The 144,179-nt window shown below is 40.0% G+C and overlaps 1 protein-coding gene across 2 annotated transcripts; it reads right to left on the bottom strand.

The window, feature by feature from the left end:
* Nucleotides 1-42,015: 42,015 nt before the first annotated feature.
* On the bottom strand, nucleotides 42,016-143,590 carry RERG (RAS like estrogen regulated growth inhibitor; the record flags this gene model as incomplete). Of its 2 annotated transcripts, XM_079541231.1 has the most annotated exons (4): nucleotides 42,016-42,423; nucleotides 43,988-44,061; nucleotides 60,459-60,515; nucleotides 143,530-143,590. In XM_079541231.1, the coding sequence occupies 4 exons, from the start codon at nucleotides 143,588-143,590 to the stop codon at nucleotides 42,016-42,018; spliced, it is 600 nt and encodes a 199-aa protein (XP_079397357.1). The 2 variants fall into 2 exon arrangements, with proteins under 2 accessions (XP_079397357.1, XP_079397358.1); XM_079541232.1 differs by lacking the exon at nucleotides 60,459-60,515.
* Between the last annotated feature and the right edge of the window lie 589 nt (nucleotides 143,591-144,179).

The following is a 144,179-nucleotide window of genomic DNA, read 5'->3' as shown; positions in this document are numbered from 1 at the left end:
TAGAGTTGGATATAGTAACCACGATTTGAGATATTTTACTATGCGTACCCTTCCCTTTCCTGGAAGGGAAATTCTACAGAGCTGAGAAGTAAGGTGAAGCTGTGGTGGAGGGCTGCAGGAATCCCTAATTGGCTCTTTTGCATGTACCATGTTGCTGCTGGGTTCTTTGAATCAAATCTAAGGTAATTTATGGATCTGTTTGCATATATACATGGATTTTAGATTGTCCATGCAGCCTAAAATGTGAACTAAGTGTTCTTTTCTTGTAAAACAGTAAGAATTCAAATAAATTTTGCATAGCTTCATCTTTGCCCTTTTTTTTACAAGCAACAAGAAGTTGGAAGTTATATTTTATATTTGGCAAACTGTTTTTGGCCACCCTCAATAGTTCTGATGTACGCATAGTAAAATATCTCAAATCGTGGTTACTATATCCAACTCTACTGTTATGTGATGTTTTGCTTGCTTATGACTATCAAACTTAGGAGTTGAACTTAAGATTCCAAAAATGCCTGGGCCTTCATAGAAGAATATAAATTTACGGACTGAATAATGTTTTAAGCTCAAGGTAACTAAATATAAAACTGCCAGAGAAGGCCATGCAGATTTTACATATTCACCTGTTTGAAAAGAAATGTTTCTGCTTAGAGAAACACTTCTCCTTAGATGAATTGAGTGCTGTTCTTTCTTACATACAAAGATAAATAAATCACAAGCTGAACAGTTTCTTTCTCCTCTTAAGATTTTGTAGGAATTAAGGAAATTAAGAAAGAAGGTCTGCATTTATTCTGGCAATGGTAACCAAAGCAGTTGGCATTTAGTTCTGTGGGAAGCTGGTGCATACACCAAAGGACAGCTTGTGCATAAGGAACTATGTAACCCCCAATGCACTGTGAGTAATACATCTGAATTGTGAACTCTGTTATGCATATTTGTAGAGCTGAGTAATAAGGCAATACTAAGCAGTCCCTTGAAAACTATGTGCACTCAATCTAAAGGGTTTTGTCTGGAAGGAATTATACTTCAAGCTCTCCATGAGACAGAACAGGTAGCTGGCTACTTGTTTGTCAGACTGGTCCAGAAGTAATATGCACTGTTGATTTGCAGCAGAGTTCCTTGATGTGGACTCAGGTTTCTAGTAGAAGTGTTCTTCCACCAACTGTAGTGTCAGGCCTGTAGCTCCTATTCTATTTCATTTTAAGGATGTTGGCATCACCATCATAAATCTTTCTCTCTCCAGAGCACAGATGGCTAGTTATATTTGTTCAGATACTTATGACAAAGAAGGAGCTTGATAATTTTTGCTCTTGAAAAGAAAAGATATTAAACCACTTTGGTCTGCTTAATTACTAGTGGTTTTATTTTCTGTAACTATAATAACATGGAAATTAGTGTTAATATTTATCCTAAAATGGATTTAATGTTAATAATAGGCCTCACTGTTGTAGATTGATTCCACCGAAGAAGGCATTCCAAAGGCCAAACCTTAAATGTTTCCTTGTCATTTTGTTTGAGACAATCAAGAAAGTGTTTCTCTCAAATATTCCCCCTCAACATAATTCCTAATAAAATCTAATTTTGATTTCAGATACCACAGAGTGACTTGCATTTAAACAGTGCTTTTCACTGAAGTCTTAAAAGCCTGTTTATAGATAGAGTGAGGTCATGACTTTCATTATACTCCTATGTGGTTAGAAAATATTACTTGTTCTTTTCTATAGATGGGGAAAGTTGGCAAAGGTCAGAAAAATGGTAAAGAGCTGAGATGGTCCCTGCTTAGTCATCTGGCTGTCCAACAGAATGTGTAGTCCAGAATTAAGTATGAAGAATTCCCACAAATCAGAATTAGATGTTTTAGATTCTTTAAAACACTAGAACAGTGGTTATTTATTAAAAGAAACTATGTAGGGTTGGTTTTAGTATGTGTGTGTGTGTGTTATGTGTTTTCTTACTAGATTTTTGGGAAGGTTAGAGTTGTTTTTTTTCTCATTCCTTTTCTTTTCCCTTCCCTTTCCTGTGATCTCTTGGATTTGGATAGCTTTCCTTGAAAAAAATGAAGAAAAATTAGTTCTACAGGAGGGCTAGAGAAATGATTTCTCTTTTGTGTGCTTGGTAGTAAACACGAGAAAAATAATTGAATTTCTGTTTTGCTTGAGTGATTCTCTCAGAGTTCTGGTGCTGCTATTTTGTATCAATTATTCAGGGAAACAAGAAACTACAACACAGCCCTCCTATGTACCAAGCAAGCACAGGATAAAGGTCATGTTTGTTCTCTCCTTTAGGTCAACATACACTGACAAAAAACAAATGCTGAGGTGAAAAGCCTTAACGGAAGGTAGTGAATTTTCCTTCTCTTTTTGGGGTGAGAGGAAGAATATTAACTTTTCACTGGTCCCAAATCTAGTTGGAGCACAGCTCACTCTTTCTGTGTGCTCTGCAAAGACCAGGGGGTACCAGGCATATGGGTAGAAGAAAACCTGTTCTACAGATGCCAATGTGGCTTTGACATGTGTGGATACAAACTAAGCAGCCAAAACCTTTTTGGGCGGGCACAGAGGTCTCAGATTAGAGAACTGAATTTCCACAGCATTAGGCAACAGTTGAGGAAATGGTCTGTGTAAAATAATAGTAATTAATGGCAACATCAGAAAGAGGAGCCAAGAGAACAGTAGCGCCTTTTAAAGACTGTACTACACTGAAAAATGAAGTCTTTCTTTGGAGTACTTAAATATATTTATAGTCAAAACACACAAATAAGTGTTTGGTTTGAGGTTTTCACAGTGGCTATCCATCTTTCCCTCTTCTCTCTGCTGCTGTGATGGATTTGCTCACAACGCTGTGTCACAAGGTGGCAGTGCACAGCAGCTTTGCGTGGGGCGATTGCAAATCCAACCCCCAGTCACCCCGTAGTGTGTGACTTCGGAGTGCCCTTTCAGGTGTTAGGTTTCCTTCAGAATTAGTCTGAATTGAAGGGCTTTAGAAATTGTTGCAGTTGCAGCCTGAAGTTGTGTTTTCTTGAAAGGATTTTTATGCAAGACTAATTAAAAAAAAAAAAAAAAGTGCAATAGGCAATATTTTACAGATATATTGAAGGTTGAAAAACAAACCCCAAAATTCAGCAGTAATGGTAGCAGAAAATGGGGTCAGTAACACTCCAGAATATGCAAATAAGTCCCTGGATCAATTTACTCCATCAGATTTAGCAACTGAACTTCATTTCTCTGGAGCTGCATCGTGGACTGGCATTAAAATGAGGAGATTTAATGTCAGTGGATTCAGGCAGCTGAAGACTAAGAGGTACAAGTTTAAGGAAGAGTTAAGTTTAAGGAAGTCTTCTATCTGAAATGCCCCAAAGGGATGGAGATCTCTAGATGATGAAGCAGAATAATTTCTGGAGCGAAGAATGAAACAGAAATAGCAGTTGTTACTTGGATTTCTGCGTGGAAGGTAACAGAATTCTGGTTGGAAAATCCCTGCCCTTGCTGAGAGGCAGGAGTTACAGGAGGAGCTTTGCTCTTTGCTGCAGACCTTGCTCTATCATAAGCATTCAGAACAGCAAAATGAAAAAAATAATTCAATCTCACTAAAATTAAGATTGATGGATTTGGTTAGGGTCTATTATGTGAACCCCTTATTGATAGGCAATCTCACCAACTGATTTCCCTGAGCTCAAAGGTGACATTCTCTACCAGCATGTTTGCATTCAAACTTCTGGCTCCTTTCTCTGCTTGCCACAGCCAGCAACACAAACAACAGGGAATAGCAGAGGAGGAAAGAGCATATGCAGCATACTGCAGGAGCAGGCTCCCCAAAGTGCTTCCTCTGCATTGAAACCAATGCCAACAGATTCCACCAGTTACCCAAGCTTCCTGCTCTGTTTCCGCTCTGCCTTAGCTGTGTCACAGGAGATGCATGGCAGAGTTTGACTGTAGCCTGGGCCAGTATTGTTGTAAATGGTACTGTCAATTTGCTAATTTGTGACATTTATGATGCTGAAGAGCTACACTCTTGGGCACATACTGACATTTAATTAGCAAAAATAATGTGTTGGCAAGATCTAAATGTATCAATTTATTAGGGTAGTATATGGATAATTTGTCACATAATGTATGTTCCACATTAGATTAAATATGCTCCAAAAATGGGGGAGCTGCCATATGGCCAGCAACTGTAGCATAACCGAATAACAACATAGTTAATGTTTTCAGGCAAGAATGTGTTAGAGTGCCCTTAAATGGATAACACTCAGATCACTGCTATCTTTGTATGGATTTCCCTTCACACATTCTTCTACTTAATGTTATTTTGGACATTAGATCCAAAGTCCAAAGGCTTTAGAATGGCTCAGCTCTGCTAAAATAAACCTATTTAGGAGTGTTACATAAAGCTTGGCAAATCACTGTATCTATTTGCTATACACCCAGTTGAGCTCATCAGTTCAACATGTGTCCAAGCTCTTTTCACTAAATAAGGGCAAAATTCTCCACTCTGTTCAGCACTGTGTTTAGTGCATATCCTGACATCAGTGGAAGCCCTCTGTATGTTGCAGCCATAGACTGTGCAACTGATATTTCTCTGACTGAACTAGAGACTTTTTCAGTGGGAAAGATGTGTCATCTATTAGAAACAGCACAGATGTTGGATTGTGTTGCACAATGTAGCCAGGCAATAAGGTACTTAAGCTGGCATTAGTAGAAGGGACGGGAAAGCAGAAAGCTGTAGCAAAGCAAAAGCAGGATGGTTTAGGCTAAATGCCTGCTGAATAGCCTTCTTGTGGTTCTGGTGGTCTATGTAAGCAAAGAAAACTGGCTTGAGTGCTACTCTCTAGGGGTCAGATCATTTAGAAAATGTGATGTTGGTGAGAGGTGAGGGCTTCAGTGTGTTGAGCTCTAGTACCACATAAAATTGAGCTGACAATAACAGATTTTAAGTAGCTACAGAATCTACTAATCTCTACCAAAAACCCTATCCCGTGGATGCTTAAACTAGTGTTGTAGAGCAAAAAAAATATTTTCTTTCATGTAAGCACCCAGGGGTCTTCTTGCTTGTCTAAACCATAGCTGAATATGCAGAACTGGTTTGGAAATCTCCAGAGGACATACTTTTCAGTATATTTTAGATATTTCCGTTTTCTAGCCAGGTTGGAAAGGCAAGAACATCCTACCCTTATTCCTGGTCCACAGCCAAGAAATAAAAGATGCATGTGAAAATGGCAGGTATTCATGGAGTTAATGAAAGGGATGAGAAAAACAACTGATCAATTGTGAATTTATCTTCTTAGGTTCACCCATTCCTAAGGCCTTGCTTAAATCTTAAAGTTTATAATCTTTTTGGTAGCAGATGGCTTGTTCTTCTAGTTGCAATGTCAGCTGCACCAGTAAACATAACACAATACAAATAGACACTAGGGCTTAGGACAGTCTGTGGATATTATTACTAACTGGAAGGAATCTTGCCAAGATAAAATTATTGACATATTTCATAGAGGCCATCCAGTCTACAAAGAGATCTGTAACCAACAAGATGATATATATGCAGAGAGTTAATCTTTTGTCTATATGTTATCTAAAGCTACCTGGGGAGCTTCTGGTGAAAGAGGGTTTAGAGATTTTCTGTTTGGGCACACAACTAATCCTATGTGTGAGAACTGAGCAAATGAGCTCAACTTAATTTAAGTTGGCAGCCTGAATTGCTAAAATATGCATAGCCATTGAAGGACATTGTATCTAATTGCATCTGAGCAACTAATGCCAAGAATGGTAATAACATTTCCCTTTTTTGATTCCAGTTTCCAAAGCTTAGCTGCTGTCCACTTAATTTCCCTATCTGTCTGGTTATTCTATTTGGGAAAGGCTTTCCCCAAAAGAAAGGGAAGATCTCTTGACTTTCTCAAAGCTACTGAATGAACGATATCTTCATTCTCCTCCTTTAGATTGCAGTGTGATCGTCTGTGGTTTCATCAGGCACAACATGCACCATCAACTTTGCACATAAAAGGCATTCTTCTATTCCTTCAATCTTTAGAATATTTTGTTTGATTTGAGAAATCTGTTTAACAGGCAATAGCTGGCATAGAAAATAGGGAAGAAGAGCAAGAAGAGTATTTCCTTTATAAATGTTTGTAAAGTAAATCCATTCTCCTGACAGCATACAAAGCTTATTTTTTCCCCAGAATCAGAAATCCAACTGAAAAAAGAGTTGTTTGCGTTTGTCAGCCAAATGATTCTGTTGGATCCAAAGGTGTTAAAAAGAGTAACATTTCCACTCCTAACCTTCCCCCATGTCTCATTTAATCAGCAACTCTGTTTGAAGAAGGAAATATACCCAGTGGTTCAAATTTTAGTAATAAATTTTCTCTTGCAGGTTGTCATCGTAAGATTTAGCAAAACCAAAATCAGATGCAAGATACTGAAAGCATACTGCTATATGCTTTTGCTTTGGGCAAGAAATGTTTTATAATACACTTAGCAAAACAAAATAAATGGCTGGCTATGTCTTTATGCTGTTATAAATTTCATAATCTGAAGCCACTATAGGCATGCAAAGGATTTGTAAGGAGAGTCTTTTGCAACTGAAATCACAGAGTTTATCTGGGATATTAGTTTAAAGTCAAGTGACATTGATAAGTAACTGCAGCATCTGGATTAAATTGGAATGGGAGCAAGAAAGTTTGCTTGCTATTCTCTCAGCATTGCAGGTGCAGGGATGCATTTTGCAGTCCTGTCAAGAAACAAGTTCCTTAATAAAGTCAGGGAGCTGGTTGTCAAGATTCGTTGGGCCAGAAAGCTGAATTTAATTGATTTCTACCCAAACAGACTCTGGTTATTTAAATAAAAAAATCAACTGAACTACACCAAATTTTCCTTTGCTATGTAAAGTTTGGCTTGCTGCTTTTAGCAGCACATTACAATGTGTGGTTCTTCCTCCAAACTTTCTTATCTCTCTTCTGGATGGAAAAGAATGTTTGTTTTGCATGCATTAAGGCTCCAAATTCTATTTTTAATCCCTCAGTAGCACAGCTGTCATACAAACAATGCTGTATATTCTACGTAATGGTAGTCAGAGTGACTCCCAGGTGCCCCTTTCGAAAGTTTTTCACACTATATTTGCACCTACTCCCAAAATTCCTTGCTATGTCACGCTTGTCAGAAAACATAAGGAGTGCAGTTACTAACAGTAAAAGTTAATATTAATTATTGTACATTAGAGTTGAATCTGGAATGTGCCTGGTTTCTGTCAGTTTTCCTGAGCTACAGAGCATCCTGCAAAAGCTCCCCCTGTCTTCCAAAATCTGATTATTCACGAAGAACCAAATATCAAGAGCCATCTCCAGTGTTGGAGTTAAACCTGAGAGCAGTCCTGGACTGCCTCAGATCCTCTCAAAGAAGGGAAGGTGCAGGTACAACTTGCAAACCAATCTGCAGGCTCTATGTAGCATACAAGGCTGTTAGTGTCGCATACTACATCGAGCTTAATGCAATAGTAAGAATAACATTTGTGGGTCTTGAGTTGTGCGCCAAGAGCTCTGCTTCCCAGAAATGCTATGCAATCTCTGCAGGGACGATACAAATCAGATTACTTCACTGGCATGGATTGGCATACCCACAGCATATACTGTTGCTGGATTTCTTACTGTAGAAGAAAGTTACTCCCGGATATTTGTGGTCTTTGAAAGGGGAAAAGGGGAATTAGATATTACATGTTGTTTTGTATTGTTTTTCTTTTAAGGCCAAAATTGGCCATTATAATAATTAAATCAGATCTTCTGCATAGCTCAAGCCAAAGAATCCAGCCACTAATCACGGCATCAAACTCAGCTTCTGGTTGAGTTATGTTATAGAAAGGCATCCAGAAAGAATGATATGTTTTTTGGGAACAGCATATTGGAATCTTTTTTGGAATCTGGAGTTGGGAGGACAGCATTTATTACGGAGGAATAGATTAAAGGAGTAGTTTAAACTACTTCAAAAAAATAAATAAACAATCCAAACTTTGAAATATAATTAGATGTTTATAGTCAAGTGACTGTTTTAGAGATGAGCTGAGTGCTGGATTTATAAATTGAACAAGATTTATGAGAGATGTGGATCTAGGAAGACTTGTGTTAAAGAAGTGGAGGGGATGTGTGCTTAAGTGATTCTCTGAAGGAGCACGTGCTACTTGCCATGGCAGGAACAGCAATAGTGCTGCTATTCTACCTAGTTTTTTATCTATCCATCTAATTCTATTTATACATAAAAATTTCTATTAATACATTTACTTTTACAGCTAGGTAACTCCTATCTGCTCTGCTCTCTCCCAGAAATGACTAAATACCAAAACATTTTGGAGGCAAGAAGAAATGAAGGCATATGTATTTGCATGCAAGTGCTCTTGCACTCTCTCTCTCACACACAGTAATAAACAGTGGCTACTGAAGTAACAAATGCTAAAGACTTGGTAGGATGAGCTCCACCTATGCAGTGATTGGTGAAGTATGTGACCACCAGAAACTAGGGTAAAACTCAGGATATTGTATTCATTTCAATTTAGAAAAGGAGTACAATTTTCTAGCTAGACTTTGAACTCCAGTAAGTGATGTATTCCCACCTCTCATTCAAGAACCCAAAATATTAAATTATTCTAGGATAAAAATGAGTAAAAATTAAATTCTGATGTATTGACTCGTACTGCTGTAGCTTTAAGAAAAAACACTATAATAATTCAAGAGGACAAAATGTGAGAAAGCACTTAGTGTTCAGTATGTTACAGATAGCAGTCTCAGAAGCATCTATTTTCACCTTTGGAAAAAGACCAGGGCCTTCATGTCTCCTCAAATATTGAAAAAAATCAGATGAGAGAGACAACAGAGAGTATTACTGCCATATTTTGGGCAAATAAGTGTATTTGTTGATCTCCTGTGTAGAAATTCTTCAAGGAAAAAGCTAACAGGAGCTGTTTTCTGTATGTTTATAGGAAGTACATCCCTTTCTTGTTTAATGGACTTAGGGCTGATTGTAGTTAAGCATCCTTGCATTTCTAAGAGTGTTTTAATTTGTGATGACCTCCAGGGAGCTTCACCTAGCGGGAACACAGTATTTATGTCACAGCATTTATGTCAGCTGTAACATGCATTTTTATAGGGGTTCCTTTCTCTGCAAAGTTGGTGACATTTCTTCCCTGGTCTGTGTATGAAGAACGAGTGAACACTAATGTTGGTAGCTGCTTAGTTAAAGAAATCACTGCTGATCACAGTGGTAAAGATCTGCAGCTGGTAAGAATACCATTCTCACCCTAGCTGTGCAAATCTAACAGCTCTGAAGTGACTGCTTTGCAGAAGTCCATACTTCCTTCCTTCCTTGTGCTCTCTGAAAAAGAATATGAGTGAGTGCATGAACCATAAAATGAAATTATTCACAGAGTTACTACTATGTCATGCTTAGGTTTTTGGAAAGGAAAAAAATAGGAAGAACTTTACTTTTTTTATTGTTGTTTGTTTTATTACATTGCTTTGGTTTTAACTCTCCAACTAGACGTTTTAAGATATTTTTAAAAAATGATTTACATATGATTTCATAACTTTTAACTCCTAGTGTGAGAGATTCCTATTTCATTGGAATGACTGCACAGCTGCACTCACCTTCCCTGCTATGGCATAGCGATTAATTTTTTAGTGGCAATTCAGCTTGCCACTTGAAGGCATTCTACAAAATTGGTTATTCTGCTAATACGCTCAGCACGCATGATGTAAATACTCTGGACAGTTGAATATATTGATTCATCATTCCACTCTGCAGCACTTATTGTCTCCTGGAAATTGTCGGTAGTATAACTTGGTCTGTATTGAAAGAAAATCAAACTGAACTTATTTATATGATTTCTGGTACAAGAATAGGCAGTGAAATATGGGCAAGCAACCTATTTGAAATTCAACAAAGCAGCTGTGGACAAGATAACCATGAGTCAGCTCTTACGGCCAAGAAGGCCAATGATATCCTAAGGTGCATTAAAAAGAGCGTGGCAAGCAGGCTGAAGGAGGTGATCTTCTTCACAAAATAGTGGAGTTTGCTATTCTTGGTGAAATCAGGAGGTGGATCAGCAAAGCTGCTACCAGAGGGCTACTTCCAGAGAGTGGACTTTGAACTGTTCAGACATTGGTAAGGAGGATCTCTTGAAAGTCAGTCCTGAAAGGTAAAGGGATCCAGAAAGGCTAAACACTTGTCAAGAAGGAAGTCTTATATCTTGGCCCAGAAAGTGGTAATGAATGGAGTTAAATCCACCAGGTGACCGAATGGTGTTCCCCAAGAGTCAGTATTGGTGGTTGATCCTGTTTAATATCATTATTGATGATGTGGACAAAGGGATTGAGTATACCCTCTGTAAGTTTGCAGATAACTCCTAGCTGGAGTGAAGTGTTGATCTGCATGAGGTTAGGAAGGACCTTCAGGGGGATCTGGACAGATTGGATTGCTGGGCTGAGGCCAATGGGATGAAGTTCAACAAGACCAAGTGCCAAGTCCTATACTTTGGCCACAACAACCCCGGGCAACCCTACAGGCTTGGGACAGATTGGCTGAAAGACTATGGAGGAAAAGGACCGGGGCTGTTGGTCCACACTTGGCTCAACATGAGCCAGCAGTGTGCCCAAGTAGCCAAAAAAGAACACTGACATCCTGGCTTGTTTAAGAAATAATGCAGCCAGTAGGAATCTAGCAGGGAAGTGAATATACTCTGAACCAGTGAGGCTTCACCTCAAGTACTGTGTTTGGTTTTAGGTGTCTCACTACAGGAAAGATATTGAGGCCCTGGAGCATGTCCAGAGAGGGGCAATGAAACTGGTGAGGGATCTGGAGCACAAGTCTTATGGAGAGTGGCTGAAGGAACTGATATTGTTCAGTTTGGAGAAGAGGAGCTCAGAGAAGATCTTATTGCCCTCTAAAACTGCCTGAAAGGTTGTGGTGGGGGTCAGCCTATTCTCCCACGTAACTGGCGCTAGGATGAGAGGGAATGGCCTCAAACTGCACCAGGGGAGATTCAGTTTGGTAAAATTTATTCTCTGAAAGAGTGTTCAGGTGTTAGAACGGGCTGCCCAGGTAGGTGGTTGAGTCTCCATCCCTGAAGGTGTTCAAGAAACGTTTTGATGTGGTACTGAGAGATGTGGTTTGGTGGGGGAGTATTGGTGGTAGGTGAACAATTGAACTAGATGGTCTTGGGGGTCTTTTCCAACCTTGATAATTCTGTGATTCTTTTCAGCACTGATGAATTTTCACCTGAACTGCTGGGTCCAGTGAAGGGTTATCCAGAACAATAGAAACATGGAGCTCCTGAAATGAGTCCAAGTGAAGGACTGCAAAAATGATTAAGCAATTGGAGCATCTTTTATATGAGGAGAGGAAGAAGGGAGCTGGGCATGTTCATATTGGAAAAGACTCAAGGGGGATCTGGGATCTAATCAATGTGTTCAAGTATCTGAAGTAAGAGGGTTAAAAAGATAGGGTCAGACTCTTCTCAGCGGTGTCCAGCAATAGGACAAGAGGCAGCAGTCACAAACTGCAACACAGAAAGTTCATTCTGAATGTGAAGAGTTTTTTTTTTTTTTTTTTTTTTTAAACTTCGGGAGTGACTGAGCACTGGGGCATGTTCCCTAAGATGTGGAGTCTCCATCCCTGGAGGTATTCAAAAGCAATCTAGACGCAATCCTGGATAACGTGTTCTACGGGACCTGCTTGAGCAGGGAGGTAGGACTAGGTCTTCAGAGGTCCCTTCCAACCTCAATGATTGTATGATATGATTATGTACGCACTGTAAAACAATGGGTGTATACAGGATTATTGTCCTGGCCCTGCCAGTACTCCTTGGTTACTCACTCTCTTTATGGCCCTGTTTTGGACTGTCCCACTTAGCTCTGTTGCAAATAACTATGGTATAGTGGATTCACCCTACTCAGAGTGAGTGAAAGTAAGAAAGTGTTTATTTGTCTTCCCTCAGTCCATGGCCAAGTATCAAGTTGGAGGTAAATTCCCTGCTGATTGCTGCAGCTTCTCTAAGGAAACTAGCACGCAAAGCAACAGTGATACAATAGCTTTAAAAAAAAAAACAAAAATAGTAGCTCTCTCTCCATAAGAAGAAAAAAATAAAAATATGTATAAAAATGCTGGCGTATGGCATCTCCTATAAAAGTAAGAATTATTTGGTCTTGTGGCATATATATAAAAAATGTGTATTGGACTATTAAGAAATTCAACTGACCCAACTACTTTTTCCCTTTTTTGATTGAGGGTTTAAGTAACAGGTTTTGACAACAAAATTCGGTTTATAAGTCAATGGTTCTGTATAATAGTATTAAATTTAAAATCTAATCCTACATTTCAGTTTATTTCCTTGTTCTAAAATAGCTTTTCAGTGAAGGAAACTATAGTTAATCTGTAAAACTTTATGAGGTTAGTATACTGCTCGTAATCCTAAAGTCATGTTAATTTATACTTTTTCTATATTCAAGTGCTGTTTTCTTTAAAAGGACCTATATACAAGTAAGTACCTGGCAGTCACAAAGAACTTAGAAATGGGTTTCTTACTGATTTGATCCTCAGCAAGAAGAACCCTTTCTTATCTCTCAACTTCATTGCTGTCACCATGTGAACAACTTATGAAAAATGTGTACTTAACTTCTAAGCTTCATTAGAAGTGCAAGCAATGGGATATGCTTATACTTTTTGGCATAAGTATTTTTGTCAAGTTGAAAAGCAAGCTTAGGTAGGAATAGCTGCTAGCTAAATTGTGGCTGATTGGCCTCAGGTGCTAGCAAAAATGTGGGTTGTGAGTTATGTCTGGGGCCAGTATAGAGTACATGAACATTGTGCTTGAAGACTGAGGCACTGAGATTGGGATAGTAATCAGGATCCAGCAAACAAGATCTCACTGACTAATGCAATCTCTCATGGAGTGATGAATTTTGGAATCTCAGTCTGTGGGCTATGGGGTTTTCCATGAGTTCTTTCTATTTGTGGACTGGATTTGGGTATGCCCTGCTTTAGTAATCTCTATGTGTACATACAGGCAGCCTGGCTTGCTTGTTCATTCAAATCAGTAAACTGAGGCAAAAGCTCTACAATCTTTCTCCCTGAAGGGTTTATATGGAAGGTTTGCTTGTTGTAAGTGTGCTGGTTTGGAACATTGGAGAGCAAAAAGCAGTTTATGTATACCATGCAAATGATGTCATGCAATAGTGACTAGTTACCTGATGATTCACTGCAAATGGGTTGGTGGTTCTAGAGTTTGTCTATTTTCTCTTCCAGCTGAGCCGAGAAAAGGTTTATTGTAGGAGTCTGAGAATTGCTCACAGCTAAGTAGTTTTTGGATCATGTCTGCTTTTCCAAGAATGTGGTATAGTGCTGGAGGAGGAAACCAGGCATTTCACCTCCCAAGAGCTGTTCAGATTTCTGTTACTGCCTCCTTGTATTTATGGCCCATTCATTCAACATGTCATTTTCCCACATGATAACAGACAAATTGATCATTACTGGCTACAGATTCGTTGGGAAAAGTGAGGGAAAGGAAAGGTGGGTAATTTTCCTGTTTACTCTTCCTTTGCCATATTGATAACAAAGTATACAGGTGGAACTAAAGATCTCCTTTTTCCTGCTTCTCACATCAGAGAAGATGGGGTTATGCATAGGCTTTTGCAGTATCTCTGCAGTGGTTAAGTCCCCATGTACTTACACCTCTCTAGTCCTACGCTTTCCTGGTTACCTTCAGTACCGGGGATGGAGCAGTGATCCCATCACAGTGTTAGTTTCCTGCCCTCCCTTTTCTCCCTGTTCACATTCATTACTTTGGATGGTGGCATGTGTCTTGATTGGCTGACATTGGGGAAAAAACTCTGGGCAGCTTTTCCAAACCATTAGACCAAACCACTGGTCTAGTGGTTGGTTATCCTACACATAACAGAGGAGTTGAAACTAAATGATCATTTTCAACCCAGGCTATTCTATGGTTCTATGATTCTATGATTCCTCGTGGATGGCAGAGGAGGATGAGGGGAGAAAAATGTCATTAAGCTCTTTCTAGCACTACTGATGACATTACACACTACTGATGACTTCACACTACTGATGACATTACCTCTGGCAGCTGTGTGGTACAGCCTGTGTATTCAGTATGAGCTGTTGTGATGGATGATTCCCTTCACTATTCCCGTGAGCACTTAACGTTAGTGACACAAATGAGACCATGTTAGCAACATCCTTAGTGGAGCGGGATACAAGGGCTTTAAGAAAAACTGTGATCCATTCTTTTACTCTTCTTGCTTTTCCCTCTCATGCTACTCTTCAGTGTTGTGTTCACAAGGCCGTAAGTTTCCCTCCCTGCAGGGAGATCTGGGAAGGTTGGGCAGAAAGTCATATTGCTTCATGTGTTGCTGTTGCTTGCAGGTACCAGTCTTTGCTGCAACTTGTTAGCACCAAGGCCTTCACGTTCTTCTTTCCAGGGCCTTTTCTTCTTTCCGACACCACTGTTCTTTGTGGGAATTCTTGTCAGACTTCTTTCTGAAACCATAAATCCCTGATTTTGCCAATCTAAAAAATGTGTGTGGAGAATCATAACCTCTGATCAATCTTCCAATTGGTGGTTCTGTCTTATGTCTCTTCCTTAATTGATGGATTTGGGACATGCCACTTTTGTTTAGTACAGGTGTTTTCAAAATGTACAACCAGTCTGCATCCTTAGCAAGTAGCAGGCTTCTGCTGGAGAATTCAAAAGTTCACTCTTGGATGTTCACCCATCTACCCATCCATCTACCCATCCACACAAATCCAACTATCTACTGCCTCTTAGCATTCACAATTTAAGCTTTTTTTAATATATAGATACTATTCATTTAGTCTTGTATCCAATGTTATCTCCTCATAAATGCATTAAGAGTGTGTGAAAAGTTAGTGAAGATGGGCAGGGAGAAGGATGGAGAGATTCTTCATTAATGTTACCTGATTTGGCGTATGAGTACTGTGTTAAGTTGTGCAAGAACCACAGAGAGATATCTTTGCTCCATATCATGGCTGTTAAGTCCTACCTAACGCCAGCATATTTTAGAGGGATGCTAGTACATGTAAAGAATTCAAACAGTCAACAATTTTCATTTAGAATCTGCTCTCTGGAGTTGGTTTTCTCCTGTCAGCTTTCTGCCCTTTGGATTTCTTCCACTGCCTCTGTGCTGATTGAATATACTAATATTAAAACCAATTTCCTCTGTCAGTTGGATTTGTTGACTGCAACCTGTTACAGTAACATGTATGGCCAGACTGCTTAGGTGTTTTATTTCTGCCATGGTGGCATGAGTGAAAGTTTGAATCAAAAAATTAATTTAGTTTTTCTTTACTCTTAGTGGGTTGGTGGTTGGTTGTACTGTTTGCAGGAAAAGAACATGTTCCTGAAGTGATATTTATGTTTGCATGGTTTAAGTTGGGTTCTGGCAGCAACTGCTGTTGAAGTAGTAATGCTTCTGAAGGAAGAGGAGAAACCCACAGATTGAACCATATATAGAACCTTAGCAATTGCTGTTGCAAGTCACTGACGTATTTAGTCCCTGAATCTGAAATTATGTAAGTGGCATATTACACGAAGAACAAAGTACACTACAATCTGTCAACCATGATAGTAATTTACAGACAAACTATAGACTTTCACATGGCAATGTGGTGAAACACAACTTCATTTTTGGCTTTGCCCGGGGACTTAAAAGACTGACTTAAGAGACTTAAGAGTCACCAAGGTGGCTCAGCAATGCTCTCTCTATCTTAATACCAATTAAATTCTTTACACCAGAATTTGTTTGCACAGAGCGGTATTTTATAATTTTTCCATCTCTGATTGTTTAAGTTGTTAGTCTTTGTAAGACTGGCAGTAATCTTTCCATCTCATTTCAAAGTTTTTTTTTTTCCCTCAGCAAGGGCTTCATCCAAATTGTTGCTTTCGATGCTCATTCTGGCCTTTGTATTACTGCAGTTAGGCAAGTGATGAAAATGTATGCCTTATTTCTAGCAATTCTGTATGAAATGCATTAAAATTCCTTTTTGTGACTTTGGTATCAATGCAGTAGTGGAGATTCCATGGGGAAATTTATGGAAATGTTCCACTGCGCTCTGTGCAGATGGGATGGATGTAAGTATGAGAAAAAATTCCTGTCTCTGTTCAGCACCTGCTGTACCCAGAGGATAAAGGTTTCTCTGCTAGTAATTGGAAGGAATGACTTTATCAGCTTTTTAAATTGCATTTTTCTCTTCATAAACTCCCTTTAGAGAGCATGCAGAGTAAATAATTAGAACTGCTTCTTCATAGCAGGTTCCTTGGAGACCCTCTTGTAATTAAGATGACACATGGTGAGTTGTGGCATTTAGTGTATAAAGGAGGCCACTGAACTGATCCAAACGCAGTTCTGGCATGAGCAGAAAACGAAGTTTGAAATTATCTCAGATCAGGTAGAGTTGGGACCAACCATGAGAACTGCAGGAAGCACTATCTTTACCGCCGAGTGGCAGCAGTGGTCTGGTCTTTAATGACAATGAGTGCCCTTGAGATTTTGTGTTTCTAACCCATGATAAATATCAGGAATTCAGAACATAAGGTCCCTCAGCCTTGAGGAGCAGACTGTGATTCCCACGTTTCTTAAACCGTCTGCATCAATTTCAGTGAACTTTGGATCAATCTTTTCAAGGCCATTTTGACTCCACTGTTATTCAGTCAGGTAGCATTACACAGCCTGGTCTACCTAGATGTGGCTCCTCCTGTGACAAACAGTGTGTATATGTGACTTAGAAAATAATCAGATTTCCCTGATGCTAGCTCACTATCTGATGCTCCAGAGATGGTCAAACTGCAAAATTATTGAACAATTTTGGACTGGAAGCTTTATTCCAGAAGTGCAATTATTTCCAGATATTTTAATCCTTATTCCTTTCCTACCTGGAGGAGCTGAGGAAAAGGAGGTGCACCAAAAGATGTTGTGACAATACAGTGGATGCGATCCCGAATTTCTAACTGTGCAACATGCTTGGGATAGACTGAAACAATAGTCTTACCTATACTATACATTTAATTAGAGAACATACACCAAACATTTGGTTTGAAATTCCAAGGAAGAATGGTAGATCTTAGCCTTGTTTTAAACAAAGTAGAAATATTTTCTATCCAAAGAAGAATTTGGCAATTTTTCTGGTAGTTATGCTGATAGTGTTGGAAACTGTGACAAGTCTCAGAATAAAATCAGGAAGCCCCTAGCCACCAGCAGATCTGTTATTCTGCACAAAGCAAGATCCAGTGTTTTAGCCCTTTCAGCCTGATGTCACTATTAGCAATCATTGAGTGTGAGAAGGCTTGCATTATATATTATGCAGAAAATGCTGCTGAAAGTAAAATGGTGTGGCAGGTTTGACTGTGGTGGGAATCCGAATTAAATGCTAATAAATAGTATAGCACAAGATTTTCATTTTAGTATGTTCTTCATTTATTGCATAGTTTGGGTAAGTGATCTGTCTAAACCCCTCAGTGAAGTCCGAAGATTTCATCACAACAGCAGCTGTTACATTTGAACACATTCCCAGGATACAGCAGGCAGCTTATTTCTGTCCAGGTTATAGGGGATATCTCCTGGTAGCAGCAATTTTTATGGGGTTCACACTGCACTTCCAAGCCCATTTTAGGCTAGATCGCTGCTTATGTGGAGCAATTAGTGCTTCATCAAGGACTCTGTAAAGCTGTTCTGGACATTTTTTTACTGTCAGTTCAGTATTCTTGCTGCTGACTGCCAACAGGCAGTGTTTTAATTTCTTAAGAACTTTATTTATTCTTCAGGGACAGAAGTCTCCAACCACCAAGCTCTATTGTGTCTCCTTATGATTCATCCTTGGTTCTAGCATAGGTGTTCAGATTAGAGAAGACGTTCCTTTATCTCCATTCTTCACACCAACAAGAAGCTGTTAATATAGCAGTTTCGGATACGTGGGCCTAGAGCTGTAGTTTGGACTTGGTGTGAAGCAAATTCTAAACTACTCACACAGTCCCTTTTTAATTTTTTTTTCTGAAAGTGGTGTTGCTCTGAGCCAGAATTAGAGGCAGGATGTTACTTAGGATGCCTTCAGGACTGTCAGTTTATAGGCTTAGCAGCTACTTTGCTCTAATATTTACTTCTGTTGAATATATGTCTAAATGCTACTGTAGATATATATATGTATACTAAGTATTCTCAAATGGCTCCTGTTTAATTTTGCTTGGGTTGTTTCCACTTGGCTGTATCACAGAGCTGCTTCAGTCAAGGAGAGTTATCAAGGATTCGCTTCAAATGCTTCAAAGAAATTACTCTTAGGAAGCGTTTCCCCTGGTGAGATAAACATACCAGCTACACTGCTTTTTCAAGAACAACCCCTGGTCTAACAGACCTCTTTCTGTCTGATGGATGAGAACAGTCTTGGAGCTGCAGGTCAAGAGGAAGTGATAAACCGAGGTGGTCAGAAAAAATGGAGGTAGTCTTGAATGGTGCTTTGATACATGGGAGGGATGACAGGGTGTGGGAAGACAGGAGGCGGGGAGAAGGTAGGATGGAAAAGAGATGCAGGGGAAGAAGGTTGTAAAGGGGAAGATAATAGCTTATGGAAGTATAGACTGAGGCATGATCTTGCTGAAACTGGTAGTTCTGTGTGCAGGAAGCCTGTATACAAGTGGATTCCCTTCTGAGTGAAGAAGCCAATCTTCACCTCAGCAGTTTCAGGGCAGTGAAAGCCTGGTATCTGCAGTCAGCTATGAAGCACTGGTTTCACTTTCTTACATCCAGGTTAGCATATGTTCATGTCATTGTGAAACTGCTGCTTGGTCAGACAGCAATGGATTATGACCAATAATATATATTTATTTATCTTATCCTCTTTGCCAGGATTATTTGTCCCTGCTGCCAGTTCTACAGACATCTTCCCAAAAGCTGAGCCCACTTTGTTCAGATTCCCAGCCATTTGGTAGAAGAAATATGGTTTTACTTCAACTTCACAGTTCTTTCATTTCAAATGAGAATGTAAAAACACAACCACTGGTTTTCCAGTCATGACATCAGTGAACACCAGAGTGGTAATGTGTTGATTTAATGTTCCTGGTACCAGTGCCCAACTCAAGTTCTTAAAATCAAGGGTTATATTAAGAAATAAAAAGTTATTTTAGAATATCTGTGAAGATGTAACATTTTGGGACTGATTAAATGGAAAATACATGGCAAAAGCAGAAAGGGTTGGAGATGGGAAAGCTTCTGAACAGCTGAGAATACAGGAAACACAGAGGTTCTCATACTTTGGGCAATCCATGTGTGCCTACTTAACAATTTGCTTTTAACAGTTGCTTGACACAGGCTTAGCCTTTATATTAAAATTTCATTTTGAGACCCTGTTCACAGACTGAACTGTTTCAAATCTCTGCTCAGAGAACAATACAATATACACTCTTCCTTGTACACGTGCGTTCTTCTGTTTCATTAATCATTTCATGGTGAGGGGAGAGGGAAGTAGTTAGTTTGTTTTGTGCTTTCATAGGCACTGCATTTAGATTTTAGCTATGCTTGCTTCATTAAGGGTAAAGTAACATTTGCTTTCATTGAGAGATCTCATTCTGTCTGTGTCATGGCTGCTCATTTTTAAATAGTTCCAATCTCACTGGGAAGCACCAAGTAGTGTACAATTGTTTAGGGCACTCAGATGGCTCAAGCCAAAAGTACAACAAAAGTGTCATTAAACACCTTGAGAGCAGGCCTGTGGAGAAGGACTTGGTGATCCTGGTAGACAAGAAGCTGAACATGAGTCAGAGTGTGCGCTTGCAGCTCAGAAGGCCGTGTTCTGGGCTGCATTAAAAGAGGGGTGGCCAGCAGGGAGAGGGGAGTGATCATCCCCCTCTACTTGGCTCTTGTGAGGCCCCATCTGGAGTACTGCATCCAGTCCTGGGGCCCCCAGCACAAGAAAGACTCAGAGCTCTTGGAATGGGTGCAGAGAAGGACAGCCCCGATCCAAGGGAACTCCTTCTGTTTCCCAGACAAAATGTGTGAAGTACTGGAACAGGTTGCCCAAGAAGGTTGTGAATGCCCCATCCCTGGAGGCATTCAAGGCCAGGAAGGATGTGGCTCTGGGCAGCCTGGTCTGGTGGTTGGCGACCCTGCACATTGCAGGGGGGTTGAAGCTCGGTGATCTTTGTGGTCCTTTTCAACACAGGCCATTCTATGATTCTATGACCCTAGGCAAGGGTTAATGCTGAGAGCAGTCATTGTTTTCTTTTTCTTTTGGCTCTGACCCCATTCATATTTGTTGGAGTGTGTTGTACGATGCTGCATCCAACCTAACCCTTTTCTGGGACAAAAATAACTTTGAAGATGCTGCAGAACATGTCTGGACTGTATGTAATTACAGGCTGTCTTGGACAGAAAATGTTGGATTACACCTTAAAGGGAGTTCTCAGTTGTAGTAGCAAAGAAATAAATCTGCTCATGTTCAGGCTGAAATTATAGATGATGTGTGTTAGAAAGGAAATCTAACTTTTCCATTTTGTCTGGGAAACAGAAGGAGTTCCCTTGGATCGGGGCTGTTCTTCTCAAATACATGGCAGAGGTGGTGATAAAGACAAAATCTGAGAGCAACTGAAGAGAGGACTGAGGTGATCTTAAAAGGTGGGCCTTCACATAGTGGTGTGAAGCATAGGAAAAGGAGACTGGAGAATGATGTCAAGAAAGAGATTCCAAACAGAAATGGTGGAACTGCTTCTTGCTTGAGTGATTTAATGACAGAGCTTGCTGCTGCCTGCTTTGTGGAGGCAGAAATTTGGTGTCTGTCTATGGAGGTGAGTCAGGCAGGCATGGTTGATTTGCTCAGTATTTCATTAGAATTTGTCCAAAACAAAATAGTTGTAGGTATTATATAGCTTCTACCTCTTCTTATTAAAGATGTTATTTCAGAAATGCACGATGCTTGTGGAATAAAGATGACTGTCTATTTTATACTAATATTTGCAAGAGATGTTATGAAGGTCATGGAAACTATATGTTGTGTGAGGCAGGAGTGTAACTGGACGCTTGCCCAATCCTCCACCCCCATATCCCTTAAATTGTTTTACATGCAAAATGCAGCGGACAAGAGGGGAGGAGTGGAGGATGCTGCTGCTTTTTCTGGCCTGAAGTAACTTCTTCCTCTGTAGTGAGTTGTTCTCCTTCTGCACAGATGGCTCCTGGTTCTCTCATCCCTCTTTAGCTTGACTTGAGCTCTTGATGCATGAGAAAACTGCTGGAGAACATTTGGCTCTGTGTTTCCCTCATAGTATTTCTTTAACAGCTTGAGAATGACCCAGTGTCAAGACACACAGGGGCAGAAATTATTCTATATCCTTTGTACTGCACAGTTAGGGTTGAACTAACAAAGTTTGGCTTTGTGCGTAACTACATGCAGCAATCAGGTGCTTCTAGCTCTGTGTGATTCCTCCATCTGTTCTAACATCCACAGGTTACAAACAAACAAACAAACAAATAAATAAATAAATAAATGGCTTTTGTTGCTTTGCAACTTTTCTTTAATACAGTTGGAGACACAGAGCAGGAAATCTTGTGTAAAAAGCTACTGATTTCAGCCATAGTTAAGATGACTCCCAAGTGATTCCTTTTCTCAAAATGAATGAAGCATATTGCTGTTATAATGGCACTTTAAACTTCATGAATGTTATACATATGAAAATTTTTCCGTAATTGGACTTGCCTGTCTTTTGTTTAGAAGGAGCAGATTTTTTTCCTGATATTCCCTGTGTGTGTGTTTTTGTGTATAAACTCATATTTGTATGCATGTATGTGTCTGTAAATAGAAATGCAAAAAATTACATGCATATTAAAGCACTACGTAAAGTGGTTGCATGTCAGACTTACTTAGCAATGTTCCCTTATTCTTCTATCTTTCAGTAGTTTAGTTCTAAAACATTTTCTCCCTGCAGTCTGCCTTCTGAGTTCATTGAGATCTACTTTGCTGACTTTTCCATAATCCCCATACATTGAAGAGCACTGTTAAATTGCAGAACTGCTGAGCATTACTGGCCAGAGGTCAGACTGTACTTCAGGAGAATTCATCATGCCTTATAAGGTAGCAGAGGGCTGGTTCAATGCAGAGCTGGATGGTAAAACCCCCGATGTGCTGGAGAAAGTGGATTTGATCATTTAACATGTCTTTCTAAGGTCAGAGCTGAGTCTGCTCGCTGTGCTGGAGATGCTGTTTCTTAGTAAAAACTACACTGAGTTTCTTCTAACATCAGTATCTGACTATGTGCTCCCAGCTGAAACAGATTCAGTTCACTGAAGTCAGTCCACAGCCAAAGCCTCAGAAGCAAAACAAGCAGATCATGCTTTTTGTAAGAGGCTGTGCTACACAGCCTCTTAAGTGGTAAGGCATTCAGTTTCTTCCTTAGTATTAAGGGCACAGAATGAGGATGAGCTGCATCCACAATATCAGTCTCTCAGGGTATTTATCTGCAGACTGTATTGCAGCCAGATTCTGTTCAGATAGTTCCACTGGATCACTCTGCTTTATATATGTGCTTTGCACCATCTGAATTCACTGATTCTCTTCTGCTATCCTCATTTACTTTCTAGCATTTATTGTGCTTCACTGAAACAGCTTCACAAAAGCAAGCAGAGATTTGTATGTCTGAGAGTGTTTTGATAGCAAAAGATTGATGAGCCTGACTTCTTATTTTGTAGATGTGTGGCAACCTTTCATTTAGCCAGTTTTGTCACTGTTCCTCATCTCTCCAGAGAACTCTGTTTCATTAGACTGTCTTCTCAGCAGAACTACTTTCTGAGCCCTTCATACAGGAGGAACTGTGGAGTAAAATGTGTCTGTTGAGACACAGACTGCAGATGTGCAGTATAAACTGTGGATGTGAAAGGGAAAGGCCTGGCAAAGCAACTGCCCTTCTTGAGGCTGCCAGGAGAAAAAGGCAGACTGCTGTTTGACCCCTCATCTCAGTCAGTAGCTCTCTTGAGATCTGCTAGAAAACAGCCTCTTCTGTAATTTCCCATCATAAGGTAAGTTACAGAAGCTTCATCCCTTTTCTTCACTAGCTTATTTTATTCACATAGTAACTAGACATGACCTCAATTACCATTCGGAAACTGGTGAGATCATAGAATCACCAAGGCTGGAAAAGTCCTCCAAGGTCCTCTAGTCCAAATATCCACCTATCACCAATATTTCCCCACTAAACCATGTCTCTCAGTACCATATCTAAAGATTTATTGAACACCTCTGGGGATGGTGACTACCTGGGCAGCCCATTCCAGCACCCAACCACTCTTCTGGAGAAGAAATTTTTCCTGATACCCAACTTGAACCTCCCCTGGTATAACTTGCAATCATTCCCTTTTGTCTTATCATGGGAGAAGATGCTGATCTCCACTTCGCCACAACCTCATTTCAGGGAGCTGTAGAGAGCAGTGACGTCTCACCTGAGTTCCTCTTCTCCAGACTAAACAAATCTCAGTTACCTCAGCCTTCATAAGTCTTGTGTCCCACGCCCTTCACAGCTTTGTTGTCCTTCTCTGGACTCATTCCAGGGCCTCAATATCTTTCTTCTAGTGAAGGTCCCAAAACTGATCTCAGTACTCAAGGTGTGGCCTCACCAGAGCCAGGTATAGAGGCAGGTATCACTTCCCTGCTCCTGCTGACTGCACTGTTTCAAGCCAGGATGCCATTGGCCTTCTTGGCCACCTGGGCACTCTGTTGGCTCATGTTCAGCTGAGCTTCAACTAACAGCCCCAGGCCCATTTCTTCTTCATAGTCTTCCAGCCACTCTGCCCCAAGCCCGTAGCATTGAGTGGTTTTCTTGTGACCAAAATGCAGGATGCAGCATTTGATCTTGTTGAACTTCATCCCACTGGCCTCAGCCCAGTGATCCAGTCTGTCCAGATCCTTCTGAAAGTTCTTCCTAACCCAGGGCAAATTGACATTTCATCCCAGCTTGGTATCATCTGCAAACTTACTGAGGGTACTCTCAGTGCCCTCATTCACATCATCAATAAAGATATTGAAGAGGACAGGCCCCAATACCAACTGCTGGGGAACAGCAGTTGCGACTAGTTGCCAGCTGGATTTAACTCCATTCATCACCACTTTCTGTGCAAGGCTATCCAACCAGTTCTTTACCCAGTAAAGAGTGTACCTTTCCAAGCCATGGGCTGGCAGCTTCTCCAGGAGAATACTGTGGGAGCCAGTATTGAAGGCTTTGCTGAAATCTAGATAGACTGTGTCAAAAGCCTTTCTGTCATCCATCAGGTAAATCACTTGATCATAGAAAAAGTAGGACCAGCCTTTTGTGAACCCATACTGGCTGAGCCTGATATCCCAGTTGTCCCACACATACTGTGTGGTCTCCTCAAGATATTCAGCTCCATGACCTTTCCTGGCACTGAGGTAAGCTGACAGGCTGGTAGTTCCCCAGATCCTCATGATCTTTGTTGTAAATAGTTGTCACACAAGCAAACTTTCAGTCCTCTGGGACCTCTTCTTACTTTGTGAAGAGGTCATGGATCTCAGATATGTACCTGTGTTCAGCATTTCTTCTAGACTGCTACATGTGTACGTCCTCACTAGGCTAACAGTATTTTTGGATTGCAAAATAAGCCTTCATTTTGGCTTGGATTTTGTGCAAGTCCTCAGCTTCCATCCTCCACTTTTAACATAGTAATGTTTCAGTGCTTGAGACACCCTTGCAGGAACTTATCTGGGGCTCCATCTATGGTTTATTTGAAATAAATCATTTCATTCACACCACATCAATGTGTTTTTTTTTTCTTTTCTTTCTTTCTTTTTTTTTTTTTTTTTTTTAGTGTGTAATTCCCTAATCCCATTTTTTTACTTGTTTAACTTTCACATATTCTATGCTCTTTGGACGCCTTCCTATATAAGATGCTGGAAAGTTTTCTAGCCTGTTACAGGACCTGCTGTATAGATGCTTGTATGATGGTGACATGGTTAGTGGGCATGGTGAGAGTGGATTGGGGTTGGACTTGGGGATCTTGGAGGTCTTCTCAAACCTTAATAACTGAGTGGGCATGGTGTGATGGTTTGATGGTTAGACTAATTGATCTTAGAGATCTTTTCTAACCTTAATGATTCTATGACTATGAATCTGTAGCCACCTTATTCCTATCAAGACGTGTGGAACTGCTGTAATGTTCCACCCTTTGGGTTTTGTGTCAGACTGGCAAATTAATGCCACTGGGTTTTGTACCAGTTTGTAAGAGATCAGTGTCTTCTGGGTACCATCAGCAAGAGGAGCATTTGGTCTGTAAGATTTTCGTGGCTGGTCACCTCTTGGGAAGGCTGTACCACTAGGTGGTAGTGCTGCTCAGCCCTGCTGGCCGGTGCTGACAGCCATTGGCAAGGGGTTGGCAAAGAGGCAATTTGACATTCATAAGCATTTTGCAGCCAGAAACTGATCTGAAAAAGTCAAGTAATGTAATCCTGTCTTCTTGTTCCATCAACTGTAGAAATGAGTCTATGGAAAACCCACTCAAATGTATGCTTGGTGAACTTTATGTCACATTTCTACATTTGTATTTTACCCCTTTTTTGAACAAAATATACTCTCTTTAATACAGCACAAATGTGCTTTGCCTCAGAAGATGTGGATATATTTTATGGTTTTACATTCTGGAAACCCAATGAAATTTTGCAGTGATATTTTGAACCTTCAAAATGTCTATCTAGTGAAATGTAAGTGAATATATATGCTTTCTCAGATACCATAACATTAGAAACCAATGATACAAAACATTATTGTGTCCCCCAATTTTATTTTATGGCTTATACTAAGTTATTTATATGTTCAGGAGCTACACTGGCAAGAATTCAAATATTTGTTGAGGGAATCTACATCTATGCTGAAGGGTGATCTTTCCTCTCTTTCCATTTTCTCTAATAAAAACTGTTTCACATATTTCAGATTACATAGAATGGAAAATTTTTCTTCTTTTGGGTTGTTTTATTGACTTCTTTGGGTGCATACCAGAGAAAGATAGTTCCAATCGATTCTTTGCTGAGAACCAGCTCTAAAGGGAGTCAGCTACAGGATATGTGCACAGGTTTTCTACATATTTTCTAAAATTAATCTTGCAAAATAGAAAAGAAAAGAAAAGAAAAAGAAAAGAAAAGAAAAGAAAAGAAAAGAAAAGAAAAGAAAAGAAAAGAAAAGAAAAGAAAAGAAAAGAAAAGAAAAGAAAAGAAAAGAAAAGAAAAGAAAAGAAAAGAAAAGAAAAGAAAAGAAAAGAAAAGAAAAGAAAAGAAAAGAAAAGAAAAGAAAAGGAAAGGAAAGGAAAGGAAAGAAAAGAAAAAGAAGAAGAAAAAGAAAAAGAAGAAAAAAATCTTAAGGCTTGTGTTCATATTCAAACATCACTTTTCCATTTCATTTCTAGATACTGTCAAGAAGGCCTGACTGTTTCCTTCTCCATTCTCTCTGCATTCAGCGCAGACGTTCATTATCTCTTATTGCTAATCTTCATCTACTGTGCTATCTTATTTCCAGAAAGTAGCAGAATTTAATTAATATGGTTTGCTGACCTCTATGGTGATTTCCTACATAAGATGACCTCTTCCACTGCAAGCAGGCTGTTAAGGCATCTTCCTCCTCCCTGTAGTTCATTTTCCCCTAGTTCTGGTAGTTTTCTCCCCAGAAAGCAGCTGTGGAGCTTCATGATCCAAAGACAGTAAGAGTCTCTGGGACAGCCTGCAAAGCCTCTGCAACTGAGGTCCCAAAGGGAAAATCATTTCAGGTTGTTCCCACAATCCAGTATAAATGTTTTTGCTTGACTAATTATTTTCTTTAGGACTTGCCTTCTCTGCACTCCTTTTAAAGCCTTTCTCTTAAAATCAGAAATAGGCCTGTTGACCCTAACCATGGTTCTTTTATCTCTCTGTACTTCAGCAGTATGTAATACCCTTCAGAGTTTCTCAAAGTGAAGGGAGTTGCTTATGTTGGGACTGTGGAAATTTTCTGACCTGGACTTCAAACTCAGCTTAGTTTACATGTTTACTGTCACATGAATCTAGACATTGGTATACCTCAATCTGGGTCTTGCTACAGAATTTAAGTCTGAATAACATCCAAATTAGAGGGATATTCAGACCTAATGTTTCAGATCAGCTCATAGGAGATATATGTTCCAGCTGTGAAGTTTGGAACTTGTATTCCATCTTCTTTCCACAGTTTGGAACCCTTTTCTAAAAGTAATAAAAGCAAAGGGGTTTTGGAACAGAAACATCATCATCTCTAGATTCCTTTATTTCTTTCGGCACCTTGCTACCTGATAGACACTGGTACTCTGAACTCTGTAGATAATCCTTGCACTGATAGAAAACTGAAACTTTCACTAAGTCACTAACCCATGCATTGTTCAATATCATGTTACTGGCCAAATTTTCAATTTGCAGCACACTGGACCTCAGTGCATTTACAACACAGAAAATGCTGCCCCCAAAGATTCTGTTCATTGTTATTTTGAGATTGAAGGTCTACAGCTCATTATGTCAGCGTCTTCTTCAAGCCATAGTTCTTTCTATTGCTTTCTTTAGAAAATATTCAACATAGAAATTCTTGTAAATTCTGTTTCATCATACATCAAAGTATTCGCCATGTTACTCTGTTATCTTAAAAATGCAGTAATAGTAAAACTAGCTATGAGAAATGTTCTGCACCAAGAAGTGCCAAAGTCATAGGGATTCTTTTGGGTGAGTATCTTAAATTCAGATTATTCAATTTATAATGACGTCATAAAATGAAAATTTTCTGGAAAAATATCTGGTAAACAAGATCTTGTGTGGTTAAGCACATTTTTGAAGTTATCACTCTTCTAGTTATAATCTGCCATTTCTGTTTGGCCTAGTTCTTGTCTGTCTTTGCTGAGTTGCTCTGATCAGTGCTTCTAAACTGTCATTAAATGCATTTCACATTTGAATCTCAAAAAAGTAAATATTTCATTTCTCCCATTTACGAAGAAGAAGCAGGCTCAGGGAAAACCGAAGTGACTTTACTGAAGTCAAATAGTAGGAAAAATACTCCAGAACCAGTAGAGTATTTATACACAGAATTTATACACAGCAATGTATTGGGTTTCATCTTTTCTTTCCCTCTTATTAGCTAGTTATCGCCTATTAATGATACAAAAAATGTCACTGTATTTTCACACTTGTAATAGAAGGGCTACACAGGGAGGAAAAGTGAGAGTGGAGGCAAGTTTATTGTAAAGTTTTCTGTGGGATTTAATGAGTTAAGAAAGCCCAACTTTGAAGAGTAAGAGGAAGGAACTATGTTTATCTTTCTTTCCTTGTCTAGTAAAATTTTCAAGGCCTTGTGTACTGCAAAGAGCTGCCAGAGTAACTACAACACAGACACATTTACCTTCACCTCTGGTGACCTAGCTCTGTGGTTGAGAAGCACAGCAGCAAACCATACCGTCTCCAATTATGGTTTCTTCATCCTAACAGTCTGGATCTGCTTGAGTAGTCTCTTTTCAATGTGTAATAAATATGTAGTCTCAGCCGTCTAGGGTAAAATTCCCTGGATGGAAAGAGTTCATTCCCAATGAATAGCAGAAGATGTCAGAGGATGTGATTGAGGTGTACATGAAACAAGCAAGTCAGCTCCATTAATAAATTAACGCTCAGGAATCCTGATGGGTCAATAAGTGTTGCAGTCTTTTCTCTTCAAATGAGCAATCAGAGCCTGATGCCAGGAGTTTTCTAGTAGAGCCCAAAGCAGACTTTAAATTCTTAGATTCAGCTCTTAACGTTTCTGTGTGTGTTCAGATGAACTTGAATAGAGGTCCATTCCCTTCTGCTGAGATATTGTCCCTGTAAACCGTCACTGGAGTAGTTCCTGTACTAGATCATACTATATCTGTAAATTAAAAAAAGAAATATCAGTCATTGTGTAGGGAAAAAAAAGCCACCACTGTACTCACTCTTATGATTTCATAAACTGATGAATTTGTGGACCCAATTCAAGATGGCTTTCAGCAATGCCAACTAGTACAAAGAAATGACAGCAGCTCTTGGGTGTATTTTCTTTTCTTTATGTGCAGCATCATGTCTGGGAGAAGATTTCTAGGGTAAACATCCAGGGCAGGAAAAAAAAACACAACATTGGAACAACTGTGAACTGAGTGAGAAAGCTACAAAGCTTACATTCAGTATACTATATTTTAAAATGGAATCGTCATACCCTCGTCCCATCACCAGTTAATTAGTTTTTTTCCCCAAAAGTTTGAAATAAGTTTGTATGAGTATGAAATCATATTAAGCATAAAAGAAAGTGATCCATTAAGGATGGGTAACTGACTTCCTATTGACAAGAAACAATTGCAGGAGAAGAAGAAGCAAAGTTAATGACTGCATACAGTAAGGTTTGCATGCTTTTACCTTTCCCATTTACCAGAAACAGCTGACATTATAAGTGAAAATATAATTTTTTTTTCCTATCTACTCAAATCTTTTCCTTTCAACTTACATTTCTAATAAGATGCTCATTATTGCACTATCCTTTTCTGCAGTCCTTTCTATGACAAAATCTCCTTGTTGTGAGTGAGAATAAGGAAAGTCCTAATGTAGTAATGCAAATTCATGCATGCTATCATCATAGGAAAATTTTCTAGATGAAAAGCAAAGTAACGAGTAACGGAGATTTTATTTTAGAATTTTCTCTGCATAAAAGCCAAAATAAGAAGTGTGCCAAGTATCACTACTCTAATCCTATATGGTGTTAACAAATTGCTTGGCACTGGGCAGAATTTATGGAAGAGAAAGTAAATCTCTCATCTCCAAAGATTAAGTAACACACTTTGAACTCTTCTGGTAAGTATCTTGGAAATAAATGTTCTTGACTTGACAATGAAGGTGTTTTTTTACTGAATTGGAAAGGAGAAGTTACCTAAAGAGATGGGTAGAGGAAGAAAGTAAACAGGCCTTAAATGGTGTCATTAGTTGAGTTACAAGACTGCAAGATGGGTTGATGGACCCAAGATGGAGGCAGACTTTGTGGAAAAGTAGCTCCACATGAGCTATCAAAGCCTTTGAAATCAGTGCTGGTAACTGGATGGTTATAGAGGTCTTTTCCAACCTTGGTGATTGTATGAATCACCTTGACAGTTTTATTGTGTGCTTTCATGCATATGTATATTATCTTTTTCTCCCTCTCTCTGTTAAATCCTGTGACAATGAAAGATTTATCTTTAAGTATTTCTTTTTTTTTTTTTTTCTCATTCAAGAAATGAGTGGTGTCAGAAAGATACCACTGTCATGGGAATGATAGGAAGCTGTTCTTGTATGGACTTAGTGACAGCTTTGGCAATTGGCTGCCCATCTACTAATCATATGAAGAAAGCAATTCTTTTAAGACAGTTGAACAATTAGATAGCCTATCACGGCTAGTCTGGAATGGATTGACAATGACTTTTTGATGTGATGATCAGTATTCACTTTTAATCTACTGTATCCCAAATGTGGAGTTCATGTTCTCACTGTGCCAGGAGCTCAGAGCGTGTTCCCCATGGCATGCCATAGAAATATAGAAAGGGCTGTTAGGAATCAGTTTATTTATCCCTTGTACCTAGTTAAGAGAACAGAATTGTGAGGATAAAGATTTAGATCCCAAAGCTCCTGAAAACATACAGAGAATGCTTTTTGTTGACTTCAGTGAAATCTGAAATAGTTCTTACCTAGTTTGCTCAGCATCAAAAAAGGGCAGTTGAAAGCCATACTTTGTCTTGGTACTGGTCCTTATGAGCTGTTGTGTGTTCTAGTCCTGCCCAGCTGTATATCTTTGACAGAAAAAAAAAAGAAATCAGAAAAAGAGCTTCTCAACAGTCTTAATGATACATTTACTGTTCTCTGGGAGTTTCTGAAAACTCCATGAGTACTACTGAAGTTTGCCATCAACGCACATTCAGTTCACATAATTAGAAGCAGCTTATTTCATTCTTGGAGCTCCACAGACACAATAATAGCATGTTGAAAACACCACACTTTGGGCTTTTTGTGTTCAAAGTTCGGATTGGGTCACAGAAGCAACTGGATCAATTCCACGAAGAGCCATGTGTGAAAAGTGCAGAGCCCTTTTGCTTCTAACATGAAACACATGCTGTGGCTGTAAATCAAGTACAGATGATAGATGAAGAGTCATCATCTGCAGCTGGAGTTGTTGGTCAGCTGAATGGTGTGGCTAAGTACACATCAAGCCACATGAAAGTCCTGCGATGCTGTGATTCTGAGGCTTGCAGATCCCTCCTAGGTGGTGTGCTGGTTCTCAGAAAGTGTTTGCATCAGGGATTTTTCCTTGAGGCAGAACTAGTGACTGGTTCTGTGAAATGTCTTTCAGGAGGCTCAAGGTACTGTTCCACTTCTCATTTGGTGACAAGTGACATGGGGAGCCCAGCCTTAGAACAAGAAAGCATTGGGTATGCTGAGAAGGGTGATGGGGAGGTCAGCAGTGATCTTTCCCTGCTGGATCCCCAAGTAAGCAGAGAATGAGAGAGAGCCCTAAGGATCTCTGTGCCACCTAAATGGGAAACAGGCTTTCAAATGTGTGAATGGATGTAAATGAGCTTTGGACAATATAGACATTATTTTCTGACTTAAGACCTGGGCTAGACAGGCAGAAGGAACAACCCAGGGAACCTAAAACATGTTACACTTTTCCATCTGAAATATACTGGCTGTTTTGGAAATGTGTGTACTGAACTATGCATTCTCTTTAATTCTCAGTCACTGTGAGAATGGTAGAAGCTGTCAGAGCGTTATGTTGGACTGACTTCTGCATTTCACTTAGTTTTCCTGCAAGTTAAGTTCAATTACATACATTCTACAAGTCTTCATAGCCTCCTTTATCTTAAAGGAGTTGTTTCAGAATAATAAGGGAAAAAAAATTAATCCTCAGACTCTTAAACAAAAAATAATATTAAAAATATTTGGAATTGTTTTTTCCTTGATTTGAGAACTGCTGTTCCCTTTACTCATCCTCAAATCTAGAAAATTGAGAAAACCAGCAGTTATTAACCTCAGCCTACTCACACAATCTATGAGGTTATGACGTGTTCCTTGTAGCTATTTTAATAAAGCAACTTACCTTAATAAAAATTTATTGGAGATCATGAGAATTTCTGAAAAAAAGAACTCTACTGAACAAAAGGTTGGGAGAAGCTGGATTATATCCCGCCATTGTCCCTCTATTGCTTATTGTTACTGGCAGTAATCTAGCACTACAGCATTAAAACCTAGACTGACACAATTGTACAAGAAACACATATTAAGTTTTGCAGAGGATTTGGGACAGAGTAGCAAGTAATCTTAATCAGCATAGCTTGATTGATCTATGCTTGCTTACAGTGCTAAAGTTTGCTCTGTTTTCATGGCATGTGTATTTCCAAGCCATCTGGCAGCATCCGAGTTTCTGTAGCTTTGGAGGCAAGAGAGGCAGAAGCGCTTGGGAAAGGCTTTGTTTGCAGGAAGCAAATGTGGAGCATACAGCAAGGGTATGAGGACATGCCTAAGCCTAGTCATGGAGTTGAGCAGGGCCTCACTGACCTTTCTGAATAATAGATTGGGATAATGGGATAATAATTTAGTCATTGAAGGAAGGCACAGACCAAGCCAGACATTGACAGAAGGGAGTGCTGTGGAAGAGTTTTACATAGACATGAGGCGGAGTGTTGGAAGCAAGAACAGAGGCCTGGCAAGAGAATAGGAGGTCTAGTAATGAGACTAAAAGGAGATTTCAGGAGGGAGGAGTTGTGCATACCGATGCAAAGCAAGGGGAAGCTCCTGAAAGGAGCTAGACACTGCAGTATTAATGCTTCTCAGCAAAGTATAGCAAAGTACCTCCCACAGACCCTGTGGTTTGTGGCTGCTGAGCGAGAACACAGGGCATACTGAATGAGCTCACAGGAAGGGTCAGAATGGCTATCCTGTACATATTTTCTTTTTAACAAGTTTGTGAGAAATAGCTGTCTTAAACAGTTAGTTAGGTATTTTCACTGAGGTTATGACAGTAATGCCTAAAGTAAAATGCTTTGGGATTGCTCTTTCTAAATGTTTTCTAAATGTTTCAGTTAAAAAATGGAAAACACTCAACAGTTGTTAACTTTTTGCATCAGATATTTGTAGGAAGATTTTTGCTAAAGAGGACGAAGACCTGGAGTTTGGTGAAAATTTGGGCCAATATGTGGGCAAAGTGTAGCAGAACATCCTGACTGTCATGTTACTGATGTGTCTGGTAAATTTTGGTTTTCTGTCCTGGGCCATCCCTAAAAGCTCCCAAAATGCTGAAGAGCTATGAAGGTAAATTTGGAATCATGGAGTCATAGAATAACCTGGGTTGGAAAGGACCCATAAAGATCATTGCATCTCACTGCAATCTTTCAGTTGCAAGCTCTGTTTTCTACTGACAGTTTGAAAAATGTGGAGTGGCACTAGTTTTCAGTGGGGAAATTCTGATGGCAGACTGATAACTAACCTTTTGCTCCAGAACAATAACATAGTCAGCTTGGAAGTGAACACCTGATGGATTGCTACTCAAAACATCCTATCTCATACATCTCTTTTCCCTGCAGTAATAATTATTTCAAAAGAATCTGAGATTAAATAGCATCTCGTCACTATGAATAAATGTCAGAGTCCTTCAGGGAGCTTTAATTAGTTTCTTTTCTAGGAAGTCTGAAGAGCTCACCCTTACCTTCGTCATTCTCTAAAATTACTTTTTGTATTTCTGATACCATTCCCAAAATTCTTCTCATTGTGTTTGTTAGCAATATTTTAGCTGCACACCAAAGCAGTGATGTCCTCCAGAGAAAGTCCCAAAGGAAGTTACAGGCTTTTCACATTTATTATGGTTGTTTCAAGTAATGAAAAACAGAGAAAAGAAGAAAAGGCAACTCGTGTGGCTACAAAAAGATATGGTATTTGTAGAACTTTGCCAACATTTGTTTGTTTTTAACAGATCACATAGGCTTACCATTCTTTTGTTTACGGATTTGTGTTAAATATATTTTGGCACAACAAAACGAGGTGTGTTTAATTTTGTTAATAGCACTCACTGCTTTGGTTTGAATAGTACTCCAATGAGGAGAAATATACCCCAATTTTGGACTGTGGAAAGGAAATAATTTGGAGTAGATATAAACTTCTGTCCTAGATTTGCACTAAATTGAGTGGAATACTTATATAAATCTGGTTGATATTATGTATATTCTTATGAGATACAAGATTTTTGGATACCACGTGTATATCCTCAGTGTTCTATCAAGGGCTTTTTTGTGGAACTGCGGATCTCTGTCTGCCTTTCCCTGACAGGCAAAGAGATCTTTATAGCTTCAAGTCAGAAGGATAGATTTAGAGTTATCTATGGGACGATAGAAAATAGATAAAGTTCAGCACAGAGAAATCTTAAGAAAAGAAAGAAACATGTCGGTTTTATTTTTAAAGCTGCTTTTTGCTTGTTTCTCTCTAAGCAGAAACTGAATGGAAATTAAAGCTCCAAATGAGTTTTCTGGGTTTTTGAAAGCAGAAATGGAAGACTGAGCTGCTGTGTTCCATTGCTGGCATTTTACAAGCCATCATGATGGCTTCAGACAATTGATTCACTTTTTCTATGGCCAAATTTCCTCTTTTATTAAAAAGAAAAAGGAGGTTAGAGGATATAATTTTGATGTTTTCTCTATTTGTTACAAAACCTTGCACTCAGCTCTACTGCTGCTCTTGGCAGTTGAGGAATGGGTACTGTGAGAGATTTTTGGGTTAACAACTGATCTTGGACTTCAGATTCAGCTCATAATTATGCAGTTCTCACCTGTAAAAGTGATGAGCAGCACAAAACCAAGTGAATAAAATGAAATGTTGATATAACATACCAGACCTGTGCATAGGAGACATCACGTCTCCCTGCAGCAGTGAACCCTCTCAGTGACTGAACTTACTGACATCAGAAAACATTACTTGTTTAATTATTGCTTCGAAGGTACGTGCTCTTCACTCTGATAATTCTGAGATCTTAAACGTAATTTTGGGGGAAATACTGTAGTGGCAGTATAGATGTTCTTTGGTGGCTTACCCAGAGTTTCAGAGCTTCTTGGTCCAATATTTATCTTGCACAACTCAATATATTCTCTTATCATGCTTCAGTTGTTAAAATTTCAGGAAAGAATGAGCTTCCAAATTTCTCAAAAAAAATTGTAGATTTATGTTTGCAGCTGATTTTGTTGAAAGTGAATCATGAATAAGACAGCTATAGTAATACTGAGTAAAGTTATTTAGATATGTTATATTTCCCATAGCTTAAAAACTAGCTGAAATACTGAATAATCCTGAAACTTTATTAAAATATAGCAGGATATCGGAAACCTGGCATTAATTGCAAATTCCGCACTTAATAATATCTGTTACATCATAATAATAGTTTCACTTCTTTCCAGTTGTACTTGCAAAAATTTAAAAAAAAAATCTAAACCTCAAAATCACCTGTTTCATTACAGTGTTAGTGTACTAAATCTATATATATAAGTATCTAATCTATATATAATTATTTGTATATATATATATGATTGAAAAAAAAAAAAAAAAAAAAAGTATAGATTGGATCATAGAATCATCATAGAATCATAGAATGGCCTGGGTTGGAAGGGACTTCAAAGATTATGAAGCCTTAACCTCCCTGCTGTAAGCAGGGCTGTCAGCCTCCACATTTCATACTAGACCAGGCTGCCCAGGGCCCCATCCAACCTGGCCTTGAACACCTCCAGGGATGGGGCATCCACAACCTCTCTGAGCAGCCTGCTCCAGCACCTTACCTTCTCTGTGCCACCTACATGGGAAACAGATCTGAGATCTGATTTGAGATCTGCTATTACTATGCAGCTTAATATTTCATGGTGGACCCTCATGATGCAGAATGTTTTTATCAGGATTAGGACCATGGCAGCTGCCAAACAGGTCTATGCTTTATCTATGAGACAATCCCTTATCAGCAAAAACAGCTTTCCAACTCTTCAGAACAGCTGTGTTCAGCTTTAAGAATTCACATCCAGAGGTGTAAGTAAATATTGCATTCCTGCAAGAGAAACCTCTGAGCTGTTACACAGCCTCTTTGTCCACACATCTCCAAATACCAGAGTAAATGAACACCTACCATATAAAAAATCTGACATTAGGACGATGACATTGGAAAAACAAAACAAAACTACTTCTGCTTTGGAAAATTTAGCAGAGGTGAAAGTGATCAGTCCAAAACAGTCAGAAGATAACTTCCATCCTATTCTCTGATTTATTAAATGTCTGTCAGCAGTGTGAACTTACCTCTGAATTTCCTACCTTTGTACAGTGGGCTAGAAACGGAGGATGAATTTTTCAAGTTTAGGAGCCAGGCTGGCTGTGCTTTCTCTTTTGTGTTGGCCATCAAAGCTGTGAACTGGAGTCCTGACCTATCCGTGGTTTAAGTCCCTAGCGTCACTGAAGTCCTGCCCCAGGAACTTGGACTGTCTCTGGTGTGAGCTGTGCTAATAGCTTTTCTCCTGTGCAAATGTGTTTACAGAAAGCAGGCTGAACAAGCCTCGCACAGACCATCATTATCGCCTCCTGGTAACCTCACAAAGGTGACAAGCTGCTGCTCTGTATTGTCATAACCCTGCAGTAATTAATGCCTTGCGCCTGTAATGGAACCAAAGAGAGTAACATCAGGGTTTCTAAAATGACACTGTTTTCATCATATATTTCGTTTTTCAAAGAACATAAAGGCAGATACATCAATCTGCCAAGGAACTCTTTTTAATTAAAGCCTCCATTTTTCTTTTCTTGTCAAGATATGCAAATAGTTTGAGTCACTAAAACAAAGATAAAAGAAATCCGAAGCACTGTTTATATATAGCCATTGTGACTGCATTTACTTTGCATTACTTTAACTGAAGCAAGTTACAGTGCAGCTTGACATAACTCAGAGCTGCTTTGCAGTGCTGTTGAGGCTAAGAGTGGAAAAACGCTTTACCTAGCTTGGGGAGTCCACCTCAATGCATAGATCCTGCATCTGGATATCACATACTGCTCTGTCAGTGGTGGCATGCTTACACCCTTGCTGCTATTCACCTATTCAATATTTAGCTTTGGATTACTTCATTGGCCCAGGTTTGGAGGAAAACAAGGAAGTGATTGCTGCTAGTTCTCCATAGCTGTGATGAGGCTTTCTCCACTATAGCTTAGTACCCAAACTATGTGATTGGTTACTGTACCTTATGCAAGGTACTTACAACGTACCTTCTCTTCAGAATCAGGAGAGACTGTGTTTGTCCTTGGAAAATGAGCATAGCTGTTGGCAGGTGTTTGGCTGCAACCAAATCTGTGGCAATTATCTCCTAGACCTCTCATTCTGGGATTTTACCTGAGAAGCTTGGGATAAAGACCCATCTTATTTTAGTAAGCATGAGAGTGAAAAAGGGTTTCCAGTATGCTTCAATGAGGTAATTTAATAACTGTGGCATTGTACCACTTTTGATCAGCTTTGAATTGGTAACCATAAAATGGCTTGGGTTAGAAGGGACCTTAAATATCATTCATTTCCGAGCCCCTGCCATGGGCAGGGCTGCCACCAACGAGCTCAGACTGCCCTGGACCCCATCCAACCTGGCCTTGAATGCCTCCAGTGATAGAGCATCCACTGCTTCTCTGGGCTGTGTTTCACTGTAGATTCTGTTTGACCTCTTGATTCTAGGCTTAGCAGCCAAATAAGATCAAATAAACTGATCCAAATGCTGAGGTGCTTGTTCAGACAAAATTCATTGTTTGTTTTCTAAGATAAAGCGTAAAAACCCTGACTCAGGAATTCTGGAACTGATCATTTAAAAGCTACACGACAGCGTTTTGGAGATAACTAACAGAAAACGAATGCAAAAGAGTTCAGTACGGACAGCACATTTTTTTTTATTTTTTTCTTATATATTATCTACAAGCACAAGCTTTCATATTTTTAATGTAAAAATGCATACAGATCATTATATATATAAAAATCAACTAGCCTTGTAGCAAACTGCCAGATGCAACCATCCCCAGGTTTGGGGACAACGTGTCTGGATCCAGGTGCAAATTCAATGGCTGACCCTCACTTCCATCCTTGGTTGCACCGAACCCCCAGATATGAAGATTCTCAAAGTTCTAGGGAAGTCTTGGTTCCTGATCCAGGTCTCACAGCATGGGCATGACTAACTCTTCATCAATTGAAGATAAATATTTAAAAACTTCATAAATGACAATCAACTTGTTGCAGGTAACAAGTGTCCATTTCACCTTTCCTCCCCCTTTTAGTTTTTCTTCCTTCCTGTCCTCCCTCTGCTGAAATGGAAAGAGCAGAGGAGAGGAACCGATTGTTAGCATTGTATATGTAAATAGCAGCATTAGAAACAGAATTTAAGCTGTTGATATCTGCTGCAAAATGGCTACTGAATGCAAATTCATGTTGCATTTGGTCTTTCCAGTGCTTGCGCACGCTGGGGCTTAATTTGCACACTGTAGAAATACGACACATTTATAGCATAGCCAATATTATATTGCTACATTGTGAGGAACAGTAGATCAAATTGCATTTAATACTATGTAGTATGTATCAATAGATTATAATAGACTCTACTATAATTGGCTTGTCAAGCAGCCTATTACACCGAGGGGGGAAAAAAAAAAAAAGAGCAATTAAGTAAAGAAATTCGTATTTGTGTGGGAGGAAAGGTCATAAAATAGCAGCCTCCTTTCTGACTGAATGTTTATCATGTTCGGCAGTTTCCAAATTCAGTCTTTGCAAAGAAATGTTACTATTTTTATTAGAGGTTCTTTATGTAACAAATAATGTTTGCACAGTGGAATATTTTCTTTCATGGAGATTTTATAACTTCCCCATAACACTACATATATATAATTCACTGGGATTCTTTTGGAAAGTATTATGGCCATACCTTAGGCTTTCAACTCTCTTAATACAAATATGATTTCTTTATTTTTTCTTGTAATTCATGTATTAATGTTTTTATATTTTAAATGCTGCTCTACTCTGAAATCTAAGACAGGATTTCAGAGAAAAGAGCTGTTGATGTTGTCTTAGAGAGGGATAAATCATTGCTTACAATATTAACATGATGACCTTCCTCATCAGCTGCATTCCTATAGGATTGCAGGTAAGGATTTTGTTTGCTGCAGATTCATACAACAGCACTGATGTGAAAGATAACAGACTGATTTAGTGCCTGAACTTGCAAATGCTTACTCTTTCTCATAAAGTTGTAACGTACATGTATGCAAGTTCAGACCTTCAGCTAATGACTGTCAGTGCATTAATTTAACTCTCACATTCGTGTTGATTCTATATTACTAACAGAATTAAAAATTGGCTAAACCTCTCTTCCTCTTTATTTCATTTATTTATTTATTTTACAACAGTTAGAGGCATGACCAATAGTTTGGGAACAAATGTGTCAACAGTGATGTGATCTGTTGCCAAAACCACCTGTCCAGAAGCACACAGTCATTTCGATTGCAGAGTGTGTAGCTGATGTATGGCAACGTGCCTGAATATGAGGACCAAAACAGAAATATTGATTCTGAAAGACTGGAATGAATTTTCACTATCTACAATGGGAAACAGAGGAAATAAACAACAGCAAAAATACATTTGAATGTGATTTTCATTTATGCAAACTTTTTTTTTTTTTTTTTAAGTTACTTTGGTAAGTATCTTTAAGCCAGTGCTTTGAGCATTCCGTACTTGGGACATTTCTCTGTCCATGGGAATATAGACTTGGTTCTCCAGCCAATGTTCCAACAGATGTTCCATCATTTATATGGCTACCTACAACTGTATGAAGTGCTGTCCTACCAGATATCCTCACTCTTGAACATCTACAGCAAATTGGATTTGATAGCCTTTTGGTGTTATTTCCTCACAAAGGTGAATAACCATATGAAGTGCAAAGCAGTGGAGAATAAAGTTGTAAGCAGTTGCTATAAGAGGGCTATTCTTCAGAATAAAGTACTGCTAATAATCTCATTTGTCAACCTACCCTTTGGCTGTGGTTCTGCATGATGTCAGTTTGAGCAGCACACAAAGATGTCTAAAGGGATGCAACATCGTTGGTGAGGCAAGCACTGTCTGAAAGTCTTCCAGTGCTAGTTCCTGTATCTCTTCTTCTAGAAGTCTTCACTACTACAGTTAAGACAAGTAGACAGGGGAAAACTTGATAGCTCACTTCAATGTGAGACATGAGGGAAGAACAGGAGAAAAAAAACTGAATGCCTTTTATCCCAAGAAACAAAAATATGATAAAATGCACTTTCTCTTGAAAATGCAAGATAGAACCACAAAAAACCTGCTGGTTTAAACCACAGATGCTTCAAGCAACATCTGGAAGTTAAACAACTGGAAATTATGGCCTTTTGATATGGTGAAGGCCGTTCACAACTGATTCACGAGGGCTGCTCTAATAGTAATACCACTTGTTCTATTATGTTGGCCACAATGTCAGAGGTGGTATGGCAGTAGTGGCTGAACCTTCCCACCAATATTCTGTTACATTTTGTTGCCGTGTGACAGATGGGAGCAGAGGGGCAGTCTTAAAGAATGGCATCTGACATGCAAGTGTGTATGAGGCAACGGTGTGTCACTGAATTCCTTCACGTGGAAAAAATGGCACCAACTGACATTCATGGACACTTGCTGAATGTTTCTGGAGACGAAACAGTGTATGTCAGCACAATGACGCAGTGGGTGGTGCATTTCTGCAGTGGTGACAGTGACATGAAAGACAAGCCATGTTCCAGATGGCTATGCACAGCTGTCACACCATGAAATGAAGTGTCCCTATCAACTCATCTGCATAAATCAGCTGACGGTGGTAACTGTGTTGAAAAGTAGTGTTATGTAGCTGAGAATTTTCTCTATGAAATAGTGCTATTGTGCTCTTTGTAGTTTTTGTCACTTTACATGGAAAAAAAATAGGAGGCGATACTTTCAGAGCAGCCTACATACATTCGGGCTCAGAATTTAAACATTTGACTTCCTATGGTTTGAATTTTTTTTCAGTGGAAGATAGAGCAAGGGAAACTACTTGAATTGAAATAAATCCAAAACAGAATTGTAAACAAAAGCTAAAAACTACCCATAATGAAATCAACAGAAATGTGGTTATCCTTAAAGTTTAATCTCCTGATGCATACACTCCCATTTCCCCAAGTACAGAACTGTACTTCAAGGAGGAAACGCTGAAATGCCACTGGACTAGCTGATTATTTCTTGATGAATTCTGTAGTTTTAGAGGATCTCAAAAAGCAGCTGAACTTTAGCTCCATTGAAATGTTTGTCTTGCTAGCTAAACATTCCATGAAAAAGACCTTTACTGTACTTTTTGCATAACTCGCTAAGAACATCAGCACGCATAGATCTGACAAAATGACAACAAGGAAGGACTGTTTGGAGTAAAAGCACACAATGCGCCAATTTAGAGCTGGTGAAAGGTGTCAGATGAACCTTCTGGTGCAACACAGCAGCCTCAGTCCTTGAGATTACCAGTTGTGATGGTTGTGGCTGGACTGAAGACTGAGTTACTCTCCAAGTAAGTGGCTACTGAGCAGTTGGCTGGCTGGGAATGATGTTTAGGCACTACTGACTTGCAGGGGATTGGAGCCAGCCTTGTAGAAGCAGAAAATACTCTGTGAGTGCCAACCCCCACAATCATTTAGTCCTTTGGAGTTTGTTTGTTTGTTTGTTTTTTCCACGTTAGCCCAAAGCAGTGTGGCTATAATACATTTTGAAACAGGAAGAAGTCTGATTCCATGCTACTCAAAAAGTGGTGTGGTTTCAGTTTTCTATTTTTTTAATAGCAAAGCTTTGACCATTTTTTATTAAATGTGCTCTGCCTGCCTTGTCCCTACCACAAGCTAATATGCTCTATAATGCTTTTCTGGCTTAGTACAGATCTTTTTAGCTGCTGATTTTGGTAAGCATCTTATTAATAGCCTGCTTGACGTGCGTGGTGGAGCTTCGTCTCCGAGTCTTGCCCTGGACCATCTTTCGACGCCGTACCTCACGACAGAGCTCATAGAAGGCCTCCATAATGTTTCCCTCTCCTGTGCAAGCAGAGCACTCGTAAAAAGCACATGCTAGTTCTGTGGCCAGCTTTTCACCTTCCTCTGTGCTGACCTGCCTGGAGTGATCCAAGTCTGCTTTGTTCCCCACCAGGATCAGAGTGACATTTTTGGGTTTTTTAACTTCATCCAACAAGTTCTTGAGTGGTAGAACTTCCTCAAAGCTGCCTCTGTCCGTGATGTCATAGACCAGGACGAAGCCTTCACCCCATCGCACGTGTCCTTCTTTCTGAATAGCATCCTCCTGTTTCAAAAAGACAGATATCAGCTTTAGGAACATGATTTTTGAAAAAGACACAAGGCCTTCATTCAGACAGAGACTGCTTCCCCAGTGCCTGGAAAGTCACATACATCTGCCTGATTCTGTACTCCACACACATTGTTCTCTTTATTGTGTGGCATAGGACAATGTGGTGGTTAAACTGCACCACAACTGCTCTTCTCCAGTCCTCAATGGGATATGTGGAGAAAATGTGATGAAAAGGGCTTAAGGACTGAGATAAGGACAAGGAGATTGCTCACTTATTTCTATCATGGACAGAAAAGATTCAGTATAGGGAGATTAATATAACTTACTGCCTATTACTAACAGACTAAAGCAATGAGAATTCACAGCAAATTAAAACCACCATCCCCCTATCCACCCTCTTCTACCTCCTCCCCATGTGCAACAGCAGGGAATGGGGGCTGTAGTGAGTCCATCTCTGCCTTTCCTTCACAGTTGCTCTCTGCCCATGCTCCATGTGGGGTCCCTTCCATGGGATGCTATCCTTCCTGAACAGATCCTGCCTGGATTTCCCATAGACTGCAACTCACTAAGCTCTGCTCCAACACAGCTCTGTAACCATGGGGCCCATTCTTTAGCAGCACACTGCTCAATCACAGGGCCCCACAGGTAGCGTCTCCACAGACCTCCTGCTCCACCATGCTCTCCATGCACTGCAGTGAACTTCTGCTACATGCTTGGAGCACCTCCTGCCCTCCTTCTGCACTTGTGGCTGCAGGGCTGCTTCTCTCTCATTTCTCACTCTCTTTCCCAGTTGCTGTATTTTAGTGTTTTAACCCTTAAATCTCTTCCAGAGCACACCCAGTGTTGCTTATAGCTTAGCTCTGGCAACAGAGGATCCCTCTTGGAACAGCTGGGGCTGGCTCTGACATGATCAGGGGGCCCTGCTCACAGAGGCTATTCCTGCAGCCCCCCTTCTAACAAAACCTTGTCAAGTAAGCCCAACATAGAGACCTACTCTGACAAGCCATCACGGGCTGCCTATCATGGGCAGACTGGTAGCAGGCAACCAGAACAGGGTCTCTGCTGAACGATACCCAGCACACAAAATGCATAGGAATGTGCAGCTTGAATGCCTGTCATGTTTTGAAAAAAAGGGGTTCCTTGCTATGACAAAACTGTTCTACAGTTTGTTGAGAATCATTGGTAGAAGCTATTGAGCTTCATCACTTGACTGAAGAAACAGACTATGGCTTTCTGAATAGTAATAACACATTATATGGTTGGCCCTGAGTCAAGGAATGAAGCAGAAATAATTTTAATCCCAGTGTAAACCCTGACTTTGTTCTTCTAGCGTTTGAAAACTGTAAGCAGGGTCCCTTGCAGAACAGTCTGGAATATAGAACACTTGGTCTGGCGGCAGGCTTGTGATGGGGGGAGGAGGGAGAGCTGTGTTCAGAAGCAAATCTCAGTCCCTGGGAGTGGAGCACATTTGCCACCCACCACACTGCCATCACTGCAGTCCCTTCCCTACTGCCTGTCTGAGCCAAGGCACTGGATGTTGGTACACGCACTCACGCACCTGACCAGCTGTATCTAGTATCTCCATGGAAACCACTTCATCATCAATGGTAGCTTGGTGACGATACGTAGACTCTAAAATAAGAACACATTTTGTGAAATGTATTAAAAAAGAGTAATTTTTTTTTCTATCTTCCTTACGGTTACCCCAGACATACGTGACACATGACTTTGCTAGATTTTATTTGTTGGAGGTGTTCCAGCTAGTCTGGAGCACATTCAAATCTTCCTTTCTACATCTGTGACTCCATTCTCTCCCTCCATATCTTTCTTTCCAATGTCTTATACTTATGGAAGGCTATACCTATGAACACTACCCCCAAGAAAAGGACTGAGTCTCCTGCAGCAAAGAGCTCTGCAAGACTGCAGGCAGTTTTTCTTGTTTGCTCAAATGAAGGCTGCCACTTCTAAAACACAAATTCTGCTACTCTGGATGTATCTGGCTCAAAAGCCTGTCACTGTGGAGCCTGAAGTCTGACAAGACCAAAACCAGCATGCTTGTAGATTAGGGATAAAACTGCTATACTCAGGCCTTACACAATGATAAAATGACAGAAGAGTTAGGTATTTTAGGAATGTCTCCTTGAAACATACTGAAATCATCACGTTCCCTGCTTATAGCAAGGGCTCAAGCAGTAATTTCCCCTTATGTGATTTATAAGAATAGCCAGTGGCATTAAGCATTCACACTATCTAAAGGAAAAAAGGAACCTATTTACTGTGTCCCAGGTTCTGGAACAGCATAACAAATCAGAAACCTCATGACAAAAGAGCTTGTTTTATCTTAATGAGCTGATAAGTTAAATTTGATAGTGTCTGACTCAAAATCTGGAAACTCATCTATGCTAACATTGAGATTTATTACTGTTGCTGGCTCACAGATGTCCTGTATCAAAAGGCAAACATGTATGTTGTGAAACTGTGGCCCATTACTATGAATGCTTTGTGTTGTCAGAGACACCGTGCTTTTATTTGGTGTAAATCTCCCCAGAAGGAATGCAGGATATGTTAAAGGAAGGACATTTCTTGAGTTAGAGCTTCTGAAAGGGCTCATGTTTGGTGCATGTCTTTTTTTTTGTTATATACTTGAATGTATCACCTCTTCATTGTCGAGAATGTTTCAGTGATGTCAGCACTTCAAACACTCTATTCCCACACCAAAAACTGTCACTTCCCCACCCATACCCCCTGCCCTGTGCCACCTTAATTGCTTTACATAGCACAGCTGCCTCTATTAGGGACAAACGGTCAATTTAATTAGGCAGATGGCAAGCAATCTTGCATAGGGCTTCAGGCAATGAAGGCTCTTGTGGGTTTTTTTTGTGTTTTGGTTTTTTTTCTCTTTCTTTTCAAAGCAGAAGCCCCCCACTGCTCTTCATTATTGTAAGGCTGCTAAAGGTGTTGATGTTCCACCTTTGTGATCTTGACATTATTCCTACAGAATAGAGTAAGATATATCTAAGAATCTCAGTATGACTTACCTAAGCACTTCCTGCAAGAGAATGCAGCCAAGCAAAAGCTTTGCTTTGATGCAGAAGACAGAGTGATGCTGCTTTAGAAAACTAGTTAAGTGGAGAAAATGCCCAGTGCTAATTTGGGACTCTGTGTGCAGTACTCCCTACTCATGGCCATGGGTCCAGTTCTGGGCTCCCTAGTTCAACAGTGACAGGGAAAGAAGGAGTCCAGTGGAGAGTCAGCAAGATGAGAAAAGGCCTGGAGCATCTCCCGTATGAGGAAAGACTGAGTAACCTGGATCTGTTCAGCCTGGGCAAAAGAAGACTGAGGGGAGATCTGATTAATGTTTGTAAATATCTAAAGAGAGGTGGGACATGAATGGATGGGACCAGGCTCTTCTCAGTGGTGTGTACCAATAGGACAAGGAGCAACGACATAAAACTTGAACACAGGAAATTCCAGATAAACATGTGAAAGAATTTTCTTATGGTAAGGTTGATACAGCACTGGAAGAGGCTGCCCAGAGAGGTTGTGGAGTCTCCTTTGATGGAGATATTCAAGACCTGTCAGAACACCTACCTGTGCAACCTATTGTAAAGGGACCTGCTTTGGCAGGGGGGTTGGACTCAGTGATCTCTTGAGGTCCCTTCCAACCTCTGCAATTCTGTAATTCTGCAATTTAGCATCTTAGATTTCATTTCCTGGGTAGAGAGTGGTATGAAAAGATTTTTCAAGGGAGTAATGCGATATTAGCTGTTCACTCATTTAGGTCTTGCAGCCTAAATGCCTTCAATCAGCTGGCCCTGCTTGACCAATTGCTGTTAAGAATTGGTCCACACAAGTCCCAAAAAAATATATCTACCCATGTTTCCAGCAAATCTGTGAAATGATCTTCTTAGGAAGCAGAATGTGGTAGCTCATACGGATCTTCTGCACGAAACTGCAGAATGAATCTCAAGGAGCAGACTTCTGCCTGCTTCAGAAAAGAAGTGTGATTCTTAAGAGAGATTTGAATTCTTGAAACAGTACTTTGCCAGTGTTTCATGTTGCACATTTAACTCCCTTTATCTGTCTTCTTTAGGGTGGAATTTAATTCTGGCTCAGTAGCATTGATTGGGGTCAGATTAGTGTAAATACAACTTAGTAGAAGTGAGTCTGTTCCCCTGCTTTGGAATGTGCGGTAGCTGGGTGATTTTTAGTGAGGAGTGTAAAACAGCTGGATCTTTAAAGCATTTTTGGTGTAATAGCAGACATGGCTTTTCCTTCAAGGGAACAGAAACATCCGAAGAATCTGGTCAGATGTTATGAGCCCTGAAGTTGTGATTTCCAATCTGTTCACACTGAGCACCCTAAAGCCTTAAGATCCCATGATGCTTTACAAATAAGTGGCCTTGCTTTGGGTTTTATTGATGTTATTTTCGCTGTGCTACCCTTTATTTTGAGAGACACAGCTCGAGAGAAAGATGACTTGAGATTCTCTAACTGAAATCATCTGCAATACAAGCATCTGTGTTTCACCTAAGTACTGTGACCCCTGTTGGAGTGGATGAAGTAAAATACATGCTGGATGTAGGTTGTCTGATCTCTTTCCTGGGATGAATCATACCTCAGAAGCACTTACAAGTCTAAAATTGGTCAGACGAATCCAGGCTGTAAATATCTTATCCTTGCATTATCGTGTTCAAGTAGGAAGAGTAAAGCGTATAGCATTGTGCCAGCAGTCTTTGTGATAAAGGCTCCCAAGACGATACCAGGCAATTTTCTGAGCTCCAAAATATCATTTACACCAGGTGATGCCTATATTTTATATTTATAGTTATATGGCTGATATCCCACTGATAGAGAATAAACCTCAGAGCCAATTTCATTCTGTGTTTAGAGCATGATATGTGTGTAGACTCTGTGTCAGAACTGCTAATCTCAAAGCAGAAGCAGACAGCTGATGCTGATGGAGTAATGGAATACTAGACGACAGCACTATGGAAATGACAGTAGTCATATTCAGTTCCGCTTTGTTATAAGCAAGCCTGACCTGTTCTTGTTAGTTTGGGGGTGTCCTATGTTTCTGTTCATATTCCCAATAACTAAAGAGCTTGCTATTGTGTGGCTCTGGAAGCTGATGTCAACTTACAATGTCCTCTTTTGCTTACAAAACTGCAATCTCCCAGTGCTTTTGCTGTACAAAGAACTGGTTCTCATAGTTACTTTGTTTAAAAATTAAAGCTCATTCCAGGAATACGTAGGTCTGTTGAAAGGCTTGAGAAACATGACTGTTGCAACTGGCTTGTTTTTCAATACGTAATATATTGCCTCATTAATTCATTAATAGGGATCATTTTTTAAAAATTCCGCAGCTGTGGAAATAGCTTTGGAAACCTGATCTAGCTGCAGGTGTCCCTGTTGGTGTGTCACAAATCTTACTCTTCTCAGCAACCTTATTGTGCAAATGCAGAAAATACTAAAATTGCATAGACAGGCTCTAAGCCTATACTATGCAGACTGTCTGAGGATTCAGTCACAGCTTGATCACAACCTTGTATGATGCTTATTGTGACATTCAATTGCATTTAGGCCTTTAAGTACTAAGTAGTCATTTATCAAACATGCTTGTCCAGTGCAACCTAGATCTATAGAATACATTTGTTCCAAAAGATTATGTTTTCTACAGGAAAAAATCTAAGAAATAATTGCTAGGTCTTAGTCTGTAAGTCTAAGTCTAAGGTATGCATCCCAGAGCTCTGAGAGAACTAGCTGATGTAGCTGCCAAGCCACCCTCAGTGATATTTGGAAAGCCATGGTGGTCAAGTGAAGTCCCTGGCAATTGGAGAAAAGGCAACATCATACCCATTTTTAAGAAGGGTAAGAAGGACAGTCCAGGAAACTGCTGACCTGTCAGCCTCACCTCTGTGCTGGGTCAGATGCTCCTGGAAGCTATGCTAAGGCATACAGAAGAGGTGATATAGGATAACTAGCACAGCTTCACTAAGTGCAGCTCCTGCCTGACAAACCTTGTGGCCTCCTATGATGATGTAACTGTGTCAATGGACAAGGGAAGAGCTATTGATGTCATCTGTCTGGACTTCAGTAAGGCCTTTGACATGGCCTCCATAATGCTCTTGTCTCCAAATTGGAATAATATGGATTTGATAAGTGGCATGTTCAAAGGATGAGGAACTGTTTGCATGATTGTATCCAGAGAATGGTGGTCAATGGCTCAGTGTCCAGATGGAGATCAGTGATGGGTGGTGTCCCTCAGATTTCAATACTGGGACAAATGCTTTCATCAGTGACACTAACAGTGGGATTGAGTGCAACCTCTGCAAGTTTGCAAATGATATCAAGCTGTGTGGTGAGGCCATTACACCCGAAGGATGGGATGACATTCAGAGAAACCTGGATAGGCTTGAGTAGTGTGGGCCCAGGTGAGTGTTGTGAGAATCAACAAATCCAACCGCAAGATTTGGCATCAAAAGAAGTTAGGTGACTAAAGGATAGAGCACAGCTCTTCTGTAAAGGACTAAGAGGTACTGGCAGACAGCAAGCTGTACATGAGCAAGCAATGTTCCCTCGTGGCCCAGAAAGCCAACAGTATCCTGGGTTGTAACAAAAGCAGCACATCCAGCAGGATGAGGGAGGCCCCTTTACTCTGCTCTGGTGAGAGACTTCATCTGGGGTGGCATGTCCAGAGGTGGAATCCTTCAGTACAGGGGAGATGTGGACCTGTTTGAGTATGTCCAGAGGTGAGCCACAGAAATGATGCAAGGAATGGAACAACTCTCCTATGTGGACAGGCTGAGAGAGCTGGAGCTGTTTAACCTGGAGGGAAGGCAGTGGGGAGACCGGAAAGTGGCCTTTCAATATCTAAAGGAGGGCTGTGAGAAAGAAGAGGACAGACTCTTCAGCAGGGTCTATTGTGACAGGACAAATTTCAAACTAAAAAAGGAGAGATTTAGATTGCATAAAAAAAGAAGTTTTTAGCAGTAAGGGTAATGGCTTTATTGTAAAACTAAGGAGCAGGCTGCACAGAGAGGTGATGGATGCCCCATTCCTACAGACACTCAAGGTCAGGCTGGACAGGGCTCTGAGAAGTCTGTTCTAGCTGTGGGTGTCCCTGTTCATTGCAGGGGAGTTAGATTAGATGACCTCTAAAGGTCCCATCCAACTCAAACAATTCTGTATTTGCAGGAATTTAAAGATTTCTTTTCAATACTTGCTTGCTTTGAACAGGCAATGCATAACATGAGCATGCTATCAGCTCTGGAAGCAAATATTTGCATTGCAAGGTTTTACTGCTTTTAGGAAAAAAAAAACTTGCAGTAGGAGTAGGTTCAGTTAAGATGAAACAGTGACATATGCTATTTTACATGCAAATTTAAAGAACAGCTTGTTGGTTTTGTTTTGTTTGCTTGCTTCTAAGTACAGAGAGACACAGGCTTTGTTTCCATTCAGAATTCTAGTTCACTTTTGTCAAGAAAGGTTAATAAAACAAGTACATAGAAAAAATACTGTAAAAAAAATTTTGGTCTCCATCCTGGTGGCTTTCAGCCAGTTGGATCTGAGAACTGCAAGAGACCTAGAAAAATCTTTTTTGTTAAAGTAATTATAGCTGAGTTTCCAGACCAAAAAGCTGTAGCTAATAGGTATGATCTTCTAAGTTATGTTAAAAATGTTGATTTATGGTGATGCAGAAGTATGTTCAAAAGACTAAAATTTCCCATAATTATTTCTGATTACATGATACAAGTTCCTGTTTGTTGTTTTTTAAAAAAATAAACTCCCTGATCATTTAGACATCTGTGATCCTTGGCATCCATCAGTAAGGCATCTGTCTCTATCATATTTAAAAAAAATATATGATTTGATAGCCATTGGAAAAACAGTTTACTTCCATTACTAATTGTGGTGCTGTTTGAGGATGCTCTCCAGAGCCTTGCCTCAGTCTGCCTTTGAGAAACTCTTCTGCCTTTCCTTGTTGCTTTAGGAGCTTCGTGCCTTTTATAATGCCCTTGTAACTTGAATGTGTCCTCTCTCTGGTCAAGTCTCTTTGTCTCTCCTGCCTTCTTCTCCACCCTAGCTCTCCCTGAAACTCAGTTGAACGTATTTTTCTTGCTTGCATTTTGTTACTTTCTCCATTTGTTATTTACCTTGTAGGAGGGCTTTTATTCTGCAGCCATCAGTGATTTTACAGTAACCAGAACTCTGACCTTGTGTACTTAGAACATATCCACTGCTGTGTACCTCCACATGTCTCATTATTAATAGATACTACAAAACTCTTAATAAGCATAGCTGGGGCATTTACTATTTACCAAAAAATTATCAAATTATATGCAATCTGTTTTTTTACTATCTTTATCACGTGTAAAAGCAATAGAAAATTACAGAAAGAAAGCCATTCACATGGCTCTGACAGCACTGATAGCTGGGCTTGCACTTGTCAATGTTTTATGTGTTTTGGCACACGTAGCCCCAAGACTTGACACATACAGAAGCAGAAGTTGCAGAAGCATATACCGTTCCTGTAATGTGCTTTATATGTATGATTATCATACAACATTAATACACTCATGTCAAAGCACAATTTTAAACCAGAACGTGTATATGAAAGAAGGCTTTTTTTGCAGTGATGTTTAATTTGATTCTAGGGCCTCTACCCTGTGTCACATGCATTCTATCACTGTCAATGCTGCTTTTGGAATTGATGTGTTGACACACAAAGGAGTTTCTTTTTGAATTCCACTTTGGCTTTTTTGGCTCCTTTCTATGAAGCTACAATTGCTGTTATCAGAGATGTGACTGCAGTACAGCAAGCTTTCCCAAACTAGCCAGATTAGAGCTAAGCACGGAGCTAAGCACATACGGCAGTCACTGCAGCCACTAGGAGTCCCTGCTTGTCAAGCTGCTTTTACTTGCTGCTTTCAGTCCAAGACAAAGCTCTCCATCTTGTAGATTTTGCTAAAATAAGAATTGGGCTGAGGGTAAAACCCCTATCAAACCCCCTGCAGACACACAGGAAGATCCGGCATCTTCTCTGGTGCTCAGCAGGCACACGTGTCTGTACGAGCCAGAATGTGGCTACCCATACTCCACGCAGATGTTTGAAGACATCAGGGTACACTGGATGAATAAAGAGGACACAAGATGACACTCTGTGAAACAAGAGAGCATGTGCTAAGACAGAAGCTACTGCAGAATGAAATAGGGAGAACAAATTCAAAACAAATGAGCCTCCAGTAGGTTTGCTGCTCAGTAAACACTTTGGATTTATCATGTTTACTTTTTTGGGAAGCAAAATAAATTGGTAATGTACACACAGCCACATTAAACTATGAAGTTCTCATTGTGAAAGGATCTATATTGATTATCAAAATTTGGTATCCAGGTAGAGCAGGGGGGATATATAAAACTAGCCTACAAAGAACTCTTATTTATTGATTTAATAGTATTTTCAGTAAATAACATTTTGCCTCAAAACAGAAAGCCTAGAATAGTTTTCTTGAACACAAATATGTGTCTGTCGTATTGTGCTACATTTAACTTTCTCCTTGGTGCTAAGACTGGGCTTCTTTTGAAGAGAATAGTGTTACTGTTCCTTTCCTATAGGTCCCATCCTTGCTCACTTTTTGCTGAGACAGGCAGAGAAAATGTGCACAAGTACTTGGGAACTGGATTCATTAAGGCAAGTTAGAGCAAAACCAACAAAACTGAGGCAGCACGAACTAGTAGGGAGCAAACTTCAAGACCTCAACTGTTTTTCTAATTGTCTGATTCAACTTTCCCACCAACACCAAGCAGAGAGTTCCTGGTGGGAATTATGCCTGTCTAAGTCTAAATAAACCATTTCTGGATGGATTCTTTTGACCGTGGCAAAAAGTCTTTCAGCAAAGCTCTGTGCATTTCACCTTATTTCTGCCAATATAAATGAAAACTAACCGGTGAGCCTCTTCTCACACCTAAAACAAGCAAAATAAATCCTTTGCTCCTGAAGGTCCAGAAGCGAGCACTGGAAACTTCTTCTCATCTGGAGAACATTTTGGAATACGATGAACAAGAAAATTGGGGGCAAAATATCTTGCAGCTGTAGCTGCAACAAGAAGTGCCATTTCCATTCCTGATTTTACTGCGTGCGCAGCAACAGTGAAAATACAGTATATATATATATATATATATATATATTTTACTGGCATCAGGAATATTTTCATCTTGAGACCCATATGAAAGAAAACAAACCACATTTTTGGGTAACTGCTTCCCATGTTACTTTAAACATCTTCCTCTGCTGCTCTCAATTACACTTTCATCATTTCAAGTCTTTGAGCATTTTAGAAGCCAATGTCAGGGGTTTAAGGTGCTGTAGGCCATACCAATCCATTTTCTACAGACACCTTAGAGAAATTGGAAGTATTTTCATGTTTTATTTCCATGATACACTCAGTATAAATTCCTACCAGAAAGAAGCATAGTAAAAATGATATAATGTGCATTGTATTTATATCAAGCTAAGTAACATTTCTAATGTACTGAACTGGGGATAAAAACAAAACTCAGGGAAGATAGGTAGGAAGGCATAATCTGGATTATTATTGGACTGAACTTGTTAAGTACTGAAGCATAAGGAACATGTAATTTTTTAAGAGAAGTTGAAGATGTTATTGGCTTGAGTCTTGCTCGAAAATAAGGCTGTTTTCCAGCAAAGTATTAAACACATACACATTATTTCCTGAAACACAGGCTGGCAGCCATTCCTCCCAGCCTCCAATGGTTGGTTACCATTATGTTTCATTTTGGCTGGAAGCCAGTAATGAACAGCATACATTATTTCTGTCTAAGCACTTGGATAAGGTGTAGTTGTCAACATGGGTGTTCAGATGAAATATGCAGAAGGCAAGGTTTTGCAAGATGATGTCCTCCTTCTCTCCCCTCTCTTTATCTTGCTGTGGAACATGGGTATTTTCATTAGCATACCGGTGATCTTGTCTATGGCACTCTGTAGACTGCTGGATAGCAGAAAGAGGAAGAGGCTGAGAGAGAGGTGACTTCCCCAGGCTGCTTCCTCTAGGGCTGCTGTTCTGTCAGCCTCTATACCCCATAGCTGAAGGGACCATCAGTTAATGATTTATCAACACTGATGTTAGCATGGGCCTGTTCATTAAAAGTTTAGTTTGCTGTCTAGGCAGCTTCTTTCTCTGCTGTGCTGCTGGGAATTACTGATTTTATGGTAGAGGCAGGCAGTAAGCCTTCAGGAGTGATAAGACAAACTTGCTAAGTGAGCCAAAAGTCAAGAAAGCTAGAAATCTGCAGTATACTAAGACATGCATTTCTTCAACTTGCAATCTGCAGCAGTGAAAGCAATCCTGGGGACAAAGACTCTGTATTCACTGTATTCCAGCTGCCCAGAGAATGTGTTAGCTGAATAAGCCAGAGAGCAAAGGCACTCCTCGAGAAGTGTCTATGGATCTGAGGATCTGTTTTGAGGACCTCAGCTCTTTTTCATGGCTGGATTGGTACGAAGTCCAGAAATACAGTTTTTGCGTCTTTATCTCGATAAACTATTTTTACTGAGGTCTTGGCTGCCACAGCTAAGCTCCTTTCTGGTTCTCAACAATTTTGATGGAAGCTAGTTGGGATATATTCTCTGTTATAGCTCTGTTTATGTGATTTGTATGAATCTATCCTTCTTAGGGTACAGAAAAGAAATTCAGATGCCTGGTCCAGTCTAGAAATACTTGCTGGGGTTATAATGCTAATTACTTTATCGTATCTGCAGACTGCCCCTGTGATCTCTGAACATTCCGTTTTGTCACCAGAACCCTCCAGCTACAGATGTTACATAGACAAAACTGCCCTTTTAAGGTGTTTGTTTGATTTGATTTTTCTTTTTCCTAAACAAAAAAATCTTTCTTACAACAAGTTTTCCATTGGGAAAAGCCTTCTTGCCAAGGTAAACAATATCTGCACAAAGTGATTTCTGCTGTTACAGCCATGGTTTTAAAAGTTTTAAGTAGCAGCTGGTCAAAGTTCTCTGGTCTGGGATAACTCAGGGCACTAGCAGAAGTATCTCTGTCCCTCTATCTAGAACTTGCAATTTTGTGCAATCCTTTGGCCATCTCATGTTTAGTTGAAGAACAACAGTGTTACCATGGGCCTTTCATAATCAACCTAATAGGAGATAAATGGATACAAATTGCTGTCCCATCTTCTCTGCTTTACTGATTCCTATATATTTCATGTATACTTAATGTTGTCTTCTAGGTTGAACACCAACCCAGTGTCTTTTTTTTTTTTTCTCTCCCCCAGTTTAAAGAGTGAACAAAAACCTGAGCAACTTAAAGAAATCCTGAAATAGTTAAAAGGGAGCACATGCTCTTAACAATGTCACCATTAACCTAGTTACCCTAGCAAAATTATTTTTCTTCAGACATGTGTTTCTATACAGTTACCTTCGCTCCTTCAAAGTAATGAATAGTCTTTGCTCTATCACATTCAAATTAAAGAAACCCTTATATTTTCTGCCTCTTTAGCTTCATAGATGGGCCAGTCTGTCATGCTGTGTGCGGCTGGTTGTCTGCTCAGAGACAGTTTTCCTTTCAGAGGATTAGCAAAGTTGTATGAAATATGTGAACAGTTAGAGAAAGACATCTAGGAATAGTGTGAGAAAGCCAACTGAGTTTTAAAAAGGTCAACAAGAATGTTAACTCTTTATTTGCTGTTTTTTCAGCTTAAAATTCAGTCTTTGCAGAAATACTTGGTATTTTTGTGCACCTTTAACATGAGAGTCTTTAAGGAACCAGTACTTGAAGAGTTAAAAAATTTACAATCCTTCTATGAGATGAAGGATTTTACAGGTGAGAAGTAGAAGCAGAGAGACTACAGGAAACGAATTAGTGACAGAACCAAGGAAAGAACTGAGGAATATGTCTCCTGCACTTCCTTGGGGTTTTATTTGTGTGGTTTTCCCCCTTATATGGCAAAAATGGATGCTGCATGTCTTTGCTCCTCGTAACACCTCATTCTCTTATCTGTACATATGTTCTATTGTAGAATAAATGACACAGCTGAGTTCATAATATCCTCTTCCTCTTTCTTTTTCTAATAATTTCTTCTTAGACTTGATTATCCCAAGTTCTGCTTCTAGCTGAGTGAATTGTCCCAATATGTTAGAGAAGCACATGGGTTTTCAGTGACATACTGCAAAACTGGATTTTAAAAGCACTCATTTAGGCGTAACTGATGAATTTTCTTTTTTCATCATTTGAACAAGCAGATTTTCCCTGCCTGTCATGGCTGATACAGGCAGGTCATTTGCTGCTGCTCATTAAGTACTTTTCAAGCATCAGTGTTGTCCGTGATAACTCTGATTCTTCCTCCTTTTCTGGCCTCCAGGAAAAAATGAATTGGTTTGTTTCCCTTCTGATTTTAAAACTGAGGATGCTGAACCAATTAAATATCACAAACTACAGTACCTCTCCCATCTTTGAGGGCAGGTGAATCACAGAACCATAGAATGGTTTGGGTTAGAAGGGACTGTTAAGATCATCCAGTTCCAACCCCCTTGCTATAAGCAGGGACACCTCCCACCACAACAGCTTGTTCAAAGCCCCATCCAGCCTGGCCTTGAATGTTTCTAGGGAGGGGGCATCCACAATATCTCTGGGTGACCGCTCTTATCACCCTCACAGTAAAGAACTTCTTCTTAATGTCTAGTCTAACTCTACCCTCTTCCAATTTAAAACCATTTCCCCTTGTCCTGTTGCTACATTCCTGTAGGCCCCCTTCAGGTATTGGAATGCCAATATAAGGTCCTCTTGAGCCTACTCTTCTCCAGGTTGCAGAGCCTCCGCTCTCTCAGTCTATCCCCGTAGAGGAGATGCTCCAGCTCTCTGATAATCATCATGGCCCTTCTCTGGACCCACTCCAACAGCTTGATGTCCTTGTGTTGGAGGTCCCAGAACTGGACACAGGCGGAGTCTCACAAGAGCAGAGGGGCACAATCACCTCCCTTGACCTGCTGGTCACATTTCTCTTGATTCAACCCAGGATACAGTTCGCCTTTTGGGCTGCAAGAGCACACTGTCGGCTCATGTTGAATCTCTCATCAACCAACACTCTCAAATCTTTCTCCTCAGGGCTGCTCTCAAACTATTGAGAGCATATCACAAATCCAGACTGTATTTGTGCTTGGGATTGCCCCTAGGAGGCACACTAATTCTGGGCAATGCCAATAGTTCATGGAGGAAACTGTTGAGATATGTACTGTTACTCCTAATTACTGGTGCTGAGAAGAACAGCTATTCACAGCATGCTTTACAACGGACATGAAGTGCAGGATGACTGAGATCCATAGGAGTCCTGAATTCAGCCCAATATATTACCCACAGAAGGTAGCAAGCAATATGAAGGCCTTCATACCTCCACCTTGATACACTTCCCCATAGAATATGTCTATCCATGAGAAGAGGCCATCTGGCACATGCTATGCATTTATGCACATCTGTTTTTGTGGCAACTGGCAGCAATGGTTGAACCCTAGGAGAACTGTGAGGGTGGCAGCTTGCTGCATGTGGGTTGCTTCTAGCAGCCGAGACGCCATGTTGGCAAGCCAACTGTCAGTCTGCTGCCACCCGCTGCCTGGCAAGCCCTGCTGAAATGGCACATAGCAATGCTTGTTTTCATATTTCCTTTTTATGAATCTGTCAATAGAGCCAAACTGAAATATAGCGCAGATTTCCAGTCCTGTACTCAATCCATCGCAGAGATGTTGCTTATGTTTGTGAAGTGCTCTTAGGCTGTAGGCTAAATGGTGCTCTAATAAGGCCAAGGTGGTTTTCAGGCTTTTGAACACCACAGTGAATCTGCTTGTTAGCTGGTGAGTTGCACTCTAATTAAAGACACTCAGTGAGTTTTTGATGAAATTCATGTGGTGGCCCAATCCCCTTTCTCAGCACATATTTAACTAACTAAAAATGACAAAGTTTAATGCTGAGTTCATATACTAAATATTTTAGAAAACAACTGCACGTGTGTTTTTAAAAATGTGCAGTTCCAGCCTATTTCTTCACAGGGCTCTTTCTTGGGACCTTCATATTCTGTTGCATGCAAGGGATACTAGCATAATTTATGACAAACAAATATTGAAGGAGGAAACTCATTCACCTCGATAATGCCAAGTAACCACCAACAGTTTGAGTGACTAGGCACCTTTTGAAAAAACAATCAAATACATTTTAAAAAAAAGCAAACAAAAAAACATTCCGTGATGGTGACAGTGACTTTCAAGTTAAGCAGCAATGACAGAGAAGTCAAGGCTGACAGTTAATGCTCCCCACAAAATGACCTTCGCTGCAATTCTTACCCCTTGGCTGGGAAGGATAAAATAAAAAGCACAGCGGTATGTACTTTTGGTGAAGATGCAGCTGTCATATCAGTGCCTCCACAGATCCAGTACCATGAACAGAAGGGGCAGAACTGCAAAGTCCTGACTTCCTTGACAGCTCCATGTGCCAAGACTTGCAAGATTCAGTGGTGTTGCTCTTGCCAGAAAATGTTATTTTGTGGTTTTTAATTTGGCTCCTGGAGATACAGCAGCATGTCCAGACAGTGCTAAAAATACTGTCCTTCATTTTCTTCTGGCAGGTTAGAGTAGTAAAAAAATATCTATGATGTATGTTTTTTTTTTCTTTCTGGTTAAAACGTGCCACCCTTGAATTAAGAGCACAAGACATTATTTATTTAACCTTGACACTTAGCTTAGGACACTGCTGAATTTCCATCAGGCCTAGTACATCTTGGTGAAAGCTTTCCTAAAAATAGGAATTATCTGTTCTAATGGGGGATTGAGAATTTGACATAAGAAATAAACCATAAAAAATGACACTTTTGTCACAGACCCAGTGATTTTTTTGGCAAAACCTTCTGCTGCTTAGTAGCTGGATGGTTTGCATCTGTTTAAATTGACTATATAGATGTCATTCTTTCCACCCAATTGCCAGTCTATTATTACTAAGAAGAAACAAATCTGATAAAACTTCTCAGTAAGTTCAGTTCAGCAGTATTTACAGGTAACTGGACACTAAGTCACCCCACGATGACCATGATAAAGCCAGGAATGCATTCTTCAAAGCACTGTTTCTCACAGCTTTTGAAAGTACAATCCTTTTGATTGATCTCTGAAGGCCTGAGTAATGATTAGAATTTCCTGAGATGTGTTTTCTAACGCTTCAGAACCTGCTTGGAATCCTACTGTAATACATGGTTTGAAAAACAGTACTTCAAAAAAGTTTCTAGTGCACATCTTCTGTCGGAGATTTCTATGATTAAGAAACAGCTCCCTGACAATAGTTTATTGGTTTATGTATTTCTGAAGCCTTTTGCTTTGAGCAGGCTAAAGCACTTAGCTTCACAATAGCTGTAATATATAGTCTAAGCTGTCAACCTCTAAACTGGATGAGAATGCAGAATTCAGTCAGTCAAAAGAGATTTAATTTTTATTTTATTGAGACAGGAGTACTGTCTGCATTAGAGCTTTGATGTTCCTAGTGGAAGACAATCCTGAGGGGCATGGCTGGATTGCAGTAGTATTAATTTGTAAAAACAGAAACAAACATCAAGGCTTATACACAAAAAAGGACACATAGCCTCCATAATGGGACAAAAAATAATAAATCTTGCAGCATGCTAACTTCTTAGATTGTGTGCTTAAACTGGAAGTCTTAAAAAGAGCTGGGATATTGTAGTATGGAGTGTCCCTACAAGACATTAATGAACTTGTATATAAAGTTTTTTATATCAGTGTATTCTATCGTCAAATTCTGAAAGTGATGTATTAATAATAGAAGTGTGAAATTTAATGAAACATTATACTGAACATCCTATTATGCAGGACAGGTGACATACACCAATACATTCATCAGTGAATTATATTAGAAGATGAAAGAATGTATTTGTGTTCAGGTTGTTCTGAGAAATATTTTCTCAATGATGAGAATTCTATTATCTGTCAGTCCTTCATCATCCTTCTTCTTAACAGTCCAAAACGTGCAGTGTGATACTGGAAACTTTCCTTTGCAGAAAGGGCTGCTGGGTTTTGTGTTAAAGTGTATTAAATTTTCATCTTATTTGTTACAAGCTTACATTGTTCTCTATTTCTTTAGTGGGACCTCTTAAAGGAAGATCCCTAAGAAAGAAATAGCTTTTAACTGGACAGTGTTTATTCAAGTCTCCAAAGGAAGGTAAAGGAGATGGCAACTGACTCTAGAAGAAAAGGAAATTTCCTGGCTCGTTACTTCACACCTCATCTCAGAATTCTTGGCCTGGGTTTTCTTTGGCACTGAGTGTTCAAACATTCACTAACTTCAGAAATAGTAACAAATCTAATGTTGGCCTATATTTTCAAGAGGCTTCTAATTCAGAAAACTATTTGAGATCTTTTTGAATTATCTGTGTTAGCTTCTCAACAGTGCCAGACCGAACTCAGCTGAGCAGGAACTGTGGAGGGGACATTTTGATGCTCTTATGAAGACTGGTGTCCTTTATCTGGCCATCATATATAGAAGTGAAATGCAATTGTGCTTGACAGGTGAGAACTACATATGTAGTAGGCAGAATGTAAACACCTATGCTTGTTTTTCCCTTGAATTTTTGAGATGCATATCCCAGCCTCCCATTCTCCAGCAATTGCTGGCTGTGTTATCCCAAAGCTGAAAACAGATCCCATGCTCAATGCTTTAATTTTCAGAGTGAAACAATAATGCAATCGCCTTCAGTGGCAGAATTCCCACTGACCTCTGTGTGGGCAGAGCTGTGCCTTGTTTTTAATTCTGCTTTTATTTGAGTGCATTATTAGATTTCTGTTCTGCCATCTTAGGTAATATTTGTTCCAGCTTTAAGTGACCATGGAGGACCTTTCTACAGCAAATGATCTTAACCGAGGCTCAAAATTTTAACTCCATGATTATCCATTACTTCAGACATGCTAGTGTATACAACATACTGTGTAGATGGAAGAACATGTAACCTACCTAGAGTCGGGTCATACTCCCAGATAAATCGTTTGGTCAGGAAGCGCACAACGAGAGCTGGAGGAATGAAAAGACATACAAACCATCAGCTTGCCCAGTAATAAATAACAGTAATAAATAAATAATGAAATTCTATCAACAATTTTTTTCTGTGTGAATGCTTGTGTAGTGGCTCTTCTGAACAGGGGGTGGAATTCAGCTTTGTTAATGGGGGCAGTTGAGACCTTTTCACTATCTGTCGCCCACTTCTAACATTCAGAGGAGGGGAACAAAACAGGAAAAAACCAAGTTATAACATTAATGATTTACCCGTGTAACAATGCTGGGAAAAGAATGCCAAGAGGCTTTCAATGGCCTTTAACTTTCTTTCATGTTGTTTTCTTCACACAATAGCTTTACTGTTAAAAAGACAAATCAGAACCTTATTTAGAATGCTTTGAGTTGGATGAGCAGATGACCTTTGGTGGGGGGAACCACATTTCTTTTGCTGCTTTATGGGATAAGAGCTGGCAGTTTTTGAACCAGAATGCTTTTCAGCTTCAAAGCCAGAGGTGTTCATCATCATTTATGTAGGTTGCTCCAAAACTAATGCCTTGTATTTATTTTTATTGAAACTACAACAGATATAAGGAGCACAATAATGCTACTTGATAGAGCAAATTTGCAGCTACAAAACACCATTTGTCATCGCAGTCTCTCCCATTAGATATGCCTTTTGCCAGTGATGAACAAAAGCCCGCATGCCACACTTGTAAAAATCTCCACGACCGTCCAAAACATGCCTTGTCCTTCACACCACCATTGCTGAAACGTACCACCCACCTCCTCATTGTGCTCACATCTGCTGTTTGGTCTTCATAAACATTCAGCAAGTATCAGTGAATGTCAATGGGTGCCATTTTTTCTGCATGGAGGAATTAAATTCTACACCCTTGCTTCATCCTCACTTCCGTGTCAGATGACATTCTGTCAGACTGCCTTTCTCACTGCCATTTGGCGCACAGCAACAAAATGTAATGAAATATTGTCCAGAAGGTTCAATCTCTACTGCCATATCATCAGCATCTGCCTCTAACATCATAAGCCAACACCATAAAATTGGAGGCATTACTTTCAGAGCAGCCCTCATAATTTCTGATAAACTTTCCCTTCAGATGTGAAGCTTCAAAAAGTAAATATAATTGGCTAAATTGCTTCCTCTGTAGCTTGACATGCTTTCCTTGCAATAACTTGCCTTCAGTATTTTCCCTACTTGCCACTGGCAGTGATCAGCTATATTTACATTCTTGACCAACAAGTGCAATTAATGAATTTGCAGAAATAGAAATAATGTTTTGGATTTTGGAGCATGGGATAATTAGTTTTCAATTTCAGTTTATGGGCTAAGATCTTGCTACTTATATTCTTATATTGATTTTTTTTTCTCTCCATCCACTTAAAGACATCCTACAAATGCTTTGCCAAGATTCTGATTATGTTCTAGCTATCAATCTTAAAGCTAAGCACTGCCTTGTAGTTCTAGTGCTGTAATTCTGTGATTCCGTAAGCAAAGCATTCACTGCTGTCAAATATTCAAAATTCTCTCTGTGCTTTCAGATTGGAGAAAGAAGTATCCCTGCACTAACTGTGATTTTAGTGATTTCAGCTATAGGAGAAGGTTTTCTTGTCAGCCCTACAGCTTTGTTCTATTTCTCCTTCAGCTGCAGACAGACAGCAAAAGGTGACATTTAAGCTGAATTCTGGCTTTTTTCAAAATCAAAGCAATAGGAATCTCTCACACTCCAGACTTCTGTGCCCAGAAGCAGAATCACAGAATTACAGAATCACAGAATTGAAGGGTTGGGAGAGACCTCAAGAGATCAAGTCCAAACCCCTGCTAAAGCAGTACCCTACAATAGGTGACACAGGTAAGCGTCCAGATGAGTCTTGAAGATCTCCATAGAAAGAAACTACACAACCTCTTTGGGCAGCCTGCTCCATTGCTCAGTCACCTTCACCATAAATAAGTTTATCCACATGTTAGTATGGAACTTCCTACATTCAAGTTTTAGGCCATTACTTGTCATATTGCTATACACCACTGTATAAAAAAAGCCTGGCCTCATCCATTTGCCTCCCACCACTCTCTGGATATTTATAAACATTAATGAGATCTCCCCTCAATCTTCCTTTTCCCCAGGCTGAACAGACCCAGCTTACTCAGCCTTTCCTCTGATGGGAGATGCTCCAGGCCCAACACTACAGAAGAAACTTCATTAATTCAGCTTTGGTCACTTGGAACCTATTTTATTTAACAGAGTCAGAACCTTAGTTTTCAGGAAGACTTAAGTATGCTTCACACTTGGAAAGTAATAAGAATGTGATCCTAAGGAAATGAGATCACTAGACAAGATGCAATTTTAAATTGCTGTTATTTTATGATTCTTTTATACCTTAGGAATTTTTTTAAGCCTTTGCAGCAATGCTCTCCTTGGCCCTCTGAGTGAATGTGGCAATACTAAAAGTACTTTTCAAGTCATACTACTAACATGGATGTCATCATGGAACAAGAATATCTCTGTGTAGCTTATTTTCCATCCATAATGCACCATTTCCCCCATATTTTACCTCAGCTGGTGAAGTTTAAACATCTTGACGTTTTAAAAGTTTGGTCATGACTCTTCTCTAATTGCTAGTAATTGGTTCTCTAATTGCTGGTAAAATAGATGGCATGTTCTATTTTGACTGGGAAAGTAATGCAGGGTAGAAATTCTCCTGACATGCTTTTTGAAGCTCCTTACCATGTTACTTTTCAAGAACAGATTTTAAAAATGCTTCCAGGAGCTCTGCGGCCCACTAAAGTGAAAAGCCTGTATGCTTGAGCACTCAAAAGAAACAGCATTTGCTCTATCCTGCCTCATGCCTGCTGCATACTGTTTTTCAGATGTTGAGAATTCCAAGGTGTTCCTCAACCCTTTCAGAGAAGGTGGTTTGATGCGCATTGTATCATAGCAGCTGAGTGGGTTCTCAAATGGACTCTAAAGGTGGAAAACTATAATTTGTTTTAGTGACAGAATAAGAATTCACAGAATTCACATGAGTATAATCATGTTTTTTCTCGCTTCTCAGCTTATCACTGTCATTGTTCTTAATGAGCACCACCCACAGATACACAGATGCTATAAAATGCTGGCAAAGAGAAGAAAACCCCATGGGCTGGCTTTTATGGCAGCACATTGCACTTTTCTACCTTATGACTGAAGAGGGCTTTTGGAATGCTGGCTCACAAATGTCCAGCAACTCTGCTTGCATTCTGCTTGCTGGGACTGCAGCTGGATTGCTTGGGCATGCTGTGTGTGATGACAAAGAAGCAGGTAAAGCACAGCCACCTTGTATTTGTAGATGGAAACTGCTGGAGAAAGAGGGTCAAAGAGATGAAGGGGACTGGAAGAAAATCTGTTAAGCTCTCATGTCTGAGAAAGACCATAGATGTGCAGCTCTAGGGGAGGAGGGCTTATTTCAGATATAGCCAAAATGAAGGAGATGAGGCCAGGTGAAAAACAGAAGATAGAGTGGACCATGACTACTGAGGTTACCCTAAGAGAACAGGGTTACAGGTGTGTACACTAAATGAAACAGCACTGGCTTCCACACTACTAGACTGAAGTTTAGCAGCTACGTTTTACAGATGGGAAACATGAGATGCTCTTGATCCAGTATCTATCCTGCTTCTAAATGATCACAAGATGTTTTGGATAGAAAGCATCTCAACCTTCGTCTCGTTAGGGGTGCACAGCAAATGCGTCTCTGATGTACAGTTGGGTATTACAGCAGTGTCTGACTTTATCTGGTTTGACAGAAGGGAGTCAATGAGAGGAGAGCTGGGAGAGAGAAAGTCCTCAGCCTAGACCAGTTGCTGGCTCATGTTGCCTGCCCTAAAAATGATCTCTCTAGTCCATGAATATTACTGTGGAGCCATTTTGTTTATTGCTGAGCTCAGTTACTGCCAGATTACATCACTTTTGTTTTAGTAGAATAACTTCTGCCAGCAGAAGAATCAGAAACAAAGACATTAGAAATTGACTACATTCAGTGTTGTGGTGCTCAGATTTTTGCTGCTGGCAAAAAGGACATTTCAGGCAAAGCAATAAATCTTCCTCATACCCTTAGCAATGCTACAAATAGAAAGTTGGAGTTGCACAGACCTTTGCTAAGGTGAGAAAGAAGCACTTGACCTGTTAGCCATGTTTGCTCTGATGCTAAAAGTAAGCTGAAAATAGCCCAACACTTTAAAGTAATAATAATCTGCCTACTGGATTTTTATTTTAAATAATGCAGAGATTGAAAATGTATGAAACATTATTTTCTCATTAAACTAGGTGACTAATTCTGGTGTTCATATTATAATCAACATTCCTAGTGTTTGTTGTAGGAAAAGACGAAATGCATTTTGAAGCAGACAAGATTCGAATTAATGCAGTACTGAACAGAAGTGAATTTCATTGTTCTCTGCTGAGAGGAGCCCACACCCTCCCCCAGCACTCACTGCTTGTGAAATGCATGAATTTTCAGGCTGTGAAGGAAAGAATCTCCAACAAACTGCAATTTGGATTCCCGCTGTGTTTTGGAGACATGACCATTACCTAAGGAAATTGATGTAATGGCTCATGTCTCTTTTTGCCTTTCTTTACAACCTCATTTCCAAGTCAGCTGTTTTGTACAGGGTTTAAATTAGGGTAGAACTTGACTTTCATTCAGTCATGTTTAAACCTTCTGCCTTAGAAGTTATTCTTGGAGAAGAAACATGACTATGTGTCAAACACATTTGCACTGTAACTCCAATGAAGACAGTGAAATTATAGCAGGAGTTAACTTGGTTTATAAACTGAGATTGTCAACTACACAATTAATCAGTTTCTTTGGGACTTGTGTGGCTAACGTCCTTTCCCAACTTTAAAAATCTCAGTCCGTATCTTTTTGGAACATTTAAATGTATATACACCATTGAGTTTTGGTTTAGATCTTTGTTTGGATTTAGTAACATAAATGGCTCCGGTAAAATTTACAGTCTGCCTGAATACATATCTTCATGATTCTGTTACTGTTCCAGCTAATACAGACTGAGCTTTTGGGGCAGGAAGGATGGAAGTTGGATTTTATTTGAAAAATGCTTCCTTCTTCCCAAAAGAGACAGAGTTCAAAGTTATTCTAAGAAAAGTAACAGCTCTCTACAGTTAAATAACTGTATGATGATTCTTTTATGCCATGAGAATTTTGAGCTATAAAAATTATCTGAAAGAAGTCCCATTATTTAACATATCAACAAGTCCATTCCTGGTGTTGTGATGACGTGTCATCAGTAAATCATACTTGGCTGGAGAAAGCGGAGTGGTTGAAACTAGTCGTTACAATGATCAAAAGGCACTTTCACATGACAATTATTTCATTTTTAAAAAATGTGTATTTTTTGGGGGGGCAAATGGGATACGGACTCTCTCCTGGAGGCCCCTCATGATTCTGAGTTTCAGTGGGCTTTGAGAGCAGCAATGCAGCACACTGGCGTGGGAGTTCTGTGACCAGCTTTGGGAGGTAATGGTTTGTTTTAAAACCTCTACCATGAGACTTCTAATTTGCTTCTGAATGTGCAGGCCTTCCAGTGAGGGGGAAAAATGTGAACTTGTGGTGTGGCACTGCCTTCTGATCCTGGCTGCACCATGAGTGTAGACATGCAGTCGTGGCTTCTGGCCCTGTGCTCGTGGGCTTGGATTTGACTTAGTTTTGACAATGTCTCAATTAATTTAGCAAGGCTGGGTGAGTGGTGAGCTGGACATCAACAGGATTTCTCTGCATTCCCTACTCTCACTGTGATCACTGCTAACACTGAGACCTAATGTGCATGCATTAAACTAGAGAGAACATTTAATGGAGCAAAATTAGATCAATAGGGGACATGGAAGGAAAAACTGTATCAAGTATAAAAATCATAGAATCACAACAATTGGAAAAGGCCAAAGATAATCTAGTCCAACTGTCTGTTGGTCACTTGCTGACTACCTTACTGTCTCATACTCTGCACATTTTATGGGTATTTTAATCCATGTCTTAAGCACTGAACTCTTCAAAAAAATTATTGTGTGTTCTTCTATATTTTTTTGTGTGACAGTGTAATGAGGTCCACTGACTAAGGTTAAGTACAGAACAAAAGCTTATATTATTTGTAACAATAAAGACAAACTAGGATTGAACATGTGTGAAAAAAATATGTTACTCTTTCATTTCAAGAGGTTATTTTGCTTGGTGTTATCTAAGGGATTTCCTCAATCAAAATGATATAGGCTTCAGTGCTGCGGAGCCTAATCTGAACAATCCCTGTTTTAAATGTTAATTCAATAACTAGCAATCAAAAAAATTGCCAATTTTGGCAAGTTGTTTGGAAGGACAGTGCCATTTTCCTACTCGTAATCCATAATCAGCTATGTCTTTTAGCTTTCTTCCAAAGGATATTTATCCTTTGGATCTGACCAAATAACAGAGTAGTCGATGTTTCATTTTAAAATCTCTGTCCCGTTTCAGTTTATACTGTAAAGTCTTGGGTAGCGTTTATTTTGTCAGTAGCAATTTAAATTTCTCTCAAATGTATCTGCATTTCACTGTTGTGGAAAGTACCTGCTTTTAGGAACCTATGAGTGGGAAGCATCTGGAGAAAAGTAACTTGTTTCAAGGAGCTCATCTGAAACTATCAGTCTGTAAGTACTGTTTATTTCATAATCTTCTCTCCGCTGTCTGGAGTTCTCACTTGAAGGAAGCACCGTATCAGATTTTACAAGCACGTCTTAATTGCAGGGAATGAAAGAAGGAAAAAGAAAGCTGTGCTTTTATCAGAGCATGCACAGTAGTTTAGTTTTGCTTTTGTTTTTAGTTTTCGCTGAGAATGAATGTAGAAGTCGTTGAAATGTAATGAAACCAATGCTCACAAGTGCTCACCAAACAGAAAAGCGAGTGGTTGATTTCCTGGATTGTACAAGAGTAATTGCTCTACCCGTGACCACACTTATCTCCAGGACAACTGCTTACAGTTCTCCACTTTCCTTGCTTCATCTCTCTTGGTCACACCACGTGGGCTGTACAAACTTCCAGGTGTCTACTGGCTCCACACACTCAGACATGGGCTCTTAAGGGTTCTCTAGCTCTTGTGCATTTCTAGCCCTGCCCAATCCTATTCTTGTAGTCTGACACTTTGAACACCCCCTAAATCTGTTGTTGTGGGGCAGCTGGTATCTCCCTTCATGGATGGAGAAGGACTAAGTCTTCACATGAGAGGCAAAGTTTGCCATTGCTGAGACACTGAGCAGAAAGCAATCTCAGCACTGACATATTTGCAAACTGAAAGCCTTCATTATTCAGTACTGAATATGAAAAACGCAAGAGTTGTTCATCAAAATGTTCATTATTAACCATGTCCAAATATTAACATCAGGAAGTGGTTTTTGCCTTGCTCCTGGTGTGGTAATTTCATGATAGAAAGAATTCCATATATTCTTTTGAAATAGCCTACCACAATCTTGCAAAAGATGCAGTGTGATGGTCATTCATCCCATCAACTCTTATCTGGGACGTTTTTATACTAAAGTATTGCCCACTGTCTTTTATACTGGGACTATTTTCTTTTCAACTGTTACCGCATGTGGCACATAAGCAGGAAGCTTAATTTATCTTGTTATCCCATTCCATAACAAACTGCTCCAATATAGGGTTGTTTATTTTACAGGACTCCCTTCATATAAAAGACGAACTGCGAGACTGGCCTCTTTAATGGTTTTGATCATTTTAGAAACATGGTGTGCAATATCCATACCTCTACCATTTCTCCTCTACTGACTTTATTGTATAGCTTGTTATGTCGCCGCTTCATGAAGACTAAACTTTCTGGTGTGCTATTACTAACACATATGGCTTTCCAAAACACAGTTAATGATAACACCTCCAGATGTTTATGTGTAAAAGACGGAACGTATTTGTGATCGGACTGTAAAGCAAGTTCTACAAGTGAAATCACACAAATAGCTGTGACTTTCCTAGGTAATTGACATGGGTAAGCTTTGAATTTGTGTGCTCTTTTGAAAGACACTGGACAAAGAATAGAATGAGGTTTTTCTGTACTAGAGTAGCAAGACAGTAAGATTTGCAAGGGTTTCTATTTTTTTCCCCTTAAATTTCTCCCAGTGCTGACTTCAGAAAACATCTCACTCTGCTCTCTGGTTATGTTTCGTCTGTCATCTTTACAACAGAAAAAAAAAAAAGAAAAAAGGAAAGAAATAACAGGGAATTTTTTAATACTCTAGGTGGCAGAATGGACTTCTGGTTATTGTCAAAACGTTTTTGTATGAATGAATTTTTAATGGAAACTGCACTGTGAGTAGAAAGTCCATTTTTTATTTGTGAAGGAAGAGAGTATTTTAGATTTCACTTTCAAAGGGAATGCCTGAACACCTCACCTTTTTTTTTTTATTATTATTCCTGAAAAACCTGCAATTAAAAGCCAGATTAAACAAAGCTCAAAGCTCACTAGCTCCATTTATTCTTTGACTTCCTGCAGTATTTTGTAATACACTGAAGGGATCTGTTGGACTATATTATATTATTATATACATAGTTTTTATGAAAATAAAGAAGAGGCATCACTTTCAGAATGACCTGTGTATCTGTAACCTTCAGGATAGCATAAAGTACCTTCGTAGAAGTAGCATGCTGTTTCTCTGTCTGTACATATCAGGACAAGCAGTATCTAGAAATGACACAAATTGCACCTTTTCTCCTTTGATCCAGAAACACGGCAATGTAAAGGGACACAGAGCTCTCTACGTCACTTTTGTTAGATGTCACTGTCTCCTGTCTCCTACTGGCCACAGTATGAGCAGAATATCTGTCATCCTTCTCTTGAGTCTGACCATATTAATTCTCTTGTCGCACACTAACTGCATGCATGGTTTATCAGATGTGACTGCAACTCATACCTTCAAAGATCATCTGTCCTGTGCAATTTTCAGCTTTGTCTAACAAAAGAGCTTAGGCAAACACAGGAATACTACAGGTCTGTCAGGACTGGTCAGTAGGATCAACAATCAACAGATACATGCCTGTAAGGTGCCTGTATCACACGGGAATGCACATTTAGGGCAACCAAATGCACTGAAAACTGACTCATGTACTTTCAATTTTTTATTTTTTTATTTTTTAATAAGGAAAATGATATAAGCATTGATAAATGTTACATCTTCTTAACATGTCACAGTATTATTTTTCTGTGAACCCAGTGTTTTCAAACCATGCAAGTAGTTGGCTTTGCATTGCAGCTCCCTGGCTACCTGGTGTTTTAAAGGCAGAAGATACAGAATTTACAGCTTTCTTTCTGTTGAGCTCACTGCCAAATACCTGAACCAGACACATGGGGAAGTTCACAGAAGAAAGAAAGGAGAGGCATGTGAGAGCAGACATATCAGAGAGCGACAATAAACTATGGTGGTTTTCAGGCTTCTGTAACCAGTTACTGTCATCATAGTGTATCATATTCAAAATGCCTTAGGCATCTCACTGAAAGCAGTGGCAAATGTCTTAATGTGCTCTCACATTTTATGTTCACCTTTTTTTTTCCCCCGTTCTTTTCTCTGCATTGTTAAGACATCTGCTCCTATTACTTGCTTGCCACCTGGAATCTTGCAGTTCTGTTTGTGCCAGCATTTTTTATGGTAAACAACTTCTCCATTACACGTGGGAGACTAAGAGGCACAGCAGCAGGAGCAGAGAATCTCTAAGAGAAAAGCTATTATTTCCACAGTAGGGTTCACAATACCAGAGAACAAAACCCGTAAGTGATAGGCTGTGTTTAACAGTCAAAATAAAACATAATTTAAATACTATGGACCATATGTTTCTTTGTCACAGTACAAAGAAGAATGTTCCAAAGTGGAGAAGTGATGAGCTGAGGAGGAAAACTCAGACTAAAGCTTTTTTAACATGCTGTAGATAAAGAATCCCAAGAGAGATGAGACTGATAGGCACCAAGTGGTATCTAATAGCATCACAGGCAACATCACCTCTTTTCCTTTGTGGAGAAGGCTGGAAGAGCAGGTGTGGGTGGACAGCAATTTTTCATAAATCACTGGCAACCAAAGCCTGTTTCAGTCTGAAACTTTAAGGGTGATTTGAGTGATCTCACATACTGCTCATCCCATACAACCACCATCAGCAGGAAGTTTGATGTCTGACTCTGAAGTAACAAGTCCCCATCAGAGCTACAGCATGTTAGGCTGGGTGACAATAAACACTACTAAGTGGTCCAGCCAATATGCTACAGCGTGTTGTGCTTGGTTCCCAGTACTGACAACAGCATTAATGAAGTTAAACTAATCCATTGCTTTGATGAATAACTCTAATCTCCTATCTCTCTCTGCAACTGCAATTTTATAAGCGCTCATTTGGTGCCACAATAATGTAGGGGCTATTATTAACCTTCTGCTTGGAATTTGGACACGCGATCATGAAAGCTGCTCAGATTAAACTTTAAACTCCCAAATTTAAATGGTAAATTTCTGCTTTCATTTTCAATACTTGAGGGCATTCAGCTAATAAACATCATATGACTTCAAACAAAATAAAAAACACAGTAGCAGATAACAGATGTTGTGAAAGCTCTGACTTATCTCATGCCTCAGCCTTGGAGGTTTAACATAACTTAGTTTATGGTGGTCATCACAGCTGCCAGGAGACCTGGCCCTGCCCCTCTAGAGTGCCACAGATTCAGAGAGTGTTCTGGTCTCAGCTAGATAATTAGCTAAGCTTAGTTAAAATTACATATTAAGAGGAAGTTCTGCTACATTTAACTCACTACAAACAATGAGCTAGTTCCCCCAAAAGCTGTGGTTCTATTTGTTTGAGATTCTTTTGCACATTTTTTATCTGTAGAAATTACACAGATGCAAAGATAAGAAGTTGTATACTCAGGGTTCTTCCAGTCATTATCTCATCCAGTGGTTTACCCAGTTTGAAGTGACCTTAGCAATAGGATTTTCTTCATTCCTTTTAGATGAGGCTGAAAACACCAAGTTCCTGTTTGTTCTAAGGGAAGTTAAAGATCCCATAGCAGTTTTGCAAGAGTGTTATGTCATCTTTTCCTGCTAGCATCTTATCCTCAGTCCTGAGGGTCGGAAGGTATGTGTCATCCAGTGGATTGAAGTGTCAAATGCTCAGAGACCCTTCAGGACTAAGGAAGTTTGTGGTATTGACTTCTATTATTTTCTCAGGCTAATCTGATAATCTGTTCATTGCTGAGTTTTTCTTTCAATGCTTTTCTTAAGAACACTTTCTCAGTTTCATCCCATTGTTCAGAGTGAGCAGAGCGAATATAAATGATTCCACTTTCTCTGCCAGCAGTTGAATAAAGCAATTTAAGTTTATTTTCCCCATTACTGCCCTATAGAGTGCTGTAACCTGACTGCAGCAATCTGCATTTGCTTAGCTCTTGGTGATGACATCATACAAATTGTGAGGAAACACAGCCCTGGGAATCTACAATTTGACAAGCAAGAATACCTCCAATTGCATGTAACAAAGGCTGATACAGAACCTCTGGAGCTGGTCTGAGATGAGGTTTACATTCCTTGCTCCACCATGTTTTTCTCTGGTTTAAAATGGATTAATGGATGATTACACATTCAAAGCTGTTAATGTGCCCAGCAGAGCAGAGAGGCCACCAGCAGTCCAATAGTGGTTAGATGGTGGTGGTCTCTAATGGATGCCATTGCATGCTGTTGTCTTCTGTATCCATCCCCAATGAACCTCTTGTCATTCTCCAATCCATAGCTACATGAGTGCACCCACCCAATCCCTGTGGGGATGAGCACCATGTGTAATCAGTTCAATCACCCTCATTAAAAAGGTGCTCTTTCCCCAAGAAATTTTTGTCTTAGCCCCAGTGATCCTGGAAAAAACTTCTGAGTGACTTCTGAGCCAATGTGGCCAAACAAGGAGCAGAAAATAATCTTGATGGAAAGGAGGGACATGCTTGGACTGGCTGTACTGCTGGAGAAGACGTACCCTATACCTTGTGATTTCTCTTGTGCTAGGGCATTTCTTAAAATTCCTTTTAATACATCATCTGCTTTTAGCACCTGAGCAGCTTCAGAGACATTTGGTCTTTAGTTTTTCTGCACATTCCTCAATTTCATTGGGAACCTGGATGGAATAGGGTTGCTGTGGGAATAAATAGATTGGCCAACACTGACAAACCAAAAGGGCTTAGGAAATATGAATATTGTTTTTTATCTGGATGCTGAAACAATGCTCGCAGGGATGGAACTTCAAGGAAAGCATTCATTTTATTTTGTTTCTTTGCTAGAAGATGCATTTTCCATGAGCCGTTTACAGACAGCAAAAATATTCTATGACCCTTGGCTCCCTACTACTTCAAGGGTGCACACTTAGTTATTATTTTTTATTTTCCTCATTCTCCTTGACATATCATTGAATCATAGAATCATTAAGGTTGGAAAAGACCACTAAGATTATCAAGTCCAACTATCAACCCACCACCACGACTACTAAACCACATCCCTGGGCAGGCTGTTCCAATGCCTCACCACTCTTTCCGAGAAGAAATTTTTCCTAATACTCAACCTGAACTTCTCCTGACACAATTTCAGCCCCTCTCGTCCTATCACAGTCACGTGGGAGAAGAGACCAAACCACAGCTATGCACAAGCTGCTTTCAGGTAATTATGGAGAGTGATAAGGTCTCCCATGAGACTCCTCCAGATTGAACTATCCCAGTTTCCTCAGCCAATTTCCATAAGACCTATGCTCCAGAAGCCTCACAGCTTCACTGCCCTTCTCTGGACCTCAATGTCTTGTAGTAAGAGGCTCACTATCCTCCCCAGGAGCTAAAGTTGAGACTTGCAGTCTGACCAACGAGTCTGCTGAAGGGAGCAGATGAACTCTGCAACTCCAAAGACTCAGCCAGAGCTGAACTTCTTACTCACTTTCTTTGTGGGACCAAGGGTTATTTTTAAAGTAGTTGAATCCCCTCTTTATTGTTATGTTTTCACACAGAAGAAAAGATAGGGTCTTTCAGCTCCGAGGTGTGCTCCGTGGGCTCACTGTTAGATGGTGGAGTACCTGGGAGGGCTATGTCACCTCCTACCAATCCACCTGGGGCTAAGTGATCACACCCTAGTGACATGGAGCCTTCCAGGGGCAACAACATCCACAGTGATCCTGTTCCTACTCCACAACAGCTTCTGCTCCAGGTGGGCTTATCTCCTCTATCTGCTCTACCTGTTGTCCAAGAGAAGGTACAGTCAGGGTAGCAACTGCTGCTCTCCACGCTGCTACCAACCTCATAGCTGGAGGAGGAATGTTATTGTTCCTCCTCATTCTCTCAGTTCCTCACACTTTTCAAAGTTTAGTCCAAAAAAAGCACCATAAGCAGCAAGAAGAGGTAAATAATTCGCTGCTCTAAACAAATGAGCACAGTCTGGTTAGAAGAAGTTACGCACTCATTTTAATAAGGCAAAGAACAACTTTTAAAGGCATGTCACGCATTGATACAGGAGATAAGAAGGCTGTGACTGTGTTTAGGAAAGCAGAGAAGCGGTGGTAATCATTGTAACTTACAGTCAGATAAGCCACTTTTGCAGAAAGCGTTGGCTGGAAAAGAGAAAAACATTCTTGGAAAGAAGCTGATAATGAAAGGGCAGAAAACTCACATGCCACAGAATTTATTCCTAGAGGATCAGAATAAGGAGGCTGCTTTTGACTGGGCTGTTAAATTGTTGAACAGCTGGGAAGCACTCTGCCGTTGCTCAATGTAACTATATATTTCTGCAATGACTTTTGAACAGAATTCTTCCTTCTTTGAATGGAGCCTGAGGCGCAACCCACTGAAGTCAGCGGCAGCTTTGCCTCTCTCTTTGTAGGCTGGAGCCTGTGCCCCCGGGGAGCTGTTTAGGTGTGATAAGTAATGTTCTCAAATTGATACCAGCAGCAGCCTCACCCTGCAAGAAGGAGAAACCACAGCACATGCAATGGAAAAAAGGAGACAGGCTGAATTCCTGCATTGTAGAGCGGTCTCTTAAAGAGATCTTCTGATCTCTCTAGTATCTTCTGTGTGGGAGTTAATGCAAACATTTCACTAGATACTGATCTTAAGATTGGAGTGCTTGTTTTCCTATTCAGTGCTCTGAAAAGCTTGTCTGCATGGGAAAATCATCTCATGTGTGGAATGAAATACAACTAAAATTCTTCAACAGCTTTTATGTGGATAGGCTTACTCCTGGTCCTTCTCTGGTGAAAGCTGGTAAAACTAAATTGATTTCAAGAATCATTGTGAAAATAATTGTTAGGTCAAATTCTGTCTTGATCAGACAGGGAATTCCTCCAAAACTAGCTGGCTATCTTTGTCTCCCAAGTATTTATTTGCTCACCTCCTTGGCTTTGGGTCTAGCACAGCTGTCTAGATGGACCCATGGAAAAGAACCACAGCCCTGCACCAGCTATTGCCAGAGAGGTTAGGCAACAAATGCCAAATATGTTAGCAGCAACTCCCTGAGCAGGGAAGTGCAGAGGATCTCTGGTCTCTTCTCCCTGAGATTCAATAGCAGGATGTGTAGGAATGGCAAAAAGCTGTGCCAGGGGAGGTTTAAAGTGGACATTAAGAGAAGCTTACGTACCGTGAGGTTGGTCAAACAGTGGTGCAGGCTTTCTAGAGAGGTGGCTGATGTCCCATGCCTGTCAGTGCTCAAGAGACATTTGAACAGTGCCCTCAGTAACATGTGTAAACTTTTGGTTGGCCCTGAAAAGTCCCTTCCAAAGAAACTATTCTATAATATTACTAAAACAAGCATGCAGCCTAATAGAAGAGGAAAAGAACATCCCATGGATGTCTATAAACATACAGCTCATGAAATATGGACAATAACTGCTGGCTTAGATTAGGGTCAGCTGTTGCTTTGTTGTGTTCTTGCTCCATCGAACTTGAGCTATCTTCCCACTAGCTGTCAGGAGAGTGCCTAATAAATGGCAGATGGATGTGCTATAAGCCACAGCAAGCAACTAATTAATTAATTTAAAGGGGTACGGCATGGTTGTGTCCCAAAGGGGTCATGGTAAAAACAATGATTCAGTGTGATCATATGCCTGAGGGAGGGCCTAGACAGTTCAATTTTTATCTATCAAGTACAAGAAGTATGTATAGAAAAACTCATATCATTACAACTATCACACACTGCCCTTATCATAAGAGATTTCACTGGAACTTTTTAACGAAAACGTTGCCATTTTAGGCTATTGCCCATCTGATCCCCAACTCCTATGCTCCGGAAGGAAACTTGAAATTTCAAGGTAGGTTTCTCTAGCCTTCTGCTTGATCACTCCGTTTTTCTTTTCCTGCCCTTTTCAGAAGTAAAAATATTTTTTTTTCAGTAAAAAGATCGTCAGAGAAAAATGTGACAACTTCTCAGGCAGCTATGTTTTGAACTAGTTCTGAAAAATAATTCCAAAGATGCAAATAGTCATAATACTGAGCTAATTCTTAGGATTACCATTGTCAACATGACACATTTTCATGGATCTTGTCTCTTTAGTTTGCAAAATAAAAAATAATGACATAAGATACCTATTTTGAATCCGAGCAGATCATAAATCTATCAACTGACGGATTAGCAAGTGCTACGATGGTATTGCTTGCCATTACTGGCAATTTCATGCAAATTATGTAGCAATGTGCTTACATTCTTTTTACAAACACTTGCCAATCAAACAATTAAATCACTTTCCCTTTTTCAAACATTTAATCTAAAGACTTTTACAGAAAAGAAATCCTCACGTTACTTGTCCTGTAGAACAAGAAAACTCAGTCTGGTTTTACGCAGCTGATGAGAACATCAGAAAACCACGTATCCAGACTAGGGTTAATGAGTAACTGATCCCTTCATAGGGTTGGTGCATGGCTGCACGGCTGATGGCCCATGGGTCTTTTCCACTAAGTCCTTGCAAAATCTTTTTTCCACTATTATATAAGATCATAAAGTTAATTTGTCTCCAAAAGACCAATCTGAGCAATTTCCTATAATAACATTTGGTCTCTGGTTGTCAAAATTTTGGATGACCCCAACAAAAGATTGGGAAATTTTCAATTGCCTTTGAAGATTTCCCAGTCACTTCAGTGAGTTGAGACTTTTTTTTTTTTTTCCAAAGGCCCAGATCAACATCAGTCTTTGCAGAAGTTCAAATTTACCATAATTGTAAGTTTACTTAAGCTCTTAAAATAATAGTGATTTGCATCTGAATTTGATTTTCCAGAAGCACCATTCGTGGCATTTATCTGCATCTTTAGAGACGTGTAAAAAAATTTGGTCCTCAGTCTCTGTTTTTAACTAACACTTTCTGTCATTTTCATTTATTCCAAGAAGAGTTACAATCCCTACAAGCTTTCTAAGTATTAATGCATCTCTGCCAGTTTAGAACTTGCTGTACAGGTTATTTCAGCAATATAGTTTCTTTTCTATTTTCTATTTTCTATTTCAGCATTATAGTTTCTACTTTGATGTAATTAGAAATTTTCTGCATTAATACGGAACCTAGTGAAAAGTACTACAGCATATAGGACAGCAAAGTCAAGGTGAAAAACCATGGATGTAAATCAGGAGCAAGTATAAAACTGTTGGCAGTCCCAGTAGTTCTCTGCAAGTCAAAGTACCTTTTTTAGGTGAGTAATTCTACCAACAGTACTCAAATAGTAGCCAATTCCAAGGGTCAGTGGAATCATTATGAAACTTCAAATGATTTGGTATTAGGTTCTTAAGTCCAAACAAAGCAATATCCAAGCTCTTGCACCCAGCTTGCTTAGCAGAAATGAAATGTTTGGCTGCTCTCTTGCACAGTCAGCTAAAAGTAAGAAAAACTGGACACTTAGGCTAAGATCTGAACTGTGTTAGGGACATGTAGAGCAGCTGGCTTTACTCTTCCAGGACTAATTTCTCCAAGGTCTCCTTCTAGCTGACACAGTAGAGTTTCTTCTATAATCCAATTCAAAAATCTAAAATTATTCTCTGTTCTAGCCATGCTTTTACCTACCAGTTTTGATAAAGTGATTTCATATGGGGAACTCTGGAGCAGTGATGGCAGCAGCGGGTCCCATATCTCTGGACATCTTCCTCTACCTTTGCCAGCTGGGTGACTGGCTACTGCCAGCAAATCAACACAGAAACGGCTAAGCCCAATAATCAGATGAGGCCCTGTGTTTTACCATGCTTTGCATGGTATCTCTGCTTTGCACTCAATCATAACAGCCTGCTGAGCAGACCTGCTGCAGTTTAATTAAAGCGTCTGGGTCCACCTCCTGTTCCTCTATAATAACATTAGTCAGAAGTGAGCTGTCTGGTGCCTGCATCTTCTTGGTTAGTATGAGCTGCTGATGCAGAGCTGGCCAGATTGGTTAATTGCACCTCTGACTTTTAAAGGTCAAGTTTTATGGAGTCTAATAATGCTCCATAGTTTTCCAAAACAAGGTAGATTGGAAAGAAGAATCTGGATTCCTCTGCTGTGATGCTGCATGTTGAGACATGGGACAGCTCAACATCTGCAGCTCCCCAGTGGGGCAGCTGGGACAACGGGAGCTCCCAAGGGCAGCTGGTGCATGGTGTGCTCACTGCTGGGGGTATGCACTAAAGAAAAGAGGACAGAGCACTGGAAAAGGTTATCTAAAGGAAAGCTGTAAAACAAGTCGCTACTCAGCTGATTTGCCTTTGTGTAAGGGATTGCATGATGTCCCAGAAATCCTTCATCTTTAGCTTATCCTGATAAGACAGTTGAATGGTTCCTCAAACAGTATCAGCTAGGACAGAAAAACTGAGAAACTTGAAAAACATCTTTAGAAGAGTATGATGTTTATGATGTTTCAATAGAAAATGCACTAACCCAGTCTTGTGTCTGAGCCACCTGTCCCTTCTAGGCAGGGAGTGATCTGGTGAAAAAGACCCCTAACTAGGATCTAGCATTTGCATGGTTTTTCAAAGTTAGTAGCTACTGTATCTGAACAGCAAATTATTATCTGTTTAAACCTCCTCTGTAGAAGAGCAACCAACAGCCCTAACTACAAGCACCTCTCTCCTAGCAGAGGGGAGTGATACAAGGGAGCTGCTACCCTTCCCCTCTCTGCAGGATATCTGGAGGCTGGAAACACCTGGGAAGGAAGGGTGATTGTCAACTAGGGCATTCCTTTCCCCCATCCTTTATGTCCTTATGCAAGCACCTGAAAAGTGTTAAGGTTGTAAGTCCTAGAAATCCCCAGTCCTCCCACTGTTCCTAATTCATCGTGCCTTAGCCAGGTTGTCTTCACCATACCAGCCACAGAAAAAGGGGAAGTCTGAAGGGGCATCAAAGAGCTTCTGCTCTGCTTTTTACCAAGGAAGACGAGTCAGCCTATTCAATAACAGCTGGGATTTCCTCTTTTCCTTTTGGCAGATTGCCGTGTTTAAAATCTTCCATTTGCCACTTCACAACTGAGTTCATACAAGACGAGAGGGGTAGATGTGTATTTTTTTGTGCATGTGTGTCTTTCTTTAGTTGACAATTTTCTAATTTTGTTTTTCAAGTAAAACATTGCAAAATGCCTGAACAATTCCTCGTATTTTTTCCTTACTTCATCCTTCACCACTCGTTCTCATTGTTTGTCTAAGGGCTTTTTTTTTTTTTTTTCCTTTTCTTTTTTCCCCTGGGACTTTTTGGATGGCTTATTTCTTTATTTATTGCATGTGCTTATTTTCAACCGATTTGAATGTAGATGGTGTCCAATGGGACATGCAGTTTGGGTAAGGAGATGTTTACAAACTGATACTAAAATACTCTGCTTGTTTAAAAAAAGTAGTAATTGAATAAACACTAGTTATTAGTTGCATATTTGCTTTGCTTTTACTTGTTTTTCACAAACAACAGGGTGTTTGTTCTATAATTAACAGCATTTAGGATGTTCTTTAAAAAGCTCTATATTTTTCTAGAGAGGACAAACCAATGTTTCTGCAAGAATGAGTCTCAGAAAGTAGTCCATGTTTTCATAGTATTGCTGCCTTCCTAATAATTAATCTCCTTTCATATTTATTCATTTATTGGCTGGGTAATGCTCATGAACTGAGTCATTGCTGTCACTGCCCTTTCTTGTTGCTTATTCTCCAGCTCTATCTCCTACTCGTTTTGTTAGATAACACGACCTAATAATAATAAAAGGAAGCTTAGCATAGGTGTATTCATATTTCAGGTACTGAAACAGCTTTTGTGCTTTTACACCGATATGAACTTCCATGCACCAAACTCAAGCCATGTACTGCCATTCGTTACAACCGTATCACGTTACAACTTACATCCAATATCCAACTCAGGTGGGATATTAGAAAACATTTCTTCTCTGAAAGAGTGGTCGTGCAATGGAACAGGCTGCCGGGGGAGGTGGTGTAGTCACTGTCCCTGGAGGTGTTCAAGAACTGTGTGGATGTGGCACTGAGGGATGTGGGCAGTGGGTATGGTGGGGATGGGCTGGTGGTTGGACTGTATGATCTTAGTGGTCTTTTCCAACTTTAATAATTTTATGATTCTGTTAACTTATGCCTAGTTTATAATTCAGCGTGGCTTCCAGATCACTTTTAGTGTTACTGTGTCCATATTACCTTCCTTAAGTTATCACCTTGATTTTATACAAGCTAGGTTCTGAGTTCTTAGTTCCTGAATATGTATCTATCAAAACACTTTAGTCAATCCTGCTAATTTATCATTGTTAAATAGCTGGTAATGTTTCCTGTTTTCAAATCACTGTTTCAAAATTTTGCATTTGTACACAGCTTCTATCCATGTTGTATTTCCAGCTATATAAGCAAGTTAATATATAAATATTTGATATTTGCTCTTAGATAGCTCCGTCTTCACTCCCAGTTTACAAGGGACTTCTTCAATAGAAGTCTTATTACTGTTACATGGGAGAAGAGGCCAATCCCCGCCTTGCCAAACCTTTGTTTCAGCTACTGGCTGTTTCCTTGTAAACTGAAATTGCTTAGCACTTCTTTTGAAGTTTGAAACAGTTAACTTACTTCTTCCATTAGATCTTCACGTGCTTCTGTTCTTGTTCGTTTTGAATTGGACCAGAAGAATACTGCACTTTCCTGGCAGATAGTGCTCTTTAGATTCTGTTCTCATTTGTGTGACAAAAAATGCTAACAAAGCATCAAGATTTTTCTGCACAGGCAACCACAGTCCTGAGATATGCTGGCACCAGCAGTCAGCAGAAAATAATGAGCAATGTGTGGGCTCATGAATGGCACCGTCATTACATAAGCACAGTGGTTTGACAAGCCTTTCCTAGCGCTGCAGAAGCTCAAAGCAGGAATTGGTTAGATTAAATGTTCCCTTTACTGGTCATCAAATTATTCTCTTCGCATTAGCATTCACCTAAATGAACACTGCAAGGTATATGAGAAGAATGGTATGCCAAAACTTCAGAGGGCAGGTGGATAAAAAGTAGAAGGTTCATGTCTGTGCCTAGCTAGAAGTTTTAAGTATATCTTTCTATATTTTTCCTTTACTTGAAACTTACCTAGATATACCTTAGAGTTACATTTACGTATGCATTTTTTTCTTATCAAATTTGAAGTCACACACGTTTGTGCATTTGTATACTAACAACAGTGAAACTACAATGAACGGGGTAAACTCTTAAGCGGATCAGATGTGACTGAAGCTATGACATGAGTTCTGAGCATCATTTGTAATTTCACTGTGATCCAGTAAGATCAACTGAATTCTGCTGACTTACACCAGCTCAACGTTTGGCCAGAAACACATTGCCAGAAATGAAGAACTCATGCTGCTAACATTCTTTAGATAGAACAAGAATTTGGAAGGGGTGGTGGTGGAAGGACTGATGAGGTTTAAAGTGGCTGTTGTCTCAACTCAGAGAAAAGGAAAGACAGTTACCATTCTATGCAAAATGTGTTACCAGATGTCCAGTGTAACTTCTAGACGAGGTGTGTTCAAAGATCTCTCTAGATCTGTATTATTATATTATCCAATCCTTTTAGGAGTCTGGTTAAGAGTAAATACATACTTGATCTTGTAATTCTGGCTTGTTTGGTTTACTTGTCTTCTAGCACCTAAAATTCCCAGTGACTCACCAGTGTAGTCCTCCAGGTTATTTTTTATGCTGTAGACTCTGATCTCTCCTATTAGACACGGATTAGATATTACTGACAGCGTGAGCCCAGCATGTCTATTCACGATAAAACAGACCTCAGGCTTCTTGACAATGCTCCTCTAACAGTATAAATCAGGAGTCTTTCATAAAACCCTCCAACATCCAACCACCTATAATTATGGATGTTTACTGAATACTGTAAACCACCTAGAATAAGAAAAGGATACAATGATCTTCTGTGGATGTGCAATAAGGAGGCTAGCCAGCTGCTGTTTGCAGTATTATTTCTTTTTATTTTCCTCTAAATTATATGTACCAGCTATTAATCTTTCCAGAGTGATTTTGTGACACTGAAAAATGAAATAGGAGGCACTGACTAGATCCTTCATAATTCCCCTTCATAATTGCATGCTCTCCCTTCCTCCTCAACTGTACTTAATTTTTATTCCACACTATGTGGACTCTGGTGTGAATTCTGCTTTTCTGTAGTGTGTTAAAAAATCTGTAGTGAAAAAAATACAGTTTTTCTTTTTAAAAACTTAAAGCTCAATTATTAGTTACAGTATGGCTGAAGCAGTCAAGCATTCAGTCTTTAGAAATCATTCAGAAATAGTTTCAAGCTAAAAGAGGGGAGATTTAGATTGGATATAAGGAAGAAACATTTTACAGTAAGGGTGATGGATGAGGCAGTGGAAGAGGTTGCTCAGAGAGGTGGTGGATGCCCCATCCCTGGAGATACTCGAGGTTAGGCTGGATGAGGCTCTGACCAACTGATCTACCTGTGGATGTCCCCGTTCACCACAGGGGTGTTGGATCAGATGGCCTTTAAGTGTCTCTTCCTGTTCAAATGATTCTATGATTCTGTGGTTTAGAAATAATGGTAAGGATGAGTTATTGTGCAGTTTAATTTTATTATGGTAGTTCCTATGTAGACCTGTCTAATGCACTCGTTTAAAAACATTTTTAACAAACTTAAGGCACAAGTGGATATTCCTCTTCAAATATAGGAAGATTTGAAGAGGGTGAAATCTCTGTCCATCTTTAAAGACCGGATGGTTCTCCTGCTATGGGTTCCAGCTGCTTTTAAAGCACAGGTTCTAGTTAGAAACTAAAGCTGAGAAACCTACTGCACTGCAGGGAATTCATCACAAGGAGAAGCTGCCTTGGTGGCATTAGAGGGAGGAAGACACTGTATCTTTGAGAAGCAGAGCTTCAGGGTTTGCTGGAGCCAGATGTCAAGAGAGCGTGTGCAAGTCATTCAGGCTGAGAGTTCTTGCTTTTGTAGCCTGGTCCTGAGAGCTAAGCAGTGCAAGGAAGGAGCCTGTGGGGAGGCATCCCAGTCAGAGCTGGAGCCAAACGTAAGGCAGCTCTGCAGAATTGAAGAAATTGATGGAGCTTGACATTTTAATTGTCTTTGTTTGCAGGGCTAAATTAGGTTATGGAGAACAGTGATCAGTGGCTGCGATTAAAAGTTTGAAATGTGCCATGAATCCTGAGACTACCAGACTGTGACTGCATGCTCTAAGTGCTAGGTTTGAAGTGGCTGTTAGCAAACAGGGGCCAAGAAAACAAGCGAAATTGTCAAAGCCAAATGAAAATGCTTTTCCTCCTGCGCATTGCCCCCTGAAGCGTTATTGTGTTAGAATTTGGTTTCCAAAGTTACCACTAATTTGTGAACTTGCAGGATTTTAATTTTGCTCTAAGTGGAACTGTCAATGTACCTTTAATGCTGGAGTCCCTGGTGCCACTTATGTAATGATATCTCTCTGCTGATTTTGACTTGCACTACAGCAGCAAATAATTTCAGTGGAAATTACATGAGTGTAAAGAAACATGCACGTATCCTTGAACTCTTTCTAGCTGTGCTAGGGTTAAGATGGCCAAATATGTTTTGCTAAAAATCTCCAGCACAATGCAGCCCCCTACCTGAAGGATGCTTGCTGTTTTTCTTCTTAAATTCATTTTCCTCCACCAGGAAAGAATATGTAATGCCCAAGTAACCTTGAGCTCAGACAAATAGCAAGTATTATTACAGTGCAAACCTCCCAATGGTTTTATTGCCCTCTTGAAACACAACTGTCATAGAAGCATCTGTGAGAAGCTGTACTAAAACTGTCCCCTTGAATGTATTAATTAGAATCTGTCAAGCATATTTTGACTGGAAACAGTTCATGACACAGTGAATACATTTTTGGCCTCAAAAGGATTCTAAGATGAGAACAGCAACAAAAATTAGTTAATACTTGGTATGTATTTTTGTTTCTAAAGTTACATAGCCCAAGTCACGGCAGGGGCTACTCTTGATACTGACTAGAAGGTCTACCTTGTCCCCTGAAATTCTTAAAAAAAAAATCTTTATAATGGCTTGCAGGCTTGGTTTGTTTGGGCCTGAGTGTTTAATATCTAGACACTTGCCTTCATCAACAACTCATGAACATGGCTTTCTGTTGAGCAATTAAACTTCTGATATTTATGGCTCTACACTGTTGTAGGACGAATGAGTCACATATTTACTTAGGAGACAAGACACAGGGGACCTGTTGCGCAGCAAACAACCGCCCCTGTAGGTTCTGAAGCACTTACGGGCTATAAAGCACTAGCTTAATGATGCTGTTCCTCCTGAGTAATGTAAAAAATGTCTTTACTACTTAAATACAGCCTCTGATGATACCAAAATAATATCTGAGAAAGTCAAAGAGACCTATAGACAGGAACAGAGTGAGGAAAACAAGCTGGTTAGTTGTCACAATTCAGTGTCCCACTATACTGACATGTATTCTAGACCTTGAACTGGACTTGAACACTGACTTGTCTGTGTCATAAATAGTCTAAAATTGTACAAAACAGGAAAAGCAGAAGGCACAGAGATGCACTATTTCTGCTCTACTTTGTGGCAACTGAAGGGAGGCAATTAATCTGTCAGGAAAACTGCTGCTATGGAAAATGTTTAGATTAAGAGAAGCAGTGCTGTTGGCTCTGTTATTTGGTGACCAGTTCCACTTACTTTCTATGCTGTGCTCACTGCTTTGCTGTTTGTATAAATAGTAGAAACCCTGAGGGCTTCATTCCATGGGCTGAACGTAAAGCGGCATTAGATATTCACTGTGGTACCTCAGGTGGCTCTGGCTGCCCTTTAGAAAAGCATGGATATTTAATGGATTCTGTCTCATATCTACCGGTCTCTTAGAGCTTTCTCAGATGGCACCAGGGGACTCTGTTTAAGCAGCTTCGTAGAGCTTTGGCTGGGTGTGAAGAACAGACCTCTCGTGTAAGCATGAAAAAACAAGTATGTTAGATCTGTCTTTCTGCTTGAGTTCTGCCTTTAGTCTCTCTCAACATCTCTCCCACAGGAAACCTAACATGGAACTTCACAATTAAATTCACACCCAAAGGAAGCTGAACAGCCTGGGAATAACTACAGCCTAAAAATAACGCTCAAATGATCCTGTGAGGGAGATGATGTAATAGGAGGCCACCGTGGGTTTGTTTTTTTTTTTTCCTGCCTTCCGTAAGAAGAATATAGGTTTCTTCCTACTAATATCTTTGATTTGCATCTCTAAGGGTTCCTCCTTGTAGAAATGCGAGACAGAACAGACACAGCAGAATACTCACCTAGCATTAGTAGTGTTATGGATTCAGAATTCTACTGTGTGAGCCAAACCTAAACCATTTCTATGGATGTTGCTATGGGAAAGTTTGTATGCCACCAGATATTATGGATTGTCCCAAGCTGATGTTATAACCTTGTTCAGTTTCTGAAAGGTGAACACCCGCAGTTTGCCAGTCTTAGCTTAAATTGCTCAGAGGCAAAACACTTATTAATACAGCTCTTTGAGCAACTAGTCGGATGGCAATACTGGTGTGAAAAATGAAGAGGTGTTGGTGTGTTGAGGCCATTTGTTATCTCTGACTGAGATGTAAGGGCATGCACTCTCAGAACAACGTTATCCTGTCATAGAATTAGTGGAAAAGTTGAGGAGACAGTAAAAGATAACCCCAATTATTAAAGATTTGACTAATAGTGGACGGCAAAATTGCATGTCGCTGCTCTCTGCTTCGTTTGGTAGGAAATATATAGGTAATTTTTCCTTTGGTAAAAGAAGACCAAACAATAAGCCAACCCCCAGCTAGCCTCTGACTTACAGGAAATAAAGGAATTGCTAACTCTTATTCTGCACATACAATTTTTCCCTCCTCACTACTCAGTTACAATCCTTCTTTGTGCAAAACGAATGAATCTAGTGCCTGGAAAGGCCCTGATGAAAATAACATACACACTCTTGTACTGGTGAGATCAAACAGAAACCTTTCCTGCTAGAGATCAGTATCAACATTTGTGACACTACATAAACCACGCTACAGAAAGACAATTCCTACCCCTTAAAATAGACATTGACAGAAAGCAGAGCAGGTCAGATGGGGAACAGGAATAACTGTACAAATTCTTTGGGGTTATCCCTACTGTTAGTTGATTCCAGCACTGTTCATTCATACTTGCGCACTAATAGTTCAGTGAGAGAGAAGAAAAGCCACATGGTACAAAAGCTTCAGTATTTTGTAGTTACTTTAAAACTGGATTACGTGCTGTGCAAGGAGTAGAGAACTTCACCTCTATTTCTATACAAATCAGGAGATTAGATTTGTTTTTGTGATCCCTAGCTAAAACTGTGTTCTTACTTGTTGCTACAAATTTTTATCCTGGGTAAACAGTTTTAAAAGTGTTCACTTTAATTCAGTTAAGTAGTCCCTGTTCGTATCTGACCAAATGAACTCCTACAAAAGCAGCAAAAAAACAACCAAACCAAAAAGAGACCAAAATTCCAATAAATTCCTGTGCCTCGTGGACAAGTAAAACATCACAATCCGTTTCCACAATTCTCATAAATTTTCCTTCTGACCCCTTATGCATAGGCTTGTTTTCATTGCGTGAGGAAGGAGTGATTGAGTAAGACAAGTATTTAGTCATTTTGTGCTCACTATTTACATTTATTTTTGCCTCCTGCCAAAGATGCTCTTATGTTCTCGATTCATCGAGGCTTCATGCTTCTAGTCAATATATATGCTGCCACAGTAGGTGTGTGCAGCATCATAACTCCATCAGTGATCACCGAGATAGTGTTTGCTGCTTCTTGTAGCTCCGATGGCACTGCCCATACTTACACCCTTTCTCTATATCATCTTCTGTTTGGATCTGTATCTTTGGTTTGAGGCATCTGTCAAATCTTCAGTTCCCTCTTTCAACAGTGGTCCTTAGGCCTGTCTGCCTTTCCAATGAGTACCCAGTTTTAGAGAGTGAAATGAAGGGCTCTTTTTTATCAGGGTTTCCAAACACAGAGCTTAAATTACACAAAAAATAAGCTGCCTACATTCTGAAAGACCTTTGAAAAGGTTAGAAAAACGTGGTTGGTGAATATAATTAAAGGGAGTGCAGAATGAAGCTTAAAGGAGGTGAAATATTTTGTGCTTTTATTCCTTTCATTCACTTGTGACCTTTTTATTTACAAATGGTATTTTGCCACCAGTCTACCAGTGACGATGGCCTTCCTTTCAGAAATATGCCAAAATTTTTGTTGTTTGTGATCGCATAATAGACTGGAGCAAGTATCCAGTCTGTGCAATTTGACATAACTCCATGGAAATCACTGAATGCTTCTCTGAAGAGAGAATGAAATGCAAACTATATGTATATCTGTTTTCATAGGAACATATTTTCAGTTTTACAAATTTCAAAAATACAGTTGTCACTCCAAAAAATAGTTTTGCTTGCCCTGTCTCCCCAGATGCTGTAAAGGCACTTGCCATTTGATTGAAGAAACTCCTGAGCAATTCCAATCTCAAAGACTTTCTTGTTTTTAAGTTATGAAGGACCAGAAATAGCCGTGTAGGTAGAACAGAATGGCTCTTTCATGCAGGCTGTGTGTGTGATAGTTGTGATTTCATGAGCTGCGGCCAAAACCAGGAAATGGGTAGATCAAATTTCTCATGTTGTTAGGGCAGTTGATATTACCTTGGGGAAAAAATTATTGCCTTCAAATTTGTTATAATACGGTCAGCACAAACAATTTAAAGAGCCTTCTATTGCATCCCCTTCTGAATCTCACAAAGCAACAAGGGATCTTTCTGGACCTAAGGGAACTGGTAGACTGTTCTCCCACATGCAGCTGAAGGACCTAGGGATGGATGTGGTGCACAGAGAAAGTTCTGCTGAGATGTCTCTAATCCTACTGCTCGTTGTGGCTGCTCTCCCTTGAGGTACGTACGTTTGCTCAAATGAACAGATTGTGCCAGGCAACCTGGAGAAGGCACATCAATCTCTTTGTTCAAATCAACATCACAAATTCCAGTTGGATCAAGTTAGTATGTAATATAGGCGGCAGACCCATCTCTACAAGCTGTAATGAGTCTCAAGTATCCTGGCTTACCTCCAGATGCATTTAGATGGGAAAAAACTTTTGACCAGCAGCCATGTGGAATAGATCTGAACCAAGGATGAAAATGAACATAATCTTGTTACTGCTTTCCCACATACCAGTCATTAGCTCCTAGCACAAACTTTTCAGCTCACTTTTAGCAGAAAGTCAGACAAGGGAGAAAATAGAGCTAGTCATGCCTGCTGTCACTTGAAATGCTTCCTCCAGGGAATCAGAAGTGCATTTAGTAGCTCCTCTAAGATATTCTTTATGAACATTTTGTTGATTTCCCAGTTAGCACAAAAATACACCAAATATGAAATCCATTTCGTTCTATGCAGATCATATACATAAGCAACCCCCAGGGGCATAATGAGATGAGACGAGATGAGATGAGATGAGATGCACAACGGAGATGCATTTCTATGAAAAAGTACTTTCTGTATTTTCAAATATCACCATGCTTTTTTATCATTAAGTTCCTACAGTTTTACACTAGTGTATCCCCGCTTTGATAACGTTTCCTCATCCAATTTCCCTTCACAAGTGCTGTTTTTATCCGATGGATCTCCTTTCATACATCCTGGCAAGCACGAAGATATGTCCTCTGCTTCTATTACCAATCGTTTATCATATAGAATATGGGCAGAATCTGGCCTACAGTGTTCTGTGCTCAGAAAACACTGTTTTTAATTCATTTCAGCCAAGTCAATTCATTTTTCAGCTCTATCTCATGTCAGATTGCATCATTTGTATCTGAAGAATGTGCATCGAAGGCTGTGGTTACCATTCTTTCTATTCAGTTTTAAAACCAAATGAACAAACAAGCAAAAAACCTCACAGCACCAAAAAAGCAGGTTTATTCAGGTGTTAATGGGAAGTAGAACCTGAGCTGACTGTGGTGCACTATGACAAATGTGTTTGTTTTTTTAAGAAGTGAGCACCCAGACAGCATGTACTACTTGAAAGATGGTCTGCATTCATGTGAATACACAGCTGACTGCCCTTATATGTGTTTTCTCCACGTCAGGGAGTTTTCTCGAAAATGTTTCCACAGTGCAAAAGTATGCTTAGTCCCAAATACTGCTATTAACTTGTCTGGACTCCATATAGGACAGTAGAAGCAATCCATCAAACAGAAGACAAAGCATTTCCCTCCTTTCCCTGTTTTGCTATTACTAGTGTGCAGTAAAATGCAAATGAAAAAAAATTATTAATGTTGCCACTGCCTTCATTATCTCACATTTTGAATATGAAATGAATAAATATTTACGAACAGTAGTAGCACAATCTGAAGGTGGGACAGTGATCTCTGACCTTAGACACCTATTATCTTTGCATTTGCCACATTGTGGGAGAGGACAGTGGCATCTCTCTGACTTCATTTCCCAATTCCTTAAGTTGAAAAAGGTTGTGAGTTGTTTATTACTTATTGGTAAAGCACTTGCAGGGCTTTATGCCTTCCAAGAGGAAATGCAGGCATCCGTATGGCCTTTCAACAGCTGTTGAAAATGCGTCGAGGAGCAGAATCTGGCTAAATGAGGTTTTCCAGATAAGTGAGTGGAAGCGGGTTCTCTGCCCTGGTTAAATGTCAGGGCAGGGGTGATATATCATTACACTTCTGAAATGTTCAATAAGAAGGTGATTCTCTGTCTTCTACAATATTTATTATTATACAATAACTCTTCTGCCAGTGACTCATCTATCTTCCCTGGTTTCACATAAGGAAAATTCAAAGAAGATGAGCTTTGTGGTTTTTTTAAGCAATGACAGACTCTGACCTACAGAATTGCTTTTCCTCCTATCTTTTAATACCATATATTGTTAGAAGACTTTCATCCAGGAATAATAATGGACTTGAAAGTTGTGTTGACTATTTATAAGAGTCAGCGCTAATTCAGAAAGAAACAAGACATGCTGCTTTCACTACCAACATAGTGGAGTGAGGATGAGCTTCTCAGCTAGTCCAAAGCTCCATTTAAGCTAAAGACTGATTTATGCTCACTCTGAACTTGGCCTTGCTTTCTTACGGTATCCTGTGTGGACTATAAATCAGTTATGCTGTACAACTATGTATAATCTTCAGAATAACTTTCCTATTTAAAAAAGGCGGTTCTAAAAAACCAAACAAACAACAAACTCAATTTTCCACAGTATTTTTGCCCTTTTTTTTTTTTTTTTGCAAAATGTTGGGGAACATTATTGTGTTGTTTCTGCAACAGCAGAGATGAAAAATGCTGTCTGTTGGTCCTCGGTTATTTTTCTTTGGTAATTTTAATTACCTTGCAGAACAGTAAAAAGTTTTACCTAATAGAAGTATATTCATTTTCCATTAAGAAGTAAAATATTTTCATTTTCAAATTAACATAAAAGAAAAACAAACCAGCAGGAGAATTACAAATATGAACAGTCATGTTATTTCCTGAGACTTCCCTTAAGACCCAATTATTACTTTCTTAAATACACTCAATTAATAATACCTTCTAAGATGTCTTGGAAGCTTCCTATTTTCAACAGGATTAACTACTGCTTTTGGCAATGTAGTTCTCAATTCTTGTCATACCCTCACTTGTTAAAGTTTATCAATCTGTTCTAAAATCTCATTGATTTATTCTCTTCAGCCAAATTAGGATAAAATTGCAGTGAGGAGCCTTTTCTTTCCCTGATGTGTGATCACAGCTCATTTTACAGCTGTTAATAAACATTGTCATTGCAGATTAATTGTCTTATCTTTGAGGCCACTGTGTGGTCTCTGTTCCATGCACAGACATGGGGTGCAGTTGTTTCTCTAACATCTTTACCAGTCACTGAAAATGGAAAAGCTTCTGAAATGGCATCTGGCAAGCTGTAACCCTAAATCAATTGTTTATCATTGGATGTGAATATTTTCACGCCTGGCCTCCCACAAGATTCATTTTATTATATTTGGCACGGTGTTGGGAAGAGACACAGAAATAAATGAACAGCAAAATACTGTTAGCCTGCTTAAAGAAAAACTGCAGAGATTCATAGTACAGCTACTCTAGTGACTGATCAGCAGAAATTCATGCATGGAGAGAAACAGCTTATTAAAATAAATAAGCATCATTACCTTATCTCTAATCTAGACAGGTATGACTCCATGTCCAAAGGCCACCACATCATCTCTACTTTTATATCCATAACTACAAGCTTTTTTCATTCTGCTCAACCAGCCTTTTACTGTGCAGATGCCCACATATTTCCTGCAGTTTACCAATAGAAATATTTGATTTAAAAAATTCTGTTATAACCCTCAGTTTTGACTGTTTGGACTGCTCAGTTTCTATAGTACAGATGGATATTGCCTGAGTAACAGCGGAATGCTTAAGGGTCTTTTGAAGTGCAGGGTTAGTGGAGAGGTGTTGGAAAACAAGGCATTGTTCTTCATCCCTAATTGTATAAGAACAATCCACTGGGCAAACTTCCCAGAATCATGCTTGAAGGGGAGCAGAGGAAACCTTTGGATGACCAAAGGACCAGATGTGGGAACAGGGCATGCAGATAAGTTATTTGACAGCACTGATGTACTCTGAATAGATTTCTTGCTTGAGTCTGACTATGCATTCAAATATGAGGAGGCACTGTGCATTTTTATCTGGTTTTCTTTTTCCATTTACATAGGTAAATACTTAAGTTTCTTAGTTTCTTTCATTTTCTATAATACAACAGCTTTGTAGCTTCAGAACCTAACATATGTAGTTTAAAAGAGCTTTTTATTGATGTTTTTATTTACCCTGACATCAACTATTTATTTAATTGCCCCTAAGGCATCTCTAATCAATTTCTTTTCTGTGCATCAGTTCACTACTTTTTCAGTTCTCTATGTTTACCCCCTTCATTGAAAGATGACTCAGATATTACAGTGAGAGTTGTACATTCCTTTCAGGGATATTTAGAAAGATGTTTCGGCTATAAAGATTGTAACCAGATCTCAGTCTGTCTGAAAGCCTTGCTATGTTTGGATCCAATTGCTCTGGTTTATATATATCTCTAGAAATGTTTAGCTATCCTTTAACTGTAAATGATGATATTCATACGCATATTTGCTGTAATTTCTTCCATTGTAAGTGATATTTAAAGTTTTGCTTTCAAGGAATTAGGGTAACAATCTCTGAAGCACTTAAATCACTTAAGCACATTGGAACACTTCAGCTATTAAAAGCTGTAAATGTTTGCCTCTGCTATCAGGCTGACAAAGTTACGTAGAAAAGCCTGCTGACAAATACCCCAACCCACCACCATTTTAAAAAATCAAGCCCTCAAAAGCACAAAACACCATAACCTCTGCAGCCTACAAACTTGCACCTCAAGGCAAGAAATGCAAGTCCACTAATTGTGATTTCCTTGAAAAATGCTATTTTTAAAATTTTATCCTCCTTTTGTGTATATATCTGATCAAAGTTCTCTTCCTCTCACCGAGTAATGGAAAGCTTACTGTAAAGGACAGAGTTCTGAATAGGATTCTTAGGACTGCAATGTGTTTAATACAGCCAAATCTTGATGCAGGCACCCTGTCCATGCTGTGCAATCCCTGCGTACTTGTTCTGCCTCCCATCCTTCACTCTTCTGGCCACCGATCTAAGTTGAGGTTAACAGAGTGCTACAGCCCTAGCCCTGTAACAGCACTGGGATTCTGGCAGTGCTCTCTTGCTCTGCTCCTCACACAAGCAAGTACCTTCAAATGGTATCAGACAGATTCAACACAACTGTACATGTGGAGATCTCCCTGTGGAAATGTGCTGATCTCCTTATGCTAGCTACTGGCTAATTTGACTTTATTGTAAATGTTTTATCATGATGCTGCTTCCATTGAATGGGAGCCTAAAACATTCCCACTGAGGGGCCTGGTTCCTATGGAAGGCTTCAGCATGAAAGGATCTGCTAAGCAGGAGAGAGTAACTAAAAAAGCAAGAGGAAAAAGTGTAACCACAATGACTCTCTAAATTTGCATTTATATCTTATCAGCTTTAGGTGGAATTATTACTTTGTTTTATTGAAACAACATAATCAAAAGATATTTTTGCCAAAAGCTTCAGGAATATTGTAAATAATACCTATTTAAAAGCACAATAAGAAAATGTCAGCAGTACCTTCCAAAGCCATGATGTCAGAAAAGTTCGAAAAGATTTCTTTCCAATTGCTTCTTAGCTTGAAGGATGGTTTATTAATCTATTGATTTTTGCAGAGTTTAACCAAATAGTTTTATTATTCTGAAAAACTGATGTGTTCAACAATTCAATGTATTTGGAAAGAGATCAAATGTAGATGAAAACTCCTGCTTACTTCATTTATTGATGTGTAACGAGACAATTTACAGAACTGCTCTATCTTCTCTTATCAGTGCCTCCTAAATCCTCTGAATTGCTAATGGATTCTGTGAAGCAATTCAGATCAACATCTGGTGTTTTGTAAAAAGCAGTGCAGTACCATGTGCCTAGGTATGAACAAATGCTGATTTCTATATCTGAATGCAACAGAGATTTCCCACTGAAATGGCTGGAAAGGTTTTGTTTCACTTCCTCTTTTTCTCCAGTCAGTTAGGACCACAGTTTCAGAAAATTGAATGTTCTAATATCATGCTGCTCCACCTTCATGGTGCTCACATTTTGGCTTGTGAACATGCCTGGCATGAGGCTGCTACTGAAAGAATGTCCTGGGCTGTGGCTGCTGCCTTGAGCAGCACAGTTCTTTGCATTTGTTGTTCCCTCCACCTGCCTATTCTCTTTTCAAGACGTTCTGTGTGATGAGATTGTGATGGATATATCCTCCAGAAGAGTTGGGAGATCCACCCTGATGTTTCTCTACAATAATCTGCCCTGGAGGAATATGAGCAGACAGCATGTAGCCTCATGCTGCATGCAGTCTTACAGTCAAAAACCCTTAATTAGTATATTTTCCCTTGGTTGGGGGACAGTGATCGTGTTTCTCCAGAGCGTTGCAAATGTGAAGACAAGCTAGTTAGGTGCTGCCTTTGGTGCATTAAGCCTGCCACATTTGCAGTGTACTGGGAGCACAACGTGCTAAGCCTTTTGCTGATGTTGCTCATTTGATGGCATGCTGTAAAAGGTATAAACATATGGCTTTACTAACCTGAAGAAAAAAAAAAGGAAACGGGATGTTTAATTTTCTGATTTAACAAAATATGCCAGCCGCACTCTTTCTTTCAACTTGGTCAGCTCATCCCCATTTTTGGCTGCAGGCATGTACTGTGACCCACATCTGGGCTCTCAGGTCGCTGAAGGTATTCAGGAGACATCCAGTTCTACTACACTGGCAAGCCCTTGTGTCTCTCTTAAGTAGAGATATTTGCAAAATAGCATGAACTGGCTTCTCCTGAAGTAATTCTGTTACAAATAAGAGGAGAGAGCAGTGAAACATCAGACAGTACCAATCACTGTGGCAAAGCACTGCGTTTTCATAACCATCTTACTGAACTACATATGTATGCTTATGTCATTACTTTCATGAAAAGAACCAGATATATCCCATTATGTTCTATTAGCTCGGTAAAGGAATGGGAACATTGTTACTGAATTACCTGAAACACCAGTGCTCCATGCAGTTTATCTTTAACTACCCGGAAAAGCTCGTTTTTATATTTGTTCTACCTTTTAAGCTTATGCTTTACATAAAAAATTTGGGATACTGAACTGGAAACTGGGAAACAGAAACAAAATTAGAGCAGACCTGAGTTTCTAGACGTTTGATATGTCAAGGTCAGGGATGGCAATTTTAACTGAAACAACAACAATATAAAAAGAGGTGCAGTTGTGAATCTCCCCTCCCACCCTCTGAGAAAATAGTGCGTTTTCACTTCAGAGTGCTTTGCAACTATAACCGAAGTGGCCTATCTGAATCTAATAGCATGCATAAAGACTTCGGTGCATCAAGGACTGTGTACATAATGTGATATCTGAATAATTTTTGTGGTGGAAAATTAATCTCCAAAAGAATGCTTTAGAGCTATTTACTGTGCAGCTGCAAAAGCTCCATGACTAAGTGGTAGGCTAGGAACAGAACTGTCTGCTTCCTCTGACAGCATTAATTGCAGTTCACATCATCTAGCATCACTGTGAAATAGCAGGTTCATGACTGCCTCAGAGGTCATCAGAACAGCAGCTTAGAAACTCTGAAAATCAGGTGCATGGGGATTGCTTTTCTGGTTTGCAGTTGTCATTCCTGAAAGCAGAGCCATTTTCTTGAACTGTAGACAGAAGAGCCAATCAATTAGAGCAAATTGAGGTTAGAGTGGGCAGTTTAGTCATTCAGTTACAGATGTGTGTCTCAGCACATTTAGATGATCTGCTTGTCAAACTCGTGTAGATTAATGTGTTATGTTAACATCATTCTGTGAATATCTGACATGCATAATGGCTAATCCTCATATGCTTTCCTCAATTTTTCTTCAAGAAAAGCACCCCTTAAAATCTACAATCACACTGCTACATATACAATGAGTACCTTCAGACTGAGCCAAAGAATGAAAATTTGCCAAGGAATACAAAGGCAGATTGATTTAGCGTTCATCAGACAACACACGGGTATTCAAGGGATGACAGTGCTCCTAAAAAGTGTTATTACTGATTTAATTGACAGTACAGTTCTGCACCTTCAAAACACTACAAAAAAACCCATGGTAATAGTTGAGGCAATATTCTACCTCCTTTTTAACTTGAAGCACCTTTTTAATTTCCTGGGACTTTTCATAATCCTATTATCTTTTGTCATCAAAAGTAATTTGCTATTGATTTCTACAGTGACTTCTGCAAATATTGTATTTATTTATTCCTATGGAAGATGTGGAAACAACTTATAAGTGAGGCAATTTTTAGTGCATTATTCATGTAGAAAGCAAATACCTTATAGGGGATTCATGACTTGAAGAATTAGGCTCAGTGATCAAACCCTCTTTCCTGTATCTTCACTACACCATTTACTTATAAAAGCTTTATTTACATTGAAGATAATCTAAATTTTTAGGTATTTTATGAGTGTAAAATTAATGGGACATCCGTTTTTTTTAATACTGACAATCAAAGACACCTAGGAGAAGCATTCCACGTTAATAATCTTCTTGTTTAGTTTGTAAAATCAAGTTTCAAGTGCTTAACTTTTAGATTGCCCACAATACCTTGATGTAATCACTTTCTGTCTGCTATACAACCTCTAGTTAGATGACTATGTATTATTTTTTCAAGACCTTTGCCATAGTTGATGCACTTGACAGAAGGTGGAAGGTAGAGCTTTGCTTCTGAAGTTTCTGTATATCGAAGATCAAACTCACTCATTGGAAAAGGTACAAAAAGCAGGATTAAGATTTGCATCTGATTGCAAAGCTGTACCTGGGAAAAAAGAAGTCTTAACAAATTTGATGCTATAGTAGTTAATATATTTAGTAAAAGTATGATACTGCCAAAGAAAGGTCTTTACTTCCCACCTAAGGACTCATCATGATTACAATCAATAGCTGGTCATAAATTTGCCACGAAAATTATTCTTCAATACTACTAAACTGACTTTTGATTAAAAATAATTTTATGAAGCATTCCTCCCTATAGCCAAGTTAATTTAATGACAGAAAATTACATTATAAAACTTCAGTTTTTCAGCTTGCTTTGCTTCAACGAAGAGGATTATCTTTCAGCTCCCGCTTTAGTCAAGACTTGGACTAACTTTGGGGGTTGGACTCAATGATCTCTGGAGGTCCCTTCCAACCCCTACAATTCTGTGATTCTGTGATTCTGTGTAACTTGTGTTGTTTTTTTTTTTTTTAAATTTTGACTCTATTCCACATAATGTAATGAGCATCCAAATGAAACACTTCAATACACAATTTTTTTGTTGTTGTTGTTTCTTTCTTTTTTAAAAATAAAAATAAGATAAAATACAGTCCCCAAGAAACTAACAGAATTATAAAACTCATCTAAGGATCCCATTCTTTACATCATCATAGTTTAGTGTAGCTATTATTACCGAGCCCTCTGGTGACTGTTAATAACGTAGCAGCTTGGTTGATCTGATTAGCATTGTGATCTGAGATTTCAAGCTATACTGGATAAATTCTGTTTATAGATGCTTTACTGGAGTTATTTTTTAGGCGCAAGAGTAGAGAATCATAATTCCCCACATTACTGGAATAGCCAAACATCTCTCAGTTTATCCATTTCAAACTGCAAAAGAAGACATACGCAAAAGTCCTACAAAATGAGATAAACTTCCCAGCTAAGATTCTATTTTATACTTCTTTGTGTGTGAGTGATCTGTCTTTAACAAACAAATATTAAAGGTTTAATGTAGTTTCCTGAAAAAAAGATGAACCCAAAGATATTAGCATTTTTGTCATGAGCTTTTTAGGAATAAGACTTTGGCTTCTTTCATATTTTTATACTGGCAAAGAACCAGTTCTGAGACTTCTATTGAAAAAGTAAAATAATGAAACAGTACATAATGATTAGAAAGGAAGATGCGACTGAAATGATCATTATAGATTTTATACAAAGATGCATACAAAATGCCTGAGGCAAACAGAAAAATGTATTTTCATTAACAATCTACAAACTTTATGACTGATGAACAAAAGAAAAAACTCAAAGCAAAGACAATATAAAACGTGAAAGAATCTGTACTCCTCACTACCTGAGTGATTCCTTTCCATGCCTGTTTTTTGCATTGTGCTGGGATGCCTCAAGAGGTAAAATCAAATTTGAACTGCTGATACATGTGTCTAGGATCTGTTACTTTCTATTTTAAGAGTGCTCATTTAACAATAACATTGGATCAAGTTCTCCTTTGAATTGCATAGAAAATTGCAGATGAATTTTATTGATTTCTTTGAAATTACTTTGAACTTGACTCAAACAGAAATATGGTCATTGTCATTCTAAATAGAGTGAACAAGTGACAAGAATGTATGACTTTGTTCTAAGAAAGATGGTCCACGGGGCATTTCAGTTTTGGTATACGGGTAGCAGGAATGGAATGGATTCATAAATTAAACACTATGCTGACTCCTTCATTAAAAAATGTAGCAAAGTACTGATACTATTAAAGCAGATACAGTTTTGGGTTTGGCACTTTTTCTTCCCTTGGTAACACAAGCAGGGTCATATTTGCATGTGAACCTTTGAAAAGTAGAAAAATAGCTGTCCTCCTTCAAGTTGTAGAACCACCTTGATTTTGATTTCCTCCCAATGAGGTATTTCAAGACAAGGGAAAGATACCATTTATTCTCCAAAAATTTGCACAATTAATGCTTAGAATGTGAATTCAAGCCTTCTCAACAGATGAGTGATTGTTATCACAGGACTTCACAACTCAAAAATGGAAGTCTGTCTTTTTAGACTTAGACCCACACTTCTGAGTTCATTTTACAAAGGAGGATTTGAATAACACTATTTATATCAAAAGGATCTAGAGTCTTAGCAAAATAATTCAGATCAAGCAATCATATTTCATTTTGAGCAATTAGTCATTACCCTGTCAGTATCAGCAGAGTTCAGTGGGAGTTTCATGTGCTCAAAATTGGTCCTTGTCTTATTTAAGCAGTCAAGATTGCTAATGATAGCATGAACTGCAGGTCTTCTGTAATATTTAAATTTCAAACTTGTCCACATTTTTCTAAATCCTCACTAAATTCTCTGCCCTACTGCATCAGATTTGAGATAAGCTAGTAATATCTCAGTGGCATAAAGCTGTTGTGGCAGAGAAGAGAATCTGGTAGAGACCACCTCTTTCCATCTCTTCATTACCTGCTACTTCACAGTAATATGAAAAGCCTGTTACCATACCCTTCATACACATGAAGGGTTGCAGGATGGCTCTGTCCACTTTCAAAGTCTTCCAAACAGACATTTAACCAGGACACCAGAACACACAGCTACTTCAAACCCAGCAATTCCCCACCAATACCACACCAATCCAGATTTTTAAAGTTTGTGGTGTAGTAAAGATATAAATCTCAATAAGAGTTCTTTAGAATTCTGTTTCCATGGAAACTGAGGCCTGGAAAATTGGAGGGCTCAAACTTTCTCAGAGGATTTCATATGCTCCTTGGATCCTATCAACTCAACACTGCCATTGGAGCAGCCTCCCCCCTGGAAGTCTGCTGCTTGTTTCTGGTTGACAACAGGAAGTACTGAGGCATGTGTAAAAAAAGGTAACATTTTTTCCCCCTGAATCTCAAATAGCTTGCAAAGTTCAAATGCAGTCACAATTATGTGTTGGTTGTAGGTTCTCTATGTCCTCACTACAGATATTTCATTTCTAAAAGCAGCCTGTTAATGTCAAACATTTCCATTATAACATTCAGAGATTATGAGTTTATTGTAGCAGCTGTAATCTTCATGTATTTCAAGGGAAATATATTAGGAGACATTTTAAATGTATTTTCCTCTATTAACATAAATCTTGGCATCTTGTGTAATAAAGTCAAATAACAGGGCATAAATTACCCTTTTAGTCTTGAAACAATAAAAAGTCCTAATGGAAAAATAGAATTAAATTAAGTTTTCAGGTTTAAGTGAGTTGGGAATGCAGTTCCTAGACACCAGGTAGCCTTCTGTCATCAGGGTACGAAAGCTGAGACACAGCTAATGGGACGCAAAGCTCTTCTCCATCAGGTTAAATCACTCTCTCCAGTGTGTGGAAAACTGCTGTCTGGCCGCTTCATGCCTGAGTTCAATCGTAAGATTGAGCATGTCCAAAGAAGGGCAATGGAGCTGTGAAGGGTCTGGAGCACAGGTCTTATGGGGAACGGCTGCAGGAACCGGGAGCGTTCAGCCTGGAGAAGAGGAGCTCAGAAGAGACATCACTGCTCGATGTGAGGGATGGGTCTCTTCTCCCAGGTAGCAGCGATGAGAGGGAGTTGCCTCAAGTTGTACCAGGGGAGGTTCAGATTGGGTAACAAAAAATTATTCTCTGAAAGTGGTTGGCACTGGAATGGGCTGCCCAGAGAGGCAGTGGAGTCACTGCTCCTGAAGGTATCCAAGAAGCATTTAGATGTTGTACTAAGGGACATGGTTTAGTTGACAATACTGGTTACAGGGGGACAATTGGGATGATCTAGATTATCTTAGGTCTTTTCCTTAACCTTGATGATTCTATGATTCTGCAATTCTAAAAACAGCCCCAAAAATTCCCCCAGCCCATAGGCCCCGGTGCACAAGGCAGAGAGCGTGGACAATGCAGCTTTACACACAACGGGTTCGTAGGTGCCAGAACAGCAATTTGCACACTCAGACAGCCATCCACAAAACCAATAGAGATCAACGTGCACACTGAAATCTCACATCAGCCCTCTCCTGAAGCTCAGCCTCACTGCTTTCTCTGTAGCAATCCCTTGCATGTTTCACTCAGCCCGCCACTATTCCTTCCACCAGTCCACTGACAAAGCCCAGAGCTGGGAGGGAGGCCAGGATTTCCAAGGACAGGGAAATAAGCCATGAAGGGGAGCCACTGTGCACTGACATGTTAGCGTGCAGGCTGTGCATGGCAGCTGGCTGCAGAAGCTCTTACTCTGGACAGATGCTTAGCAGCTGTCACCAGTGCTAAACACATCTTGGAGAAAAAAAATCTGGTGACGTTTTCTTGTATGACACACATGAAAGCCGATGTTGTTGATGACATCTGAGGGTGCTGGATGCTTACTCAGGACTGCAGCTCCAAGTCAGCAATGTCTTTCTGCCCAAACATAGCTATGCTGGAAGTGCTGTAGGTACTGGAATGCTGGGAGGTAAGCATGTGTACCCTTAATGGCATATTGTTTAAACTCCGCACAGATGATAGTACAGATGTTAGGAGAAAACATAGATGGTAATTGATGATATTCAGCCAAACATTTTGGTTAATCTCTTCAATTAAAGTCCCCAAACTTGCACTTAATTTATATTTAGTTAGATTATCATGCCTTAATAAATAATGCAGACTTATTAGGGATTTATCTGGGGAAACTTTATTTCACTGGAGTAAGATTACATATAACCTGTTGTGCACTCAGTTATTTCAGATGCTCTGGTTTACATGAGGATCTCTTTTTTTTTTTTTTTTTTTTTTTTTTTTTTTCTGCAGCAGCTGTTTAGCTAAATGGAATGGGGGCTGACTTGGGGGAGCTGCAACAGAGAGGACACATGATGATGTGACTGTTGCACATGGTGACAAGTACGATCATTCTTAGTCTGATTAGGAGTCTATCCTCATACCAGCCTTGGGAAAGGAGAAAATCTGGCTCTGGCTCACAAGCGAGTTTTGCCTTTCCATCCAGCTGTGCTGCCCTTCCCTGAACGTCCCTTTGCAGACTGGACACTTGGCTCTCTAGAAGCAGCTTATTGCTTAGATTAAAGTGACTTCAGAGAGACTGCTCACATACGACTCTCTGTCTCTGCGTGGTGTAAATGCCCTGTATTTCTTTTCCTTCTGTTTGATAGGCCTGTATCCTTGCTAGCTGAATAAATAAGAGCTTATCCCAGGAAAGTGAGACCGTAGGAAGGAAATAAAAACAGAACGGGCTGCACAGCTGTCCAACCAATCTGTCTGTCCTGAGATTCTCACCTTGATGCTGACAAAATGCTACAGGCGTTTCAAGTGTAAGAAGTTTCTGTGCTATCCCAGTCTACCATTATTTGCCACTGCTTTCTTTGCCCATTCCTCTTCTTTGATTTGGTGTCTATTTACTATTCTATTTATTGACTATATGGTTTCAGTATGGAAGTAAGAGATAGAGAGATTTCACTGTTTGGGAAACAGTGCGTATGTGCTGAAGTCAATGTAGTAAAGCTCTTGATATAGTAGCAAATTCAGCAATATTTCTTCTGCCAGTGAACAGGTCTTGATGCACACGTCAAAGCACTCAGTCTCTCACTCTTGCAGAACTTTCTTACACTCTTAGACAGCTGAAAGCTAAAGTGAAAATATAGCTTCAAGGGTTGCACTCTTGCAATGCCTTAAAGTGATCTATTTCTTATTCTTATTAGCTCATTCTCTTGCTTTGCTCAAGTATATTTTTGAAGTATTTTCTTCCATGTTTAATTTTTTATAAGCAGCCAAATTAGAACTAGATCTGCAGTATGTAAGGACTGAAACTATAGGAAGCCATTTTAGTTTCTACAGTGGGCTTCAGGGAGAACTGGAGTAGGTAAAACTTCACATTTATTTCACAAATGTCTAATAGGAATCTTGCCAGAAGCCCAAACACAGTATTTGCCTGTATCGTTCCAGGGATAAATAAAGGGAAGGTGAGGTATGAAGGAGGCATGAATTGTTTTTGGGCCAGAGTTCCTCATTCTCACCTATGCTATAAAGCCTGAAGGAGCTGAGCTCTCAGTGCTTGTTTATGTGGCCTTACATGGCCAAAGCTGTACTGCTGCCAACTCTGAACGTGAGCCAGTGATGGACAGTGATGTTGCCATATCCCTTAACTGAGCATCCTGTGGACAAACAGCAAGTGGCTCTCAAGTGTCAATGTACTGTATAGCTTGGGTCAGCACTTCATCTTGCTTCTCTACTTGCCCTTGTGCTACTCTGCTGCAAGCTGCTCTATGTGCTGAACAGTTGCTGTTGCCTTTCAGTCAGAGACAGTAAGTACCAACAGGAAAGCACTGCCTGTGGTTGCCCATTTTTTCTTAGGGCATTAAAGAAATGGTGAAAGCATTTTATTGAGCTCTGGCTCTTTTGCATTGGCTTTATCAACACACAATTGAAAATAAGGAGCCAGATGTCACCAAATGTATCCCCGTGAAAGCTAAGCCATATCATTCTCTAATGGGCAAAAGTTTTCCATGATTGCTCAGCTCCTCTCCCCAAAGTAATCTGTTCCAGGGCTCCATCATCCTTACAGCTTAATGTTTGTCTTTCAACCCACCTCACTGCATATTTAAAGGCACTGCTTTTGTTGTACCCACAACTACATTTTAAATATTGGAGAATGCTACTTGCTGCTTTCTTGGGTGTAAGCAGCTCTAAGTAGAGTGGAGGAATTATTTCTCTACTCTTTGTACAATTGATACTATATTGATACACATATATATATACACATATATATATATTGATATCTTTGTACATATTGACACTATATACACAATTGATACTATAGTTTAAACATACTGTTTAATATTTTCCTCATTTGCCTAAGGAAGACTGACTCATGCTCATTGCTTCTGATTCATTGTAACCCTCCATTCCTTGCTGGATGAAGCAAGACAGACAACCCCTAGGCTGTGTTCCTGTCATTAATTTCTTCAGCCTATGTATCATATTTTCCACTCTTCTATGTTGTACCACAACATTTTTCTAAAAAGAGATTATTTTTTCCCCTAAAAAGAATAGTCTTTTCAAACAACTTCTCCAACTCATCAGGATCATTCTGAATTACTATTCTGCTTCTAGCACGTTTGCTGTCCATACCAGCTTGATATCTATATTCTCCCTCACATCATCAAAATCATCAATTAGTAAACTGCACAGTGTGCACCAGAGGTCAGGAGCTAGCAAAAAATCTTTGCATCCCCTGTACTACACTTGCTCATATGAATTGCCAGAAAAAGACCAAAAATTTAACTACAAATTATCCAAACCTCCACTTTTATGAATTCTTGATACACTCCAGCTTATACTTCACGTGTCTTTTCCTGTAAATGGAGACTTCCCTAGTAGTACAGTCTTCTTATAACTGATTCCTGGCTGAGCTGGGAAGAGCTGTTGCTTTATGAACTGACCAAGGCAAACCATCTCAGTTGTTGTAAACGGTCCTTGCCTCACAGCAAAATACCACACTACTGAAATTCACTTGTTTCAGAATAAAATGGCAAGTTGCTAAAATTTTCTTTGCTGCTTCAGATTATCAACTGTGACTTGGAAGTTTAAAGTTCAAGTAATTTCTGCCTTTTTGTTCTTGTGAGCACCCTGGAGAATGATGCACTCAGTTTTGTCCAGCACCTAGCTTAATCATATCATATTTTTATTTCTCACTGCTTCTTTTTACCATAGACATAAGCCAGGCCAACACAACAGAAGGCATCACCACTAGCAAAGACAGGATCAAGAATTACATTAAGCAAACTTAGTAAAGTTAATGCAAATAAGACTTAGAGAGACTGATAAACATGAGTACATAATGAGTGAATTAGGCTGAGATGCCAAAATGAAACCTTCTTAGAATGTGCACTGTGTTGTCCTTGGAAGCATCTTGCAACTGATGGTAATTTCTAACTTCTGCCATTTTGTCATTTCTAATAAAAACCCACACTTCGCCTCTTAGAGCTGTGCTGTAGTCTCTGTATTTATTGCTAAGTAAGAAATTTGGTATCTTGCTTATCAAAGCGAAACAAAAATGTAGCTAAACACATTACAAAGACAAAAACATATAAATAAAATACAAACAAGCTTTTTTTTTTTTTTTTAATTTAAAAACTCACTTCCATCAACTTGTGAAGAACTGTCATTATTTGGGTTGAAATCTAGCTCTTGGTTTTTGAGTTCATGGTCTTGGCAGTATCATTTTGGCTTGTAGCTCAAAACGCAGCCAGCCACCTGCACTCTGAGAATCCATTACCTTTGACAGAATAAGTCTGGGTAATATAGCAGTCACCCAAAGCATAACAAAACCAACCCCAAAGACTTCAAGATTCTATAGTCATATCCCTCTGTCTCGCTGTTTATAAACAGGTTAGCTGAAGTACTCCACACATTCCTGTTTATTTTTGCAGGTGCCCTTGAACCAAGTAAAAAAAACAAAAAACAACAAAGTGGCACAGGGTTAAGAAGGGGAGAATTTGTTTGCTGCACACAGTGAAACCAGTTGGTTCATTTTCCAAATCCTCAGAAATGATACATGAACTGCAGTGGAGAATTTCTGGAGTTGGTTCAATTCATTTTGACACTTTGGGGAATACTAATTGAGCATTCAATAGCTTCAACACTGCAGGAATAGGGTAAGCCAATCCAGGGAAAAACATCAGCCATGGGGAAACCAATTTCCTCTCTCAAACTTATTGTTTGAGCAATCCCACGAGATTCTACTTGTTGCTGACACATTCCAGAAATCATTTCATTTTCCCAGTACTATTTTTCTTAAATCAGCAGAAATATGCATGAGAGTAAGACTCAAAAAAGTAACCTTATAAAAGAAGAGTTTGAGAAAAGAAGCAAGTTAGGTAAGAATAGGCAAAAATGTCAAGCTTGCTGGTTTCCACTGCCCCAGGAGTGCTATGCTGTGTATGTACGTATGTATCTACAATTAACTGCTGTATCTGCAAAAATGTTATTTCCTTGATCAGCCCCTTTGCTCACGTGAAATAAAGTGGCTTTGCTGAAATCAGCAGAATTACTTATTTGTTAGATCGTAGCTGCTTAGGTCACTATAAAACAGAGAGACAGATGGTCCCTGGAACTTGAAGCTATGAGATAAATATTGCTACCCCTCAGCTACAGCACTCTCAGCTTCTGCTGAAGATGTGATTACACCATGTACCAGAGTAATCCTCGTTCTGCAGCAGAGTTTGAGAAACCGCAGGAAATGAAAGAAGTGCATGAGAAATAAGACTCTTTCTATTTCTCGTTAGAAAAACCTCCCCCCAGAAATGGGCTGTATGGCTGAAATAAGTGAAGACCCTGGACAGCCACAGTTCTCTGTTTACTGAGCTGCATTAAACCAGTGAACACACAGAATGAGCAACAGGCTCCTCCTATGTGCACTGCTTCCCCTTCTATTTGGATGAACTGTTCAAAAGAACAACACAAGATTGCCTAATTCTTCTATAAAACAAGTCTCTCAGCAGTTTCAAAGACATGGCTTTGCCTCAAAGTCTCTGTCTCCTTTCCTGTAGGGAAATTAGTGTCATCTGACAACAAATATTTTGGTGAAACTAATGGCAACAGAGCTTTTAAATAATCTTCGCACTTCTTGATTAAAAAGTCAGCATAAAAGATTTATTATGTGCTTCTCCACTTCATCAAAAGTCTATACTTCAATATTTTAAACCTTGCAAAGTTGAATGCCAATGGCATCACATCTGTCATTGGCAGAATTCAGCTATGTGAAAACCAACTGTGGTTCTCCTTGTGCTGAAACAGAATGGCAGTAGGTCAGTGTTTCTTGTCTGCTAGGTATTTTCCCTGAAATTTCAACACATGAAGCTGTTCCTGACTTCCTTACAAAGCGTACTGGTACTGCCATCACTGTTACACCAGGATCTCACACATTCATTAACTGGTCCTTGCAGGACTCCTTCATTAGATGCCAGATTTTCCAGAGAGCTCAGACTCAAATTTTTGAGTTCTCAACATCAGAATCACAGCCAGATTTTTACAAGAGTTCTCATTTAGGTTCTGAAATGAGGATGTCTACCGGAGTTTCCAACAACCCTCTCAGCAGTGCCTGTTGCCCAGATTGTGTAAGCAGCTGATGATCCAATGCACTAAACTTTTTTCTCTACATATGAATATTACATTTTGTTGCCTAAATGGGAAGTGATTTCCTTGTAAAGTCTGGCTGTCAGAGTGAGAGGCTGAGATCTTTTGAAATTCTGGAGTGCTATTATAAGCTTATCACTACTTAACATAAGAAAAACTGACAGAGAGGGACTCACTGCAATAGAATATTTGCATAACAGGTGGGCATGAAATTAGGATTCAGGCTTTCAAGCCATCCATTCCTGTCCACGTATGTTCCTACAAACTGGCATGTGGTGTGGCTGGCTCTTAACAGCCTATGTGTTCATCTGCAGTGAGAACCATGTGTCAGCAGTGTGTGAGGTGGGCAGTGGCTAAACGTAAGTGGTGAAGCCTTCTGCACAATGACAGAGCTGCTGCGTGTGACGTAGCTGATGAGGCAGAATCAAGTAAGTTCCTGGAAAGCAGCAATGTAGCACTTTTTCTGCCCTCCTCCTACTCAAGGGAGCTGATGAAAATAAAGACACACTGAGTCTGTATCTGCATCTCAGAATCAAAGCAGTCCTGGAATTATTTTCTTTTTCTGCACTGATTGCAACTTTTTATAGTTTCTGGGTCACAGATTGAATACACACACTGTGATGCAGATTCAACCATTGTAGCTCCATGACCCTGTAATGCATCTATCTTGACAACGGATCTTACTCAGCACAGCCCCAAAGAACAAGCAGCCCACAGGACTGAGTAGAATGGGAAGTTCATGCAGCACCAGTAGGCAGACCCTGCCTTGAGTGAGAAGATATGTGGTGTGTTTATAATCCTAAATGACACTGGAACAGAAAGCAAGATGTGGCAATAGCCGTCCACACTGTTCACTCACTAGATTGTCCCAGCTTTGCTTTGGACTGCACTAACTAGGTCCCTCCAAATCTGCTGCAAAAGAATTTGGCCATAACCTTTCAATGTCACCACATCTCAGTGGTACAGGTACTCAGTGGTACAGGTCTCAAGGTCTGTTCTGTGTAGCAGAATAAATACAGCCACAGACCACCAGAAAACTAACTCTGCTTACAGGTAAAGTTAATTACTCTGGGAATGATTTTGCACGGGCAGCAGTTCAGTTCAAACAAAAGACTTTATAATTGGTGAAGTGCTATGAACATTGGGTATGACACAGGAGACAAAGCTTATTCTTAAAATATCTTACAATACATCTCTATTAAAGTGTAGGCAGAGATAACTTTGAAGGATTCCCATTTAAGCTCTGAAGATTGCAAGCACTGGAATTTTTTGCTTCTCTTGAGGATGACTTTATTTATAAGTGACCAGAGCAGTACGTCAGAGGCCAAACTTGTAGTTGTGCTATGGGCCTACAGCGCAGGCAGGGAGTGGTGGAAACTCATCATCTTTAACAGAGGGCTGCTGTTTCAAGCTGGGCCCTGAACTTCAAACCCAAAGCAGCAGCACTGCACAGCCTCCCATTAATTCTGATTCTCCCAGCCATATAAGCAGTTTCTTACTCATTCCCTCCCTCCATATGATATCTCACGTTTTTAAAAATACTTCCAATCTGTCCATGTTAATGTGACAGATGGGAATGCTCTGGCATCTCTCATTTATAAGGGTACTGTACGGCTTCAGAAAGCAACATATTAGGAAATGGGGTGGGGGAAGAGAGGAGCTTTCCTATTTTAATTTCAAGATGCAACAGCCTGAGTAGAGTGAGTCATATAGCTCTTCAAACACAAATCCCAAAGCAAAGAATGAAAATGAAAGCAGTGAAATTTAGATTAGGCAGCTCTTGCTAATAATGCTTTTAATCACTGTGGACCTAGATGGTGAGTTGTTTGCAAAATGCCCAGAGAATGGGATGGGATGCCACACACAGGTGTTTCAGGCACAGAGGGAGATAAATCACAGCTATACATCACAACTGGAGCCTAATCCAGCAGGTGATGTAGGGTATGCTGAGTACCAAGGGTGTGAGCAACTCTATTGATGGGCTCCCGAATGCTGAACAGCTTGCAGTTCGTGTTCATGGCCCCACAGTGAGAGATGCTGTGCAGCTGCAGCAGGAAAGCTGCCTTCTTCACAACTGGGAGGTTCATAAAGTTTAGAAAGTGGGAACAGTAAGCACCCCTGCACTGAAAAAGAAGGGTGGGCGGAGAAAATATTTCTGGTTTTCCTCACACCCCCTCCTAGCAATATCACCAACATGAGTACTCCCATAATGCGCAATATAATGGTATCCCAGCAACCATGTTGAAATAACACTATTTTGTGCTTTCTGTAAAGAGCGATACCTGCGCAAAACTCAAAGCCTTTTACAAAGACAACAGTCATAATTACCCTAAGGGATAATTTTGTATGGAGGGAGACAATGGAATACCCGTGATGTTTGTGCCAATGAAACAGAAGGCACGGATGTGTATCTTTCCTGGTCATTATTTATTTATTTTGGTCAAGGGCAGGTGCTAGTATGCTCTTCTGGACTGCTCCATCATGGAATCAGCCTTTATTACCTGCGTGGCAAAATAGGGTAGAAGAGACAAAATTAAGAGCGCCTCAGAAAGAGGCACCATCTTTCATTACATGTTATTTAGAGATCCATGACCCTCTTGGTTGATGTGGTCCATAGTACCTTTAATCCAGTCTTTATTTTGCCACTGCCAGATTGCACAAACAGCCAAGCACGCTTTCCTGTTTACTTAGCTGGAGTCACTGCACTTTAATGCTTATTATCAGTGCTGAGAAAAAAATCCAGCAGTTTTTGTTGTTGTTTTCGCTGCAGTATTTACTTATTTGTTAAAATTGAGAAGTTCAAAAAGGTGCTTTGCTTTTGATAGTTCTCCTTAGGTAGTCAGGAGATAGTCAGGAAGATTTGGGATCAGTCGGTACAAGGGCTTAGCTTCTTGGGCTCTTGGCATGGCCACTGCCTCTGGGGAAGAGAGCCAAGGTGTCTGCCCCGGAGTCCTGGTCCCAAGGCTCTTTCTTTTTATAGAGAAATTTAAAATATAGCCCTTCTCAGAATAATGCTAGATATTGAATCACTTCAGTTCTCTATTAAGCAACGTTTATGCACAGAACCATCACCAGAAGCACCTAAACACACAGGAGCCCTGTTTGGAGTATTATCCAACCCACACTAGCTTACACATGATGAAGCAACGTGTTTCTAGAGCACCCGTGAAATAGAAGTTCTCCTTTCACTGACTCATTGCCACCCAGACAACCAAGTCTACCTGGAAATGAATGCAGCTTGTTAGATATTGTGTATAACCCAGATGCTTCTCACTGGCTTTTCCAATCCAAAATATACTCCAAGTTTCAACAGCCCTGATATTTTTAGATCATCTCCATCTTAAAGCTTCGTAACAGTCCTTGGAGTTGGAGGGAATATTACTAGTCCCCATTTTGCAATGGAGGAGGGAGGTTGCCAAAGATCACAGAATGGTTCCAAGACAGCGTGGGGAGAACAGGACAGATGGCCACCCTCACAGGAGAGGAGTTGTATTATTTTTGGCACCTCCACGCTGCCAGCCTCCACTCTAGAAGCTGAAATGACTGTAGGAGCCCTTCATTTTCTGTCCAGAAAAGTCATGCAATGTTGCTTTGTGCTATTAAACAGAATCTGCTCTTTCCTCCAAGAAGGCTGTGTTTCAGGTATAAGTGAAAAGACTTGCACACATTTTACAGGGCAGGCACAATACGATGTACACTGTTCTGTATGGCAAACAGGCCAAAAGGGAATTATCTTGGTAGAACATTAACATCCCTAACGGTGCAATCTACACAATCTCCTGCCCCTCTCTCCTCAGCTTCAACATTCTTTACAGAGAGAGCATGTGAAAAACATAGGCACACAAAGAAGTTTCGGATGAATCACTTGGTCCCTGGGGATGTGAGCATCACCAACGATAGGAGCCAACTCAGAACCATGTTGAGAACAGAGCTCCACACCTCCATTGTGCTCCAGCTATGTCCCATAGGGACATAAAGACTAAATATTTCATTTATCCTGCAGAAGGCACTACAGTGTTTTCTCAGGAGCTGATATTGTTCAATGGCATTCCTCTTGCAGGGCACAGAGAACTTCAGCATCTTAGGCTGTTACCATTTATAGAGTTTTGGGAACTAGTAAAACACACTGTCTATATATCATCTGTTACTATGGCCTGGAAGCATTTGTTTCCAGACAGATGAACAGCTGTAGTAATGTAAAAATTCCAGTAAATACATGGCATGTGGCTATACACTACATTAGAACTGCTGTGAAAAGCAAATCAAGCCACATCCATTTATTCCAAAATTCTCTGCCATCTGCACTCTACACAGTGATCTAATTCTGATAGATCTGGCCTGGCAAAGCTTCTTTCTCTCAAACTACCTGCTAAGCATGTTAACTCAGTGCCAGTGAATCTAACCTACACACACAAATTCACTTCTGCATCCCTAAATCTGTATTTATTGTGGCACAGGGTCAATGAATAATTAACTGCAGTCACCTGCAACAAAGACATCTGATATGAAAGATGATTTCAATCTTCCAAGCTGCAGCTAAATTCAGCACTTGAACACAACCAAAGAGGTTTTCTAATTCTCATATTAATTGGCTTTGTAAGAAGTATAAGAAATGATAAAAGTATAAGAAAGGAGTATAAGAAATGGTAAAGAACTGCACTACAGTTCTGCTGGTATTGGGGTTTTTAGTTCACTCAGACACGAAGTTTAATGCCCACTGAATGGCATCACTGATGAGGAGTAAGTGGCTGCATATGAGTTCACACGCATGCGAAAGTGGAATTCTGCCTGTCCACCTGCAGCAATGCTGTTCTAGGCCAACAGCTGAGCCACACTCTGTGAATCAACAATAACAAGACATCAAAACCTTAGAGTATATGTGATTATCATGAATTCTGAATGACAGCTGAGCGAGTGCAAAGTAAGGCTGGAATGCTAGGAAGGCCTATGCCAAAATAACTGGGGATCTGAAAGAGTGGAAGTCAGGGATGGGACAGAACTGGTCCATGAGGCTGTGGGCAAAGATCTTAAATGAACCATTTGTCCTACAGTCAATAGACTGAGCTGCAAGGCAGAAAGGTTCAAACAGCTTTGACTAGCAAAACACTAGCTATACGTGGACCTAATTAATGTTATAGGACTCAAATAGAGATGGCTTGTGGATGAACGCCCCGGGAAGGAGTCAGAGATCTTTTTCTAAGCCATTGCTGTTTCCTCCTCTGTTAGTCTAGATACATGTATTTTACTCTGGAACTATTTCCAGATAGTCTTCCTCTCTGATAGTCCTCTCATGATGATTTTTGTTTTGTGCTCTTTGTGCTCTGTGTCTCTGTGGCATCTAACAGAATCCAACCTGGTGTCCTGAGAATAGAAATGGTACACTGGTGGGAACAGCCAACCAGGAGAGCAAGGACACCAGTGGGATCCAGAGATTTTTCAGATGTAGGTCCCAAGATTAAGCTGAGATGCCTAAAGAGGTGAGTTTACAATGCACGCATTTCTTCAGCTGAGGCTTTACGTCTATTATTGGAACATAATATTCTTCAGATAACTATCTGTTTGTCAAATTTGGCTGGAGCTTGGTTAATAAATTATTAAAAAGAAGAGACAAATGGCAAGATAGAGCAAGACAGCACACTGGAAAAAAAATTGTGGTTTCCTTAGGAAAACAAGATCACAAAGATGACAGGAAAAAGAGACATTCAGATTCACAAGATATTTTCTCATGGTGTGGATCTTTTCCTCTGACAGCTTACACACAATTTTCCAGAAGTACCTCCCCTTACTGTTTTTTCCATCCCAATTAGGCTTTTGTTTCTTGAACCATTAAAGTACACCTCCCAAATTCTTACGAGACAGAATTACAGTGTATGCAATAATGAACCACAGCAAATTAATCTGAGGTTAGAAGAGTAAGCACAAAGCATATTTAAGATACTGTCACAATAATAAATGTTATATTGTAACACCCTTGTATGTCAAGAAAAATATTCTGCCCTGTGATTCTACTAATAAGCACTGCACCTTTTAAATTGTGCAACATTCCCTTCCACCTTTTTATTGAGCAAAACCAAATCCAAATTCCATACAGTTCTATAGGAATTACCATTCCAAGCAACCCAAGTTCAGTTGTATAGAACCATCTCTGGTACTAGTGCACCTTTGCTTAGGAAAGGTTCATTTAACAACCTGTGGAATTTAAATCATTATGTACAATTATGAATTTCTCATCCCCTCCTACTCCCCAACTAAGTTGGGTAGGATCAGCAACTTCTACCCTATCTCTGTCCTGAGAAGACTCTCTTTGCCCAGGACTATTCCATGCACAGATCTCTGAAACTTCTTAGATACTTCTAAATATCTTTCCTTAACAATCTGCTAGTAAAAGAATTTGAACATGTAACTGAGGTTTTAATCCTTCTCTAAGAATTTTTATAGTCCAGAATCCTCTCATCCCTTTAGTACAAATCTTACAAGCCAAATCCATCAGCTTTCCAAAATAACTTTTTTTTTTTTAAGTTGAGAAACAAAGCTCTTGATCATTCTTTTAACCGGACAATGTAATACTGCTTTTCACAAGAAAAGAGATGTTAGCCATGTTGCTTTTAGTTGTACTATTTACAAATTTAGTTTTACTATGACTTTCTATTCTTTCAGTAGCTTCAGCTAGGTTTGTACCATCCATTACAGATATGGAACCTGTGGAGATGGGTTTTGTGTTTATGTGAATCAAATCTTCTATACCGGTGTCAGTCATTATTATTTACTTTCCAACTTCAGAAGACAATTATGAAGAGATATTTGAAGTCTTCTCAAACACAATATATTCTGCTTTGACATTTCCAAAGTTTTAAATCAAATTTACACTTATAAACTTGCTTTGCGGTTTCAGTCCCCAGCACTGTTGAAACAAGCTTTAAAGGATAACAGTGTTTGTTTAACAGATATTCAATAAATCATGTGTGTGTGTGTAAGCAATGACCTCTTCATACTAAGATATTACATCTATGCAAAAAAAATATCTCCAGCTAGGTTATTCTGAGGGGATAAAGATGACAAGCTTCTAGGCCCTTTTCCTGGCTCACCACTGGAATACTGGTAGCACGAAATGCATTGTGGCACACTGATTTATTCTTAAATAAATACACACCTGGCTGCACCATCTGCTTTGCTAAACATCGTTCATTTCTTCCTCAGTAACAAAGGAATCATGTAAATCTAGGCTGAATGTGCTAACCTTTACAATATACTATCCAACAAAACACAATAATAAAATACTCTGTGAAATGTACCCATGCTACACCTTGTAGATAATCTGAGCAACAGAGATATAGCAGAGACAAATGTTGCTAATAAAATGTGGAAACGTACATGATGATACAGCTATTCACCAATCTCAGTCCAATCCTATTTCAGGCTCAGTAAACTCTGCTCTATTGTACTGTGTTGTTTTTTTTTTTTCTTTTCTTGAGAATTTCTGTGTTTTTATGCTCCAGTTTAAGCAGAAGCAAGAAGCCCCACAAATCACATTAGCATGCGTATTCTTGCAAGACTTCCAAACTACTTTAGGATGTTCTGGTATTTTGATAAAATAGAGTTGGAAAAGAGATTTTTGTTCTATTTTGATCAAGCTATGTGGAACCATTTGACATGTTCTTTTACCAATAAAATCTCTTACACAAGAGAGTAGTTCTGTAATAAGTTTTGATACAAATCATCTCCATTTCATTTCTTTAGTTTCCAAGAAAGGGTTTCTTGCTCATAAACATAAGCAATCTCCTTCCTAGACACTGCAAAAGGTGAAATGTACTAATGTGCAATGGAACATTTTAAGGCCTTAGTTCTTCATCACAATTCCCAGTGTAACTATACAGGATATAAACATTTCAGAGGCTGTATGTCAATGATTTGTACAAGGCTTTGTGCTCAAATATCAAATCTAACAAAACAAAGGCAAAGTAGTGACAGAAGGACTAACTAACCTTCATCTCAGAAATACTAAATTCATTCAAATTTTCTTTCTCTCTTTTTCTCTCCCTTTTCCTTTCTATTATTATCATTTTTTTTTAACACATGACCCATATTGTATAAGACATCGGTGCAACAGTCTCTTCCAAGGGGATCTCCTTTTATATGCTGGAGCAAGACCTAACCATACATACTCTGAGACAGTTACATCTGTCTGGAAAAATTAAAAATAGGACAGATGAAGTTATGAAATTCTACGATAAACTGAAGCAAAACAATATCAAGTTTTCAATATGTAATATACTTCTCAAATCTGCAGCCCATTGGAAATAATGCTTACTAGGAACAAGCGTTGATGATGCCCATGTCCTAAAACAAGGTGTCCCAGGTTTTCTACAAAAGCAGAAAGCATTCCCCTTCACTCAATTCTACTGGAAGGACATTGATAAACTCTCCCTTTATCAGCACATTAATGTAATTCTCTTAGCTACTGATTGTGTTTTGCCTAGACAATTCATTGGTTTCATACAAAAATATTACATCATTAGCAATGCCAGTATAAAATGTATCCATAAATCATCAGTATTCAGCTTTTACTCACAGATCATTGCTTGCAATTTTGAGAATGTATGTTTAGATAACTCATTTTCTTCATCAAGAGTGATAAATTTAATCTCAGCTTTAAAATAGTGTACCAAGACCACAGTGACTACTTGTTAGGCTTTTTCTCACAGGATGTTGGGATGTACTTGGAGCACTGGCTGACTAGCCATGTATATTACTTTCAGTTTCAGTATCTGGAACTCCACCATCCACTGCTGCACATATCAAAGCTATCTGCTCTGCTAACAGCCTCTGTCAAATCATTCCATGCTCAGACATGATGCTATTTACTTCCTACCTATTTCAACAGTCTTAGATAGCGAAGTATAATGCAGGGAGCTTCTAGAGCTGAAAGCTTTGCCTTTGTATCTGTGCTGTTGTTTGCACTAGCTGGCCTTTGGATTACTGCTTCTCCAACACCGTATCCAACAGGGAGGGTTGGAAGCAGCCCAGAACAAAGCCTTGATGGGAAACAGTCTGTGGCTGAAGAGGAACATGGGAGCAGGTGAGAGAAATCAGCCGACTGCAGCACTGCCTTTAAATTGCAAGCCCTGGGCTGCTTAGGTCAGAATAACTTTGGAGGATTTGTTTGTTTAGTGAGTAAAAAAACTATTCAGAAAATAATGTGGGGCAGGTCTTCGACAGCAGTTTTAAATAATTTATGACCTGATGGAAAGTATAATGCCTTACATGCTATAAAATTACAGAGGGGTTCTGTCCTGTGTGGGTATCTCCACCTTTTCAGCTGCTCTCAGAAGGTTGAATAAATCCACTGCCACTTTGATCCTCAGATAAGAGGTGAAGTTTTTGGTTTGTGAGGGTAAATATTTTGCATACCTGAAGAGGAAGCATTTACGCTCCTGAAACACGTATGGACTTTGGAGCTCTACCGAGGTGGTAAAAGGCCTGTCTTGTAGCCCAGAGTTTGATTCCCATCCAAAAGAATGGTGTTCTGCTTTGGCTGGAAATAAATATACATTGCAACTACGGCCATAGGAATGCAGGGTCAGAAAAGTTCAAGGAGTGATCTTACAATGGTAAGAACCTATGTAGGAAATAATGATTTGGTGCCTAGGTGTGCAAGAGAAATTTTCATGTTTTTCCCTTATTTATATTAACTCCTTTATGATGATGCAAACATACATGACAGTTTTTCTGCTCTGCATTTCTTGGGCAGAGAACTGCTTGAAAAATTTCCAGCTAACGTTTTTCTTTTCTCTTTTTTTTTTTTTTTTCCTCTGCTGGGAAATGTCAATTCACAGAAATCAACAAGTTCCTTGGGATGATGGTAGGGTTTTTTGCTATATATATTTTCATTGCACAAAAAAAGAAAAAAATCAAATGGGTGCTGACAAGGTCAGAGCATGTTCTGATGCTTCATTTTGAACTTACAGGGTTTTAAGACAACCTCTGTTTAAAGTTGTTTTGGTTTTTTTTTATGCTGTTAAGAAATAAACCATGTTTTGTTTTTTTTTTGTTAACATAAGAGAATCACTTTATGGGGTGACTTTAAGAATTGCATGGAGTTAAAAACAAAGTATGTTAAAAATACCAGATCTTGTACACAGCTACAACCAACACTGCTGTTGTTGGTGACCATTTAAAAAGTCATCCTGTACGTGGAAGAGATTAAAATAGATATGGGCAGGGCTGTGGCAATATTCAAGGAACCACTGTGCTGTTGTTATTGATGGGTTTAGAAGAGTTTTGTATCACTTTTCTATTTCTAAGCTTGAAACTACAACTTCTTGCTAATGCTTCTCATACAGGTGTAGTATACAACCTGTGGGAGAAGCTGCAGTTCTACTTACAGCTTCAATTAATTGCTGTCCACTTCAAGTATCAGTACTGGATTACTTACATTTCACTTGTTGTCTTGTAGGAGTGTGGCTTTAATAAACCTTGACCTGTGAGGCTCATAGTGAATTTACATTTCAGCGTTAACAATTGTTCATATGCATTTATCCTTTTGATGTGATAAAATATAGAAGTACCATATCCACTCTGGCGTTAGTTAGCAGTCTCTGCTTGAGAACATTGACTGAGCAAGTTTAAATACTTCAGCGGCTGTGGTTTGTTGGTTTTGTTTTGTTTTTTAAGGGAGCAAGGAGGGGAAGATGATGGTGCTGAGTGTTTTTGCAGAGGGGTGTCTGTTTGGGTTTTTAACCTTGTAAAAATGTTAAGAGATTTGCTTGTCCTTGAGTAAAAGATAGGCATGAACGTAAAATGTTCCTACAGAATGGAATGTTTTGTCACAATTAAGACACTTATCTCCTTCTGGGCTAGAAGTGTTTTGCCTTCTGAACTTAGTCTAACTAAGGAAAAAGAATCAATTTTTCAAAAGTAGGGTATTGTTAAATTGAGTTGAAACACCTTTTACAAAGGAAATATCAATACTGTAATGAGACTATAAATGGTCTGCTTCAATTCCCCCTATGCAATATACCTAAATTCAGTCTGGAAAAGATGGGTCCAGTGGGTGCCTTTCTTCTGGTGATGGAAGAAGAGCTCAGTGGGGTTTTGCCTTGAGGCCTGCAGCCAGACTTTACTGTCTGAACCCAGCAGGGATGCACTTCTGACCATCCTAAACTGAGGTAAATATCTGATGGAAACATCTTGTTTAAACAGTGGGGGGCCTTTCACAATCTCACTTTAAATGCTCCAATCACCATCAAATTGTGGAAATCTCAGGAGCGTAAGAGAAGTGAACTCAGTAATTGCATTTCCTACTCTGGGGAGCAAATGTGCATCCATGTGCTTTAGACCTGTTCCTCAGCCCAAGGTGTTTCGTAGTAGTGCTTCCTCTACAGTTTTCCCTCACTTGAGCAGCTGTCGAGAAATAGTGATGTGGCCAAAGCTGCATGGCCAAACACATGTAAATAAGTAATTTATCCTAGGACTCATAAAAGACCAAAGCAATGCTTTCTTTTTACATATAACAGCAAGGCTGTGTTAGAAAACAGAGGTGATGGTGGAAGAATGGGGTTTTCCTGCCAGGGCAGAGAAGAGGGAGGGCAGGAAATGATGAGCAGACAGTGAACTACAGAGGACTGGGTAGGCACTCATCTCCTACCTGTCTTTGAAGTGCTCGTGACTAGCATGATTACAGTGTCAGAGTAACTCTAATATAGGGTAGCCAGGGAAAAGACAGAGGCTGAAGGCCTCAATGACAGCAAGGTGAAAGTTTGTGAATGATGCAGTCATTCCTACCACAGCTTTGTCTATGTGATGCAAGCAGTAGATGTAGTAACTGAAAAGGGTGCAAATAGTGCAACACCATGAAAACAGAGGCAGTGCCTGGCTGTATTCAATGGAAAGCACTCAGAAACCTTAGGGAGAAAATGTTCTGTACTGAAGGTTTGGGTCTGAACTAGTCAGTAGGGTTTTCTGTTGTTTTTCTAGACTCTTGGCTGGACTCATTTGGAGTGGCCCTTCTCCAAAAAAAATGTTATGCTGTTTCTATGGGATACATAACAAATTTTTTACTTTTTTCAGGATCTGATAATCCTATTTCCTTGTATGCCAGGGCATCTTACTATGTATTCCTACTATATTTTTGATCCATCAGCCAAAAACCCATGCATGTAAACACCCTGTGTATAAAATATATGAACAACCTTTTGAGTTTAGCAGCAAATTAATTCCCTAAAGACATAAAGCCTGTCTCAAAGATGCTTTGTTTGCTGAATATATAGAGTTCAGTAAGATGTATGCTAGAGAAACATACCTAAGGTATAGAACAAAATGCAAGCTGGTACCGAAACATCTGAAGGATTAATGACATTTGCCTTGCTTCTGATACAGTACTCCTTCTCATCAGCTTCAGTTAGGAAACTGGTTGTCTTGATGTTCATTGTCTGCACACTTCATTGCCAATCCTGGTGGCTTTGGTGACATAGAAAGCAACGATGAAGTGTAATTCATCAGGTCTATGTACTGATCTTTAGCTAAAGAAAACGGTTTCATCTCAAATCACCCTGGCAAATCTTGATGTAGAACTAGCAGGAAAAAATGTGTAATGAACTGAAGCCCCCTTCAAACAGGAAACAGGATCATGCAGCATACAAACACGCTGCAAGACTTCACTTTTACTGTTCCACATGTAGACAAGCATTTGATACCGCACAAGCAATACTGTAAGCTAATGTTTTATTTCTGGACTCTAATGTGAGAAGTGGAAGATATACAACTTGGACTCTTGGAGCTGTATTTTGAGCAAAGACAAATACCTGGAAGGGAATTCAACCGAATCATAAGATTCAGTTTGATGTTAGAACAAAGGAAATATTCTAGAATAGTCCCTGAGTTTGAAGTTAATGCTGTCCCTTCTTATGCCAGAATGATTTCCTTGTCTTCTGGGAATGTCAACACAACTCTTTGCAGACATACCTGGCTGTCACTGCAATAAGCAGAAGCAGCATTAGGTTTAATAAACTTCAATTCTGCACATCTTCCCTACCGTAACTATAGCTGCCAATCTAGCACATACGCAGACAGTAATGCCGATGGAAAGTCTCTTTGCCAGCACAATAGATTTTATTTCATCTGGCTTAAGCTGTACTGACAAAATCTGGAGCAGGGTATTTGTGTAGCACTTGTTACTAGTAGATCTTCACACTTAGAGTGAAAGTAGAGAAGCTTTTGGACTTGCTCCTTTCTTTATAGTGATCTGACTAGTTTTGTCCACAGTCCTGGCTCTTGGAACGAACACTCCTAACTGTCAGTGCCTGATGCTTACAGGCAGGCTTTATCTTGACAACTTCCTTCATTTTCATAGGGAAGAGGCAACAGGTATACATATAAGGGCTAATAAGTATCACTGGAATAATTACGTTAAGATGTTCCCTCTCAGCGATAGCGTTCTCTGAGCCAGAAGCTACAAGGGAGAGCTATTTCAGATGACTGCTTCGGTGCCAATGGGAAAAACATAGGGAGAGAGTTTAAAATGGACTAAGAGAAAAAACATTGTCTTTAAATCAACTTGCTGAGTATCCTGCATTCCATTATGAAACAATTTCTAGCCTCCAATATTTTTAAAGCAACCATGTGAGCTTGCCCCTTGCCATGTAAAGAGAAGGATGTTCTTCTATTGCAAGCCAACACACTCAGCTCTTCCCAGAAGGCTCCTGGCCTATTCCTGGGTGAGGAATAGAGTGCCAACTCTGAACACCACTAATTCAACTCCCTGCTCCAAGGCAGCTCCAAATGAGCATTACTGTCATTGCTGGTGGTCTGGCTTACTAAGTCTCAGTGTGCATTGCTGGTTTTGCAGCAACAAAAATTTGTAGTATAGTAGGCTGTAGACTGGACTGTTCACTAAAGATCCATGGATGCTGATCTGCTCTTTGGCAGAAACATGCTCACAGAATGGCTAGGGTTGGAAGGGATCTCAAGGATCGTGAATCTCCAACCCCCCTGCCACATGCAGGGCTACCAACCTCCCCATTTAATGGTAGACCAGGCTGCCCAGGGCCCCATCCAACCTGGCCTTGAACACCTCCGGGGATGGGGCATCCACAGCCTCTCTGGGCAGTCTGTTCCAGCCCCTCACCACTCTCTCTGTAAAGAACTTCCCCCTGACATCCAACCTAAATTTTTCCTCCTTCAACTTAAAGCCATTTCCCCTTGTCCTGCTATTATCAACCCTTCCAAAGAGTTGATTCCCCTCGTGTTTGTAGGCTCCCTTTAGGTACTGAAAAGCTGCAATGAGGCCACCCCACAGCCTTCTTTTCTCCAGGCTGAACAAGCCCAGCTCCCTCAGCCTGTCTTCCTGCTCCAGCCCCCTGATCACCTTTGTGGCTCTCCTCTGCACACTCTCCAACAGTTCTCTGTCTTTCTTGTACTGGGGGCTCCAGACCTGGACACAGTACTCCGGATGGGGCCTCATGAGAGCAGAGTAGAGGGGGACAATCACCTCCCTGTCCCTGCTGGCCAGCCCTCTTCTGATAGAGACCAGGATACCATCTGCTTTCCGAGCTGATGCTCAAATAGGGAATACAAGCAAGCTATGTGTGAGAGTATGGAAATCTTCCTGTGTAGGAAGCATTCAGCATACTTCTCTCCTAGAAAAGTAATGTCTGACAGCACTGAGGTCCATCCTCTAAATTGCACAGAGTTCCTAGTTGCCTCTGAATTGCACAGAGTTCCCAGTTGCATAAGTTCCAGTTAGTTTCTCTGTTTGTTGTGCTCGAATAGTTTATTCTTTGGGCTGCAATGAAGTTACCTCAGGTCAGCATATCCCAGCTACAGGTAGACTGGTGCATCTGCGGATCTTGGGAAAATGTGTCACAAATAAGGTGGGAGGAACTGCAGGAACACTCTGACGGGTTCTGTGGGGGATACTAAAAGCACCTGAGTAGTAGCTTCTGGTTGCCCTAAGAAGAAGAAACCAGAGCTGAAGGTTCCTTGTATCCTGGTGTCTTTAAGATTCCTCCCACAGAACATAATCTTTTGAGTGCCCTGTGAATAGACAGGAAATTTGACTTTGAGGATAATGGAAAAGATGTACCGACAAGATGGGAACTGTATTTAAAGGAGCATTTGAAGTTAAGCCCAGCATTATAGGCAGCACTGCCGATAGATTATTTTTTGAATTCAAGTAAATGATTTTGGTATTGAAATATATTAAGAAAGACAAATTAGAGGCCAAGGAGGTAGACAACAGTAAAAGTAATTTCATCCTCTTCCTCATAGTAAATGAATTTCCTCAGCAAAACTAAATATACAGTGCTCTATACCCTATATGCTGATGCATCTTTTATCTCATCCAAAATGTTTCTACATAATTATAACCCAAGCTGAAATGCTCATGTGTGGTGCCTCCCACTGCTGTGATATCTAGATATCTTACAAGCAGGAAAGCATTTACTTTCCCCAGGCTTTGTTGAAATAAAGATATAGTGTAATAATCGTGTTGGAGGAGTGAAGTGACTGACCTAATGTCGCACAACAAATCTGTAACAGATGGGAGACTGAGGTCACTAGCTTTCACAGCGAGGTATCTATTTATCCCTGAATGGTAATGGTGTTGTCATTGACCCAATTTGTTTATGTTTGTGAGGCAAATTAGGACAGACACTCCCTAATCCCATTTTCTTTGCACTAGCTGCTTCATTTGTGTAGTGTTTCCCAGCTAAAGGAGCAACTCTGAAGCACAATTTAACTTTGAAACTGCATTGATAAATGCCCAGGTAACCTCCTGGCCACCTGTTCTCCTTATGGCAGTTGAAGACTTAGGAAATCATCCATTCTATAGCTAAACCCCTCTAAGGGCTACGTTGCATCTTCCATGGGCTAACATGTAAGCATGTGGCAATTGCAACAGAGCAGCTAAGAAGCTAGAATGTGAAATTACTGCCTTCCCCACAAACAACTATTGTGTCAGCTTCATTGAGTGTTGTGTAGCACCTCAACACAAAGTTATTTGTAGATATGAAGAGGGAGGAAAAAAAAAATCAACCCTTCAGTTTGGCTCAAATCCTTGATTTAGTCTTGTACCCAACTAAGATGGCAAACATGTCTCCAAAATTGGTGGCTCATAATATAAGCAAATGGTTTTATGCAGACATAGTTTGTCACTTTTGTAGAGATTACTTTTCATAAAAATGTTTTGCAAGAAAAGTAACCAAGCAAACTCTTCACAGGATATACGCTCAGGGGAAGCTCTTTGCAATTAAAGACAAACGTTCTCCTGAGTCATAACTACATTTAGTTTCCATATGTTAGAAAAGGAGGAGAAAGAGGTTATGGTGTAAATGAAATGGGAGGTTCCTCTAGTTAAAAGAAAAAAAAAAAATCAGATGAGCAGTTGCTCCTTTAGGCATCTGCTTGTAAGAATATGCCAGACAAAAACTTTGCTTCCATATGGCGCTCTGCAAGCAAGGCACTCTTTAGTATACAAATATCGACTGATTTCTTGCACATCTTTTTTGTTTGACGGAAAGTAAATATTAGACACCGTCCTCTAATCTCTGCTGGAACTTCTGGTTCTAAGCAATAAAAGAGGAACTAGGAAATAAAGAGGTATATTCTTTAGCGGCTGGGCAACACAGAGGTAGCAAACAAGACCATACAAGGGCTGAACTATTATCAATAATCTTCCCATTTCTTGCAGCTCTCACTAGATACAGGACTTCTCACACTGAAACCAGGCTTGCTTTAAGCAAAGCATCCTTTAGCTTGGAAACTGTATTGATGTACTCACTGAATATCCAGATAACCTCCTAGTTACCTGTGCTCCTTAGCGTGCTTGGGGATTTAGGCAAATTGTTTATCTTGCAACTGAACTTCGAAAACTAAGTCCCTTGTGCTTGGCTGCACACCTTGCTTGAGTGACCTAATGTCTGGCTTTAATTGGGATGAATGAAACCCTTTTAACAGAGGGATCTAGGCTACGAAGGATGTGTATTCAGGTTGGTGAAGCCCTGACTAATGGCAGCAGACACTCTGAGAATCTCACCTTTGTTGGAAAGCCCTTGTAGATGTACATTCAGCCAGTCTGATTATGAAGAAGTTTGAAGAGATACTAAATAGCTGTTGTCCGAAACCTCATACCAGAAAGAAAATAGAATCTTAATAGCAGTTAACTGAAAAAGAAATGAATTTTAAAAACTGAAACCTCCTTTTTTTGGCAGTAGTAATAGCATACCTTCAGAGCAGAGATTAGCCCCAACCCGATGATATTTGGAAATGTGGAGCAAATAAGTAAAAGGATACCTTACATTAAAAAACAGAGATGAAATTACTGCATTGCCAATGTGAACTGTTCTCTTGTAGCACAAGAGCATAGGAAATGCACTTTGGTTCAGGCTAGCAGTCCATCTTAGCCAAGTGCTAAAATGCTTCCTCTCTGGTGGAAGCAAGAGGAAATCCTACCTAGAGAGAGCCCAAAAGCTTGGCTGGTGTTTGTGATTTGCTTCCCTCCTTGAGAATTGTTGTATTAAGAATGCTACAGGGCACGTTCCCATCCACCACTTTCAAAATCAATTTGTGGATCTCTCATTCATGAGTTGGATTCATAAATCCTTTTTGAGTTTGTTGATAGTTTTAAAATTCCTGCAGCTAGACACATTCTGTCAAAAAATGCTTGTATCTGAAGCCAGTCTTACATTAATTTTTATCAAGTAGCCTTTAGTTCTCATACTGTAAGATGTGATGAAGTCTGTGTTCATTGTAACCAGAACTGTCATAGTCGCCATGATCTGTAAACCCTGATCATACCTTCCCTTTAGAATTTCCTTCTCAATTAGGGAGCTTCATTTTTTTCAGTTTCTGACTGCAAAGCTACTGTTATTTCCCCTTGATTCCTACCCCTGTCCTATCTGCTTTGACTGCAAAGCCTAATTTGGTCATAAATGAACATCTCTTTGACTCTGGACTACTGAGAGAGCTCTCTGCTGTAGAGGAAGCACTTGCAGAACTATGCCTTACGGGGTGCAAGAATTCCCCTCAAGCCTCCCCTTCCCTTGTTCCTTAACTTCCTGGGGAATTTTCCCTAGATTATATATGTTTTGTAGTTATACAGCCTTTTCTGATCAAGGACTACAGTGTTTTGCTGAGACTGATTAAACTCTTTTTCTTTGTATTCCTTGTATCTCAATACAGGACGATAAGCCAAGAATCTGAGAAAGATGGAAATTTTCTCAAGGTTATATGATAAGTAGCAGTAGAGCAAAGAACAGACAATAGAAAACTAGGACCAAAGAAAGTCTCCTGTCAGCCAATGCTCCCTGTGGTTCATTTTGTAATTGAACTTTATACCATTTTAATGCAACATTACTTCAAAGTTTTATGCCATCCTGACTTCAAGCTTAGACATGGAATTAGTTCAGGCTGCTAATTAGCTACTGGTGTAGATAGTTACATGTATATGCAAACTTGCCTGAATGAAAGTCAGATTATGATTCTCTGAGACAAAACAAGGCAAGGATATGCTCTCTTCTCAGATCATAGGAAGAAAATGACTAAGTACTCTGTATCAGATCACTAAAGCAATTACCTTTTTTCATTTCTAAAAAAAAATTTAAGCACAGGGCTCAGAAGTTTTAAAGGACTTCTCAAGACCACCAAAATTCTTCGTTTTTTAATACTAAATACAGAAAGGCATTAAGAAAACTCTTCCAAATTTTTTGCTGTGAAAATGTTTTAAAGGCCTAGGAATTGGAAAATGAAGGAATCTTGACTGTCCTGACTAATAAATGACAATTCAGCATTCAAGCTTTCATGTGCTTAGTTTCTGTGTCTGTGCAACTGATCTTCCACATATTAGCAGAGCATAAAATAATGTGACATTCTGGATCTGCAGACAGCTCCTGTATCTTTGCTGAAGATCAGATTGTTATCACTCCCTATGGGCGCAAAATTCAGGTGCCTCAGGTCAATATAAACATTGGCTTCACGCCCCTGCAAGCCATAGTGGAAACAGTGAATCAATACAGGTCTGAGCAAAGCAGAGCTTTCAGCAGGAAAAGGCTGACATGGAGGTGTCCTGTCTGGAAGGACACGTACCCAAGGAAAGGAGCAGGGCCCTAAGGCCCTTCAGCGAGGGACACTTTGGAGGAGAGTGAAAGGAAATAGGTGAGAGGGAAGCAGAGGAAGCATAGCACAAAATGCCTTTATAACAACTGTAGAAGGCCTAAGCAAGAGACAGACCCTCAAACTGAAACATATGGGGACAAATGCTGGAGGGAAGTTCTGCTTCGCATACCAGACACGCTAGGCAACAATCAGAATGATTAACTTAACACTTGGATAGACCACTGATGCTGCCCTATAAATAGGTCTTAGCTAAGTTTTTAGTTCTACATACTTAAGGGCTTAAGTAAACAAAGGTATAGTTTAATTAAGATATCATGGCACAAGGGATCAAGAACTACATACCAACCTATGACTTTTTTTTCCTGACTTTTGCCTTAGTATTGCACAAACAAAACCCTTGATCTGGATAAACTCCTAGAAGTTGAGGTTCTTCTCCAAAAATTACTTGATTCTCAAGAGCCTGCAAAGTTGGCTTTATTCTCAATAGGACAGCACATTTTCCTTCTAGTAATTTCAAGCAGGGTGGAAAAAGTATGTTGAAGTGGAAATTAGAGAGTGGTGGAACTGAGGAGAGAGAGGAAAACATGGCTTTTAAAAGAAACTGAGCTCAACTAGCTGAGTGACTATGACATTGAAGGTACTGTGAAATGAACTGATTTTCCTACAGTTTCTTTCAGATGAACAGCAGAACACTCATTTCATTCACTGGTTGTATTTGGGTTAAAACACACACAGAGTAGATTGTCATGCTGTAGGGCTCTGACTTGAGATAGTTAATGCTGAGTATAACCCCTTTTCAGTGTTGAGTTGTACACCCATCTGTGTTGTGTCCCTACACAGTATGTTTTCCACATAAATTCCTAGTCAAAACTGTGCTAATAGTGTTAAACAGCACCTTTGTCAGTGCTAAATGTGTTGAGCTTTGGGAGTGGGATACTTTTCACCCCCAGTCCAAACAAAGCCACTAAAAATCCATCAGATGAGCTTAATGTGTAAGATTCATTACATTGCTACTCTTGCTGCTGTGAAGCTGGCTATAAAATCATCCAAAAGCTAAATAACAGTGTGCTGCCAAGCTGATGTGATTGCCAATGCGCTAAATGCACTATCCTCATCTACTGAGATGGCACAACTGGAGTCTGAAACTCAACAGAAGTGCCTTTCCTGCTGTTAGTGTAAATCTTGTAGGAGACACTTGAGTTATCTGGTAGCTTAAAGAATCACTAAACCACTTAAATCACTTAAAGAAGCAAGCACCTAGTTTGGGTCAACACCTAGAATTAATGTAATGCCCATATAATGGCAGCTGGGCTTGCAACTGCATGTATGCTTTCAGGTCTTGCAACTGCTTTTTAGGCTGCTCGCTGGCCTCTTTTGAATGTTGCATTCCAGCCCTGCACTAAAAAAGCCTCTTTCAGATAAATTAAAAAAAAAAAGAAAAAATCACCGAGGCCACGAGAAACCGATCTCTCAATTGAAATGAGCGGAAAAACATGGTTCCAGGTGACATCCTTATTTTTAAGTTGGAGAGAGATGAATTTGAAGGTTGGACTATTCAGTTGAAAAGGAACTGGTTGAGTGGTCACAGCCAGAGGGTTGTGGTTAATGACTCTATGTCCAGCTGGAGCTGGTGATGAGTCGTATCTCCCAGGGGTCTGTCTTGGGACCAATGTTCTTCAGCATCTTTATCAGTGACCTAGATAGTGAGACTGAGTGCACCCTCAGCAAGTTTGCTGATGACACCAAGCTGAGTTGTACACTTGAGACAATAGAAGGGGGTGATGCCCTCCAAAAGACCTGATCAAGCTTGAGAAGTGAGCCCATAAGAACTTAATGAGGTTCACCAAGGCCAAGTAAAAGGTGTTGCATTTGTGTTGTGGCTATCTCAGATATGTGTACAGACTGTGATAAGAACCTATTGAGAGCAGTCCTGCAGAGGAGGACTTGGGAGCTCTGGAGGATGAAAAGCGGGACATGAGCCAGCAGTGTGCGCTTGCAGCCTAGAAGGCCAATTATAATCTAAGCTGCATCAAAAGAGAGATCACCAGCAGTGCAAGGGAGATAATTATCCTTCTCTACTTTGCCCACCTGTAGTACAGTATCCAGGCCTAGGGCCTCAAGCACAAGAAAGATGTGGAGCAGGTTCAGACATGGGCCATGAGGATGCCTGGAGTGCCTCTCCTATGAAGAAACGTTGAGGGAGATGGCCTTCTTCAGTGTGAAGAAGAGAAGGCTCTGGGGAAACCTCATCATGGCCTTCCAGTGTTTAAATGGACCTTATAACAGGATGAAGACTGAATTTTTACAGGGTCTGATGGTACTAGGACATTCTAGCATTCTGGTTATGCTGGATATAAAAGAAGAGCATAGAAGTGCAGGCTTGCCACTGTTGATATGCCAACCCTCTTTGTTGTGTGTGGAGCTCCTGCTTGGAGGAGTAGTGATACTGTAATACCTATGTAAAGCAGCTGCAAGAATATTTTTCCATATAGACACAATCCACTTTTCCCTGACATTGTTCTTGCAGAATTAGTTCTGCAAGCATTTAAAAAATAAACAACAAAAGCAGTCTTGCTTCCAGCTCCACCTGTCAGACTGAAACCTGAGGCTCAGCCTGACAGACGACATTTCAGAGAAAGCAGTGCAGCAGCTGCCCTGATTTCACTTACTGAACTCAGCATTTTGAGGCAGCAGTACTAATTAGATTCTTACTAAATATGTGACCCTGATGTTCTGCGTGCTAATAACTTTGGTGTCTCGTCATTATGCTAAGTATGGAACCTCTCAATGAGCCATCCCCTTCTTCTACTGCCATTTGAGACAAGGAGTATGATATCGCTGTTGCTCACACTTAGTGACTTTTTGCTGATCATCTCTTTTCTGTCTCAGGATAAAGAGCACTCTACTAAAGGCTTATTAATCTAGGAGATGAAGGCCAGTAGATTATGGTAAGGCTCCATTTCTGTAACAGAAAAATCTTACAACATTCTGATAGTGATAGTTTAAACCACATTAACAGCAGCAAGAGTCCTTGGTCAGAGGAGTCAGGCTGTAGACTGATCTGGAGATGCCCGAGTTGAACTCCAGGCACAGCTATTAGCTTGGTATCAGTTTCTCCACGTCTCTGTGTGCCTGCTCCCAGTACACGAAATACGTGCTACTGAACAGGACTACTGCAAGGGAATGTCACTACTGTGCTATTTGCAGTGTCTTGCTCTTGTGAGGCAGGGGTAGAAAAGAGCTCTGAACTACAGCTTTATCACATTTACAGCAAATGCCCTAAATTCTGAATGGGAAACAACGCAGCACCTGTGATTGGGAAGGAAATAACAATTTTTTTTTCTGGGGCCTACTGCCCTTATACTGCCCTTACACTGCCCTTACAATACTTGCTTTTCAATGGTCCTTTGCCTCTGAATTTGTTACACAACTCTCTGAGGAAGTTTGCTAGTGCTGGTTGGCTGGATTCCCCCGGCTCCTGCTTTCCTGCTTGGGAAGTGCCACAGTGGGGCAGTAGGATGCAGTCTGTGGAACAACTGACCCAGCTTTCCAAACACTTGCTCCAAAGAAATAAAAATGTGCTTTTCCATTGACTTTCACAGAATTTGGATTGATCCCTAGATGTCTGTCAGTACTTCTTAATTGTGGAAATGCTGCTATGGAAACCAAGTAAAGATGGCAATTCAGAAGAGACCAAAATTTTTTTCTGGAGGGGGAAAAAACTAACATTTCACTGCAAATCACTGCAAGTTATCCTTGATAAGAAGTCTTGTTCAAGACCATGGCTATAAGCTGAGGCAACACAATCTTAATCAAGAGATTAAAAATAAGCAAACAAAATTTAGAAAATGCCTACTTTCTCACCCTTCACTCAGTAAATGTTTTGAAACCTCAATTTTTCAGTTCTCCCAGAGCTGTTTCTGACTCTGGAGGACCTCCTCTAAATAGCGACCTCCCTAACAGATTATGAGTTCGAAGGAGAAGAAAACAGTGCAGGGAAGTAGAACCAACAAACAGCAGTTCAGACTGTTTGAAACTAAGTGTTACCTGCTTATCAGCCTCCTCCTGTCTGAGGGACGCAGCACTTTTTCAGGGTGCTGTACAAGATTTAGTCTAACATTTTGTGCCATCTTGAATTAATTTATGTCTTTAATTTCCAATAACCTCCTTCTAAAACTTCTGAATTTAGGTTCCCATTCCCTTCTTGTGTGCAGGATCTCCTCTGTGCCAGCCCTTAGTTTCTTCTTCGCTGTGCTTTCAAATATTCCACCCCACCCTGAGGTAAAAGTATTCATGTTGGCATGAGTCAGCAGAAAGCTCTGTATCTTTGTTCATGAATCTGCATGTGAATTTACAGAAGAGCTTGTGTCTGTATTCTGCTATTCCACCTACTCCTGTTAATCCCTATATTTGCAAATAAGCCACTGCTGTACAAATTATGCTATTGATTTTAATGAGTCCAAATGCATGAAATTTGCTAGTTCTCATCAACACCCTGGTAGCAAAATTCAAACACTGACTCAGCTAATGTTTTCATCTTAGTGCCATAAAGTTATGCATATTTATTTTATTTAACATAAGTAATTTAAATTTGCTTTTCCTTAATACCATAAAGAGATTTCAGAACTGTACTATGAAAACCATTTACTTTATAAAATGAAAACAAGGCTCCATATGTCTAACTAGCATATAGGAATAATGGGATAAATAGAATGCAAACTCTATTCAGAATAGTGGTCCAGAGGAGAGGAGTGTGATCTATAGAAGTGAGATTTAGCTCAAGGGAAAAAGTGGAGAAAAAAATGTAATTAAGCACAAGGAAAAAAAAATTATGATCGACAAAATAATATTTTTCAATTTAAGAAGAGTTACTGCACCCTTGTAATGAAGGACATAAAATGGTTGCCACTGAGGAACAGAATCCTGAGGGGTTCATGACTTACCTAAAATTGGATGAGCTCTGCTGCAAGAGAGCACTGCAATGACTTTCTAAGAGTAGAGAAATTTCATATATGCATCTCATGTTTCTGCCATTCAGAGTTTCTCCGGGTCATTTAATATTGAGCTGTTGTAGCAAGTGCATGCTACCTGTGTGACAATATTTAGGCAACAGAGTTCTTTCAAATGTGCAAGCTGAGGGAGTGATATGACTTGGCTTCTGGAAATACAGCTGGCTTAAGTTCTTCTACAGTAGGGGGATAAATAACACTGACTGTTATTTTACTACTTCTGTGTGCCAGAAATCTTCAGGATGATAGGGTTTATTTTTATTTTTTTTAGAATTAGCGGTTAGGACATCGTGCTGAGGTTATGAGATTATCTGAGCATGTCCCAGTATTTCATCAAAATCCTTGAGTGATGTGATGAGTATAGGAAGACAATTAATATCATTGCCTCCAACACAATCTCCTATCCTGTGCCAAAAGACACCCTAACTGATGAAGCTCAGTAGTAATGGTTATCCTTCATGTGAGAGGTATAGGGATAAACTGAAGATAAAATAGTTACTGTACAAGAGGCAGTCCTCTCTAGCATAGTGATTCAACAGCGCCATGCACTTCTCTTCTTCCATCACTTTAAATAACCAAGCTGAAAGCCAACAGCCCAAGCAGTCTGATTCTAGGAATTAAACCTGGATCTCTTGGGTCAAGCACCACAACTGGCCTTGCTGGTCAGGGAGCTCACAGCCCAGTAGGAAAGTAGGCTTGAATTTGTCTGAAGGCAGAGAAAAACTTATTCATTAACCTTAAAACAAAGAAAACAAAAACAAAACAAAACAAATAAATAAAAATAAACCACAACAAGCAAGCAAAAAAACTTACCAAACCCCACTGTGTTATTTTGATCCCCAAATGCATGGGAGACCTCTCCAGGATCATCTCTAAGGCAACTCGGAAACCGTGTAGGTCTCTTTTATGGAAGAGACTCTTGTGCTAAACTACTCCTGCTGAGTTAGCACACTGTTAGATGCCCTGAGCTTCCTGTGCTCATGACAGCCTTGGAAACTCCTCTTTTCTGAGCAGAACAATTTAGGATCTGAAAGTACTTTTGCAATCAGCAGGATTCTGAAGTGCCACATGAAATATATCTTTAGAATGTCACAGAAACGTAACTCTGACTCCTTAAAGTCAACCATTAAAGCAAACAGAGCAATCCTGGAATTGCATAATGATTTATTGATTTTAACAAACGATTATGTCAGTCTGCCCATGCTGTAAACTGTAAAGACTGTCTTCACTGTGCTGTGTCTTGTTATCCATAAAACACAAAAGCATTTTAAACTTTGCCAAGAGTGATAGCATTAATGGTAATAAATAGAAAATGACAATTCACAGTCAAGCTTGCAAACGTTTTAATTGTGAACATATTTCCATAAGCCTTGTTCTGGCACCTGCTCTAAGGCATTGTATCCTCCATACCTTTTTAAAAAACATGTGAATGTTCAGTTACATACTCTACAGAACCTGGAAGTAAGATCTAAGGTGGCAACGTATTGCTTCGATTTGGATGTGAAGATCACTCTTTGCAGCCCGTACTCATCCATACTGCAGCATTTTGACACAAAAAGTAATACTTACAGCACTACAGCGTGCAGCCAAGATTCTCAAACTTGAGAATACTAAAATTTTCACAGGCAAAACAATTTCAGGTGATTAAAAATCTTTTAGAAACAGAGCTAATATGAAGTGAGATATAAGACACGGTGCCTGAAAATAGTCCTTATGATAGTGAATCTTTGCTCAGCTGGGTCTAGAGATTTCCTGCAGGTAAACTATGACGCTTCCTATCTGCAAGGTGCTGAAACTTAAGAAACTCCTGTAGGTTCATTCTGCATTTTCCATGGTCTGTCCCTTGCCTCACATTTACTGAGCACTATGTGAACTGCCTTCCACCGTGGTGCTGCTGAGTCAAAGCTCAGAAGTCTCATGCTAGATCATAAGTAGAAAGCTTGTAAAGAAAACAGTCATACTAACTATGTTTAAAATAGCTAGTTTTCATGCTTAGCAAAGTGATTATCAAGAATGTGTGGTGAGAGATAGACTGATTTAATTACACTGAACACTAATGAAAGAAGCTTCTTGCGTAAGATGCACTTATTTGAGATTTCCATGGGACACTGAGCATTCATTACAGGAAAGATGTTCATTTTATTGCTTCATTTCAGTGAGACAGCACCACTGGTAAAAGGAAAAGGACAGGTGTGTCTATCCCTCAGAGTGGATCTAAACCATTCAGTCAGGTTAGTCCCTTCTTTTAAGCCTGGATAGCTTTTTGCATCTTTTTGTCTTACCAGTACAGCTCATTAATCAATCTTTCCTCCATTGGCACTTAATGGGGAAAATTTTGATTTACATGTTTTCCATGGAACTGGATGTCCTTTTGTTCAGTTTCAGTTATTTTCCTTCACTTGCCTCTGGCTGGATTATTCACAGCCCTTCCTTTCGTCACAAAGTCATCAATAGGACATGACTAGGCTGCCCAGAGAAGCTGTGGGTCCCCATCCCTGGAGGCACTCAAAGCCAGGTTGGATGGGACCCTAAGCAGCCTAAGCTGCTGGGTGGCAGCCCTGCCCATGCCAGTGGGATTAGAACTGAGTAGACTTTGAGGTCCTTTCCAACCCAAGCCATTCTGTGACATATGAATATTTGTCAACTGAAATGCAGTAAGCTGTGTTCTGGATAAAGCTGTCTCTTGTCCTCAACCTTTCTGGCAACAGCTTTTCAGAAGCAGGTCTCCTGCTCTCAGGATTGTGCATCTACATAGGAAAATTGCCATTTTCCCAGTTCTTGTCATTTGATCCGCAATGTAAACCTAAATAACAGAACAGCAGGAATGGATGTGAGGGCATACTTGCCAAGATACAAATTGGAAGAGCTTTCGATCCATTTTAGTTAATTTGTTGACCACAAACAGGAAACAAGGCAATTTCCCCAGCAACTGTTGTGGCAAAGGGAGAAGTGCTTGTGTGGGCACAGCAAAGCAAAGAAGTTGGTAGCCCCCTTCACATTCCCTGTTTTGAGAACAAACTTGTTTGGATCCTCAGCTGCAGTAAGCAGGCATCCGTTGCCAGAACAAGTGGAAGACCATGAGGCCTTGAAGGACCTCTCTCTAAACAGATACATATATAAACAAGGATGCTGAAGTTCTTCTCTATTCCTCTTTGATAATCTTTTGTGACCCAACATGCTCTCTTCAGATAAGGCAAAGTTTTCTTAATTGAAGATAAATTTCCTAGAATTTTGCCTGGCAATTGATCTAGGAGATACAGACTTGCAAAACACGCTCACGCTGTGGATCACTATGAGATTATTTCATGTTGGAATTCAGCTTGGAGCAGAACTAATTGCAGTGTATGTAACCTCGAGCATCCAGTTGGGTTAAGCAGTAGTGCTTGGCGTCACTGATTCTGCCACTGAGTTTGGTTAATACAAAGTGTTTGTTTTGGCAGGTGATACTTCATGCCCCACTTTTTGCAGAGTGTGAAGGTTTTTGTTGTTTCTTTTTCCTGCTGCTGCTCCCCATGGGTCTAATACCACATTCTTTTGTGGTGACTCTTCAATACATTTTTATTTATTCTGCAGCTCTATTTCAGTGAAGAAATAAATAGTCTGCTCTAATTTTTTGGCTTCTATGTTCTTTCTTGCACTTTTCTGCTCTGAATGTAGGATTCAAAAGTTCTCACTTGTAAAGCTCCTCAGGGGCATGGGTCAATAACTGTGTGGGTTAGGAAAAGATCACAGTCGACAGCTCTCTATAACTGGAATCTGCTGTTGTGGGGAGTGGGATTTTTGTTTCCCATGGCAGGCATGGGGACAAGCCACTGACAAAACACCATGGGCCTTGCTGTTCTAGCAGAGAAGGTCTCCTGAATAGGGTTTTCCAACATTGACAGGTTATGTTCCAGTTGTATATTTAGAACTGGATAGCAAATAATGTGCTGTGTGAAAGGTAGAGAGAAGGTCTGTTATGCTTGTGGTCCTGTAGGTCAAAATGAAAGTAAGCCTTGCTGGATGAGAAGTGAAAAACAGGATTGCCAATTTTGCTAAAATACACCTTTTGAAAATACACATTCTCCATGCCTTATTTCATGCTGTAATTAATGATGAGCCACAAAGATGCACAGAGATGCAGAGGGGCTCACACCCTGCAGAATGGCTGCCTGTCTGGGAGCCGCTACATGCTGGGTGTCTGCAGGCCTGGCCACAAGATGAACCATAGAAGGAAGCTCTGGCAGTGCGCATGGACAAAATCCCCTTGGTGACTAAAGGCTATCAGGCTCCTTCTTCCTTCACCTCGGCTTCTATATTGGCCACTTGAGGATAGTCACAGTGGCATGCTTTGCAGAAGGGTCACAGTGCTGGCCCTTGTTCCCACAGCCTGCTGGAAAGCTGAAGTACTGTTCAAGTGCTAAAGAAATTTATTCCCTGGGAAAGAGTATCCTGTGTGCTCCCTGATTGCATCCTCCCAGCCTGAAAACTTTTCAAGCTGTCTGTCTAAACAGTTCCCATATGATAATGCCTCACCACCCCAGGCTTCTGCTTTTGCTTGTCTTCAGCTTCCCTTCTGCTGACCCAAGTGGCAGCAGCAAATCAACCTGTGAATACCCAGAGCTTCATGTGCTTTCAAAGCTAGGCTTGATGTTTTCAACGTATTCTCTCATTTTCCTGCATGCAGACTACTGTCTAACATTTCTGGAAAGGCAGCCTGTGACTCCAGCCAATTTCTATGACATTTTAAAGCCACACATATGTTTAATATATCTACTACTTCCTTCCCCAGGGCTTCATGCTTCTCTTGCCATTCATCTTTTCATGCTATATGCATAGAATGAGTTATCTACAGCGTCACTATTGTAATATATGGCACTTCTCAACACCTACATGGCAAATGCATTAAAAACTCTAACAGCCTCTGCCTGACTCCACCAGTGTGAATGCTCTACCTGGTGAGAAACAACCAGAAAAAGTACTTTTCCCATTCAGAATTTTATGAAAAGGCTATAGAAGCAGATGTCCTTTCTCAGTTATTTTTCTGACTCTGGGAAGAGGTATGAGTCAGTGTAATGCAGGGGAGCTGGCTTAATCTGAAGCAAATGGACAGAAATGCTGGTTGAATCAGCCGTAGCTTTGTCACACATGTGAAGCTGACCCTCCCACTGAGAGCTGGCTGCAAAGAGCACAGAAGTAAGTGACAGACCTTTTCTCAAACTGACAGGGCTCCAGACAAAGCCACAGCTCACTTGCCCCAAGCAGCCTTGCATTATTTCCCCACACACTCCTGTTCACCACAGTGTAGGAGCCCCTGCCAGGGGTGTGCTAACAACATGTAAACCTTTAGGCAACAGCAGGTAGTGACAGCACTGTAACCACAGCTCAGCTGAACCCTAAAGCACTTTGTTGTTCTCCCAGTTCTAGGCATAAAGATATATGCAGAAAAAAAAAAGTCTGCTTGGGAAATACAGACTTCTTTCTATTGTTGTTCTGCTAAGCCAAAATAGGTGAATGTACCCACTTCTATGACTGAGGTTAGTTAAGTAAAGTCACACGCTTTACTCCCTTAAGCTGTATGAAATTGGCTTTCTATAACAAGTCTCTGAAGCAGTCAAAGCTGGGAGCATCCCAAAAAAATCAGGCTAGAGAACGGTTTCTAAGACAGCAGGAACCTCTTCAGAGTGGCTGTCCTGTGCCACATCACTGCTGCCAGGTCAGTTCATCTGGATCTCATGCCCTGAACCACTGCTGTTTACTGGCAATGTTAGTAACCAGTAGTGGAGGAGCTGGAGATAAGAAATAGAGATTGGAAGAAGCAGTACATGAGAGAAGGTTGAAAAGACAGCTGTAAGCACAAAAAGTCAACTGTAAAGTACAATGCAGAGGAGTTTGTACACAGGAATCAAGGAACAGGTATTAGGACAGGCAAGATGAGAGGAAAGGGTGTGGGCTGAGGGGAAGTGAAGGAAAAAGTATATACCAAGCAAGAGGTAAGCAGGTAAGCAGACACTGAGAAGTAAGGAATCAACTTGGGGAAGGGTGAACTTAGAATTTCTGAAAAGAAGAATTAGGGTCAGCAGTCTGGGAGTTGTCAGTGTGTTCAGTGACTCTGTGGTGAATTGCAGACTGATCAAAGCACTGCCAAGCTTCACAGTAAGCTAGCAAAGGATGCCTCAGACTCCACTAGGAAGGTCTTCTGTTGCCTTTGCCAGTGACTACTGGAGACAGAAGCGGGCAAGATGACTATCTGACCAAGGCGAGCACTGCAGGAGGTGGTTGAGCACAGCTTAGAGAGAAAGCTGTACTGCATATAAAAATTCTGAAACCTGGCATTCCTTCCCCAGCAATCAAACTGCAGGCTATATTTAGCCCAACCTAAGCAGAAACAAAGAACAGCAGGAGTAGGCTTAGCTCAAACAGCTGCCACCAGCTGCTCAGAGGGGATGCAGGTAGGGCCAATGTCAGATGTAGTTAAATGAGATGGAACGGGGAACACAGATATGCTTGAATGAACAACACTGGCTTTTGGTTAGAATTTCTAGGTTTTATTATTTCATGGTTAGCCAAAAAGGAGATCGAATGTCAAGCAAAGCAGAGTATGAATGCTTCTTACATCAAGGGCAAGACTACAGTGAAGCACAGAGGGAGAAGCAGAGGAAAGGGAGGAGGCAACAGGTCCAAGCAAACCATCTTGCCCATTACAGCAAATGTGTTTGTATCTAGCCCAGGTTGCTGGTGTTAAAACTGAAGAGAATGGAGAAGAAGCAACAACTGCAGCTTTGAGAAAGTCCATGACGGACTGGCTGACGAACAACTGCTGACCAGACGTTCATATCTGTGTGGTATCACTAGTGTGACTTCTCCAAGAAACATATCAGGGGTGCTTGTGGGTACCACTGATCCCAGCAGTGCCTTCTGCTTCATTAATGTACCCCCTGCCCAGCCCTCAAACCAGATGTACTGGGGCTACTCCAAAAGTAGCTCTTGTCCTTGTCAGCAGGGCTAGGACCACACATTCATGGGTGACAGTGGCCTATGTGTTTGATCCACAAACCCCGAGCTCACTCCCCAATACAGGCATCAGTGTCATCCACTGAATAGGAGGGTAGATAGGTCATGTTACTGCAACTAGTTGTTTGCAGTATTACTTGCTTCTAAATATGTGTTTGTGTGCTTGACGATGAGAAAGCATCCCAAAATCTCACCCAGTGTGAGCTAGTTACTGGTATGTTTCCACTATTAGGTACACACAAACAACTACTTTCAACAAACGCACCTTTGAATAACCTATGTAAAACCAGAGGTAGTAAAAAGTGGGATTGTTTAACGAGTACTTTACCAATGAGAAGTCCTAGGGGACAGTTAATACAGTGGGCATTAAACTTGAGCACTGAACAATCACTTACGTGTCTGGTTGCCACTGCCATTCTTAAGAATAAACACACACACAAAAAGAAAAGCCATTTCATCTACTTTATCAGTGTATAAAAAAATAAGTAAATCCATAAATTCCCTTTCCACTCACTTTCCTGTATTTCAGATGCACCTTTATTACAGTAATCCTCCTGGGATACATGAGTTGGTATAGCATGAAGTTCAAAGCTTTTGTGGTAGTTTTCCTTGCCTTATGAGCAGAGCTGCAAGCTCACTGACTAATCGCTCCTTAATAGCTCATGTTTCCTCCTCAAAAGTCATTGAAATGAAACTGGTGAGGGAAAACTGCTGCAGGGATTTGTGAAGTAGAATATTACTTTGAAATGGGCTTCTTTCCCAGTAACCCATGCAGTTTTTTGAAAAAAGGAATTCAGTTCAGGCACTGCAGTTGGAAGTGATCCTCAGAGGTAAATTTCAAATATAGTCCCAGATAATGAAAACAAAATACAGATTTGTTTTAGGTGTCTCTCACTTGGCTGTTGCTCACATTTGTTCTGTAGGAACTTTTAAATCTAGGTATCTTTCTCCAGGTATGTTCCCCATCCTGGGTTAGAAAAGGAATATAGGATAAGACAACACAGAAATCTGTTCACAACATTTCCAATGGACACTAGAAAGACTGAGGCTGGTGAAACCTTCATTTCTGTGGTGGGACTGTCTCTTTGCAGATGCTGTTTGCTGATGCCACTTTATCAATCACCCCTTTGCACAAAAGCAAAGAACTGAGCCTTTACTGCATCTAAAGATGACAGCAGCCCTGCGTTTTAGGCACCTTATTCAACAAGAAAAGGGTTTCTATAGCTGCAGATAAGCAGGCATATATTTGCCAGGGAGCTGGTGGAGGTTTTAGCATTTTCCATCCTGTTCAAGCAGCAGTAGAAGCCATATGTATTTCCATGTCACATAGCAGAGCTGCAGCTGCACAGACTGCCCAGACAGATGAGAAGTGCATCTGCCCGTGGCTGAGTGCACCGCACCATTCATGCAAACACACAAACTTGAAGTGTTTAGCCTGGCACATACTGAGCAAAAAATCAAGTTGGAAAGCACATGCCACAGCTGGACATTCTCTCTTTTTTGGCCAAAATATAAGGGCTTCTAAGCAGAGGTATTTTGAGTATTCACAGTCAACTGAGTTATGAGTTGGAAAAGCATCAGCCATGCTGCTATCCAGTACATGCCCTTCTTTTTTTTCCTAGTTAATACATTCCTAGTTAATACATTTTCACTCCTCTGCAGCTTTCTGGGCACATACTGTACCTTGTGATGACATGGGAGAACAAGGCCTTTAAGTCTTCATTAATTGTTACTTCTATATTTTTAAAAGGAGCTATTTAGGAAATTCTAGCTTTTGTTACCATAGGAATGAAGCCGCAGGATTCAATAGAAGAACAATTTAAATAGCAATGCTTAAGTAATTCACATCAGTTTTAATTCTCCCCTCCCTCCAAGCTCCTCTTGGACATAGAGAAAAGAGCTTAGAAAGCTCTTTCCTTCTCAGTGCCACTTGACTCTAGCCCAAATGGGGAGAAGACAGCCTGTTACCTATAGGAGAGCATAGCAGTGCCCCTTTCCACCCACGGGACTCTGCTCCCTCTTCCTGAGTGAAGCAGCAGCAAAGAGCTCCTTGGCACAGAGTTCCTCATCTGTTCTTTTTTCAGCTCATTTAAAGCAACTTTTATTCTCCAAAACTGGGAGAATGAAGCAACCAGTCCCCTGGATAAGAGTGGGTCGAGCTAGAATGCTTGTACCTGGTGAACTTGACCAGGAGAAACTCAAGTTGATTTACAGCTTAGTGCAATTCTGATCTAACTGCCTTAACAGCGCACTCTTAGTTGCCCTTCTGAGTTGGTTTATTTCTCTGTTTCTATTTGAAAGGTTTAGGTCTACATTAAATACAAACGCAGGATGGCTGAGTTGATCAGTTAATTCTGCTGGCCTTCTGCTGACAGCGGGGAGGCAACGAAAAGGAGGAGAACAATAAATGCTGACACTCGGACTTGCTGTTCCCTGGTTTGTTTTCAAAACCTTTGAACTATGGAAACTTGATAAGAAACAAGAAAGTAGAGAAAAGGTTTATTTTTCTTGGCTTTAACTTCAGGATTCATTCTTTGGGATGCTCTCACTCCTCTGACTTGTGAACAGCATTCTGGTTGGGAACATTGGGTTAGCAGCTCCCTCCCGGGTGAGAGAGTTGGATTAATTGAAAGGGAGTACTTGCAGAACAAGGAGCCTTGCACCTTATTAAACAGATGTGTAGCATTAATAACAAGATTAGGATGTTCACTGCCTCTCAGTATGGGTAACAACTAAACTGACTTTCGTGGTGCATGAAGGACAGTTATAATTCTCCATGCGTCCCATCCCAGCACAATACTTATTTCATCATATCTGCTTTGATTCACTGCTCCAAAGACCTACTCTGGAACTGGGAAAGGAATTACAGTACATGTCTGTAACTTCACAGATGCTGTGAAGTGGTGAAGCCACTTACAGATTAAGGACCAAATGCCTGGCTCTTCCTCAGCAAGCAAAGATGAGCCAAGAAAACAGGCCAGCAACCATATTTTGGCATGACTATCCAGCAATTACAGTGACTTTATTTATCACCCAGTGTCTCCTTTTCATCATACATATCCAGTTTGGTCCATTGTCCCGTCTTGCATTCTTGCTTCTACAGTCTGGCTTATCTTTCAGCTGTCTGGCCAAGCCAATGCTAGAAACCTATGGCCACAGGACACTGTCTCTACAATGCATCACAAACTCCTGTCATTGATAGGAAATTACATGGAGACTCTAAAAAAATACATTAATATAGTAGGATACTTAACTGCCAAACCCAGCTATCTGGACATTACTTAGTGTGCAGCTCTGCTTTCAACAAAGGTCTAACAGTTTCCATGTTGCTACTGTTGACTACAACCAAATAGGTACTTTCAGACACCACCACTGCCAGCCCCCCACTTACTGCTCTGGAATTGGCTGAGTTGTTTAACTGGATCCTTTTATGGGAACATACAAGAGAGTTTTTCATAGATGGAAATTCTGGGATGCAGTTGCTGCTCTGTAGGGGTGCCTGATAATGCTCCAGAGCTTCCCCAACCCCTTAAATTCACCTTTGTTGTGCTGCCCACATATTTGTGCCTTCATTACCACACAGCTTCACATGCGTGGTCACAGTTAAAAAGAGGAGACCTTAGTCATATTTTATGTAATAACTCCTCTCTGCATCTTAAAGGAAAAGAGAAAAAAAAAAGTGAAAACGGACTCTGAAACTAGGATGTTTAATAGATTTGCATTAAAAACAATCTCCCACTCAGTTTCAGAACTACATGACAACATTTCTAACATAAAATCGTGGTTTAGTGAAATCTGTTTAAAAAAAAAAAAGATACAACAGATAAAAATGAAAGGTTTTTGTTGATCTTTTGCTGGTGAGGCATTTTAACCTAATTGGCAGCTTTGCATTCTTAAATATAAGTTCTCAGATGGCCAGCGTTATCAGAGCACAAGTCTAGGAAGAATGGCTGAGAGAACTGGGATTTAGTCTGGAGAAGAGGAGGCTCAGGGGAGACCTCATTGCTCTCTATAACTCCCTGGAAGGAGGCTGTGGCAAAGTGGAGGTTGGCCTCTTCTCCCAGGTAACAGCAACTGGACAAGAGGGAATGGCCTCAAGTTGCACCAGGGAAAGCTGAGTTGAAATGAAGGCACAAATACGTGGACAGCACAACAAAGGTGAATTTAAGGGGGTGGGGAGGCTCTGCAGCATTACCAGGCACCCCTATATCCAGTTTGGATATTAGAAACAATTTTTTTCTCACAAAGAGTGATGTTGCAATGGAACAGGCTGCCCAGGGTGGTGGTGGAGTGCTCATCCCTGGAGGTGTTCAAGAAACACATAGATGTTGTACTAAGGGACATGGTTTAGTGCGCAATATTGATAGTAGGCAGACGGTCGAACTAGATGACCTCAGTGGTTGTTTCCAACCTTAATGATTCCATTATCAGGGTGCAGGGACATTTTTAGTACGTCAGTTTTCCTGAAAATGTTTCAAGGTCCCCTTGCATTGTTTTGAATCCACCCAAAAGACTGGACAACCACTGAAACCATCAACCAAGTACAAGTTGAACCAAAGGAACCACTAAAGTTACTTGCAAAACTTGGAGGGAGCAGCAAAATACAGCAGCAGATTTATTAAAGTGTTTCCAGTTCATAAGGTATGTGAGAAGAAGGCGTGGCAGAAGTGAGAGCAACAGGAGAGAAGGCACGGTTTAAACGTATCCCAGTGTATTAACAGCATTCCCTCAGGTATTTTATTCAAACAGGTAGAATTTAATCTGTGCTGGCTTTGTGTAAGTGGTGTAATCTCTAATGACCTCTGCCTCATATACGCCTTTTTTCCTGAAGGCTGACAGAACTCTTTCACTGATAGCGTTCTGCTAAAAGACCTTCGGGGTAAGCATACTTTCATAAACTGCTTCCCAAGTTAACTAAACCATAATAAGCAGCTTGCGGGACACAACCTCGACACTTCCAACATAAAAGTGACCTTGGGGAAATGGAGCTGGCTGTCAGCACTTGGGAGTCAGCCTAATGCTCTTAAAAGTAGGTCCTAATCCTGGCTTCTCTAGTGCAGGTTTCTCTCATGTAAGCAACACCTTACAATTCCCAAGCTGGCACAGGAGCATGAGTGGCCTGAATCTTCCTGTTTTTTCATCTTTGTGGTGCAAGGACACGTGAGAGTGGTCCTTGAGGTGCCAAGTTAATGCAACACCATCAAACTGCCTGAGGAAGCATGCAACCCCTAGCACTGCACTCATTTATCTCACTGAGGAAAAGGCTGTCTACAGAAAAGGATTTTTCACATTTATGCCTCCCCCTTGTGTTTCTACAATATGAACTCTCCAGGCTTTGCTTATTTCTCAAATGGTCTCTCTCAAAGCAAACTTAACACATCACATTTCTTGATTTCTTGGTAAATATGTAAACCTAAGAGAACTCTGAAAACAAAGATCCTTTGAGGTGTCAAACTGAAAATGCTCCACTGAAATAAACACAAATTACAGCAATAAACACCTATCAGAAGCCATCCAACACTTAACAGAGAATCTGATCCTGGACAGATTGCAATATAGATAATGTAAATAAGAAACATAAAACCTTAATATAGCACATGTTTTGAAGGGACAACTTGAATAATACTCATTCCCTCAGTTCCCGTGGAAAAGAGGAATCTTGCCTTAATGAGAAGTAGGATGGAGTTGGGGTGTGAAGTTTTCTGTTTTCTATCTTAAAGCAATGAACATACTTTAATTTTGGAGAATCTGGAGACAATAGTGTAAAAAGCAAGGGAGAGAAGCCCTGGCCTTATCCTGCCCTCTCTGACAAGACTAAGTTCACAGCTGTCCTATTGCACAAAGAGTTTGCACGGTGCTGCACAGAGGGAGCAAAAAGTTACCTGCTGACAAGCAGAAGGAAAAGCAGACAGCAAACATACCTGATTTGCCCACGCCAGCTCGACCAAAGATCGCCAGCTTCACTTCTGCACTCTTAGCCATGCTGGAGGAACAGAGTGTCAACAAATTCACTTGATGATCAAAACTGAAGCAGAAGCAGCGTTCCCCAGATCCTGTCTTCGGCTTCACCGTGTCATCGTGACGTCAGTGCAGAGCCTGGGGATGAACACCACGAGCATGGAGCTACAAGGAGCCAGGCGGCTTCCTCACCACTCCCCCGTGTGATTTATAAGTCATGCCAACGGTGCTGCACTCCAGCCTTAAGCACTGCACTAACACCACTGACACATTTGGCACCGTTAAGAAAAACCTACCTTAAGCTTTCCAGCTCTTGCTGTTTGTTTCCTGCTGGCATTGTAATGCTGACAAAGGTACCTATTCAACCTGAAGTATCTGCCTCAGGGCTCCAGGTAGAGCTCCTTATTCTTTTTGCCTCTGTGGGCTGCAATTGTTTGTACCTGCCTTAACTCTGATGCCTTAGTTTAAAAGCTACAACCATTCACTAGCAACGCCTGCAGACAGTTGATCTGTCCTCGAGCCCTCAAATTCCAGAAAGGTTTCAATTACTCAGCAGCAGTTGTTTAAAACCTCTGAGCACTTGTACCTTGCCCCCTCTCCTAAACAAATCAGT

Source organism: Tetrao urogallus (assembly GCF_951394365.1).
Source record: "Tetrao urogallus genome assembly, chromosome: 1".
In the NCBI taxonomy this organism is placed as follows: Eukaryota; Metazoa; Chordata; class Aves; order Galliformes; family Phasianidae; genus Tetrao; species Tetrao urogallus.
This window is presented reverse-complemented; position numbering and strand designations above follow the sequence as displayed.